Source organism: Sebastes umbrosus, chromosome 4 (assembly GCF_015220745.1).
Source record: "Sebastes umbrosus isolate fSebUmb1 chromosome 4, fSebUmb1.pri, whole genome shotgun sequence".
NCBI lineage: Eukaryota > Metazoa > Chordata > Actinopteri > Perciformes > Sebastidae > Sebastes > Sebastes umbrosus.
The window spans coordinates 4,947,485-5,063,200 of record NC_051272.1 but is presented as its reverse complement, the minus strand read 5'-3'; the positions used below and the strand labels follow the sequence as shown (position 1 = coordinate 5,063,200).

The 115,716-nt window shown below is 38.6% G+C and overlaps 5 protein-coding genes and 1 long non-coding RNA gene across 9 annotated transcripts; 2 read left to right on the top strand and 4 right to left on the bottom strand.

Moving 5' to 3' along the window:
• Positions 1–6,046: 6,046 nt before the first annotated feature.
• ireb2 (iron-responsive element binding protein 2) lies at positions 6,047–24,363 on the bottom strand. Its single transcript, XM_037767270.1, has 22 exons — positions 24,218–24,363; positions 21,363–21,449; positions 20,286–20,451; positions 19,526–19,663; positions 19,169–19,396; positions 18,334–18,403; positions 17,590–17,773; positions 17,321–17,460; positions 15,701–15,872; positions 15,493–15,593; positions 15,088–15,204; positions 14,678–14,837; positions 13,855–13,990; positions 13,301–13,385; positions 12,777–12,933; positions 12,378–12,502; positions 12,148–12,252; positions 11,195–11,337; positions 10,558–10,705; positions 10,196–10,318; positions 9,424–9,609; positions 6,047–9,113 (listed from the first exon to the last, which is right to left on the bottom strand). Exons 1-22 carry the CDS (start codon positions 24,240–24,242, stop codon positions 9,003–9,005), a joined length of 2,907 nt encoding a protein of 968 aa, XP_037623198.1. The 5' UTR covers positions 24,243–24,363; the 3' UTR covers positions 6,047–9,002.
• A 2,237-nt stretch (positions 24,364–26,600) lies between these two features.
• slc25a44a (solute carrier family 25 member 44a) lies at positions 26,601–34,166 on the top strand. The gene is made up of 4 exons (XM_037767369.1): positions 26,601–26,924; positions 29,348–30,059; positions 30,177–30,304; positions 32,235–34,166. Exons 2-4 carry the CDS (start codon positions 29,426–29,428, stop codon positions 32,424–32,426), a joined length of 954 nt encoding a protein of 317 aa, XP_037623297.1. The 5' UTR covers positions 26,601–26,924; positions 29,348–29,425; the 3' UTR covers positions 32,427–34,166.
• Positions 34,167–34,756: 590 nt separating this feature from the next.
• On the bottom strand, positions 34,757–43,055 carry wdr61 (WD repeat domain 61). The gene is made up of 11 exons (XM_037767370.1): positions 42,959–43,055; positions 42,180–42,240; positions 42,046–42,073; positions 40,928–41,033; positions 39,990–40,162; positions 38,310–38,458; positions 38,014–38,107; positions 37,425–37,518; positions 37,092–37,184; positions 36,326–36,404; positions 34,757–35,011 (listed from the first exon to the last, which is right to left on the bottom strand). The coding sequence occupies exons 2-11, from the start codon at positions 42,189–42,191 to the stop codon at positions 34,922–34,924; spliced, it is 918 nt and encodes a 305-aa protein (XP_037623298.1). The 5' UTR covers positions 42,192–42,240; positions 42,959–43,055; the 3' UTR covers positions 34,757–34,921.
• A 5,233-nt stretch (positions 43,056–48,288) lies between these two features.
• crabp1a (cellular retinoic acid binding protein 1a) lies at positions 48,289–72,936 on the top strand. The gene is made up of 4 exons (XM_037768773.1): positions 48,289–48,632; positions 54,723–54,901; positions 67,802–67,915; positions 72,543–72,936. Exons 1-4 carry the CDS (start codon positions 48,563–48,565, stop codon positions 72,591–72,593), a joined length of 414 nt encoding a protein of 137 aa, XP_037624701.1. The 5' UTR covers positions 48,289–48,562; the 3' UTR covers positions 72,594–72,936.
• LOC119487707 lies at positions 56,653–88,290 on the bottom strand. Its single transcript, XR_005206766.1, has 5 exons — positions 87,836–88,290; positions 73,095–73,238; positions 63,461–63,544; positions 59,936–60,180; positions 56,653–56,826 (listed from the first exon to the last, which is right to left on the bottom strand). It is a non-coding gene; the product is annotated as an uncharacterized LOC119487707 (long non-coding RNA).
• Positions 88,291–90,077: 1,787 nt separating this feature from the next.
• Positions 90,078–115,252, bottom strand: sin3aa (SIN3 transcription regulator family member Aa). 4 transcript variants are annotated; one of them, XM_037767164.1, is made up of 22 exons: positions 111,931–112,543; positions 108,318–108,534; positions 107,580–107,777; positions 106,637–106,743; positions 105,529–105,823; positions 105,102–105,350; positions 103,716–103,868; positions 103,333–103,488; positions 103,107–103,196; positions 102,277–102,395; positions 101,925–102,135; positions 101,585–101,701; positions 100,571–100,809; positions 99,774–99,957; positions 98,944–99,520; positions 97,063–97,232; positions 96,746–96,919; positions 95,080–95,172; positions 94,524–94,618; positions 94,413–94,434; positions 94,028–94,220; positions 91,879–92,015 (listed from the first exon to the last, which is right to left on the bottom strand). In XM_037767164.1, exons 2-21 carry the CDS (start codon positions 108,501–108,503, stop codon positions 94,071–94,073), a joined length of 3,585 nt encoding a protein of 1,194 aa, XP_037623092.1. In that variant the 5' UTR covers positions 108,504–108,534; positions 111,931–112,543; the 3' UTR covers positions 91,879–92,015; positions 94,028–94,070. The 4 variants fall into 4 exon arrangements, with proteins under 4 accessions (XP_037623090.1, XP_037623091.1, XP_037623088.1 ...); XM_037767162.1 differs by lacking the exons at positions 94,413–94,434; positions 111,931–112,543 and adding an exon at positions 115,194–115,252 and having other exon boundaries at positions 90,078–92,015; XM_037767163.1 differs by lacking the exon at positions 94,413–94,434 and having other exon boundaries at positions 90,078–92,015; positions 103,107–103,193; positions 111,931–112,542.
• Positions 115,253–115,716: the final 464 nt, after the last annotated feature.

The following is a 115,716-nucleotide window of genomic DNA, read 5'->3' as shown; positions in this document are numbered from 1 at the left end:
TTGATGCTACTACTAAATGATGATACTAAACGTACTGATGTCATAATGAACCTAATGCTTCCCTGAAGCCTCAGTCTGCAGTTTGACAAGTTGAGTTCTAACATCAAACAGTAACAAACCCGTCACATGTTGCACGGCTGCCATCTTTTGATTACAGCTTTAATTTCACATTTGCACACACTTAAATTGAAGCCGTGTAGTGACGAGATTCACCGTCATCATTTGTTGTCGTCTCTTAACTTGCAGAAAATTTTTTGGACAATTACATGTACGCTTGTTTTCAACTGTTAGACAACACTCGATTAAAACTGTTTGTTAGTGCGGCCTCATACTGTATGTCATCACTTGTCAATGTGCAGAGCAATGTCAGCACTGTGTCATAGAAATTTCTTTTAAAACAAATCAATAAAAGTTGCACTGTTTACACTTGGAAATTTCATTAAGGACTTCAGTGTCTTATTTCTACACTTTGGTTGTTTTATTAACCTCACACAAGGTACTAATAAGTGTGGTATAACTCCGATACTAATGTCGTAAAGGCATAGGATAGTATGTCACAAATTTGCCATAGAATAGTATGTCATAAGTAATAGAATAGTCTATCATAAAAAATGTCTTAAACATGTCTTAAAAATGTCGTAGTGTTCTACAGATTTCAGTGTCTTATTTCACCATTGGGTTGTTTTCTTATACTCACAGTAGGTACTTATAAGTGTGGTATAATTTCAATAGTAATGTCAAAAAGTCATAGTTTAGTATGTCATAAAAACATTCATAGTATAGTATGTCATTAAAAAGTCATAGTATAGTATGACATAAAAGAAAAAGTCAGAGTGTAGTACAGTATGTCATAAAAAGTCATAGCATACATCATAAAAAAATGTCAGTCATAGTATTGAATGTAATGAAAAACTAGTATATTATTATATATATTATAGTATATTACGTTATATACAATGGCATGGTCATAGTAATATAGTTATATAACAAATCGTAAAAAAAACCCTCATAGTATGGTATGTTATTAAAAGTTATTTGTCATAAAAAAAAGTGTAATAGTATAAATTGTTCTTTCTGCGAATCTCATCCTGAAATTTGCTCTCATTTATTCTGGTCCTGTAAATTTACATATGAGCTGTGGAAAGATGTTAACACTTTTATACTTGACAACATTTTCTCAGATATTGCACTGTACTATAGAAATATTATATTTGTTTGCTATGTTTACAGTGACAAAGACAGTAATGTATTTTTTCTTATTAATCTAATTTTAATCTCGCAAAGTTCCACATTCACAAGTGTAAATTTACCCCCAAAAAAGCCTAATTTCTTTGTATTTATGAAGGAAATGGGTCAATATATGTCAAAGACTTCTCACAAAACAAAAAAGCTATGAAAACAATGAACGTATGCAATATCTTCTATCTTTAATTATTTTATGTTGGTTTTGTTTCATTTCTGTTGTTTATTTTATGTTTTTCTTTCTTTTTCTTTTTTTCCAATACTGAATTTATTGGGTTTTTTTTTGTTCATTTTGAAACAACAGAACAAACATTCACAAACGTCCTCAATAACATTCTCTGTACAAAGAAACTTAAAAAACATTATATTATTATAAAATAAGCCATTATAGATACAGGAAATACATACATATACAAATAAATAAATAAAATAAAAATAAAAAGAATATACACAAGGGAAAATATATATATAATTTCTATATATATATACATATGTGAATGATTTCATTGTTTTCTGCAGTTACTATAGTAACAGCACGTCGGAGCCGAGCGTCATTCATGCCGACGTGCATGATGTCACTCAGGTGCGCCCACACACCTGTGCAGGTGTCACGTGATGAGCAGCGCAGGTAGCAGAGTGGAAACATGGCGTCCTGCATCGTGAGCAAACAATTTGGTGCCAAGCCACTGCACGACCAGCTAACACATGGTAAGAAAAATCCACTTATACACCGATCACACTTTTTCAGTGTCAATACCGATAAAGATACCTGGGCTTTGGTATCGGCTGATACTATACTAGTGTTTAATTTATAAGCTGTATGCCTCACTATGTGGAGGTAATTATTCTTTTGTGTAAGGCAACATCTAGCTTGACTTAAACATGGCTTTCCTAACTTTGTAAAACAAAATATAACAAATAAATAGATATATAAATTTACTGAATTGTTATTTATTATTAAAATAATAAATCGTACACCAACAACTTAAACCTTTTTAATGCAGCAACAAATTGGACAAAACGTATACAGGTTGAAGGTGAATGGGGAAGAGGAGGGCTGTAGATTCACCTAAAATGACAGCTGACGGGAATAGAGAGGAAAAAAGATAGTATGTATAAAAAAGTCAAAGTATAGTATGTGGAAAAAGTCATATCATAGTATGTTGAAAAACATCACAGCATAGTATGTAAAAAAAAAAAGAAGTCATAAAACGTCTCAGTAAAGTGTGTTGAAAAAAAGTCATAGTACAGTATGTCGAAAAAAAAGTCATACTATATATATTTTTTTCGACACACTATGTTATGACTTTTTTTTCGACATACTACACTATGACTTTTTTCAAAACATACTAGAATGTCGAAAAATGTCATTAAAAAGTCATAGTATAGTACAGGGGTGCACACACTTTTTCAACATACGAGCTACTTATAAAATGACCAAGTCAAAATGATCTACCTACTATAAAAATGCAAAACATATATTTATTTATAAATATATTGAGTATTCTTTATATGTACAATATATGTTGGTGTACCTTGCATAACTGCATGAACCCATATTGTACAATATAACTCTGTACATTTTTTGTCATTACCTTACTCTGATGACTTGCACTGAATGGAATCAGCCAGGGATGCATAGTCCGGACAGTAGCTGCTGATAGCCAGCCTCAAGCACACTTCCAAATGATCATCAGTCAAGGTGGAACGGTATTTGGACTTAATAATCTTCATGTGGGAAAAGGCTGACTCGCATAAATAAGTGGAGCCGAATAATGCAGGCAAGGAGGTAGCACATTTCCTCATGTTGAGGTACTTTTCCTCTGTGAGTAAGTTCCAGAACTATCCATGAGCCCTGGACTTAAGCTGAATGTCAGCTTGTAGTGTCAAAATCTCATCCTCCACTCCAGATGAGTTCAGGTGAAACAGTGTTGCAATTTTTGGCTGACGTCTATATTTTATATATATATGTATATTATTTTTAATGCCATGCGATCTACCCACACTACCTTTGCGATCGACCGGTAGATCGCGATCGACGTATTGGGCACCCCTGGTATAGTATGTCGAACATTTTTATGAAAAAAGTAATTGTATAGTATGTCATTAAAAGTCATAGTATTTTATGTCATTAAAAGTCATAGTATAATAGAAAAATAGCATGTTTTTTCATGAAAAAAAAGTATTAGCATGGTATGTCAAAAAATTTAATGAAAAAAGTATTGGTATAGTATGTCATTAAAAGTCATAGTATGTCAAAAAATTTCATTAAAAAGTCATATGTCGTATGTCGAAATGGTCATTAAAAAAAAGTCATAGTATAGTATGTCGAAAAATGTAATGAAAAAAGTAATTGTATAGTATGTCATTAAAAGTCATAGTATATGTCCAAAAAATGTCATAGTATAATTAAAAAAAAAAGTCATAGTATAGTATGTCCGAAAAAAAGTCATATCGTATGCTGAAAGAAAAAAGTCATAGTATAGTAGGTCGAAAAAAGTAAAAAAAAAAAAAAGTCATAGTTAAGTTAAAAAAAAATTTACAATATAAAGTAAAAATAAAAGTCATAGCATTGCATGTCGAAAAAAGTCATAATATAGTATATCGAAATTTTCATGAATTAAGTCATATTATAGAATGTTGAAAAATTTTATGAAAAAAGTAATTGTATAATATGTCATTAAAAGTCATAGTATTTTATGTCATTAAAATTCATAGTAAAGTATGTCGACATTTTCATGAAAAAAAAGTCATACTAGTCATTACTAGTATGTCAAAATTTTCAGGAAAAAAAAGTCATAGTAAAGTATGTCAAAATTTTCATGAAAGAAAAGACTTAATATAGCATGTCGAAATTTTCATGAAAAAATGACTTAGTATAGTATGTTCGAAAAAAAGTCATATCGTACGCCGAAAAAAAGTCATAGTATAGTAAGTCGAAAAAAGTTAAAAAAAAAAAGTCATAGTTAAGTTACAAAATAAAGTAAAAATAAAAGTCATAGCGTTGCATGTCGAAAAAAAAGTCATAGTATAGTATGTCGAACATTTTTATGAAAAAAGTAATTGTATAGTATGTCATTAAAAGTCATGGTATAGTATGTCAAAATTTTCATGAATTAAGTCATATTATAGAATGTCGAAAAATGTAATGAAAAAAAAGTAATATAGTATCTCGAAATTTTCATGAAAAAAAAGTCATAGTATAGTATGTTGAAAAATTTAATGAAAAAAGTAATTGTATAGTATGTCATTAAAAGTCATAGTATTTTATGTCATTAAAAGTCATAGTATAATATGTCGAAAAATAGCATGTTTTTTCTTGAAAAAAAAGTATTAGCATGGTATGTCAAAAAATGTAATGAAAAAAGTATTGGTATAGTATGTCATTAAAAGTCATAGTATGTCAAAAAATTTCATTAAAAAGTCATATGTCGTATGTCGAAATGTTCATTAAAAAAAAGTCATAGTATAGTATGTCGAAAAATGTAATGAAAAAAGTAATTGTATAGTATGTCATTAAAAGTCATAGTATATGTCCAAAAAATGTCATAGTATAATTAAAAAAAAAGTCATAGTATAGTATGTCCGAAAAAAAGTCATATTGTATGCTGAAAGAAAAAAGTCATAGTATAGTAGGTCGAAAAAAGTAAAAAAAAAAAAAGTCATAGTTAAGTTAAAAAAAAATTTACAATATAAAGTAAAAATAAAAGTCATAGCATTGCATGTCGAAAAAAGTCATAATATAGTATATCGAAATTTTCATGAATTAAGTCATATTATAGAATGTCGAAAAATTTTATGAAAAAAGTAATTGTATAATATGTCATTAAAAGTCATAGTATTTTATGTCATTAAAATTCATAGTAAAGTATGTCGACATTTTCATGAAAAAAAAGTCACACTAGTCATTACTAGTATGTCAAAATTTTCAGGAAAAAAAAGTCATAGTAAAGTATGTCGAAATTTTCATGAAAAAAAAGACTTAATATAGCATGTCGAAATTTTCATGAAAAAATGACTTAGTATAGTATGTTCGAAAAAAAGTCATATCGTACGCCGAAAAAAAGTCATAGTATAGTAAGTCGAAAAAAGTAAAAAAAAAAAAAAGTCATAGTTAAGTTAAAAAAAAAAAAGTTACAAGATAAAAAATAAAAGTCAAGCATTGCATGTCGGGAAAAAAGTCAGTGTATTATGTCTTAAAATGTCATAGTATTGTATGTTGGAAAAGTCAGAAAAAAAGTCGTATATAGAAAGAAAAGAAAAAGTCACAGTATGTGTTGAGAAAAGTCAGTGTTGTATGCAACAAAAAACAAGTCATATAGTATGTTATAAAAAAATTTCATTAAAATATAGCATGCCATAAAAAAGTCATAGTAAGTAGATTTGTGTTTTTGAGAAGCAGTTTGTGGTGCACGTTAGCGGGTGTACAACTGGTCTGATAATAAGGACTTTAAGCAGTGAAGTTAGAGGGACGGCTACGGCGTCCGCGACCAACTCCCCCCTCAGAATTGGAATCAGTAGTCTGATAAACGTGAATGAGAGCAAGCCAGTTCCTTTAGGTGCTTTGTACACTAAATAATGGAAGTTTTGATTAGTTTGATGAAAGGTTTGTCATTCCATTTTAAGCATGCATAGATATTCAGACTTTTAGTTCCTAGTCTAAATCAAGTCCTAAAAGCAACATTTTGTGAGACCATTTCTGCCTTTTTAAATGCCCTCATATTATATAGTAAACCTTTTGTGTAAAATCAATGACGTTATCCTTTAACAGAGCAGCCTGACACCTCACAGACAGCCACAGTACCAGCGTTGCCTTACCATTTATTAAAAACTATTAACAATATGATTCAGAGTTACAGACATCCAGACACCTTTTCACTTGTGCAGTGATGCACTCGTTTTACATACTTTGCTTCCATAAACTGAGATAATGGGAAGCAGCAGTGTACCAGTTAACTGCTACACATGATGACACTACGGCTAAAGCTTTCACACTGTGCTGCATTCAGATATCACTGACTAATCAAAACAACCTCAAACTAGGAAGGCAAATAGTGAAGATGGACTGGCTGAGGAACTAAAAACCTACATGTCCTGTAATATTAATAAGCAGTGTAGAAACTACGAGACTCATGACAGCTTGCTACTTGTTTCAGCTTGTTTTGGCAGTTGGCAAAACACCGTCTTTGTTCACTCTTAAAATGACAAAAACAAAGTAGGCAGTATATGGTTTCAACATATTTAACGGAATAGTGTAGGTAATCAATAAATAACTTCTCCTAAACAGCCAGTAATTATATCACGCTCTCTAAAAAATATAAATGCATAAAGGCTCCAATCCACTTTCTAAACAACGTGACGTGATACATGAAGGGAGGATTTCAGAAAGTGCCATTATCTACTAAAGTACTCTTTTTTATGACTCTGAGCCAAAATGGTTTCAACATGCACAAAAATTAAATCCTACAGAGCTGACAAAAAGAATTATTTAAGTCCAGTCCAGTACCCCCAATACATGTCATTTGTGATGGATTATAAATTAAAGAATACCTGTATTATAGGCCGGGCTGGTGTTCCTCCATTGACTTATAATTCAGTTCAAACTGCATTGATAGAGCATTGATTCAGTCATTTTCCCCTACAATTGATCTGATAAATCTCCTCATGCATGTAATATTTAGTAATAAGTCTGACATAAGTGAAAGTAATGAACTGATGGCATTAGAAGCACCAAAGATATGAAGCTCTATTATTACACTTGTCACTTTCATGCAGCTTTTATCTTCACACGGCGCCAAATCACGACAGGGACCGGGTATCGAAATGGGTCCAGTTGTTAAAGTGAGATTACGTAAAGAAATAATCATTTTGGGAAATGTAAGTATTCGCTTTCTTGCTTTACTCCAATGACGCGGAGGAGCATCAACCAATCATATGTTTTGTTTCGCCATTTCCGGTCCCCTTCTCTCTCCCAACAATTCCAGTTCCGTCAAAAAAAATGTAAAAAAAACTTTTCTTGCCGTTCCCAGTAACCTCACCGGCCAGATGGGAGATGGTTTGTTACACAGAACCATCTGAGAAGCTGATTGAAAAAGGGGCAGGCACTTCACAAAATACGTGGCAGGTGATTGGATGAACCATCTGTCAATCAAACTCTTGCTGAAGCCAGACGGGAAAAGCCTTCAGTGCCGTTCTTTGCTCTTCTTTCAATGATGCTATTGCAGCGTCTACGCCAACCTTTTCAGGAGCCGCCATTGTTTTTTAGAACGTCGTCTCACACACACCTAAGCCACGCCTGTAGCTGCCAGTAGCTCCTCACAGGACGCTGGGTCAGTGCCCTGGCTTGCTAGACACAAATGTATTTGAAGCCTGACAAGATAGATTTTTGTGTGATATGTGATCTCTTGAGAATCCAGCTGCCGCGCAAGGTTAAGTTCCCAGTGCTATTCAACGAGTGCTTGAGCAACACTTCAGCAGCGACTCATGTAGCTGGCCAAACTTTCGGAAACAGACTTTGGTGTCTAAAATCTGGAATTTCCCTTTAAATATAATTTATTATAATTAAAATGTACTCATTAAAATATTTATTTTAAAATGCTGAACACTGAGGGTTGTCGGTCTCAGGCTGGGGAAAGAGATTTAACCGGACACGTTCACTGGAGATACACAAGTAAAAGTTATTTGGGTGATTCAGGCGTGTGATCTCGCAAAATCTGTTTTCAATTATTCCTTTAAAAAAAAAAACTACATGCAAATGACAAGTGTAAATACAGCCAGCAATAAAAATGTAACTACTTTCCCCTCAGCACCAGTTAGGTTAACTCAAATTTGAAATTTGAAATGTTGCGTCTTGATATTTATACTTTGGGTACAAACACTGAATGTATTTTAAATAAGTTGTCTTTTTTGGCGCAACATTAATCAAACCGTTAAAAGCATCTCCTGCTTTATGGACTAATATTTGAATAACATTTATAATTACTTTAATGTGATGCAGAGGACTGTCAGTTGTAGTAGGAGGTAACTTTATGTAGTTTAGTGATACAGCAAAAAGGAAAAAGAGGGATTTCATATTTTCCACATAACACAAATTGAGTATCAGGAGGCAACTGCAAAAGGGAATTTGTTCAAAGAAATATCAACAGAACTTTAATTTACATAAGATTATTTGGCCCCAAAATGAAATATGGGCAACTGACATAATTTCTGTAAAATTAGACTTTACTTGGATGTCAGGGAAAAAACAGGCTATACCGCACCCTAAAAAACAATGTATTCATGCCGTAGTACCTAGCACCATGTAAGCCTCTCTAGGCAGGATTGTTTTATTTACTTTGTTAAACGACAACAGAAGCAGATGGGATTTATTTCTTCCTGGCTCAACTCCATGATGAAAGAAATGTCTTCTCGGTCTCAAACACAACAAGACGGAAAAAAAAAACAATGTTCAAAATTCGTCGAGAGTATAATCTCCTTATTGAGTGAATGTCACCACGCCTTCTTGCGCTTTGTTTTTGACCATCTTCTGAGAAGAAACGCTGCTTCATCAGCCACATGTAGTGACGAAAGTAGCAGCTCAGGTCTAAAAAGTGACGTCTCATGACTAAAAGTCTGGAGATGTTCATCCAGGTCAAACGGAAAAATCCTCAGCCTTTATGTTGCTCCAATGAGCTGTGTTTCATCCATGCTGAAGACAAACTGGTGAAATGAGGACTGCTGGGCACATTCAGTGGGGCTTGGGGACCGGGCTGCAGGCTGTTTCAGAGCAAAGTCCGAGCAACGTATCTGAGGAGACCTCCGTTTCGGAAAAATATAACGTCCATCTCAGTGTCAAACAGTGCGGTAACGAAGAAGGACTTTCCTTGGCTTGTCTGCAAGAGAACACAGAAACAACTGCTTTACTAAACCGTTCATCAAAGTCATCAAAATTGTATTTTGTCTGCTCCTTAGTGGCCAAAAATCAAACAATGTAGCTTTGATTTTGTTAAATAATCTTTGGAATTCATTGTTGAGAACTTAAGATGATCTGCTGTTGAAAGTATTTACCTTTTTTTAATCTGAAAATTGTCACGTACTGTACTAATAATGTAATACTTCTTGCCATCTCCACAAAGAACAATATCAATTCAGTATCTGCGTGTGACAGTTATCAGAGCTCAGGGCTGACCGCCTGTTTCTTACCTTGACAGTGAGCTGCTGCCTCGGACTCAGGCTGTCCGGCTGGGTGATGGTGAACTTCTCTTTCCCGCTGAGCTCCAGCGAGTCTGCGTTCTCGCCGGGCAGGAACTGGAGCGGCATGATGCCCATTCCCACCAGCTGGTTCTTGTGCAGCTTCTCAAAGCTCTCGGCGATGACTGCACGAACCCCCTGATGACCGCAGAGAAGCAGGTGAGCGGCAAAAAACAAGTGAGGCATGGACCAGCAAATTTATATTCCATTCTAGGAAAAAAGTCCGGTCTATGGTTTTATAAGAGTTTTGTTTAGAAAGTCAGGTTCTTGGAAATGTGATACCTTAGTTGTGGAATGTAACTACTATAATGTAAATGTACCATGTTAAGGGCTTTACACATCAGAGAGTCAGAGAGAGAGAGAGTCAGAGAGAGAGTTAGAAAGAGACAGCGAGCGAGAGAGAGAGAGAGAGAGAGAGAGAGACAGTCAGAGACAGACTTCGAGAGAAAGAGTCAGAGTCAGATAGATAGTCAGAGTGAGTCTGCGACAGCGGGAGAGAAAAAGGGAGCGAGTGAGAGTCAGAGATAGTCAGAGACAGCGGGAGAGAGAAAGGGAGCGAGAGAGGGTCTGAGTCAGAGAGACACAGAGCGAGAGAGAGAGTCAGAGAGAGAGAGAGAGTTAGAGCGAGTCAGAGAGGGTCAGAGAGAGAGAGAGAGCTAGACAGAGAGCTGTTGTATCATGTTGTCTGGTCTGTATAAAGTGTCTTGTGTGTTTTGCAGTTTACCAGCAGGTATGGTCCTTTGGCTACCCAGTCCCTGGAGTTTCCAGATCCGTAGTCTTTGCCTGCCAGGATGATGAGAGGAATGCCGTCTCTCTGATAGCGATCAGCTGCCTCGAAGACATCCAGCTGATCAAAGGTAAACAAAAGGAGGACATATTAGGACATGTTATTAGCAGCAGGTCTGGCATTGTAAAAACAAAGCCGGTGCCAATGCTAAACACACGATGCTACAGCTCAAAGGTCACGAGTCTGACCAATGTAACAGCCGGGTTGTGCAGGAGCGGTGTGTTTTATTAGCCGATACGTAAACAACTCCACAAAAATATCCACCTCTGGGTTGCTGGTCTTAAAAAGTTCACACTCACTGTCTGGCCTGAAGGAATGTGCAAAGTCTTAGGGCCTGGTTTGCCGATGAATCGATTTTGGAGCTTGATGCTGGCGAAGGTGCCTCTGGTCATCACTGCGTCGTTCCCTCGGCGAGCGCCATACGAGTTAAACTCCCGCGGTGTCAGGCTGAGGGAAATATTCAAAGTGAGATGTAATTAAATTTGCATTTGTGCGGTGATGAATAAAAAGCAACAGTGTCCAGTGACAACTGAAACCCTTTGTTGACCCACTCATACAACACACTGTACATACATTATATACTTCAATATTTATTTGTCAATGAAAACTGCAATGTGTTTTCTTGTTTTTGCCACATAAAAAATGATCTCTAAGAATAATTGTGTAGTTTTCATTGACAAAATTAACAACTGTTCATATTTCTAGGCAAATTTTGGACAGGCATTCTCGTCTCCAACCTTGATATAAATAAATAATGAATTTACTTTTCCAGCCAGTAAAACAGGCTGTAGCCTCGGAGAAGCCAAAATAAGTAGTCTTGCTTAAATCAGGATTGTGATGAGAACACAGAGTCCGTGCCATGCAGTAATCTGAAAATAATGTGCATCGTCTGGACTTGATGGTGACTCTCACCACCATGTCTGATGGGAAACTGACCGTTTGCTCAGCAGGTACTTGGCAGCGGCGCTGACCCTGGCAATGCTGCCCGCCGGTGAGATGTGGTCCGTGGTCACTTTGTTCCCGAGGAACAGTAAGACATGAGCGTTCTCTATCGACTGAGGAGCTGGTACCTCTTTACTCTGAGACAAAAAGACAAGCAGAGGAGGCACTTATTGTCTGAAATGCTGCAGTTTTTATTTTTGTACTTATATTAGGGGGTGGAACGGTAGCTGTATAAGTCCCGAACGATTGGTTTGGTATGCAACATCCTTTTCGGTACACCCTGTGACCAAACAGCTGTTTATGTCTACTACTCAAGCGCGTGGAACAGAAATTCTGGAGTGCAAGTTACACAGAAACTTTTTAAGTAACTTTCAGAAACTGTATTCCGTCACTGCTAAACTGAAGTCGGGTATATCTGTGGATACGTTTCAAACAATTAGTTTACAACGGCATCACCCGAATATGTCAATTAGCGGAACAAAACCAAAACAGACTGGACGGCGAGTCTTTCTCTCTACAACGTTCAGGCATCCTCCCACTGCAGATTCAGACCATGCCAAAGTAACAGCTAATGCTAGAACAGTGTTTGTCACTGCGTATATGCGACCACACGCAAAGTAATTACAGAATTAAAGCGCGTGAGCCCTGCTACAATGTGCCTTCACGTGCACGTTTTACTCAGTCTGACATTGACATTAGTGATATTTATTTTTTCTGATTGACAATATGTCAGTATTTCAGTGCCTTAACTGTTACAATGGCCAATGAGCCACTGTTGAATGTTTACAATTGAAAGAAAAAAAAAAAAAAAAAAGTTTAATAATCATTATTAGGCTATTATTATTTTCCCTGCTGTACAGAAAACATACCGAACTGTGAATTTTGTGTACCGTTACACCCTTGTTCAATATGACTTCAATGATTACCATAGCGGTCAGAACACTTACCAACTTGCTGAAGAAAGACGGCGAACGGATATATGTGGACTTGTGATCCCAGGGGAAAACCACAGAATCTGGACATTCAATGTTGTTCCAAAGCGTGTTCCCTTTCTGGAGAGAGAGAGAGAGAGAGAGAGAGAGAGAGAGAGAGAGAGAGAGAGAGATTCATATAATCATTAATTCACCCGATTTAATAGAAACAGACAGACATAAAAAAAGAGAGATTGTGTCCTGACCTCCATCCTTCCCCTGAGATCCTTAAAAATGGAGGAGATGACTGTGTCCTCTTCGGTCTGTTGGACCTCCTCCCTGGACGGCCAGATATCACACAGGTACACCTCCTTTCCCTCTGAAGTCACACCTGCACCAACAACAGGAAGCTCAACGTTAGCCCCTCAATATTGGAAGTCTAAAAGCCTTAAATGAATGCTGCTGTTGTTGTTTAACCTCTGTTATAATCACTACCAGATAACACTGTGGATCAGACCTTAAACTGCTCATCTGTCACCGGTTCTCTGGCTGATGCATGTCTGCACAAGACTCTGAATCCCTAAATGTTCCCTCACTGTAATCAGCCAAAGTCCTAAAATCCCCTAACGAGCCTCGGGGCTCCTGACGTGTGCCTTCCTCCTTACCCAGAGGCTCTTTCTCAAAGTCGATTCCCACAGTGCCCGCAAGAGCATAAGCCACGACCAGGGGCGGGGAGGCTAGGTAGTTGGCACGCACGCAGTCACACAGGCGGCCTTCAAAGTGCCTGTTGCCAGATAGAACACCGCAGGCCACCAGGTCCCCCTAAAACACAGCAGATCAACATTTCATTGTTGTGAGATGCTATAGAAGATCTATAGAAAAGCTTATGGTAGCAGCATTATATAAGCCATTATAGGTTCTACCACACCCTCACACATATTTTACATTCCTTTCATGTGAATTGTATTTTATTGTCTTTTTAAATTTGTGAAACAAATAAACAAACTTCCAGTTGCTCTTGTTTTAGTTGATTAATTTGCCTTAAATTATAATTGCTTTATTTATTATTTTTCTTATTTGTGTTTCTTGGTGCCTATGTTTTTTTTTCTACTCGGGTATATTGTAAATGAGGTCTCTACCTCAACGTGTTTCCGAATTAAATTAAAGGTTGAATGATTGAAGATCTTACCTGTTTGATTGCATCCACAACAGCTTCTGGTAACGGAGCCGTGTTCCCCACACAGGTGGCACAGCCGTAACCAATCACATCAAACCTGTGGTGTGTGAAGGAATGAAATCATTCAGAATTATCTTGTGTCTGTGTGACAAAACTTTCACACACAAACTCTATGACACAGAAATTTTGAATGTTGTGTTTACAAACCGCAACCAAAAAAAACTCATTGTGTTTTTAAGAACTTGTGAACTGTATTGTTTTATACAGAGAGGTGTTTCTGTTACTTAGCCTAGCCTCATTGATATAAATGTGGTGGACAAAATAATAGAAACACCTGTCAGTAAACCATGGTACAATCCAACAGCACCACAAATTACATCCCGTAAAATCATCGTGTTAATTCATCCAAAACCAGAACTGAGCTAGTTAGATGGTGGTAATCTTTGGTAAAGTGCAGGTTGCTCTTGAACTGCATGTATGGGGTTATCTCAGGTCGTTGACTCGGTGTTGAAGGGGTATCTGGGTGTGTGTGTGTGTTTGTGATGTCACTGTGTACACACGCTCACCCCAGCTGGTTAAAGTAAGGCAGGACTCCACTGGTACTGAGGTAGTGAGTGACCATGCCACTTCCAGGAGCCAGGCTGGTCCGAATATAAGGCTTGACAACAAGCCCCGCCTCCACAGCCTTTTTGGCCAGTAGACCTGTCAATCACAAAAAACAACCAGCGATGTAGATTTGCCTACAAAATAACCACAATGGTGAGTTCTAGGGCTGCCCCCTCTTAGTCGACTAGTCAACTAATCGGTTGTTTTGGTCTTAGTCGACTAAGATTCTTTGGCCGATAAGTCGTTGTTTTTATGCTTTTTTTCTATGAACATTATGAGCACATCTCTGGTAAACACAAGATTTAAAGAGGTGCTTTTGTGTGATTCTTTGTGGAGAAACTCAGTTTCACCGATCTGACGATAACATCAACTAATCGATTAGTCGTCAAAATCGTATGAGTGTTAGTCGACTAATAATTTCTTTGGTCGAGGACAGCCCTAGTGAGTTCATTGTAGCAAAACAGCATATAAATTCCGGACAAAAAAAGAGAAAATACGGGGCGTGATAGTGCAGCCATACTTGGATTCACGCTTGAAGGATTAACTAAAGGGAAAAGAAACTAAAAAATGTGAAAACAGACATGCCAGTACAAAAAGATTAGATGACTAGATACTCGGAAAATGCCATCCACCTCAGAACCACAATATAAATTGCCTGATAGTTGCGATAGCTTCTCAGACTGGTTCAGTAGAATTTAACAACCAGCTGATATACAGATGAATGTAGGGAATATTTTCAGAGGAAATCTGAAGATGGTTTCATCTTTTGACTCGGTCCTTTACCTGCGGTGAGCATGACAGACGGGTTGCAGTTGTTGGTGCAGCTGATGACGGCGGCGATGACCACCGAGCCGTGAGCCAGCTGGTACTCGCGACCGCAGTGCAGGAAAGGAACCTGCGTTTCCTGCTTCGCTTTAGCGATGTGAAAGCCTTTGAAGCCAACCTGCAGGCAAAAGAAGGAAAATAAATGACTTGTTGTAGTCAACCATGCATCACCAGCATCTCCGTGAACTATGTCAACGGTGAGTGCATTACGGCTGTGTGATTTGAGACAACACTAACCCTGTGCACAGTGTACTACATGGAAGTGTACTAATGGAAGTATTTGAATTGTGACAGAGCACCGGTCCCTCATCTAGAGTACATAAGTAAACATTAATATGAAAGTGTTATTGTGTATTTTTGTATGTTACCTTCTCATCGAGGCAACTCTGGAAGTCTTCTTTCATGCTGCTGACTGCCACTCTGTCCTGAGGCCTCTTCGGTCCGCTCACACAGGGCACGAAGGAAGTCAGGTTGATCTCAATCACCTGCACAGAAATTAATGGTTTTAATTTCACTTTATTATGGAAATCAATTCCTCTACTGCTGCACCCTCGGCTCAATTTTGCAAATATGGCTACCATAATTACACCAAAACAGAGGAATTACATGAAATTGTTTTAATGTAAAACACCACCATCTCTTCTCTGTTCTTAATCAAGCAAAATGGAAAAATAGAATGAAGGAAAAAAACTGAACTTCATATCATGAATATATATTTATCTCTGTTGTCAGTGGCAGCAGCTTTCACCCTCACTGAAGGTTTAACACATTACCTCAGAGTAGTGGGGGTCTTCTGAGGAGTCTTCATAGCTTCGGAAAAGTTTTACAGCCTTCATGTAAGACTCCATTAATTCAAGTTTTTCCTGGCTAAAATCTGGAAGGAAAATTATGACATGTTAGTTAATAACAACCCATGAAATGCTACGACAGAATCTGGCATTGTAAACTGTTAATAAGCAGTATCGCTTTTTGCTGACTCACTTGTCTTTTTAAAGTGCTCGAGTGTGACTTGGTCGACAGGGAAGAAGCTGACAGTAGCGTTGTACTCTGGGCACATGTTGGCGATGGTGGTCCGGTCAGGAGCTGATAGCTGGGAGACACCAGGTCCAAAAAACTCTACGAACTTCCCAGCGATCCCAGCTTGCCGCAAGTGCTGGAAAATCAATGCACAAGATACATTAGTGCAGTACACACTGAGAGGCAAGACTTCCTGTAAATAGTCCCATCTATCACTTCTTGCAACAGTGATTGTGCAAAATGTAGATTATTGTACCACTTTTATAGATGGTACAGTTTCAGTTTTGATTCTTGCAGTGATACATTTGTCCAAGTTTCTTTTTGATGATTCAAAACTAACGGACGAACCATTTTGTGTGTCTCACTGGAACATGTGTGAATAAATAAAATCCTAATATCTCTTTTTGGTTTCCCAAATCCTAAATATGTTTTTACTGAATAAATACAAAAAGGAAGAATCTCCCCAATAACAATCATGCAAGCCTGCAATCCATCATGAGGACACGCAGAGGTGGAAGATGTGAGCACACATGTCACAGAACTGGTTTACAAATCTGATAATAAACCAGTGACACACTGGGGGATTCATATCTTCTTCATCTGCAGTATTTCCTCTAAACATGTTCACTAGTGGTGCAGCAAGAGTATTATCACTGCTGCCAGAGAGGAAGCCAAAAAAACGGAATTATGCAATTTAACTAAGCAGCTTTATACCAGTTTTGAAACAAAGCTTTTATCATAGTCAAATACTGATTCAAGGACAGTGTTTGTGCCCTTGACTCCACTGCAAAATAGTTTGAACAGCAAACAATGCTCATGCATTCAACGTTTTCTGCAGAATTTGGCCTCTTTTGGTCAGATAATTCACAAGCAGCTCCCACGTTTTGTTACTTTCTTCATGAACAAGAACTTGACCTCAAATTCTCTTGCCTCACAGAGATGCTTTTGTGTGAGCTAGTGTTTTAAATAACTGTATGCAAAAACTAAAACCCATAACCTAATGGAAAGCAGGCAGAAAAAAACATACAGTATCATATTATACTAAAGCTGGGCATACACTGTATGATTTTAGAAATGTTGTTGTGTACTTCCTACTCCTACTGTACAAGTAGATCGTTTGGGATGTAAAGCCAAAGCTCACGATTTACTGTATGTGCTCACACTTTATGGTCCGATCGTCAGCCACGACCTGAGTGCTCACACTGTACGTATAAAATAGAAAAAAGAAAACACGGCCGTCGGCCGCTGAGGGCCGTTCTGGCTGTTGTCAATAAAGATTCGTTTGAAAGCTCTGAGGCAGGTAAAGTCTGTTTGCTAGCAGAGGTCTGTACAGGTCACATATGTTCCCTCTTGTCTGCTGAAACGTCTAAAAAAAATGAGGCAGGACTCACAGGAGGCTAGGAAGACGTGGACAGTATGGCTTGTCCATTTTGCAGAGAGAATTGGAGGTAAACTAGCTACGTTTTACTATATCTATTGTACATTGTTATCTTGATAGCTACGCTCTGATTACTGTAAAAAAGTAGAAAAGAAGTTGTACATTATCCGTTACATAAAGCATGAAGGAGAGCAAAGCAGTGTTACCTTTGTGATGCCGAGGACGGTGTCTATTGAGGTGGTCAGAGGGTTGATGGAGCCCACCAGCTTACAGCCCACCACCTGAGGAAGAGTCAGAGACACCGGCTGGCCCAGCATCACGGCTTCTGACTCGATTCCCCCGACACCTGGTGGGGGGAAACATGGACAAGAAAAGGTTTTGATCAACTTGCAACGGTGGACAAAGTTTCCAACAAATATGTCAACAGCTGGTGAGAACGTTAAAAAAAAATAAAAAAAATAAAATAATGGTTTACCCCAGCCCAGGATGCCCAGGCCATTGATCATGGTGGTGTGTGAGTCGGTTCCCACCACACTGTCGGGGTAGATGAAACCGTCGGTGACCTGGACCACTCTGGACAGATACTCCAGATTCACCTGGTGGACTGCACCAACGTCCGGAGGAACCACGTTCACATTCTTAAACGCTTTTGAACACCACTGTTTGGTTGACGAACAGGAAAAGAGCAAAAGGTGGAAAAACATTTAACTGTGTGTCTCACTCAACATTAAGGAATAGTTGGACATTTTGGGAAAAACACTTGTTTTCATTTCTTGAGAAGAGTTTCGATCAGAAGATTGATACCACTCTCATGTCTGTATGGTAAATATGAAGCTATAAAACTTTGCTTGGGACTATTTCTTGGTCAGGACCAGTTGCCAAGCTACCGAGCAGAGGCTCCAGGAAGTTACGAGAAATACTCCGTCACACAACCCCCGTAAAATGTTGATTTGTGAAGAAACAATGCATTAATTAGCGAGCTTAAGAAGTGTTACCTTTGGATAAAGCCAGGCTAACTGTTTCCCTCCGCTTCCAGTCTTTTTGCTAAGGTAAGTTAGCCTGCTGCTGGCGTTGACGTTATATTTTAGCGTATTGATCTATACATCTAACTCTCGACAAGAAAGAAAACAAGCATATCTCCCAGAAGTCAGACTTTTCCTTTAAGACATGCCTCTCACATCAGTCTGATGCGACGTAATAAAAAACATATTTGCTGTACCTTAAAGAACTGAAGCCTCTCTTTGTTTCTGATCAGTTCCATTTCCTGATTCTTCACAGCTGTTTCAGTTCTGCAGAAAAGAGGACAAATCAACAGTTAACATGCTAAAAGGGAAACTCTGTGTCAATCAGGGATAATATGTCACCTCATTCAACCTGTTTAAAAGGGCTGAAACAAAGCAGGCATGCAAACTTGTCACCTTTTGGCAAAATTCCAATTTGAATTTTGCACCCGGGAGGGGGGCATGCCTTGAGGTAAGAGGTAGCACAATAGCATTATCATAACCTTAATTGGTTTATATGACGATATGTCAAGCTTGAGGCTGTTAATTAGCCTGGTAAGGTGGTTTTGATTTAGCAAACGCTAGCCATCACAATCTGGATGTAACTTTAGCTGAACGCTATTTCCATTTTCCGACGATTGAGCCAAAGTACCAACTAATGTAACTTCAACATTAGCCCCTGATGGTTCCATTTTCTTCATGCTAAGATAATATTAGCATGGCTAATATTGTCATACATCAGACCGGCAATACGTCACCCAGAGTAGGATTGAATGACCACGCCCCCTTTTGGAGGAAAACCATCCCGTATCCCTCGTAGACGGTAACAGAATAAACAGAAGAAGTTGAAACACCTCTACATTAAACAGATGCCAAGCTCACTGAAAACAGCTGAATTCAAATGATCTTGTGACAGTTTTTTCTGTTAGTTGTAGTGGTTGTGGAATAAATTCATTAACATCATGTCTAAGCCCTGTTTTTTAAATGACCAAAGCAGCAGTTGCAGTAGCAGTAAAGAGCAAAAACCACATTACTTTTTACTAGCAAACTCACTCAGACACAGGCTGCAGGTGGAAAGGGCAGAGGAGAGGCGTGTTCTCGATCTGCTGGACAGACGCCGGAGCTCGACCCGGGGAGGATGGAAGGTCGCTGCAGGCAGCTTTACTACAGGAGCCCCGCTGGCTCCCACAATGTGAGCCTCGCCTGGATGTGGAACGGGAAGGACCCTGGCTCTGGTTTGGACCGTCCCCTCCACCCGGGTTCGGAGCATTCTGTATGGCACTGTGGGTAAAAAATAAATGTTTTATTACAGAATTCAATAAGAAGAACAGTGTTTAAATAAATACAGCCAAAACAAGTAACTTTGCTCATTTGCAATATATAAAATGGAAAATATAAATGCAAACACACCATTTGCTATAATCAATCTGTAATGAGTGATCTACGATGAGGTCTGTGGGGCATTTAGGGTTGACCAGGCCGGGGTTCCTGCCATGTTTGGCCACAGCGTCCCTCATGGCTGCCAGGTCCACCATGGCAGGAATACCACTGTCAAAGGAAAGCAGGAGAAGACAATAATTAAACTTAACCTTCCTTCAGGGAGAATATTCTTCTTGTATAACTCAAAGTATGATAATATGAAAAATGTGTGTATGTAAAGGAACTAGGCCTGTCGAAGTTAACGCGATAATGACGTGTTAACGCAAATTCGTTTTAACGCCACTAATTTTTTTAACACACACAACACAACTTGAGATTTTTAGGTTGTAGTTGGCTCAGTTTTAAAGCTAGTTGGGCTCGAGTTTCCATGTTACGATTTGAGCATATTTTTTTTGCTAAATGCAGTACCTGAGAGGGTTTCCGGACAATATTTGTCATTGTTTTGTGTTGTTAATTGATTCCAATAATAAATATATACATACATTTGCATAAAGCAGCATATTTGCCCACTCACATGTTGATAAGAGTATTAAATACTTGACAAATCTCCCTTTAAGGTTCATTTAGAACAGATAAAAAATGTGTGATTAATTTACGATTAATCACGATTAAATATTTTAACCGATTGACAGCCCTAAAAGGAACGCAAAGAAAGATCATGACGACAAAAGATCTAATAGGCCAACTCCTGGTGGATCAGCTGTTTTACCCAAATCCTTGTGAAACTCACGTGAAGTCCTGAAGAAGGACTCGCGCCGGAGAGAACGGCACCTCCGCTTCATTCTGCTGCTGCTGCCAATCCAGAAGCTTCTCGACGTCGTCTTCTTTTGTGTAAAAGCCATCACAGTTACGGATCGCTGCCTCCAGTAAGACACGGATGGACAGAGGCAGCTTATCTACAGAGCAAACAAAAAAAAAGTGCCATTTAATTTCCCACAGCAAACAATACGTAATTAAATCGGATTGTTTATTAACCATTCTCTGTCCATGTTACATAATTTTCAACTGGATGTGCACTGAGAACTTGAAGTGACAAACCAATGCAGACTCTCAATTCTTTTTAAATAAAACCAGAATATATCTTGGGAATATTTTTTAATAAATTACACTGAATGTACATTTCACATCCTACTTTAAACACTTTATCTCTGTTTTAACCTCTTGGCACAGAAACCAAGATTTTACCATTTCTGCCTGTTCCGTTTGTTACATCTTAATATTAGGCAGATTAACATCTTACATTTGCATCGTAATATTTCAAGTGGATGCTGAGGCCATGAACAGAAACCAATATTTGACAAGTCCTGCCTGTTTTAACTTTACTTATTTACACATGACATAACATTATAATATTTCAAGAGGGCACTTAGGCCATGCACTGTATTAGATTTTAAATGTATTTAATTCATTTAAATTCAATTTAAGAGCAGCAGATACAGAAATGCTTTTTGTAATATATGGGCACACCATTAAACTACTGTAATGTCAAATGTTAAACTGTTTAGTAGTGTAGTTATTTTGATAGAAAACTAATATTCTAAGGCACATTAGGTTTTCTGGTTTAGACACATTGATTTTCTTGCAGTGTATTTACAAATGTTAAGACTGCTGTTTACATTTGTATGCAGACATGTTTACACTGCTATCCTGGGACACACCTGTGGTAAACACAACCGTAATATGTAAAAGCACAATATGCTGATAGACTTTTAGAGTACAATGTCGTACTACTACTTGAAATGGTCTCAAAAGAGGGACAAGTGTTTAAATATATGGCCTTTCTTTTAGTCAGAGGGCCTGAACTCACCATATCTTGGATCATTTAATTTCTGTGGATTGAAGAACTTGATCCTGCCATCTATCAGGGTGTCGATTAGATGGCTATATGGGTGCTCTGCAGAGGGAAAACAAACATTTATTAATACAACTATAATTCCAGCCTGCGTGTTACGAGTCCAGGAAACTTCCAGATGTGATATCCTCAAATCCGTTTTTTTGTTTCAGCATGTCTGCTTGCAGGTTGGCCAGGTTTAATCTGTGAGACTTTAAAATGAAGTGGTATACACAAATTGTCAACTACCTAACAACATTTACCTAGAGGAGATCTCCTAAAAACAAGGCAAGCAAGGAGAAGGCTTAAGACAGCTCTATGAAAATGGCAGGAGGCCTCAGTTTTTCTGTGTGGTTTGTGCACACAGTAGTGCATCCATAGAATTGGCTTATTTATTACATACCATTGTCTTAGTGGTTATAAGTAGCTGAGCGGTTGGTCTCAAGAATAGCCAAACTTTGAATTAGACTGTACTATAAATAAGCTTCTTGGATAACGCAACAATGAACAACAGTGTATTTGGAGGCAAAATGTAAATGCAGAGAAAAAGAGAAATGAAATTGATCTTTCTGTTCTCATTTCTTTCACTTCAAAAGGTGGTAGATTTGTGCCAAAAGACGAAGGCTGTAGCTGTTTAATGTTGATGATATTCTCCTTTAAAACATGGGGTGAAAACTAAGCTAAGCAAATGCTGAGCCCCTATTATAGGGACAGAGTAATCTTTTGAATCTTGGCACAGCACTGCTCACTGGTCTCACAACAGGACATCAACATGCTGTAACTTTGGTTCTCAGGTTTCTAGCTTTGAAAGCAACACTTGAACTCACAGAACACACTAGACTTGCCCCAAATATGAATTAAATATTGTGTTAAAAGATTGTATATTGTCTTTTTAAAGCTTGCACTGTATTTAGGGTTTCCCAAATCTTAAATATGTGTTTAATGAATAAATACAAAGAGGAAGAATGTCCTCAATAACAATTATGCAACCCTGCAATACATCATGAGGACACGCAGACGTGAAAGATGTGAGCACACCTGTCACAGAACTGGTTTACAAATCTGATAATAACCCGATGTGAATGACACACTGGGTGTTTCATATCTTCTTCATCTGTAGTATTTCCTCTAAACACGTTCACTAGTGGTGCAGAGTAGTTAGAGAGTATTATCACTGCTGCCGGAGAGGAAGGCAAAAAAAAAATTATATTTAGCTCAATTTAACTAAGCAGCTTTATACCAGTTTTGAAACAAAGCTTTTATCGTAGTCAAATACTGATTTAAGAAGAGTGTTTGTGCTCTTGACTCCACTGCAACATATTTAATAGCAAAATAATTTGAACATTCATGGCAAAAACAATCCACACGCATTCAACCTTTTCTGCACAATTTGGCCTCTTTTTGTCAGATAATTCACAAGCAGCTTCCATGTTTACATATGACAGCAACATCAATTTTCCTGCCTCACTGAGATGCTTTTGTCAGCTAGTGTTTCAAATAACTGTATGCAAAAACTAAAAGCCATAACCTAATGCAAAGCAGGCAGAATGTAAAACATACAGTACCATACTATACTACGTTACTTGAAACAGAACCAAAACACTAATGAGATCTTGTGGAGATAAATCCTTCCTGCTGAAAATCCCCTATTATTGTTATGCAGCTAGAGTAAATTAGGTTTCTCGAAATCAGCTTAATAATTAAAATACTGCTTACATATTAATGCATCAGCAATAATAATAAAATAATAGTATAATAATGACTAACAGGGACCTTTCTGCTGCATAATAATGATTAATACATATTATGATTTTTAACTAAACTACAGTATATTTTGCTGACAGAAGTTATTTTTAAATGCATGACTTTTAATTCTAATGGAGCATTATTATACTGAGGTAATCCTACTTTAGTAAATGATCTGAGCACTTCTAAGTATTCAGATCCTTTACTTAAGTAAAAGTACCAATACAGCATTGTAAAAATGCTCCATTATAAGTAAAAGTCCTGAATGAAAGTACATAAGTATAAGCAGCAAAATGTAGTTAAAGTAAAAGAACTGGTTTTGGTCTTGTGTAAATAAATGCCTCTTGCTGAAAACCCCCTGTTATTGTTAGACATCTTAAAGGTCAAATACCACAGATCTGCTGCAGAACTGACTCAATGCTACTAAAACATCACTCGCTTTATCAGACTGTTATTGTCACGATGGCCTTTAATCCCACATTTTAACAGATCCTGAATGTGTCGAAAATAAAAAGCAATTCTTGTCTTTGTTTGTACTAAAGTCTCTGCCATTAATATGACTGTAAAAATCACACATGGATGGCAAGCTGACGTGATGCGAATATGACAAGATGATGATGACAATACTGTGCATTGAATGATGTCTGCATGGATCCTGCTGAACAGGTATAGAAGACTAGCTAAAGCTAAGCTAACACTGCTCCTTATCGTGAAGCACACTCTCTCTTAACCAGCCTACTTATCGAGCTACTAGCTGAACGTCATGACCAGATAAGAAAGAGCAAGACACTTAGCACACCATTATTATACAGTAGACTACAGCTGGGACATTAATGAGCGGAGTAAACACACATCTATCTAGCTGTTAGCTTTAGCCGCATAGCAAACATTAGCTAGCTAGCTCAGGTTAGCTCTGATGTAGCCAACAGTTTGACGTCGGGTAAACTGTATTTAATATTAACTGAAAGCAAACGACAACCATTATTTCAGAGGAAGGATGAGTTCATATAATCGACTCTAAAGGTGAACGTCTGGTCGGTTATCAGCCTGCTAGCTGAGGTTAATGTTATCAGACGTCTCTTTACCTGAGTCTGGGTCAGTGAGCGCCATGATGACTGCTGAGATCAACACGATCAGTTCAGACCAGACTGCTCTGGCAACACCGAGCCGACCAATCAGAGCCCAGGGATCTACAGCCGACCAATCAGAGCACCGGGATCTACAGAACACGCCCATTTATCAATGGAGCCGACCAATCAGAGCACAGGGGGCTACAGAACACGCCCCCATTCATCAATTACTGACTAAATAATAATAATAATAAAAAAACATGTTTAAATGGCACATTATAAGATAAGATAATAATTAAAAAAACATGTTTAAACGGCACATTATAAGATAAGATAATAATAATTAAAAAAACATGTTTAAACGGCACATTATAAGATAAGATAATAATAATTAAAAAAACATGTTTAAATGGCAAATTATGAAGCTGACTCTGAACACATAGCTAGCTAAACATAAAGCTAATGCATCAGCAATAATAACAAAATAATAATAAAAACATGTTTAAATGGCACATTATATATATATATATATATATATATATATATATATATATATATATATATATATATATATATATATATGTATATATGTATGTATGTATGTATGTATGTATGTAATATATAGTATGTATGTGAAAAGATATGTTTACTACCACATTTTTTTTAGCTTGTATTGGAGCTTTCAGCCACATCACAGTCTCCACCCGATGGAGTTTGCCCTGTTGTCATGGGGATAGCTCCCTCACCCTCACATGCTACAGGTCAATGAAGTTCCTTTATATAAGTTACTGATATGTTGGAGGGCAGCAGTACACTCCATCACCTAATGAAGACTGAGATAAGGTTGAAAGCCAAGGAAAAAGCTAGGGACGTTGAGTTAACTTTTTTTGGGGGGGGAATCAATACTACTACTAATAATAATAACAATATATAATAACGTAATAATAATATATAAATATATAAATGTAAAGGTATGAGTTTTTCTCTCTCTCTTTTTAGAAACGGCACAGTACTACGTACAACATACAAATAAAACCAGAAAGTATTACATCTAATTAATCTAAATATCAATGTCTCTATCTATATATCAATAAAAGATAAGATAAGATCAGATATTCCTTTATTAGTCCCGCAGTGGGGAAAATTGCAGTGCACATCAGCAAAGGGGATAGTGCAAAAAACAAGATGCATCAGCAAACACAGTAAAAAAGAGCTAAACAAAGTGTAACAAAATATGAACCATTTAAATAGAAGGAAGTATAAAAATAGGAGCAGTATATACAGTATTGACAATAAACAGACTATTAACAAAATTGCACAAGTGAGAAATGATATTGCACAGTGAGAATGAAATGAATGAATGAAATTCCATCTATCTATCTATCTCTATATCTATATCTATCCATCCATCCATCCATCCATATCTCTCTCTCTCATTCTCTCTCTCTCTAGATATATACATACATAGATAGATAGATAGATAGATAGATAGATAGATAGATAAAGAACCTTCATGTTCAACAAAAGAAAACAAAGTAGACATTTGGATTTATATCCTCCAGAAAAATTAACATGAATAAGAATTGCAAAATGTACATAAAATCCTTGTCAAAAATAACGAGGTGATTATTCAAAACGTTTGCCATAGTTTCTAAACACATACATGAATGTATTTGTGAACATGTCATGACATGACATGACCAGGGTCAGAACTGTGACTGACTGTGACTTTAAACAGCAGTGAAGGTCCAACGTGACAGTACGGACGTGACGTGTGCTGCCTTCAGGGAACCTCCGACTAAAGTCTGTGCTGCATTCAACTGTGACGTGCCCTTAAAGTTGTTCTTGTAGCTTGTAGAGCAAAAGTTAAATTATGAAATATCAAGTGAAATAGTCATGACATTGTTGTTTGGTATTCAGATGCTTGTGATGCTTCTGTTCTAACTTAACTTCCAAATGTATAACATTTCACACTTCACAATACAATACACTAATTTGTACACGTTAGGCCTACTTTTGTTTTAAAAGCCTCCATCCATACTGTCATTTGTTTTAAATCTTTGCATTCCAGATCTCATTTAATGTAACTAAGCTCATTTACTCAAGTACTGTACTACAATACAATTTTGAGCTAGTAATTGTACTTTACTTGAGTACTTCATATATTTGCTCCACTACGTTATATTGAGAAATATTGCACTTGTTACTCCACTACATTTACTTTACTGCTGTAGAACTGTTACTTTGTGGATTAAGTTTTAACATACAAAACTGTTTTAATGAAAAGGTGAAACAATGTTTGTGTAAAGCACTTTGAATTATCCCTGTTGCTGAAATGTGCTCTATAAATAAAGCTGCCTTGCCTTACGTTTGTAATACCCTACGTTTGCATCGGGCCCTGAATGCATCACCATCGTTAAAACTAAACAAACCTTTAAATAACGTGTTAACTAACTACACAGAGTAGCTACAGAGCTTCACCTGGAAGAGACAACTAGTTTAACATCACATTTTTATTCAGGAAAAGCTTATAATACCAACAACAATAGGTAAAACACGATGACCTTTCACCTTTGACTATGTTTGTTCTCAGCAGTAATGGACGGAAGACATGATGTCCCACCCTTTAGCAGAGGCCTGAAGACTATAACAACAACAACAACAACAAAGCAGCAGCTCAGCGTCCTAACAGCTACCGAGGAGCTACATCACCCACTAACAGGTCAATATAACCACGTTATTTCAGCTTATGTCTTTAACAGCAGCAGCAGCAGCAGCTAAGTATCTCTCATGTTGCTATCTAGCTAAGCGAGGACACAATGTGACATTACACGTGCTTCCTCTTTTCTTCACCAACAGCTGCAGAACAGAAGACAACCATAGCAATAAAACATGTCTGAATAGACTTTCACATGTCATGTTATAAACTGTGCACGGTTACTAATGTGTAGCAAAGATGTAGATAAGATTACATGTGAGTTTTGCTGTAGATCATGTATATACTGATCTCACTGCTGTGAATACACCAGCTGCACAGGAGCTTTATGTCATTAGCAGGCTGGTCTTTATTTGTACTATATCTTCTTATTAAGTAGTAGATGTGCATTGTTTATTGTTTATTTGTTTTGCACAATTTAAGACTATACAACATAACAAAAATAAATAAATGAATAATATAAAATGCAGGAAGAGGCAAAAAAACACTGGGCTTATGTGAAGCCTTCACCTAGAGACAATATTAATATAAAGAAATAATATGACTACATAATAGTGATAACAAAACAATTAGGACAAGATATATATAATAACAATACAGCAAATATATCAAAAAAGACAAGTGTGTGTGTTGCATGGAAGTGTATGGTTAGTGTTGGTTAGTGCATTGTGTTATCTATTGTTACCATGTGTTACAGCATGGATGTTTACTCATAACACACAGAGACATTCAGGTCTATCAGGTCTGTCAGGTTGAGACTTGGACCTTAAATGTGGCCACAATTTCTGTGTCTGAACCTAAATTAAACACCAATAATCCCCCTATTCTAATGCAACAACAGGCCATTGCATTCTGCAGATATTTATTGAATGATTTTATGAACTGATAATTCAGACAGTGCCTTTTTGGTATGCTGCTTTAAAAAAAAAAAACCCTCTTTTATTTATTTGCATAATATTAAATAATTGCATAAAGTAAACTCAACAAGGACACACTGCCCTAGCAGCAAATCAGCCTGCTCAGTAGGGATGCACCGATACTGATTCAAATAGCTCGATCGAGTGTCGGTGAAAATGGGGCCGCTCTAATAAATTTAATTTTATGTTTATATACAATATACATTATATACTGGAATTTTAATTCCTGTTTAAGTTTTGACCAATTTGTTGCTGCATTAAAAAGGTTTACACTCAAACTGTAATTCCTGTTAATTTCTGGTGTACAATTTATTATTTTAATAATTGCAATTGAATAAATTTATATCTATGTATTTGTTACATTTTGTTTTACAAATTTAGGAAAGCAATGTTTCAAGTCAAGCCTGATGTTGCCTTATACATAAAAGAATGTTCCCAGTCACTTCAACACAGTGAGGCATACAGCTTATTAATTAAACGCTAGTATCGGTACTAGTGAAAGAGTCGAAGGAGAGAAATGACCCTGGTTCATTGTTATGATTCACATAATTCAAGTTTAAATGTGTAACAGTGTTAACTTATTGAGGAAGTCTGTATGTTTATAATAAACACAGAAACAACCTTGAGTAATGTAACAACAATATTGGGACAAAAACAGGAGATCATTGCCAGCTTTAGTTGTTTGATTCAACATAACGCTGAAATGATTAGTTGATTCATCCATTAACAGAACATTAATCGTAGGGCTGACCCGAATGCCTCGACCGTTGCCATGTTATTCAACATCCAAATCACTAGTATTAAGTATGTAATAATAATGTATAAATCCCCAAATAGCCAATGAAATAATAAATAATCCCACATTATTCATATTCAACATTAATTATTATTAGTTATTCTCAGACAGATATCGCTGTTTATTGTGTATAGAGGTGTGTGTGTGTACAGTAGTGCGGCAACGGCACTGTCCTGGGCACTGAAACGGAAATACCATCAAATATTTTTCCTCCAAGCCCAAAAAAAGGTATTCAGGACAGCCCTAATTAATTGTCAATTTTTTTTTTTTTTTTTCATTTTTTAAGAAATTATGCCCCGTTCACTTTCTCCATTCTGTCAATTGTGAGAATTTGCTGCATTTGTGTTTTATATCCCCATTAATTTAATATCCTAGGGTTTTGCGCTGGTATTTGGACAAAACAAGCTATTTTGAGACGTCAACGTCATTTTATAGACCAAATGATTGATCAGTTATGAGAGAAAATAATTGGCAGATTAATTAATAATGGAAATAATTGTTAGTTGCAGCCTTGTATTGATACACTATGTTTCGGCCCTGTATTGTGTGTTACACATATAGAGTGATTTAGTGCGTTATCTGATATCGTTATGCCTCTTGACAGCCATCCTGGGATCAGTCCAAATTCTGAATGAATGACTTCTCTTGAGTGAACGCAGCAGGTGCTTCCATGTGATCACAGAGCTTTACTAACGCTGAATGCTCTTGTTTTAAAGGTGTGATGGCAGTTGGAGGGCTGATGACTGCAGATACGTGGCTTTAGGGGTGCAGCGCTGCCCTAGCTTGACGGCACCATGCTGCAGAAAGGTGCGATCCAAATTATCGAATGGGAGGACTTGGACAAGAGGAAGTTCTACTCCCTGGGTGTGTTCATGTCCTTGACCACCAGGGCCACCGTCTACCCGGCCAGCCTCATCCGCACTCGGCTCCAGGTGCAGAAGGGGAAGGCCCTCTACTCCGGCACCTTTGATGCTTTCTGCAAGATCCTGCGAGCTGAGGGTGCGCGTGGCCTCTACCGTGGCTTTATGGTCAATACGTTCACCCTGATCTCAGGACAGGCTTATATCACCACCTACGAACTGGTGCGCAAGTACGTGTCCCAGTACTCGCCCAGCAACACGGTGATATCGGTGGTGGCTGGAGGGGCGGCGTCCCTGGTGGCCCAGACCATCACTGTGCCCATAGACGTAGTGTCGCAGCAACTGATGATGCAAGGACAGGGGGAACACCTGTCTCGTTTCAAGGTCAAGCCCAAAATGATGCTCGCGACAACGAAGCGCAAACCGACTTTCGGACAAACCCGCGACATTACGGTGCAGATATTTGCAGCCGATGGTTTCAGGGGATTTTACCGGGGCTACGTGGCATCGCTACTCACGTACATCCCGAACAGTGCACTCTGGTGGCCTTTTTATCATTTTTATGCAGGTAAGTCAACACCCTGTGAGTTATGGTTTATAGTAGCTGTTACATGCATGTGAGAGGTGACTCTGAAACCACAAACATATTGGCCTTACACTCTTGTTATATCCTTTACGTTCTCAGAGCAGCTGTCCTTGATGGCACCCAGTGAGTGCCCCCATCTGTTTCTGCAGGCGTTGGCAGGACCAATGGCAGCAGCGACCGCCTCCACCATCACCAACCCCATGGATGTTGTCCGAGCAAGAGTGCAGGTAAACACTGAAAGACAACCACTGTGCACCACATAAAAGCTGAAATTTCATTTGTATTAACTGAGAAGATTTGAGAGTGTGGGAATATTTTTTTTAAAAAGCCAGTTAATGTTTACATTCACTTACCAGGAGCATTTTGGAAAAGACTTTCTGAGATGGCATTTGGACTTTATTTGGGATTTAGGATACATTTCACATTAACATTTCATTGCTGATATTATTTTGCTGTGATCACATCAAGTCTATCATATCTGCATTGGACAATGTGACTTGATTAAAAAGGCCAATATTGACCCACTTTATCTAACCCTAATGCACACTTAGTGATGGCTGAGTAAGTGGAAGTTTTGATGAATACAGCATGTGTTTGTTAAGTTATAAAACCTGCTACTGTGTGTTTAAAGCATCTGTGGGCTAAAGGAACAGTTTCTCTAACCTCCGGGCTGTATGGCTTAACCACACAACACCAAATACAGCTGGAGTCAGCTCCTTTTCTCGGTTGCCACACTTCCTCTAGTTCTTAACATTACTCTGTAGTTCCTCAACTTGCTCTTGATTGCAGTGCAACATCAGGCTGATTGGACAACTCATGTTTTTTGTAGATTTGACTAGTTTTATTAGTTTGCCTTTCCTGTGTAAATAAACCTCAATTTGGAACAAAGACCATGTAGCAGAGTTTGGGTGTTTTGAAGTGGGGTTGTATGAGGTATTTATCCATAGTCAGTGTGTTACCTACAGTAGATGACGGTCGGCACGCCCCCAGTTTGGAGAAACAGACGGGACTTATTGCACGGGACTAAAGCAATGTACTGCTGTGGACGGGGCTGGCAGCAAAATGTCTTTTAGCTACCTAAAAGAAAGGCTCACCTACAAAAATCAATATTAGTTTATGTGTTTGCTGTATTTAGAGTATTTTCACCAGTTTATCTTGCTGTCAGACAGCCCTGAAGCCGTTGTTTCCATCTGTGCTCTTGCCAAAGCCAACAGACTCCATTGGAAAAAAACTGTAATTCTACCTCGCAGAACACGGAGTGGCAGGTCTACCGATGCCTTGATCGGTTCATTTGTTTGTGCTGTTGTGTGGCTTTGGTGAATCCGAACCAACCAAAGTCACATAATGGCACAAACCATTGATCGAGGCAAAGGTAGACCAGCAACTCCTGTGTTCTGCGAGGTAAAATTACTGTTTTTTCCCCCAACAATGGAGTTTGGTTGCTTTGGTGAGAGCATAGATAACGGCTTCAGTTCCCCGTTGGAAACATAGACTGTGTAGTTGTCTCACGGTAAGGTAAACTGGCGAAAATATTCTAAATATAGCGTACACTTTCTTTAGGAGGCTAAAATAAGTTTTTTTGTCGGCCCTGTCCACAGCAGTACATTGCTTTGCTTCTGTGCGGTAACTCCTGTATGCTTCTCTAAACTGGCGGCGTGCCGACTGTCATCTACTGTAGGTAATACACTGACTATGGATAAGAACCTCATACAACCCCACTTCAAAACACCAAAACTATCCCTTTACATTTTCTTCCTCTGAGCCCTGGAGATAAACTATACACCATAAAATTAGTTGACTAAAACAATTTCACCACAAGGTCCATTTAGTAACTGTTCTGGAGCTTTTGATTGTACAACACGATCTTCCTCAGCAGATGGAGTACACAGTTCAGTTGTTAAGGTATTGCAACTGTTCAAATTTTTTTTACTTTGCACTGTAAAAACTTTACGTCCATGTTGCCTCAAGATTAAAAGATTATTATTAACCTTGAAAAAAGCAGTTGACAAAACAATCTGTTCAGGAGTTTGTGTCTGTATCACATGACCTCCCTCAGTAAAATAAAATGGACTTTTTGGTGAGATTTTCTCGAATCCAAATCTCACAATAAAATTTATTTGTAAATAAGATGATTTAACTCTCACCTGTGTGTTGAAGGTGGAGGGACGATCTTCCGTCATCGAGACGTTCAAGCAGCTGCTGGCAGAGGAGGGCGTCTGGGCGATGACCAAAGGGTTGTCGGCCCGCATCATTTCCGCCATGCCCACGTCGGTGGTCATCGTGGTGGGATACGAGACTCTGAAGAGACTGAGCCTGCGAGCTGAGCTTGTAGAGTCCAGACACTGGTGAAAGGGCCAGAGGGAACCAGGACTGCCTTGTACCAGATTTCAGCAAGGCAGGAACTTTTCACACAGGACCACAGACGTGTGTCCGTTCTCGGGGTAACTGCTCACCTGTCACGCTGCTTTCCACACGCCTTTTAAGATGTGTTGTTTTAATGCAGCAGAGTTCAAGTGGTGTTGTTTGTCTTTAGGCACACTTTGGAGTCACAGGTGTTTTGTTACCTTGCCTTTTTCTGTTTGTCAACACATTTCTACTGGCTTTCTTTCTTTCTTTGCTAAACTGTTAATGTGAAATATGAAGATATAAATGAAAACAATGTTGTGCATTTTGCCAAAAATTTCCCATCTGAAAAAAAACACGACAAATCGATGACTGAGGAAAGTTACTTCTTAAAGTTTCTTTTTGATTAATGCCTCCTGTAACTGTCTATTTTAACAATATGGAATGACTGCACCAGTGTACTTTTTATTCCTGGTTATGCAGTTCAGGGATTTGTTTTTTTTACCGTGTCATACTTTAACGGCACAGAGGCAGCCTAAGCTTGTGAACACTTGATGCATCTTTTGAGTTCACAATCCAGCTGGGTTCGGTTTTCTTTCTTTTAAATGGAGCTACTCTGCAGTAAATCACAGTATGTTTTTTTTTAAATAAGAGAATTTGCGACGAGGCCAGTCTTATGACTTTTCAATGTGCCAAAATCTGGAGACACAAATGCCATCTATCCAGCGTTTGAAGAGCAGAAAAGCATTCCAGTTGAAAAGAACATTTTGTGAAACATCTGCCAAGAATCTCACCTTAGTTGAGGCCTAAAGAGAGAATAAGATTTATTATTTAATTACAGCAAGGCCGTTAAATTGTACAGAAGAAATCAAAGTGTGAAAATTAAGCTTTACTTCCAAAAGAACATTTAAAGAAGAAGAATCTCGAGGTCTTTGTGAAACCTGGCTCAAGTCTGTGTAGTTTGACTGAAGGCCTTTTCGTAATGATTGTAGCTGTGTCACGTGATTTATGTACCAGCGGTCAGTGGTGCGGGTACAATGATGAATTCTACTTATAAATCAGGCTGGCATTTCTGCTTCTTTTTGACTGTGTAAATGGACTGTACATAAAGTGGAGCTCGACAGAAAAGAGGTGTAAAAGTAACGTTACAGGCCTCAAAGAGGTGGGAATTTTCCGCATGGGGTACTTCTGTTAACTCTGTTGTATTGTGTACATTATTTATGCTGCTCAGATGACTGTGGATCAAATCTGCATTTGGTTACAGGGCAGAAACTTTAACCAGTGGTTCATTCTGTTTGGTTAAAGCTAACACACACACAGAGAGAGGGAGAGAAAAGGCAACAGCATCACACCAGCAGACACAACTAGTTGCCTTCAGATTTCACCAGTCGCTTAATGAATGTGAGGTACATCAACAAGGCCATATTTAGAAATGACTATTACTGCCAGGAAACACATCTCAGCGAGGTTTTACACTCTGTGCTCTTTCTTTTTTTATAAACTATTAAATGTTTTGCAGGCAGCACTCTTCAGTTTGATGGACCCCAGTTTCTGATGTGATTAGATTCTGAAAAGCAAATTTAATGGACCTTTTTGCCTGTATAGAGGAGGTGCTGCTACACATGTATTTACCAACTATCTGCTGTGTGTGTAATCATATTAAAGAATTGTTAAAAGTAGTTTGATGTGTTTTAAACTTGGAGATCTCGTTCGATGAAAAGGAATAAAGAATTCTGAATAACTGCAGTAGGTTGGTAACTAGTTATATGATGTGTACTTTATGAAGACATTGTTTTTAAAAATGCTGACTTTGTTTTTAAAAGGCTGCCTTATGCTACACAGTCAACATCAGTTTATTATGAGGCTGCAGTACAGCTTCTGGGGCCACTGGGGGGAGCACTACATCACACTTCATCTCCACACCGCTGCTGAAACAAGGTCCCTCCAAACCTGCAGTTCTTCACTGCCTTTGCCGAAATGTTCTCAATTGTAATTTCAAAGAAATTTATCTAAATAGACAAACAAATTAAATGTAAACTAAGACCAAAAATAAGGAAACTAAGGAGTTGAAAAAGAAAATGAGTGAACGAAAGGAGAGTAAAATAGGTAAAGTTTCAATTTACCTTTTCGTAAAGGAATAAATAAACGTTTTTTCTTACCGATTGGAGATTTAAGGAGATGTATAAAGCTTTATCATTTTATCATTTGACCAATCTGATAATCTTGTTTCAGGGCCCCATACCAATTTGCTTATTTCATCCGAAACCTCAAGATAATAAATTTAAGCTCATAATAATTTGAGCCCATAAACTAAAAAAATAAAATGGAAACAAAAGTAAAAAATCAACCCTTTTATTTGACCGTAGTGGGCCAGTGCAAAATAAACCATAACATTTACAGCTTCCCTCCCTCCCTCCCCCAATTACCAACTTCAACTCCATGATTAGAGTAAACAGCTCTGCGGATGCTCTCCTCTCATAGCCCGTACAGGACATCGTCCATCACATGGGACAGTCGTAGATGTGGATGGCGCGGTCATCTCCGGCCGAGATGATCTTTGAGCCTTTGCTGTTGTATTTTACACTCCACACCTGAAGACAACAGGACGAAAATGGACGGGATTTGAGTCGCGTATGAAAAGTGCAATTCCATAATCACAAAAGTGTCCACATTTTGTGGAAAAAATATTACACAGCTTTGTAAAACAGGTAATAACAAAATGAACCTTTTGAAAAACAGGATCCTCAAAAGTTGATAATGATGCTAAGATTGGTTAGAAAGATCTACATGGATTTACAGCATTATACATTTTGTTCTGCTACTGATCAGCTGCATCAAAGACTGAAGAAGTGTAAGGCAGTTACAGTTAGGATTTGGCGACATCTAGCAGTACCCCTCCGCTCACTCCTCCTTTTACAAGACTGCGGTAACGTGAGCCATTGAGTGCAAAACCATGGTGACGTCGTTCACCTCGCTCAGAGGCCATCCTTAAATATATAACACTACTTCAGGAGCAACAGAAGTCAGATGGCGGCTATCATGGTTTTGCACTCTTCGCAGTTTCACAAGTGTGTCAGAGAACTACGGTGGCATTCAGGTAAAAAATGCGAAACTCTCGAGCCAGTGTTTTGTTTGCTACTTTAGAAATGTAGCAACATGGCGGAGCAACATGGTGGAGCAACTTGGCGGACTCTGAAGAGGACCTGCTCCCTATATAGATATGAAGGGTTCATTCAAAGATTCTTAGTTACCAGTGATTATACACTAATGAAAACATAGATACGAATAATACATTTCATTTCTGCTAAAAGATCCCCTGAAATGTTACACACTGTTCCTTAAAAGCACACCTGAACAAAACCACGCAGGTATACAAGTTAAAAATGGAGCGGTCACGGATGCTACTCTGAGCTTTTTATAAGCATCTCAAAAATGCAATTTGATCAGAAACTAAGCGGTGCAAGGAGCTGAGAGCTCAGCAAACAAGGGCTGAAAAATGCTCTGAATAGAAGAACCCAAGCAAAGCTGAACAAATTAATTATCTCTAAACCGTCCCTGTAAATGTTCTGGTTTTTGCCGTCATTTCACGATGACTAACAAAAAAAATATGGCCGAGTCAACCGCCTCCGATCTCCTCTGTGAGGAGCCGTGATATTTCATTTAGAGGCAAACAGATCAACCTCCCCACAGGCGTCTGCAACCAGGGATCTAATGACAGCCGGGTTTATTGGTTTAGCCCGAGCTGAAACGTCAGAGAAGGGTCATGTGAGAGGCCACTCCATGACATTGGCCATATTGATTCCCCCCCACCCAACACATCAGCACCTACAGCAGATGGATTTTCTCACTTTGAATCTGATTATAAAACACACTCGGTGAGGAGATTCAGGGTTATCTTTTGTTACCTGGTCTTGATGGTCGAAGAAAGTGTTGATGCACGCTCTGGTGCTGGCGTCCCAAACCTTCACACTCTTGTCAGACGAGCTGAGAGAAGCAGAGGAGAGAAGACGTGTTTTAACAGTTCATCTTGGCTGACCTGCTATGTTTATTTTGGCAACGTGAACTGGAAACTTTGTCTGAACTTTGTCGGTTTCACACAACGGGTGTGAAAAGCATGGGAAAGTAGACGACAGGAAAACACGTTTGCTTTTGTACACTGACAGTCGAGTGCAGATGCTCACACAATTATGTTTGTTTCAGGTCTTTCAACATTTGCTTCAGGTGGTAATATGCAGCTTTTATGCCGAATTCAGACCAGGCAGCGGCAAAGTGTGGTTTGCCACAATAATTACATGTTCCTGCGGCCTTGAGGCGTGTTCATGTGTTTCAGGCGGGAATACATTCTTTGTAACACAGGTCAACATGTCACAGGAGTCACAGATCTGTTTACGGATTGGCTGCAGGTCCTCTCTGGCCGCACTTTGCAGCTAAAAGTTAAACTTTTCCCAACTTTTGTTTGGCCCCACTCCGCCACAGAATCAAACTGCCGCAGCTTGTTGAACTTAGGAGCGGCTGCCGCAGCTTTTCATAGAAATTGGATGGCAGTTTGTCGCAGTTCGCACTTCACCGCTGCTCTGGTGTGAATTTGGCGTTACGCATCAGCACAGAAAACTATTCCTCTGTTTTGTAGCAACCTGAAGTGGTTTTGAATTTGGGGTGTTTCCATTGTACCTTGAGACAAAGTGGGTGTTATCTGGGGAGAAGGCGACATTAAGAACCCAGGATCCGTGTCCACTCAGTGTGGCGGCCAGGTTGGCATGTTGCCTGTAAAACAATAAATGACAGTTTAAAACAAATGCTTCTTTCTTTTGTCCTTCTAGTGTTTTATGTTTGTAATTTGTAACATCTTTAACACTCATAGAAACAGAATGATGGTGCACCCTTCCTTGCCCTCTCTTGTTCTGTGTATATATTTAATTTGACATTGTATAATGCAGTTCTTTCATGTCAAAAGAACCACAAGCTGATCATCAGGAGGATCCACGAGCTGCCGGCTAAACTCACACGTCATATATTTTGATGTAGCCGTCGTCGGAGGCGGTGACCAGGAGCTGGGAGTCGGGGGAGAAAGTGAGGGATCTGATGGGCATGGCATGACCTGAAGGGAGACGAGACAGTCAGTCAGTCAGTCAGTTAGCTTCCTCACTGAGGTCTTAAATTTGAGGGATCTCTGCCTCCTTAATACTAAAACATATTTGACAAACATATGTACAATATGTATATGTTGTATTCATTTGCCAGTATGTGTTCAAAGCTAATTTCCTCAAGACTTATATTCATAATTTACGTTATGATTGGCCTCATATCTTTAGTTTTAACTTCACTTTTCATGTAAAGACGTTGAAACTGTCTTTACATGCCTGTCAGATGCATTCTGGTGCTAAAAAGATCAATTAATTAATTAATAAAATAGTAAATTAATTGATTATTTGTTTAATTAATTTAAGTAATTTATCAGGCAAAAAGGAATTTGAAGACATCACCTTGACCTCTAAGAAAGTATGGTAGGCATTATTCATTATTATAATCACCAGTTGCAGCATTAGAGCTATCATTTATTACCTAAATAATGAATATTAATATTTGAACCTACCTTCCAGTGTGTGGAGCAACTTTCCAGTTGCGATGTCGAAGATGTTGATGATTCCATCGATGGCGCCACTGGCCAAATATTTTCCATCAGGGCTCTGAGGGGGCAAAGACATGAGACTGGATGAGCTATGGCTGGTTCTTAAAGCCCTTAATTTAAAACGAGCTTTGGACCTGAGCAGACGGTTAAGAGTTAAAAGAATGATTAAGAAGAAACACAAATCAAGATGAGTTGTTGTAAAGACGAGACAGCGATGTCTCCACCCAGGCGACCAAAAAGGACATTTTATGGTTCCTTACGTAAGCTATGCTCAGGATGAATTTCCCTCGAGTGTCCAGAGAATATTCTTTCTTGCCACTTTCCACACCGAAGATGTTGACCTTGCCATGATGGCTTCCTGTGGCGATGTGTTTGGAGTCTGGGGAGAAGGCGACCGACCACGCGTCAACTAGAGAGGAGAGCAGACAGACACAGAGGGAAGGTTGAACACATCAGACTGATTCTGCTCAAGGATGTTTATTTTAACGACGCTGTCTACAGCAAACACAACCTTATTAATGCAACGTGTCACCGAGTTCAAATGTCTTTTTTAATGTGTGCACCTACTGTGTTTTCTAAAGGTGAACCTATGTGTCTCGTCATTAAACCTACTTTCTGCTCTGTTAATCAATCTTGAGCCAATAAACTAAATATTATAACGTAAAAAGAAAACAAAGGTTTTACAGTAACAGGACTCACTTCTGAAGACTCCAAATATACCAAAATACAGTACAGTCCGTCCCAAGAGAGGAAAAAAAAGGTCTTTAATCCAGTGACCCAGACCAACCACTGAGTGAAACAGAGTGTCACTAATGGAAGGTGACGTGACATTAGATGAAGTACAGCCTGGTTCCAAATCCACAACAACAGAGACATTTCAGGGTGTGGGGTTCAGAGTAAAAAATAAAACAAGCTTGCTGTGCTACACAGCAGAGCAGACAAGCTGTCATCCCCTGCAGGTTTGTTTTAATACTAACTGGGTGACAATTTCCTTTGTAGTGACCTTATTCCAGCCTTGCTGAGTGCTACAGTAACAAAACAGTGAATGGACACTCAATACAACACAGTAAGACCATATTCACAAGGTCAAATCAGCTACCTTTTTATCAGATCTATGAGTCTAGAAGCCAAGTTATACACTATATGACTATTCTCTATGTCTGTAAAAAATTATAAAATACTAGAAAGTCTCATAAATAAGCATATTAGTCCACTCCCATATTGATAAGAGTATTAAATACTAATACTAGGTTAATTTTGAACAGATAAAAAAATGTGTGATTAATCAATCACAAATTTGTGATTCGCGATTAAATATTTTAATCGCTTGACAGCCCTAGTAACGACGAAACCCAGCCAAAGAAATGAACAATAGGGCTGATGATTATTTTTAAAATAGATTATTCAGACGATTATTCTCACAAATGGGAATCATCAAATGTTTATTTTTTGCTTGAAAAAAAAAGTTGATAAGTTAAACGTAAGAAGCAAAACCACAGGTGACATGAATTTAGGGCAAAAGCTGTCTTATTCAAAATCTAATAGAAAATCACAGAGAAAATATAATATTAATTTAATGTTTTTATCTTTGTTTTATTTATTTGATTCTATATACATTTTATTTTATTTCTTTGGCTGTGACGCACTTTGTGACTGGTGTCTGTGAAAGGTTCTATATAAATAAACTTTGCTTGCTTGCTAATTCAGACGTCAGATTTAGTATTATTATTTATTGTATATTTATCCAGGATAGTCCCATTGAGATTAAAAATCTCTTTTCCAAGGGAGTCTCGGCCAAGGAGGCAGCATGAAAGTTTCACACATAAAAGCACAAATAAGACAGATATAGAGCTGAGGGGAAGCCTGATTTCTCTACTCACCACCCAATACAATTATTAATCAATAGAAAATGTCAGTGATCCTCTGAGGCCCAGTCGTACCTGGTCCGGCGTCCACGGACTTGATCTGTTTTCCAGACTCCAGGTCCCAGAGACGGATGTGAGCGTCGAGGGAGCTGGAGGCGGCGATCGCTCCGTTGTGACTGATGTCCACTGACACCACGCCCAGCTGGTGGCCCTCCAGAGTCCACTGCAGCTCCAGCTTCTCATCTGACCTGCAGGAACAGAGTGAGATTATTCAGGCACGTCAGGTCGAATAAACTCAATTTTTAAGCCAAAACAATCTACCCAGAAAAAAAGAAATATCTACAATTCAACGACAACCGTGGAAACCGTCTGACCTTGATGTGAAATTATTTTCTCAAGTTAATGTTTATTTCTGTATCACATTCAACAAAAACTTATGAGAAACTGGGTGATAGAAAAGACAAGAAACAAAACCTATAGTGACAGCGTGACACCCAATTATATCACTATCACAGATTCTTATTCCTTTTAATAACCATACGCTGTGAAACGTGTTGATTTTTTTTATTAAATAAAAGGATGTCAAACTATATATGTCTGGCCCTTGATGTGATTCTCATTTCCTGGACATTGTTATTTCTTTATTTGTCAATTTTTATATGGCCTTTAAAAATGTACAGGTCTAATCTCCCCTTTGCTTTAAAATTATTATTATTACTATTATTATTATTATATTTGTCTGTTTTTTGTACATACTGGTAATCTGTTTTACTGTTTCTGTTTTATGTGAGTTATTTTTTTTAAATGTAAAAGATGTTTTTAAAAGACATAAAAAAATTTGGTGATTATAGAGAGAAAGAAATCTAGATGTTAACTAATGGAGACAATGATGACAAAAGAAAAAAAACAAATATAATATTGGGCAAGAAAACAACATCAGCTTGACAAATGTCTGTCAGAACGATGTATTAAGTGGTATTGCCATGTGGAGGTGCGTTAAAAAAAGCACTCACCATTTCCAGACTTTCACCATATCATCTAGTGAGCCGGTGACAATAGTATCCGACCCATCCGCCTCACTTTTACCCCACGCTGCCGTCCAGATAGCGTCATCGTGTGCTGAGAGGAAACAAACCACAAGTTCAAATACAGATGATAGTGTGAGTACAAGTGATGTTTAATACCTGAAACTAGCAGGGTGGATGGAAAAAGTATTTAAAGGATAAGTCAGGCATTATTCTATATCTTTGTTCTTATAGACAAATCCCATGAAAACACAAAAAAATATAATTTGTTAGTATGATTCTGAATACTTTCTGACTTTCCTGTCCTGTCTGTGGTTCTCAACCCCAAGCCTGTTAGTTAAAGAAGATTATAAATATAAAGTTTCTGTTTACAGAAAGGCTTTAGCAAACGTTACTCAAAATGGAGTAAATTGTGCATTAGTGCATCTGGACAGGGGGGTCGGGAGGTGAAGCTGATTCCCGCCGGTCATGATTCCCCCGAACGGACTAAGACTGATACAAACACTCTCACCCTGGACTCTGATCCTTAACTGCACTACAAATTAACAGTATACTTGCATTTAATTTTGCACTACTTGCACCATGTTCACCTCACTAGATTTTACTTGGCTACCACTGCAAAGCACTTCACATTTATATATGAGTAATATTACCCCACTTATTTTAAGTTATTGTTTATAAATATTGTACAGTTCTTTTGCTCTTTTTTGCTGACAGCTGCTATAACAGTAAAATATCCCACTGAGATTAACAAAGTACTGCATCAATCTATCATTAATACACATTTGGTTCTCTAGAGAGTGGCGGATGTGGGATTGACTCAAAATAAATTACAGTAAGAAAGAAGTCTTTTAAGGGATTTGTTGACAATAAGAAAAATATCACTATCACAATATATTGTCTCCTTTTAGCAATTTGTGGCAATTACGCGTCTTGTGCTGGCTGAAATACAATAAGATTCGACAACAACAACAAAAAAAGGAAAAAGTAGTGGTAGTAGTTCTGAATAACAGAACTTTCTGTGGAAAATTACTGGTAGTTTAATTAGTTATAAGAAGAGTTATAGTTATATACAGTGAAATTTGTTTGTCCATGTTTTAACTCACCGTGTTCTTGCTTGAAAAGAATGCTGTACTGAAATAACCAAAACACACAAGTTTACTGTTAATCTTTCAGCTTTTTTTCACCCAGAAAACAAACAAAGTGAGGAAATGTGGGAGTATTTAAATTGGTTGCTTACTTGAGTGCTCATGTTTTTGGTCCTGGGACTCAGAGAGCCAGTTAGATTACCTCACTTAAACCTGAAAACAACATTAAAGTGTGTTAGTTAGTTTTGACAAAGCAGGACATTTTCATTCATCTGTCACTAGAATAGAATAGAAAGCTTTATTGTCACTGTATTAAATACAACGAGATTCACAGTTGCCACTTCTGGTCAGTGCTTTAAAACAAATACTTGACAAGACTAAACTAGGCAGATAAAACATATAACAGGTAAAACACACACAGTTATAAAGCAAATAAAACAGCTAAAGTAGATGTCATAAATAAATATAAACAGAAGTATTACACTAGAGGTATAAAATATAAAAATAGATGTAATGTAAACAGAGGTAATTGCACTTGTAAAATAGGTAGGGTAGATGTAATAAATAAATATAAACAGAAGTGTTACACTATATATTGTATATATACACTGTATATTGCATCAAGGATAACTAGCTAGCTAGTTTGAAATACACACTATAGAGCTTATATGTGTAGAGCTCCAAGTTAATGGAAGAACAGACAAATTAACAACACATAAAACCGAATATTGACAGCAACATATCAGAGGATAAAGCTGCTGAACTACTGCGGCTAACTGAAGCTAGCTGAGACTAGCAGCTGCAGGTTAACGCTGCAACAACAGTTTTGCTGTTTTAACGTCTATAAGATTATCTGGTGATCTCCCAGTTTACAGGACTAACTCTACTGACTATAGAGTATCTAACTATGATATAAAATGCGCTCACGAACCTTCAAACCTCCTGAAAAGACGTTTTATTCAGTTTCTGAAGCCCGCTGATTTACATGTGAGACGCCATGGCAACATTTGACGTAACTTCCGCTTTTCCGTCTTCTTCGTTTGTTTAAAAACGGTAGGCGAATAACACATGAAGCTCGCTATCGCCAGCAGCGGACCTGTGGAGGAAAAGAGCAATTACTATTAGAGATGAAAAAAATATATTCGAAACGATTTATTTCATTAAAAAACACTTGTAGATTTTTATCTATCTTTTGTTGTTTTTAATTTTTTTTTTTACTTGTGTATATTCTTTTAACTTATTTATCTATTTTTTATATGCAATATTTTTTTCCTGTATCTATACTGGCTTATTTTCCATTAATATTAGGTTTGTTAAGTTTCTTTGTACCGAGAATGTTATTAATGGGGACGTTTGTGAATGTTTGTTCTGTTGTTTCAAATGAATAAAAAAACAATAAATAAAATATTGAAAAAAAAAAACACTTGTAAAATGAATAATTTAATAGCCCTTTGAATTAATAATACAGTTAATTTTGTTTTATTGTGTGATCAAGTGATTACAAAACAAGTGAAGACAAGTACAGTGACATATAAAAAAAAAAAAAGCTGTTATACAAAGAAAGGAGACAAAAGCAAACATTTTTTTAGCTAAATATATACAATAAGACAGTTAGATAGGTGTGAGGGAGAATCAACATGGGCATGGTAACAAAAAGTATTTATAATAAAACACCAAACAAATGTGAGAAACATATATTTGTGAATGAAATAACAAAATAACACAGTGAGACAGAGAACTGGAATTATTACGGTGTTGATTAGCCAATAAAAATCCCAATTGTTTTATGAATTATTTTATTGATAGCCCAGTTTAAATTCAGTTACATTGAATTAGCCTCATTATAAAGATTGTTTTACACACAGTTACAGCTTGTGTGTAAAGAAGATATTTTAGATTTTTTTTAGCGACTCATAATTAGCCTAATATCTGACCGTAGATGAGTCTTCAAGATGTTCGGGAGTTCCTGTTTGTCTTGACTACAATAATAATGGCATAAAGTTAAACCTATATGGTGCAGAGAGAAAGGCAAACCTGAAGAGTAGGCAGAAAAATATTCCAATATTCTGACAGTTGCTGCAGCAGCAGCAGTCTGAGTCAAGATAAAGTTTCAAGAAAATTATTCCAAGTCGAGGAAAGCAAACACAGCCAGTGTGTTTTAAATAACTCCTGCAGTAAAGCTGAAATGGGCAGTTGTGTTATAGAGAAAAGACATCAGTGTGAATCTCCTGACAGCCTGAGTGAAGAAGATGAGAGATGTCCTATTTAGAGCCCTTTGAAGGTGATCATTTCTACTCCAAAAGCTCAGCATCTCACCCAGAGATTTATTCTCGTTGGGGTGAAAAAGCATTTAAAATACCATTGGAACCATCACAGGATGCTAAAACCCTCCATTAAAGCCAATACAAATAAAATTAACTATTTTTAGGGTTGGCAGATGGAGACATAGCAATTGAATTCAATAAAAAAAAAAAAAAAAAAATCTTGAACAAACTCAAAGATGTAATAAATAAATAAATAAATGAATAAATAAATAAATCTGTGGAACACACCAAGTGGAATACAATTTCTTTGTTTAAAAGTCTCTCAACATAAACTTGCTGCTGACTTCCACCAGTATGGTGATTAAAACCTCACTAAAACACACTGTAATGTAGTGTAAATATTTGTTTAAATACATTTTTAAGTGTTTATTAATGCCTTTGTTCACCATTGTCCTATGAAGCATCTATAATTGCTGTATAAGCAGTTACCAATTGTGCATTTTTTAAGTAGTTATTGTTTATAAAGTATTTCACTCTGAGATGAGCATTGTTATCCTGATTATGAGGAGTCCGCCAAGGCCTTGTCAACACTTTGTCCCTTTATTTGTCATTTGTAAGTAGTATATAAACATTTAATAAATGGTTATTGAAACCCATTTGCAATGATGACAAGAAATACACACAGTTAAACAAATCAATACAAAACGAAAAAGGACAATACTCGGTGAAAACAATTGCACACTAAGGGGAAGTGGTTTGAGATCATCAATATATATCGTCATTATAACCTACTATAAAAGCAGATGTAAGTGTTTATTAATGAATTTGTTCCCAACTATAACTCCTCCTGTGCTGTGGGCACCCATAAGTGGAGGCTGGTGTATAAATGAAAGAATATGAACATAGTGAAACACAGTTGTAATCATATAAAATATGTCTTCATGGGAGAAGTTACTATTGTTGACAAATATAGTAATAAACACTTAAAAAATATCCTCATAGCTGCGTATAACTACATTACTGAATATTTACATGTAAATGTTAAATAGGGGGACTTTGGGTAAAGTGTTAACCAACAATTCTTTCTTCCAGGTGACTGTTTCACTGCCAGATGAAACATTTTATTTGTGAACATATAAACCACTTGTAGAACTGCAGACGGGCTCGGGCAAAACCTGTAATGGACTGACTTATGTTCCGAAGGCTGTTATATCAACATTTTCTGTAATGTTATTGTACTTTTTTCATACATAAGTAGGAAAAAATCTCCAAAAGCAACTGATAATGTCAAGTTATCCTCTAGCTTCAAAATTGTACATGTTTGAAATTTGGATCTATTCCACCAGCCTCGACTGGAATCTATAATTTCTTCTTCAAGCACTTGTATTTTTCCTCTTTGTTGGTCCTGCAGGCAGAAACGATCATCGTACTGCTATTTTCAGACAAGTGATTCATTCGTATTTTCAGGGAAATAATAATAATGTTGGGTAATGAACCTAAAGTAATGACATCAGCTGCAGACTGCTGAAAGCAGAGCAGGACATCTGTTGTCATTATAATCTTTGATATGACAAAATGAAGAGAGCAGAACAACATAAAACATCCATCTATCTATCTATCTGTCTATCTATCTATCTATCTATCTATCTATCTATCTATCTATCTATCTATCCATCTATCTATCCATCTATCTAATCATTCTGTTTGTAGATCATATCGAGGTATTACTGTAGAGAACATGTTTCTATTTTTGCCTCAAGACAAAAACAAAATCTAAAATGTTTCTTTTTGATTAAAATATGATTCTATAATATTCTTTAAATAAAAAGTGCCTCTGTGACTCTTTTCTGTTCTTTAAGAACAGCGTGACACAAATATGAAATATAACTGCAAGATTAAAAGTGGCAGCTCCTTATGTAATCATCATTTTCCTACTTTTGGCTTTTAAATGATCAGTCTAGAGACTGATTATGGGATTTGGTCCTGGCACGCTGTGTCAATGGAAATAAAAATGACTGATCCAAGTGTCTGTTTCTAAGAAGTTTTGAGTCATTTAAATCTGTCCTGTTGGAAACTACAGTATTTTCGATCCAACAACCTACTTAAATATTACATTTGTGAAAAACTAAACTAAACTAAAAACTAAACTAAACTAAACTAAAATATGTATGTATGAATCTATTTCTTTATGAAGGAAAACATTAGTTTATTAGTAATATGATAACATTAACAGGTTTAATAACATTTTGTATCCATTTAAAGAGAGACACTTTGCTAGATTAAACCAACGTTCATATTCATAATCAACACTGTAGTTTTCTTCCAGCACTATGCTGCTAACTGCACTCACTGTGCAAACGCAATTCAAAAGCTCCGCAGAGTGAAAAACTCTAAATGATCACATTGATTCCACTTTACATAATAATACAAACTAATACATAATTAATACAATACAATGAATACATAATAAATACATGCTTCATTGTTAAAACCTGAGGGGGGAAATCAACAAGAAAACATAGAGATGATTTATTATCGGTTCAACAAACCATCTCTTTGATCCGTGTTTGTGTTGCAGGATTATTGGTTTGAGGCTAATTTAATTTTAATAAAAGTTTTCCTGTAATATATTGAACCTATCTAGTCAACAACGCAGAACAAAGAATAAACTTCAACACTTTGAAGGTAGTTGGACATTTACTGTAAATCCAGAGAATGCCCCTAAAGGATCACACTTCACATAATAATACATAATTTATACAATACAATGCAATATGTTTGTAATAAATACACATTTCGCTGTTAATGTCTGAGAGGAACTAACAGGGAAACATCTAGATTATTTATTTATTTGTGCAATAAAGCAACTCTTTGATCTATGTTTGTGGTTTTGGGGATTACTTTTTAGGCAAATTTACTGAATGTTTTAATGTCTCGCCATTATTTAGTCAACAGTGCAGAACAAAACAGAGAAGAGACACGCCATAAAATACACAATGAACCAGTGGTGGAATGTAACTAAGTACATTTACTCAAGTACTGAACTGAAGTACAATTTTTAGGTAATTTTCTGCTATTTTATACTTCTACTCCACTACATCTCAGGTTGTAGCGGGGTCAGTTTTAATGCTAGAGTGAAGATACTGACATCATATGAAACTAGAAAACCTGATGTCATACTAGCTCGTGAAGGAGGCTAAATAACGCCCCAAACTTACACTAAATTTTGGCGAAGAAAAACTTGCATGTCCATTTTCAAAGGGATCCCTTGACCTCTGACCTCAAGATATGTGAATGTAAATGGGTTCTATGGGTACCCACGAGTCTCCCCTTTACAGACATGCCCACTTTATGATAATCACATGCAGTTTGGAGCAAGTCCGCCCAAGATTGACAGCCCTACTTTTGATACTAAAAGCACATTTTGCTGGTAATACTTAAGTACTTTTACTCAAGTAGAATTTTGAACGCAGGACTTTTACTTAACAGAGTATTTTCAGAGTGTGGTATTATTACTTTTACTTAAGTAAAGGATCTGAGTACTTCTTCCACCCTGCAGAAAACCCACAGAAGCACTTGAAACAGTATAATAAGTATATTTAAGTATAATAGTTGGAAATTTAATATCTAAAGTTTAAGTTTTTTTTTAAATAAGGTGGAGTTTCACAAACGTTATTCCCTTAGCTTCCCTTAGCCAAAGTAACATAATGGTTAGATTTTGAAAGCTCTTCTCTCTCTCTCTCCTAAAAAGGCTTTTTTTAAATCATCTTGCTGAAAGACGTCAACAATAATGAAAGCCAACCTCAACATTTAAATCAAGAGTTTCATAATGGAGTTGTTGAAGAAGTGAAGCACTATAAATACTCTCTCAAAGAATGAGTTTTGATCCCCGGAGGACGCAGACACGTCAGTCTTGCTCTACTGTATTAATGGGACAGAGCTTTCAGGGGGGAGGGACCTCCTCTGACTCCCATTAAAGACAGTAGCTATAAAGGAGCTCAAGACTTAGATTGCAGCCGGCACACTGAGCACACAGACGGAGAGCAAGAGAGAGTGTGTGTGAAGAAAAACCAAGTAAATAGAAAACACACTTTAGGGTGTTAACAGTGTGAGCAGAGAGGCCGAGCCCAGAGCAGAGGAGACAGGAGCACAGGGAAGAAGGAGGAGGAGGGTGAGAAAGAGTCAAAGACAGACAGAAGGAAGAGGGAAAGCATCAGAGCGTGGAACAGGTTCTTTTCTGCAGTGCTCGGACTCAGCCTCACTCAGCAGACATGCCTAACTTTGCCGGCACCTGGAAGATGAAGAGGAGTGAGAATTTTGATGACCTTCTCAAAGCCCTGGGTAAGCCCTCTTTTCTCTTTTCTCCTCTCTCCTCTCTCTCCCTCCCCTCCATCCATAGCCAGCGCTACATCCCTGCATGAGGTTGACTATCCATCATGTCCATATAGAAAAAGGCTTTTCTTGTTCTTGGAGAATGTGCATGCCTGACTTCCAACAACATCGTATTGTTCAGAGAAGCTCCCTGGGAAAAGAACGCTGGGGAGATGCTGCTGAAGGGAAATCCCTCGGCTTCACAGGAGATATGAAACACTGGATGCTGAATTCCAGCCTAAACAGACGTGGTATTGTTACATGAAGAGAGGAGGGGTGGGGGGGCACACAACATTATTCATGTTAAGCATTTAAGTAGGGCATGCATTAGCAATGCCAGGGGAGGTCTCTGGAGCCCAGTGCTTTTCTCTTGTGTCCTATCTGTTTTCACCCTTCTTGGTCTTAACTGATGATTGTGATGGTTTAGATTTGGACCAGTTTAACTGGGTCATTCAATTGTGTTGCAGCGTTTCGTCACACCGGCCGGCCGGCTCTGCTGAAACAGACGGGACACATCAAAAGGCTGTGTGTCTTTAGAATAATGTAGAAATCTTTAGGGAGCGTGAGTACAAGGAGCTGCTTCAACAGCTCTCCAGGAACTATTATTGAAACTTTTTAGACATGAATGGTCCCTGTTTTAGCACAATCTGGGAAAGTTAAGTTGAAAAGTGGACAGTTTTGTGTCTTGTAAAGCTGAAACAATTGGCAGTTTAGTGGTTTGTGCATCGCTGCAGCACTTAACGGCAAGATTTCTTGAGTATCTGAGTGCATATTTAGCTCTGAACACCTCTGCTGGTCTGCTGTGGTTGCAATGTCTCTTTAAACACCCCTACCTGCTATAATACACTGTACCATTTAATACTTTAAGGGATATGTGCTTGTGATATTCTATATTTTCTTACTGGCAACAAATCCAACCATAAATGTATTTATTTACTAAAAAGGTATTGCCTTTGAGGCCACAGCCTGGTAAACTGCAGCTTAAATCAGATCTTAATTTTTGTCCAAAAACTATTAAAAACACATCAATGAGCCTCACTGTTGCACTGGGTGACACGTCTCTCCTTTACGATGAACCTGGGCACTGTAGTTTATTTCGAATCGATCCCAAATACACCGCCCTGCTGCTGTAAATACCAAATGTGTATTAATCCACAGCTGAAAATAGTCCACAAAAAATGCACTATCTACTCCTGTTTGAGTTATATTGTCTAAAAACTACAGTGCCCAGCTGTTTTAGGAAATTACTATATAATAAAAATAAAAAAATGAAAGTATGTATATGTTATGAAAGATTTACATCCTCAGAAGGAACGAATGGCCTCGGAGTACATAATAGTACAGACAGATAGGGAAGTTGGAAAGTATTGAGAGTAAGACAATGTCGATTGTCGATTTGTTGACGATATGAAAAATATAGATTAATGTCAGCCTCATCCTTTAATCCACAGTTTTCTTTAAGAACCTACAATTGTTTAGGAAGCTAGTGTAAAAAAGCAAAATCGTACCAAGTAAATTTGTCTAATAATTACTAGTCATATCTCATAACACTTAATATAAGACAATATAACGCTTAATATCACCCAACAAGCAACATTTCAGTGAGACTTGTTTTTAGACAATGCATCTTGAATATCTTGTTAAGTGAAAAAATACTAATTTTGAGCATTACAGGCTTATTACAACACACAACAATTCCTAATACTAGTGAAATATAGCTATATAATAAATAATAAAAAACAAAAATATATTTAAAAAAATATAAAAACAAAATTCAAAAAATTATATAAATATATATATTTATATATTATTTTTTGAATTTTGTTTTTATATTTTTTAAAATAAATAATAAAAAATATATATAGAAAAAAAATATAAAAACTAAATTCAAAAAATAATATATAAATACATATATTGTATTGGATCGGTGGATATATTTATATATTATTTTTAGAATTTTGTTTTTATATTTTTTTTAATATATTTATTTATTTTCTATATTGTATTTATGTTTATACATTATTTATTATATATATATTATTATATTATATACTGCATAATATATTTGAGCAGCAATATCTTTTAAGATCTCTTTTTAGTTTTAAAGTAAATATTACATACTAAATATTACATATTTATCAAGAAATCTTGCAAAGCGAAGTTTCACTTGTTCCAATGGCAGATTTTTTTTTACTTATCACAGGCAAAAACACCTTGTCTTCATTGTTTTTTTTAAACTTATTTTTAAAGAGGCCTTTTTCCAGTTTACTTCAATCAACTGAAAACTCTAAAATTGTTCAGTTTTGATTGTTTTTGGCTCACAAAAAAAGAAAAATCTTTTCAACACCACTTCCCATGTTTGATGCAACGGTCAATGAGGCGACCGTCCCTAGCACCTCATCCATTCATGAACACATTAAAACCGCATCTGCTGGAGCAGATCACTCGTTCGCTCTTACATAAGGTCTCGGTCATCGGGGAGCAGCGATGGGCAACTATACTGTGGTTTCCAGAGCTGCATGCTGGAGCCGCCACTTTCCATCAACATCCTCATAATTATCTGTTGACTCTGAGGTTTCCCTATAAGTAGGAGGGGATTGTTACTGTATCCAGGGTGCAGATAGCAGAGTGAACACGCTGAGTGAACAGAGCTGTACGACTTGATCAGACTCACAGTTTGCTAATTGAGAGCAGGCATGTGTGTCTGCATTTGATCAAAGAGTATAGAAATAGTGCACACTTCATGTACAATTTTACTACTGAGACAAAATGTGGATTTCTTTTAAAGTCTTTCCTGAGTTAATGGGGACTTTGGTCAAGAAATGCAGAAGCAATAAAAACAGCAGAAGTCTGAATTTGAGAATTGGGATCACAGCATATGAAGAACGTATATCGCCAAGAAGTGAAAGTCAATCGTTCGTTCCATTGCAACATCGCCATTTTGGACTGAAAGCGACTACCGGATGCCAGTAAAACATCAGTCTAAAAAGTGTCGTACATAAGTAAAACAAAATTATTTCTATTCTATTGTCATATTCTACCAAAATTTCCTGTGTTAAACAATAAAATATTATAAATATAATAAGCGTTTTCATTCCAAAATGGCAAAGAAAACAACGGAGTTTCGTCTCTTTGCTTCTATACTCTTTGACTGTATTGTATGTAAAGATGGACGACATGACAGCTCCCCAAAAGTGAAGCTAAAACATCTGGATCGCCCCCTGGTGGCTGGCCGCAGCATAGGTCACAAATCCCGCCCCCCTTTATTTTAGCTCATCTTACATGAGCCAAACTAAAAAGTCAAAGTACACGTCAAATACATTTTAGGTAGTTCTTATCACACTGATATATGTTCAAATGTTATTTTTTCTTTGGTTTTAATTAGTTATTTGATGCAATAAAAAGGGGGTGAGACGTCATGATTGACAGCTGTGAGTCTCTCTCACTAAGAAGCTGTGGCCGTGCTCGGCCTGCGAATGGTTTGGGTGACCTCGATACCGCGGCTCCAACGCCCGATCACTACTGCGCAGACTCTGGCTCCAAATGACGTCAAAATTTCAAGATGACAGCTCCCGTTTCCAGGATATTTTGGCTTCACTTTTGAACAGCGGGAGACGCGTCGTCCATCTTTATATATACAGTCTATGATTGGGATCAGTAAAAACCTTAGCATCCAGTTAGTTAGTGTTTTACTTCTTATGTTTCTGTACAAGCATGTACTCTTTACTATTGGCTGCTTGTAATAACTAAAGCTTATTGTCCTTTTGCCATTTCTTTGGACACACATGGCACATAAAACCCTCTAATATTTAAAATGTAAGCAGATGACATTTTGAGAACACAGGATAGACTGCTTGGCTCACTGATGCTTATACATATTTAATGCTATAAAAACACATGGCGTGATCCCTCAGATCGTGGGTGGGGTCGAGTGTAAGCTGTCAAATTAATATGTTTTTATGCCTGGTTGTAGACAAAAAAAACACCACGGTGGTTTTGGCTTTGCAGAATTAAATACTTGATGTTGTTTGTGAAGATATTAGCTTTCAATGTATTCGGTTATTTCCAATGGTAGGAGAGACCGTTAAAATAAAAGATGCAGGACTTTGGCAGGACATAAAGCCAGATGGTCTTGCAGAGTGATGCCAAAGTGTTGCCACACGCGGGATCGCCAATCGTACAGCCACCAGACAAAAAGACGAGCCAGCCTTGACCTGCTCCGATATCCTCAAGAGGTCACTTTTTTCTTCTGGAAATGGTTTAATAATCCCTCACACAGACTCCAGTAACCAAATTCCACAGATTTCTCTCAGTTTTGAGAAATAGTTGAGGTTTCTGTCACAGAGCATTTTATTGTGCGGTTTTTAACTCTATCTACATTTCTTGTCATTCTGTGTAAAAGAATTTAAGCTTGGAGATGTTTCTGTTCACCATACTACACAGAAATACAAGAAGACATGCAGCCAGCATGTGTCTCTATATTTAAGGACTAGAGTCTGATAGAAGCTGGCATGAGGGCCTGGAGAGGTCTAAATCTGGGTGGGGTCGAGGGTAGAAAGGAAGAACAGAAAGACAATAGAACATACTGGAAGATGTGTCGGTGAAGATTTTAGCACCGATGGAACAACATCTCTCTCTTTCTTATTTTTGTGATGATTTGTGTCTCACTTTCTTTATCAGACACAAATGTAGCTTACATTTGATTTTGCTGTAACAAAAAAAAATATTCCCACGACTGAGATGAACCTACATTTTCTCTTTCATTTTCTCAACATTTCAGTACCTCAGCAGCGTTTCCTTACTTTCTCCTGCATCTGTCTCTCGTGATTAAAGTTATGGGGTATTAAGCAACCTATGACTCTTGTTCAGTGGTGGAAGAAATACTCTTATTTTAGTATGGATGAGCATATTTCAGTAAAAGTAGCAATACTACATTGTAGAAATACTCTGTTACGAGTAAAAGTCCTGCATTTAAAATCGTACTCAAGTAAATGTACAAAAGTATTAGTATCAAAATATACTTGAAATAGCAAAAGTTTATGCAGAATAATTATATTACTTATTAGAATTATTGATGCATTAATAAGTGGTTTCACACGGGACATGAACAGCAGTCTCCTGGATCAACGTCTTCTCATACAACACTTCATTACGGAAAAGATATTCCTCCTTTTTCGTACGTTTTTCTACGAATGTTGAGCAACAAAAAAATGGCAACAAAACTACTTAGTTAGGTCTTGGTTAGGATTAGCAACAAAACTACTTAGGTTTAGGAAAAGATCGACTTGGTTAGTATTAGCAACAAAACTACTTAGTTAGTTTTAGGAAAAGATTGTGGTTTGGCTTAAAATAACTCTGGAAGTACGTAAGTTACAAATAAATCAATGTTGAGGGTTTCACATGGGACACAAACACCGGTCTCCTGGGCAAAACTCTGGTATTTCTTTACCCAACCATCCACCCCGACCTCCTCCCTACGTGGCATTCGGCGCTATTTATACTTCCTGGTTCACAGTTATGTGAATTACACACAATATTGATTTTGTAGGATATACACAACTTACATTGCATTACTTTTCGTAGGTATAGCTACTAACAGTGTACCAGACCATCCTGCCTGGTTGAAAGTCCAGTGTTTTTCGACCCATCCACCCCGACCTCCACCCTGTGCGGACACTCATTACAAACTTGTTTGTCATACGTCAAAAACAAACGTAACAAAATACGTTTCCCCTCGAAACGTAATTCACAATGCAGTTTCGTTGTTTGGGAACATAATTATTAGTAGACAGGGCTGAATTAAGTACAATAACAATAATGTCTGCTTGGCTCGTTTTCAACTACAAACTAGATTTAAAAATGTGCAAAGCGCCACAAAAGTCAGCATTTTGTAATTAGTGAGTCATCCCTAAAACATTCCCAAAGATATTTTATAGTCATTATGAGGCAGTGAAACATCCCACTATTTTCCCCTTAACTCAATTAATCTTGTTAAAATGGTGACACTGACCCCTGTTTTCTCCCTCCTGTTGTTCTGGCCTGGGGTTGCTCCTGGTTTAGGAGTGAACACCATGCTGAGGAAGGTGGCCGTGGCGGCGGCCTCGAACCCCCACGTGGAGATCCGTCAGGACGGCGAGAAGTTCTACATCAAAACATCCACCACTGTGCGCACCACCGAGATCAACTTCCAGGTCGGTGAAGAGTATGACGAGGAGACTGTGGACGGACGGAAGTGCAAGGTAGAACTTCAAATGAATGTTGATGAAATCACATATTTGAACACACTTGTGTGTTGTGTAAATCATCACAGAAAACATCAAACATCATAATTTGTTGCACTGTAATAAAGTTTACTGTAAGAGGTGATTATTTTGCGCTGAAAATAAAGTCAGCACTTCATTACTTCACAAATATAATTTATAGACAGGAAGGGAGAGACAAAGAGTTATGACATTCAAAAGTCAAAAAAAGTCTCCATCCAGAATCAAACTAGGGATACTGTGATTATACAGTATGTGTCTTGAAACTTTGAGTTTCAAGATGCTTCTATTTGATTTTGATATTGTACAGAAATGGATGGAAACCAACGGCTGCCTGGAATACATCCAAGTTTCTAAAACACATTGTTTGCAAAATTGTTACTTGGCTGATGCTACATACAGTACACATATAAGGGATTTGCAGTAAATGGGTTTAAATCATGCAAAAACACTATTAAGATCCTCAAATGTTATTGAATTTTTATCTTAAAGCTTCAGTAGGCAGTATATTTTTGGCATCATTTGGCAAAGATTCCATAATAACCTTTCAGCATATTGTAATTCAAGTGTTCTGAGAGATAACTAGACTTCTGCTCCTCCTCATGGCTCTGTTTTCAGGCTTTAAAAAATCTAGCCTGTGGCGGGAGACTTTGACCAATCACAGGTCATTTCAGAGAGAGAGAGCATTCCTATTGGCTGTGCTCCGGTCATGTGACCAGAACTTGGCGTTCCTTCACCAGATTTCACAATGGCGGCGGCGTCGCAAACTTTCTCATTTTAAAGCTAAACCGTGCACTACAAGATGATTCTGAGAATATTTGAGGCGAGAAATAGGCATTAACGTAACAGAATACTGATTCATATTTGATCAGCTCTGCCTAGTTTGACCGTTTGGTCGGAGTCGGCGAGTGATTGACAGCCGGCTCTCATAGACGGCAGACCTCAGATCAGCTCTTACTGCTTGTTTTCCTCCGGTCTGTGAAATCTTGCAGATGCAAGGAACACCGGAGGACACAGAGGCACATGATTTTTTTCAGGTTACCTGTCTCATGTACTACTGTCACGATATAGCAACCGTTTATAAAAAAATACTTTTTGTTAATCATATTTGCTCCAATCTTGCCTACTTCAGCTTTAACTTAAGTGAACAATTTCACCCCAGCAAATGATGCACTTCCTGTTTTCACTTCTCTCGCGCTCATTTCACTTTTCTAAACATTCAACACCGTCCTTTTGTCTTTGTTCAAATGTACATTTCTGTGAAATATTTCAACCACTGCAAACGGCCGATGTCACAGTCCTTAGCGTGTTAGCGTATACTTTCATCAATGAAATTGTGGGGACTCACCTCCCATGTGGGGACGAGGATCGGTGCATCCCCTAGATTGGGGTAAAGGATGTAAAGTACTTATGGTTAAATTTAGGAGAGGCTTCCAAGAAATTGATGTATGTCAATAGAATGCTAACAACCCAATGTGTGTGTGGACGAGTACAGAGAAGGTTTGAATCAGTCAAGATTCCCTGCAGCACTGATATTCCTCATGAAATATAAACACAATGGTACATGCTTGGGCATACATTGAATAGTTTTCTTTCCAAGAGCCATACGTTTGTTTCACCTTAACATTTAGATGATGTTAAAGTGATTGAACAGCGCTTTAATACTAACACCATTTGGTATTCTCTGAGTGTTTGTGTGCATTAAAGGTCTTCAAAGCTGTCTCCGTGCTATTGTTGAAGAGTGTCGAATGAAAAATTAATACCTCCTCCTTGCAGTTGCATCCATTGGTATCGTCCTCACGTCGGCGCAGCTGGATTACAGGCAGCTCGAGTTGAGTTTCTCTCTGAACCTCTTCAGGCCCCCCGAGGGCGATTTCTCACTTCCTGATAGACAGTCAGAGCACCTACACAGGTTTGGAAAGTAGGTTGAGTGAGACATTTATACTTTAAATTTTAAACATTTTCAGGAACATCAAAGTCTTCTAAATTCTTGGAGCTCATTACAAAGTCTAAAATAATTGTAAAACAACAATTAAGTAATCACAAAAGTAACGTATAAGGTAGGATTTTAAAAATAGGGACAACTACTCAAGCTCTGACATAAAGGCTGTGTTTAGTTACATGTAATAAGAGCAAACTGGTTTCTTAAGAGACATCTGATATGATCTCAACACAGACATTTACGTCATCTGTGTAATAAATATGTAGGTTGTATAATTAGATAAAGGTGGACGAGGCAGCTCGATTGTTGTGCCTGATAGTGTGTAAACATATTAAGATAAAGCTGACATCCAGTAGTTTTAATTTCTGTCAAAGCATAAAAGTCTTTTCTACAAGAATTTTCTTTCTTACTTCATAAAATTAATTAATTTCTATGTTGGCCACATCTTGATGTTACCATATAATGTGACATATTCTAAGTAAATCTAAGTCTTGGAGGAAGAAATAACAATCATTATTTTTTACGAAGCAGAGAAGTTGTTTTATGTTTCATCTTCATATAAAAATATCGAACTCAAACTTTTAAAGCTTTTGCATGATGTGATGTATGTAGTAGTCAATTCACTCAATGATCTCATTGCACCTACACAATGAGGAAGTCAGTGTGCTCTCAGGCGAAAACGCGATGCCACTGAGTCACTTTAGGTAACAAGATATTTTTCTTTAATGGTCCAGAGGTTGACATCTGTTTATCGCCCTCTCCTGCTTAGCAACCGGCGTCTGAGCTGGAGAGAAAAAGAGTCTTGTTTGGTATCAGTGGGGACACACGGTGGGTAAACAACGTTAACATGTAATCCAGTATTTATCCTCTCACACAAATGGGACAAAACATGAACGGCCACAATGCATAATATCGCCGTCCGCACCGCACTGACCGCAAGAAGCATGAAACAGGTTTTAGAATTTATCATATAATCATTACTGATTATTATCATTATTTTATTTTACGTTTATTTAACCAGATAGGTCAATTGAGAACCAATTCTCATTTACAATGACGACCTGGCCAAGAGGCAGCGACCGAAGGCAAGATTCTCCAAGAGGGAGAAAATCCTTACGATCTTTTTTAATAATAGCTGTAGAAAATGTTGGTACCAATCTCCCATTTTGGGGAGACGTATGGTGTTTTGAGGAGGCAGTATGATGTGGAATTGAGGGAGGAACTGGTCTAACCTGACTGACGTAAGGCAACTTTTTTGCTTGCGCAATTTTGGAAAACAAACATGTCTTTTTTCTTTGTGGAAATCCTGTAGCTGGTTGGGATTTGAACCAGGACAGTCTCTCAAATTAGCATGCCAGCCTAACATCCATAGGTGCATATAACAATCCAATAGAGAAATAGAAGTTGGAAATAAGTGAGTGCTGCAATATGCTCATCCATCTGTATGAACATAGATTTCATGAAGAAACAGGCTGCAGTGGCTGTTGCAGTGCAGCAGAGATTTGCATAACACATGCAGGATGGGGAGTTGTCACAGTACAACTTGTCAAGTTTCTTTAACCGCAGGATGAATTTGTTGTTTTTTTTGGATGATTCTTGAAAACAACACTTTCTAAGGCAAAAAGCAATCCTTAGCCTTGAGCATGTCCTCAAACAACCCAAAATCACTGCAAAGCACGTAATAAACCCGCCTGTCCACCAGAGGATAGCGTGTCAGCGTCACGTTTTGCCTCGCAGAGGTGTGAATATTACACACGTCTATGAAGGTGCAGTGCCAGCAGGAGGCAACAAAACCACTTTTTTTAGGTTTAGGAAAAACGTCATGGTTGGGCTTAAAATAAGTACGTAACTAAGTACAACATGTACGGAAACAACGTAACATAAGTACAGAAAACACAAACGTCACTAACGTAGTTACAAAACAGCGGCCTCATGGTTGAAAGTCCTGTGTTTGTTGGACCCATCCACCTCCCCTCCCGCCTGCCATAAGCAGTCTTTCTCGCTTTTTATTCTACATCAATAACTGAGCGCAGCGTATTTACACGGATGCATTTACACAGACTACATGGCGTACAAATGACACGCCTAAAGCAAGACCTGCATCCTTATCACAAGCGTTTTGCCATTATGGTGTCATTCACACGCCATTTTGTGCGACTGGGCTGCCTTAATGGTCATATCAGCATTGATGTTAATCTCTACTTTTGTACAGTTTTATTCAAAAATCGTATATATCCATTCAGGAAAAATAGTGTGAAAATAAACATATATTTATATTTCTCTTAATGGGATCTTAAAATTTCACATGCAATAAAGATTTTACTCATAGAAAAAAAATAACCCTTTAAAACTGGACGACTAAAGCATTTTTAGAAAACTTATTTCAGGTGAGTATGATCTGATATTTGAAGGGTCCACCCCCAAATGTATTGATTATATATTGTAAATGTAATATACATTGACATATGTAATTAAAGGGCTTGAATTGAAGGTAAACAAATTATCATTTAGTGTAATTCTGACCATGATATCTGAAGTAGCTTTGTGACAAAAACAAAACAAAACAATAAACCCCGTCATGATGGCTAGATATGACCACCTTTCAACTGGATGGTTGGCTCCCTGCTGAAGTGTCCTAGAGCAAGGCACTGCATCTCTAGTTGCAGGGTAGCTGATGTGACCACACAAACACTTGAACAAAAAGAACGTGATTCAAGACTTCTCTTCCAAAAAGGCTGAAGAGTTTCTAGACTATAATGTAAAACAGAAAATTCACCATCACGAAGAATTCTTTGGCAACAGAGAGCAGTGATATTCATACTTGTGGAGAGGAAATATTCACATGGAAAGGGGAAAAATGTGCAATTGCGTGCATGCACTACATCAAGTCAACAGAATTCAGCCAAAAGCCTGAGAAATTGGAGATATGTGTTTTTCTGGAAACCACAATGCCCTTCTGGGTATGTGCGGTACAGAATTCATTAAATTGCACACAAATCACATAATGTTTGTACAATTTACAAAACAGCATTCAACAGCTAAAGTCTGCAGTATAGATTCTTGTTTTTTACCTTTTATTGGATGGAACTACGTGTTGCAGTCAGGGAGAGCAGACATGACCTATTTCTGGTCCCAGGAGACAGCGTGGCTCCTTCTGTCTGTGCCCTGGGGCATGCTGGGTACTGGGCATGGCTAGACGGCTCTCAGTGAGGCTTTTCACCACATGACGCCTCAAGTCGACTTGTCATCACACATTTGCCACATCCACTTGTTCGGGTTTGAGCATCAGCATCACAGACAGTGTTCTGTCTCGGTACTGCAGCACACCGGAGTGAGATAAATAAAAAAAGAATATGAGGTTAAAGTGGCTTATTGCATCCATATCAGGTGGGTATTTATTCATCTTCAATTTCAGGACAGTATGTAATCTGTATCCACTGTATCACACCTGTAACCTATCTCCTAATTAATACACATTTGTCTTTACAGAACATCCAAAATTGCAGAAATAAATGAAGGATTATTTAAGCAAGTAGCTCTTGACATCTTAAATGGTGATCAATGTTGTGTTTAAAACTTGTTTCCGCTTTCCCAAGTGACCAAAAACATAATTTATTGAAGGTTTTAGGAAAGTTCTGGGATGGAAAACCAAAACAATGAGCTGAAAGAAGCTAAAACGCTTAAAGGGATAGTTCAGGTGTTTTTAAGTGGGGTTGTATGAGGTATTTATCCATAGTAGGTGTATTACCTACAGTAGATGACAGTTAGCGCAACCCTAGTTTGGAGAAACAGACAGGAGTACCGACGCCGGAGCAAAGCAATACAGTACTGTGGATGGGGACGGCAGAAAAATGTATTTTAGCCACCTAAAAGAAAGGCCCACCTGAAAAAAAATTAGATCTGTTTAAGTGTTCGCTATATTTAGAATATTTTTCGACGGTGAACTGAACTGAAAGTGAAATGTATCTATACCGTTTTTGTCATCTAAGCCTGCTGGCTTTGGAGAGAGCGTAGATAAGTTTCACTTTCAGTTCTGTTCCCCGTCGGAAAGGAGAAGGAAAGGGCCGTCTGACGGCAAGATAAAGCACTGAAAATATTCTGAATATAGCGCACACTTAAACAGATATAGATTTGTTTTAGGTGAGCCATTCTTTTAGGTGGCTTTAAAATATGTTTTTCTCATGTCTCCGTCCACAGCTGTGTATTGCTTTGCTCCGGCGTCGGTGCTCCTGTCTGTTTCTCCAAGCTGGCGACACGCCGACCGTTATCTACTGTACACCTACTATGGATAAGTACATCATACAACCCCACTTCAATACACCCAAACTATCCCTTTAATAGTGATGAGAGCAACTCCCAGACCAGACAACGCCGTGGTAGCAACCTGTCAATCACAAGGTAGCCACGCCCTAAAGCATCCCCTGCTTTATGGTCTATTTGACTCTAATTGGAAGACTTGAGATTGAGACCATAAACTCATGTTTTCAATGTTTACTGAGGTAATAAATCAAGTGAGAAGTAGGCTCATTTTCTCATAGACTTCTATACAATCAGACTTCTTTTCGCAACCAGAGGAGTCGTCCCCTGCTGGCTGTTAGAAAGAATGCAAGTTTAAGGCACTTCAACATTGGAGTAATCTCTCAGACCTACGAGCGACCCCTCTCACATGGCACATTGCGTCATTTGAGGAAATATTTGCATAAAAAATATTGATTAGTGGAGCTTTAAAATTAGGAGACTTTGTTGAACAAGCTAGATTCCCTCCACGGTTCATCTGATGTGGATGTTAACACCCTTATATTACATCTGATATCCAGAGCTTTATCGTCACAGTCATGGTTTCATTTCAAATCCAATGTGCTGGAGTATAGAGCCAACACAATAAGAAAAATATTTTGTTGGGCTGTACTGTATATTTTGCCTATTTTTTTTTTTTTACCAAGAAGAAAATCAAGGAGTTGTCTCTCAGCAACAAGCACATTGTGCTCTTGTGTGGAAATCATATGCAAGAGTGAAGCCTAACCTGCAGGAGGCAGCGCCCACTGACACTGGCACATGTGCCTGGAGGGGCGAGAGAGGGGAGGTGTGGGGTGTTGGCAGAGTCTCAGATGGGGCGGCTGGCGGGAGAGCCCTAAGTGGGTTTTGGCTGAGGCCGGCCGCCCTGTGGTTAAAGGGATTACACGTTGATCTTTGCCTGGCGAAGAGCAGAGGGCTGATTAACACCACCCCAAGGTTAAAAAGCTCCGGCTAATCTGCATGAGCGCGGTGGGATCAGACGGCCTCCAGGAGGAGACGGTGATAAGAGACTTCCTGCCAGTCTCAGAGACAACAGAGAAACAGACACCAGACGGGCGTTGGTGCACAGTTGGAAGCCATAAAGAGGCGATTATGTACCTGCTCTGATGGATAGAGGTGTTTAGGCGAAGACAAGCATGAGTTTTTGCTGCTATGTGCAGCTGAGGTTGAGAAATAATACAGCAGAGTGGCTGCTACCCAGTCTCCTACAAATTGCGTTTCCATACAACTAAACATTGGCTGCTGTGGTGCAGCAACATTTTCATCTGAACTCATAAGCTTAATTTCCCAGCGTACAACACAGCAAGTCACTTCCGGGCAGAAAAACTTAGACAAATGGAGTCTTTAACCGAGCTGGTTGCTATAGAGACAGTCACCTGCCACGGGGCTGCATGGAGAGACAAAGGGAGCGGAGATGATGTGTGAATAAGGATCAGAAACAAAGCCTGTCGATTTAAATATTTGACTTAATAAACAGATCCACTTAAGAGTGTCATCACATACTGACACGGAGGGTAGAGGTTTGGGGCTAAATGGATAAAAGTGGGACTGTATTTCTGTAACGGTGTGGCTGAGACTCGAGCGTGATTTCTTTGCTCTTGACAGTGTGTCATTTAGCATGGAGAGGCAGGAACGAGGCCTGCGGCGAATGACAGGCAAATCCAAAATGTGGTGAAAGAGAGGAGAGACTGATTCCTTTGGACTGATTCTGATATACACTGACGGTAAAATATTGGGTTTTGGATTTCCAGCCCAATTTGTAGAATCTGTGTCTCATTACTCTCAAGGCTGAAAAATGATTTGTCATTCAGTCTGCTCCTCCGGTTGATTTGTAATTACTTTTCAAGATTAAAAAGCAATTTAACAGACACAATACATCGTCTGTGACGTCACCCATTGTTCCCTGTTAGGACATATTTAGAGTTATAATCCAGGTTGATTTGGTTGCACCTGTGGTTGCTGGCAAGTGTGTTCCAGAGTTGTGTTTAAAACGATCGTTGATGTATTAAGACAGGCTCTTCTCATTCACTGTTCGTACTTATAGCTACGAAAAGTAATGCACTATAAATCAAATATAACCCATGTAATCATGAGCCAGGGCTGCCTCTAAGGAAGTCAGCTGACGTAGTATAAAGAGTGATAAATTCTGCGTAGGGAGGAGGTCGGGGTGGATGTGGGCTAACCAAGTAGTTTTGTTGCCTGAACAGGTTCTGCTTGCACAGTCGCACTGATCGCTCGTGTTGCTGGACAGTTGTAGGAGAATGCATGAAAAATAACTTTTCGTAAGATATCATACAAACCGTTGTATGAGGATTCGTTGATTAAGGGACATGGATTCGGCTTCGCCACTCAGCCTTGCTGCTTGTTTGTGGCCATTTGTGGAACTGCAATGAAAAGAAAATACAAATAAAGCCAGAGAATCAAAATAAATGCAAAGTAGAGGAGTCTGGGTAAAGCCACCGTGGAACAAGACTGCAACAACCACCAACTGTGATAGGCTGACACATCTGTCAGTGAAGCAAATATGCCCAAGTAAGTCCCATTAAGGCTTTTCTTTAAGGGTGAAATAAAAAACAAAATACCAAGACACATATCACAAGAAGTGCATTGTCTAATTTAGATCATAGCTTTTTATGGAAACCAATCATTCCATAAGTTGGGACTTTTTGAAAGGAGTTCTGTCGAGTTAGATTGTTTGTGTTAACTCAGTGTTAATTAGGGAAAGTGCACCTTTAGCACTTCTGCATGTCTTCACCACTAAGATGTGATATTTGTCACTTGATAAAATATGAGTTGATTTGATAAAGAGCAGCTCTGCTTCACATTTTTGTCCTAAGTGTAAGCTACTGAGTGGGAAAAGTGATGACCAAACACTGACTTGAGAGAGATAATGTGATCAAACTGTGGGAAGAGATCCAAGAGGGAGTGAACGTGTTATTTCAGACTCTGAAAGAAATGTTGTAAAATCCAACATAAAAACTTTAAACCAAGCGGGAAATGAGATGTTCTCCTTCTTTGTGTCTGATTTTGTAAAGTCTGTGAGCGACCGAACCAAAGCCAAAGGCAGCAGATGTTGTGATAAGTAAAAAAAGCTACAGAAAAAAACAGGACATGGGAAAAAAAAACAAATGCAGGATGAATTTGTCTTGGTCTCAAATGTGTGTGCACGAGCTCTGGTGTGTTATTTGGAAGCGAACGACGATGTGTGAGAATTTGTCTGTGACTTAATGTGCAACAGAGAGAATGAGAGAAAATCCATCCGAGTCAGAGGCTGAGACTGATGCTAACGTTAAAAAGGAGCCGTAGCTAATCGACTCTCTGGGTTCTGGCTTTATTCGAAAAAAAAAAAAGAGAAATCAGAGGGAAAGCTGCAGAAAAGCTGTAGAAAAGCCCCGCTGTTGTTCAGCTTGGCAAAGCCAGCGGACGGCAGCCCGCAGGGATCCGTGATGGCTTTCCTTACCTTTGATATGGTGATTAACATTTGCCTCTGAGAAACTGAGGCTGCTGCTCCGTCCAACACTGAGCAGTGGTGCTTTATAAAATACTCAAATTATACAAATTGTCAAACAAATTGTCTGTGAGCAACACGACGAAAGAAAATGCTGGAAAAATGATGGGTTGTCATTATACAGTAGGCCTGTCCAGATTTTAAATTAGTTGGATGTTTACTTGAGTTGGATTGAAGCAACGGCAGCTTTGATCAGATCCAGGCTTTTGGAGTGGGATCACTAGCTAAGTTAAGATGCTATGTTGAAAGGGGAAATGCAGCTGGCTTTATTGAGAGGAAAAACTAATTTCAGCAGTGTGGGAAAATATAATCAGAGACGGACAGCAACGAGAAGCCAACACTGAAGAGAAAATGTAAATAGTAAACTAATCTCTTTGAATTAAAGGCTTAATTGGGAAACTTGACTCTAAAATAGCCGTTAAAGTAGCCTAATAGTTTGATGTTTTGGGAAAAACAGTCCCATATAAAATTACGTTCCCCATACAACTAGGGATGCATCGATACCACTTTTTGCCAAAAGACCCTCGTCAACAGCCTGCTGGAGGGTGTGAGCGACACACGGCAGGCTGGGGAGTACCGCATACGAGGCGGTGCGCCGCAACCGGCTCTAGGTCGGCTTGGAAAGACTCGGGGCGAAGGTGCTTCCCGGGGCCGTGGCCAAAATGTCACCTTGGCGGACTGTCCTTAGTGCGCCCAAACCGCGTCGTGCCCCCAGGACGGGGCTTGGCCCACGTTTGGGAAATACACTTAGCCGAGAGTTAGATGAAAAGATTGATACCACTCTCATGTAAGTCCGTTAAATATGAAGCTGAAGGTTTCCCCGTTTCCGGTCTTTGTGCTAAGCTAAGTTAACCGTTCTCCTGGCTACAGCTTCATATTTAATGACTAGACATGAGAGTGGTATCAATCTTTTCATCTAACTTTTAGCAAGAAGATAAGTGTATTTCCCAAAAATTTCCAATTATTCCTTTAAATATGAAGCTGAAGGTGGTTAGCCTAGCTTAGCATAAATACTGGAAACAGAGGGAAACAGCTAGCATGGCTCTGTCCAACGGTAACAAAATCTGAACACCTCTAAAGCTCATTATGCCTAATTAATTAGTTTTAACACTTTGTACTGAATAAACAAACAATATATAACATTTCTGGTCTTCTGATTTTAATGTATAAATATTAGAGTGGTATCAATCCCCTCATCTTACTCTCAGGAAGAAAGAGAATAAACGTATTTCCTAAAATTGTCACACTGTTCCTCTAACAGAGCAGCTGTTGTGTCAGTAGACAGTTGAGGTAATGAAATACGAGTGCAGTTAATGGACCCAAAGCTGACCAAAATGATAAATCCTGTCCATTAACACAAATTAGCGCCACAGGGTCACCTTGGTCCTGCTCTGATAGGCAATTTGAGTCAGTTACTTCAAGAGAAATTAGTCCAGAAGTCAAAGTCTGACTAATCCTGTTGAAGTCATTTGAAATATTATTGAAATGAATTAGCAGATGGAGACCCCGACCGACCAAAGGGCTAAGAGGATTTTCATTTATTTGTTAAACTCAGTCTGCTAAAGACTCAGCCCACTGATTTATAATATTACATTGCTTTGTTCATTGAGGGCTGGCCATGGATGAATTAGCACGGGACATATGTCATTTTAAAGTAGGCTGTGAAATATAGGGATACAAGTTTGTGTACATTACACACATATATGATTGTTGAACATGCCACTCCAAAACCATGAGCTGCTATACCGGCCTCCACACATCACACACCAGATTTTAGATCCTGGCTGCAGGGATTAGTTCCCATTCAGCAACAAGAGTGAGGGTGACCACTGATGTTGGGTGATAAAGATCTGGCCCAGTCCATCCTAAAGGTGTTGGTGTAAGGGCTCTGTGCAGACCAGTCAAGTTCTTCCACACCAAACCGGGGAAACCATTTCTTTATGGACTCTGCACAGACACATCGTCATGTTGAAACAGGAATTGGCCTTCCCAAACTGTTACTACAAAGCTGGAAGCACCCGTATGTCTAAAATATCACTGGACGTACTCTTCATTGGAACTAAGGGAGCGCAAATATGAAAAACAGCCCCAGAACAAAAGTGCACAAAAAGTATGGGGACAGAGTGATATAAACGTGGACCCTTAAAGGACCAGTCTGTAGGATTTAGTGGCATCTAGTGGTGAGGTTGCAGATTGATGCACCACTATGTTTACCAGCTAGTCGCTAACTGTGTTTGTCTGCTGTTTGGTGCTGAGCAGGTAAAGTGTACAGTGGGTTTTCAGGGGACTCCCTAAAAACTTTGTATTTCATCCGTGGGTGGGCAGTGGGGCAGAGTGCTGTGTGCCTGATGTGCCCTATCGTCAGCTCGCATTGGGTTGTCTCGTCACTTTTTGGATAAGCTGGCAAAACCGTAGCCTAAAAAGTTGTTTATTAACCTAATCTTTGCCTTAATCCAAAGATTAAACCTAAATGAGACCTCAGGCCTAATTTTAACCTCAAACAGAGATGTAAATAAAGAAGAAAGGCACCCAGGAATAGATCTATAAAACATTAATCCAGAGAGCAAAGAACGTTACTGTCCGGTCACACTGATTTTACTTGATTCTCTCTCTCTCACCCGACCACCCACAAACACATACATACTCAACTCTCATACACTCACTCGCCGATGGTAAATTCATTATAATGTTAGCATGACTGGAAAGTGCTTTTTTTTAGCTTGAAACGACCGTCTGCTGTGGCTGAAATCGAAGCTATGAGAATGAATCCAAACAGGGAAGTCGCAATGAAAAAATAAAATAAAAACAATGAGCTGATATTGACTATAAAGTTCTGTAAAGATTCTGTGGGTTCATTACTTTAAGTGACCCCTTTGATATTTCATCATCATAAAAATGTCAATTATAGCTGCTTTAACTTCTCACCTTGATGCAGAGATGTAGAAATGTACTCTGTGATATCACTGTTGAGTGCAACAGAGCACATTTCTCACCACACCCAACCACACCGATCAGTGATGCTGGCATAAAGCCTGGCACTAAGTGACCCTTTAAATATACGCCTTGCTAATGTGTTTTACCTTCACTGACACCATCACACTGACCTCCCCACCTTGCTGTCTCCTCCCTGCAGAGCCTCGCCACCTGGGAGTCGGAGAACAAGATGTACTGCAAGCAGACTCTGATAGATGGTGACGGCCCCAAAACCTACTGGACCCGAGAGCTGAACGGAGATGAGCTCATACTGGTGAGCGCACGACAATGACTCACTGAAAGCCTCTTAATAGATTACTACTTAGAAAAGAGAAAAAAAAACCTCTTTCTTTACAAAGACAAACGCTCTGATGTTCACGTGATTAATGAACTTCTATTTCAGGCTGAGGAGCAACAGAAAGATACAAAACTCTAAGTACAGAGAGAGTACGATCTGAAGGAGTAGCTAATCTGTATGGTTTGTCTGTTGCGCGGCTTGTTCTCATGGAGATTCGGAAGACATCAGGTGCATTAAGATGGGATTTTTCGAGCAGCTACTCGAGAAATGGTTAATGAAATGAGGCAGGGAGTGTATGAAGTCACCCTGGAGATTCATCCGTAAAGGAAATGAGAGAGGCCGTTTCCCAAGGAGCCGAGCTTTCATCCACCCCGCGGAGAGATGTTGAAAGGAGAACAAGAGGAGCTGCTACGCTGACATCGCAGTAATACCCCCTGTATTTAGCCAGATTAATATGGGCAGAAGTCAATGGGTCTAAAAGCCCCTCGAACGATGTGCAGGGGAGCCATCCAAGACCAATGGACCGGACGAACAGTTCTCAGGGACTCGACAGCTTTCCTCTCTCAAAGCTCAACGCTCCCACGCTCTGCTTTGTTGTTCCTCGAGTACTTGTGAGATGAATGTCCAAAAGGCAAAAGCTTGAACCAACAATATAGAAGGTTAAGATGCTGAAGAAGTAATCACAGGATGTTTGCGTAGCTTGTGCTTGTGAGTAGAAGCACATCTTCAATGCTTAAATAGCATCTCTAGAAGCTCCTCGTTGTTCAGAGGAAGCCAGAACATATTAAATCTTTTCTAATGTTTGGATGATAAAAGCAGAATGTGTTGCAGCGCCTGCCACTCTGGTGACATTTTGGCCCGGCAGCCCTGGGAGCTGAAGCATTCACGCTCTAACGGAGATTGATCTGGGCAGAGCAGCGACAGCATCTTCTCACCTCCGTCTCTCCCTTCTGTCACACCGTCATACAACCCGCAGATAAAACCAGGTTCACAGTGCAGCTTGTAGAGTCCCAATTTTTTTTCTAATCAGTATTAACAGCGAAAAAGCCATCATGTGGTCGAGTTTACGGATAAGATGGTATGACACGCAGCTTGTATTTGTTGCCATGACAACACTAGAATCATTCACCTGAGACAGCTGGCCTAGTTTTGGCGCCACATTAGCTTGACAGTGTCTGTGTGAGTGTGAAGGGTATTAAGCAACAACTGTAGAAAGAAAGTGAAATGACCACTTTGATCATCGGTGAAGTGAAAGTGAAAATTCCAACCCTGTCTCCTAGAAACAACGTTAATATTTCACTTAATTGATTTCCCAATTAAGTTGTGGTGGCAGACGTATTGTATATAATTGCTGCCTGGGTTATGTTCAGGGGCAGCGTTTGCATCCAAACTTCCATCTGTGGATCGTTTTGATATGTCAACCGAACCATACTTAACTAGCTTTGTTTGAGGGCGTGCCAAACTAGCCGTTATACGAATGTGTTACATGGTGACATCACCATGTTACGGAAGAAAAGGCGAGACTTCAAGCGAGGCGTTTCAGGCAGTTCAGGAGCAGTGTTTCTGTGGGGGAGAGTAACTCCCTTTGGCGTGGACTTTGGGCTTTGTAACTTAGACATTTTACATGCACAAAAAACTATATGACGCACTAAAGGAATGGGAAAAATCACAAAAGCACTATCGGTCCCCTTTAACAAATACGTTGTGTGCTGCCAGTGTCTAAACACAAAAAATGTTTAACAATGCTGTAATTGATATGATGACATTGGTTATTTTGGCAGAAAACAAATGAAATATGTTGTCAGTGAACATTTTACTGACACGTTTGGTATCAACATTTTTGCGATTGTCAGATACGATAATTAACAACATTTTCTCATTATGTGATTAGAAAACGTAATCCAGCCGGCATTACATTTTCTTCAAAACGTATTTGCTGTTGCAAATTACTTGTATATAAACCTAATTTCTAGGAGACAGCAAAGAAGATACTACTGGTAGACCTATCTAATAAACACACATTAAAGGTGCAGTGTGTAGGATTTGGCGGCATCTAGCCATGAGGTTGCAGATTACAACTAACTAAAACTTCTCCCATGTGCCAAGCGTGTAGGAGAACTACGGTGGCTGCCGCAAAAACATGAAAATGTGAATGTCTCTCTCTAGAGCCAGTGTTTGGTTTGTCCGTTCTGGGCTACTGTAGAAACATGGAGGCCGGCTTCATGAAGCCCACTTCCTATGTAGATATAAACGGCTCATTGTAAGCGAACAAAAACACAACGATTCTTATCATCAGGTGATTATACACTAATGAAATATACTTATTAATATTAAATTCCATTTCTGCCAATAGATCCTTCAAAATGTTACACACCAATCATTTAAATATGAAAAGAATGCCTCCAAAAGCAGAATATATAAATAAAATTATAGACAAATAAAGCATGGCATACTGGAGAGTAAGCTGTACAACTTATTTGATTTTGATCAAACAATTTTTTTTTTGAAGCCCAAAATAGTCTGCACCTTGCTATGAGTGCTTTCTTAAATTTAGAACAGGACTTTACATATCAGATAATACGTAACAGGAAATGTACTCAGCTTTGGTCCAGGCCAGTATTTAGTCGTTTCTCTCTGCAGCAGCAGCAGAGTTGTTTCTAAACTGCGACACATGCTATTTTTGTCAATATTTGACTGCGATTGGAACAATTATATATCTACATGTGTAAATATGAAATCTCATTAACTATCCTGCTAGATGTTCAAATGAACCAATCAACCAAATATCTTGACACCAGTTAGGAAATGACATCATAGCTAAAACACCTGCTCATAAACTGTCATGCCTATTAGAGTAAAAAACAAATGCAAAAGATATTTTTGTGGCGCTGATTGAATAAATTATGCATCATTAAAATCCTGGAAGGTTTGAAGCCTCTCTCTATAGAAAAAGAGACATGAGCCATCTTTGCTCTCAGACAATCGCTTTCTTTCGGGACAAGCAACTGAAAAAAACAAAACAAACATTGTCTGAATCTGAATCATATCTATCTGTTTACCGAAGAAGGCCTCCAGACACAGAGACAACCCAACAATTGTAGAGCTTCAGCTCGAGACTCAAAGGAGGACCAGCGATCATAAAGCAATGGTCTGATTGTCTGTGGCAGTTCACACTGTAAAGTGGGCCACATTTCCATATGATTTGCATGATCCGTTTAATTGGTTTAGTCTGAAAAACACTTAAAGGGCAAAGTCGTGTGGATTTTCTCCGGCTACATCAGCCTGAAATAAAATATAAAAAATGACGGCACATCAGAGGGTTGGACTCCAGTAATCACTTCACGCTTGTGCATTCACGGGACACGTGAATCAGTTATTAAGTAGTTTCTTTTGGTTTCATCATCAACAGTTTGCAATATGACCTAGATTGATAGTCGTCATTTTGACTGTGATGTTGTGACGCATACGTCATTGGTTAATAGGATTTCCTTGACATTTTGAGATTCGTCATACTCCAAACAATATGGTAATACAATATGGTAATACTGTCATCACCCGACAATCTTTAAAAAAGTTGTGTTCTTTCATTACAAACTTAAATGCAAAGACTTTATAAAGGGGAATAAAAAAGACGAGAGTCGAGACTTGTAAGATCCAGCGTGCTTGAAACAAACTAGTTCGTACAACGTGTTGTTCAGGCCATGTCTAAAGCATAGACTGTATATAAGAAGTGGACGTAGTCACCGTAATGTCACCCGTTTGTGGGCAGTTGTTTTGAATCCTGAAGTTCAGCATTTTTGCCGTCGCATTCTTGTTTTTTTGGAGCCAGAAGTAACAACAGAGGGTGGAGCTAAGCACAACCGAATGCTGAATAAGACATTTTTAGGCGACCAAAATGTTACAATTAAAGGTGTTATTGATAACATTTTTATGTAGACAAATATTTTTTAAAAAGAATAATGCATCCACAGAGCCTTTAGAAAGGTGCTGAATAAAAGTATGTTTTTTCCAAAAAAAAAAAATCCTATGATTGTGACTTAAACATTTAAAAAAATTTGGCGGGTCCAAAATGAATGTTTTGTTTATCTCTGTGAAAGACATCTGAGGCTTGGTTTCCACTTCTAATAAGGCTTTTGAGCCAAAAGTATGTATAACGACGTTGGCATCACGTAGCGCGCCGCACCCACACACAAAGAAAGACTACAGCCAACTACCACGTACGTTCTGCGCCTGCGTGAGAGGAAATAACTCTCCGCACCAGCGAGTGGCGGTAGTCTGTATTCGTCATACAAAAAGTGGAACCGGAAGACCGAGGCCTGTGGATATACAAGCCGTTGTTACGATACATACATATCTGTGTATTGGAATATAGGGGAATACAGCAAAAGACACTCGTAGACGGCCTGAAATTGGCCGACCGGCTGACCACCCAACAAGTACATGAAGCATATTGAGGCCTTGAGGTTCACTGTCACACATGTTTGTTTCAGTAAAACAGCAAACTGCTTTAAAAATTAAAGCTAATTAAACATTTTCTGTTGGCTGACTTTGAGGACTACTCACTATCATGTGTCTAAAACAATCATCCTTTTGTTTCCTCCAGACTTTTGGGGCAGACGACGTAGTGTGCACACGGATTTACGTCCGGGAATGAGGCTCTGCAACCTTCATCAGGACAAGACAGAAACCCAGTTGGACCACGACAACACCTCGTTTAAACCCAACAACACTCTGTCATGCTAACACGCTATAGCGCAGTATCCCGTGTAATCTCTCAGCATCAGTCTGCATAGTCTCCATAAACAATAGCAATGTCTCTGTAATCTGGTTCTTCGTAGTGAGTGTTGTGTGTCTGCAGTCTACAGTAGCTGGATATCTCAAGTGTCCATATCTGCAACCCTGGTGTCAGCTGTGTACGTAGGATTTAGTCATCAGTTGCACTGATTAAGTATTCATGTTCAATGACAGGAAACAATAAAAAGATGGAACAAACAGCAGCAGAGCCTCTTTCTTGATAAGTGCATTTCTATTAAAGGTATGGAGTTATCTTGTGAACAGACATGTTTACATTCAGTGTTTCCCAGCAACCATCATATCCTCATAAAACATGTGCAAAGACACTTTTTTTGAATATCTTGGAATCTGCGTTACTTACATCAGCTTGCAGTCTTCTTCTTTGCCTCCTTTTGTCGGTACATCACCAGATTTCTTGACGCATTACTGCCACCAACCGTCAGCCGGTGGAATACTGGGCTTGCATGCATCGCTCCATGGAACCACTACAAACTCCACAGAGCATCTTTAAATGAAATAAGCATGGAGGTTAAAATTTCATTCTTTATTTTGGAAATAGAAGTTGACAAAACATTGTCACCTCAAGGTCCATTTAGTAGCTGCTCTGGAGCTTTTGATCAAATCACATTGTCTTCATCAGCAGTCACATCCTGTGCAGCAATAATGCGATATGGCACTGAAGTACCTCGCTAAATCACAGCTGGGTGTGGTCACAAGTACGACAGAGCACATCTTACCACTCCCACCTGTGATGTTGGGTAGTTGAAAGGCCGTTGCAGCTATTCTTTCCCTCCTTCCGAAATCTTAAAGTGCTGAGAAAAAATGGACAACGGAGCAAACTCCATCTGCTAATAAGAAATCTTGTGATATGATTGAAACCTCCAGAGCAGCTACAACATTTTTTTTTTACTGCGAAATTAATTTTGCACGTCAATATATATTTTCGAACTGTTGTTTTTGTGGTGAATACTTTCGCACAGAACGCAAATATTACAAAAAAGCAACTTTTTTTTCATAACAAGGTTGATTTCCCAAAGACAGGCTTCTGTCTTACAGGTTTCTGTCTTTGGGAACAAAAGTGTTCTCAGTTATAGATCAGGCTGTAAGCAGTTACAATAGTAAAACGGTGAAAAACAATCATTTTGAAACCTTTATACAAACACTGTAACAAGCTCTATGAACTGGAATCAAACAAAACAACTGGTGCATGTTTGAAGTAACCTGCCAGAACTCCCAGCTTCTGATGAACTCAGTCACACTTCTTATAAATCCTAAACTGCGCCTTTAAAAAGAGCCTTGGCCTTTAAAACCCCACATCCCATCATGCTCCAGCCTCCCACTCCCTGCTGCCTTTCGTCACTCGCTCTGATTCCTCCCCAGACACTCCCGAGAGACACGTCTTTGTGTCTGATACAGTTCTGAGGCAACACGATTAAAGACAGAGTGTGGCGGCGAGATTAGACCAGACAGACTGGAGCAAATACAGTCAAAAGCTTCCAAGCAGCGCCCTGTCGCTTCGGCGTGACGAATGCCACGTTTGCACATTTACACGAGTCGACTATTCAAGGAGGCAGGCAACATTAAGAGCTTTCATTCTTCGCAGTAGGTTTTAAATTCAAAGGAGCACGAGGAGACATTCGTTATACTTTTGCGTGACGTATTTTGGAATTCAAAGAGAGGTGAGAAACTGTGAAAGTTGTCCTCGTGTGACTTTCCCCCTCAGGGCCCATCATGTGGAGGCAGCGTTATTGGAACGAACAGACACAGAAGCGTTGTGGTCAGTTCGTCTATCTGACCTCTTTTGCTTCACTAGCCTCTCTAACCTGATTGCCCAGCGGTCTGTGCTGCCCCTCGTTTTACCGACAAGGTGGTCAGACGGAGACGAGAATGTTAAATACTAAAAAAGTCCAGTGACTAGAAAGGCAGAGAAGCAATGATGGAAGCTGTAGCTAGTGTTATTAAGGCAATTATTAGGAATGTGGGATTACTGCAGAGAGGTCTAAATTAAAGCCAGAGTTGGTCATCTTCTTCAATAAAAAATGTTGTTATATTTGTTGAAATTCTCACAACAACCCAACAGCAATCAATAAATCAAACAAAATAAAAAAATAACTGGTATGTGAGTGGGTTTGGAGGGAGGCCAGAAGGGATGAGCTGTGAGGGTTCCTCTTCTCACTAGATGTAGTGACTTTTGAAGCCAGTGCTGCCGGTACTTTCATTGGACAAGAGTCGGCAACACTGGGCTGGGTTTTTCGGTTGGATAATTTATCAAATCTACCATACTCTTGCTAGTTTCTTAAGATTACCAAGCCTAGCTTTAAAGGTTAGATGGGAAAGATGGAAAACGGGAAAACATATTAAAGTTTCTCGATCTGCTATCTGATTGCATAAGTTATGATTAATAGCTCATTATTTCATTCCACAGTACAGTGGAAAGCTCAGATACTACAGTGAAGATACAAGTGTTTTTCTTCGCTTTTTTTAAATGCCTTTCTTTTAACCTTGGACTGTAGAGAATGATATGAAACATGAAAGCGAGAGGGGGACATGAGACACATATTGTGTAGAAATAGAAAATCTTGGGACCTATTGTTGCACCAAACAAGACAGGTCGCTGGCTGCTAGCTGTCTGCTCGGCTGCGTCACACGGGCCCGCCTCGATCCACCGCCAACAATCCACCTCTTTGCCCATTTTTGGATTAGCCGGTTGATTAGCACAGAGACTACGTCCATATTTTATACAGTCTATGTGTACACGATGCAAGCTGACCCGGAAGTGTGAGGGAATCCCTCAGGAAGATCTGTACTGTAGGTATTCACTGGGGAAAAGGTTGTGAACTGTGGTGCCCTGATCATACATCATACTGATGGGAATAGAAGGATGGACGGACAGACAGATGGCAAGAAGTCAGAAGAAATGAATGGATGATGAAAACTTGCACTCTAAGCTGCAAACATTTCGATAAATGTCTCAAAAATGATTCAATCTTTCATGAAAGAAAATGTATTTCATGAGCCTGAAGCTCAAACAATATTATCAACTACCAATATTTAAACTTTCCTCTTTATTAGCTTGTAGGAGGAGTACTTTGTCTTTCTTCCTCTGGTGAGCAGTTGGGGGTTTTTTTTGCCAGAAAAGCTTTTTAATGCCAAAAGCTTGAGGCAAAGAGAACTGGCTGAAATGAACCCATTCACACAGGTTTGCACAAAGTTCTTAGAAATCTGGGTTCTGTCTAGACAAATAATTTAGATTTTGTTTTATTTAAACAGCGCTTCAGTGCTGCTGAGTAGCTAATTTACTGTTTTAGTGCATGAGCCAGGCAGTGCACTGCTACCATACAAATCTTTCAACTGGAAAGCCATTGGGCAACTTATTCAAGACACTTCCCCGGAGCAGGTGCACGACACATGAGTGTAAGATCCGGGCCAACACAGCCACAGCCTCGCTGCGGTGAAATGTGTTGCAGCCTCACCAGTGGTCAGAGACCTTGGCGTGGACTACAGTCTTGTCCTCGGGGTGGATATGGCGAGAAAGTGGCACAACATCAAAAACAAAAAAGGCAAATCTGTCTCTGTCCTTCACGGCTGCCAGGGATTAAAAGGTTGTCCTTTCAACACTCAGCCTTCGCGAGGACTAACACAGTGGCGCGGCGACTGTTCCCATTCCTCAACGCCAAGGCTGCTGGGACGGGTCTATACCACCCCTGCTTTTTGACCTGGTATCCCCTGAAAGAATGAGTTTCCTCCTGAGTGCACCACAATGCTCCGGGAAGCAAGGGCCAGGGCGCGCGCCTGCTGTGATGTTAATTTAATGACAAGCCGCTGTTCAGATGGCAGGTCCACACAGCTGAATAAAGGGATTGTTGTGTTTATGCTCCATTTTGTCGGTAAGGGGCCCCTCCGCTTGTCTTACTGCTCTCTTCTGGGCACCAAACAGTGGAGCCTCTGTGAGTACAGTGGAGCACAACGCCGCTTCCTAAAGACAAAAACACAAAAGTTCCCCTCCTCGTCTCCACTTGGTGTCCCAGTTCAGCTCCTCTCAGGACATGAGTGGGTTTCGGAGTTTGGGACGCTGCCGATAAAAGACCCATTGAGTTTCCTGCAAAATACGACTTTAGGCTAATTAGTGCATTCCAGTTTTAAACAACCCGGGTCTTATTTTCTTAGTTTTTGGGCCTTTACTCCTAATAACATTAGTATGCACAAAGTTAATTGCAGAGATGTGGGAACGCGGCAACGTTAAAAAGAGGTCAGCTGGAGCAAGAAACGGGAGCCTCATGAGAGTTTTTGTACATTTTCGAAACTTGTGGGTTACCATCTAGACACGACGGAGAAAGAGAACATCTTTCTCTTGTTTAAAAGGACACACTGAAAGGGCACGAGTTGTAACTAATGGCTTTATTAAAAGGTGTTAAATGCGAGAATGGGAGCATTTCTAATCTAGAGAACCCATTTTCATTCACATATCTTGAGGTCAGAGGTCACGGGAACCCTTTGAAAATGGCCATGCCAGTTGTTCCTCGCTAAAATTTAGCTTAAGTTTGCAGCATTATTTAACCTCCTTCGCATCTTTAAAACTGAGCACGCTACAACCTAAAAATCGCAAGTTGAATTAACGCATTAAAGAAATTAATGGCATTAAATGAGCTTTTAAACAGTAGCCTAATAAGACCATAAATCACAACTTACAATCCGTTTATAAGAATCTTATTAGAAAGTGGCACTAGATCAGGAAACCAGCTTTGGCCTGTCATGACGCTGCTAAAGTTATACAGTAGAGGCCTAAACGATGCTGATGAGTGCTCTTGTATGTGTAACCCTGGCAGATGGTGCTGACTAACCCTCCACTCTGGTGTAGAAGGTGTGACATGCAGCACGTTAACATACATGTATTGGATGTGAACACCAAGGGAGGAAGGAAAAGGTCAAGTTCAGCCAAGTATCTGCATGTGTGTGTGTGTTTGGAGGGTAAATTACCCAGCATGCTTTGTTCCTCTGATGACCCCAAGGACTTTCATCTTGTGATATATTTAGTCACACTTAGGTCTCAATAAGTGCTTTTCTCAGGAGGGTACGCACACATATTCAGAGCACTCTGACCTCGAAGAAGAAGAAGAAGAAGAAGAAGAAGAAGAAGAAGAAGAAGAAGAAGAAGAAGAGTCCGATTTCCTGGCTTCCTTCCAGGTTTCTATTTGTTTCAGCAGGGAATGGTGATTTTTTTATACATTTCATTGCCTTTACTTTTTGTCATTTTCTACTTATTTTGCATGCTGAATGTGCATTCAGGGACAATCTATATTTCAGGGATGCAACCAAACTAACCTTTTTTTTTTTAAGTCAAGACACATTCAAGTTCATATCATCTTTCACAGTCACTGTTTGCTTATTGTTTGACTTCTATATAGCTATTCAATGCTTTAACTTGTAGACAAATCACGGATTTTGGAGCTTATTTTTTTTATTTTCCCACACAGAAATTCCCTGTCCATCCCGGGATTCAAACTGCCAACCTTCATGTTACAAGCCTGCATTTTTTAAGGCTCGATTCACCCACAATTTCTTTTTTAATGTCATTCCTAGAGATATCTAACCATGCAGTCAGTTCTGGTTTTATGTGCTCAGGTTTTTGTCTATAATATTTCTGCAGCCACAACAATACAATGAAGGCAGACACAATTTCATGTGTGGTGCTAAAAGCGTTGAAAAATTACATTTGAAAAACTCATTCAAAAAAGCAAAACTATTAGATACCACTAAAGGTAAGTAAATTAAATGCTTAAGTGATCAAGTATGTAGGATGAGAATTTATCTTTAAAAGGCATCATTTTTAGCAATGTACAACTGAATATATAATTGCCATTTATACAAACAGTGAGAACAAATGAGATCATGATCAACACAAGTGGTTTTTGGTGTCAACAGGTGTAGAGGCCAACAGAGGTTGAACCCTTCGCAGTGATGCTGTTGTTTGTTAACGGTTGTTATATAAAAAACACATGTGATTTTGATCTACATGTGAGTTATTTGGGCAGAGCCACAGTAAAACAGCTTTGTTAATAAATCTAAATATGAGTCATTAGTTGTGATTCAAAACACATGTCCCAATTGGTCATTTTTATGAGATAATAATTTCATCATGTGAGAAGAAAACAAAGTTGACAGTAATTAAATCATCATCATATCTGAGTCATACTGATCATCAACAATAAAGCTGAAATAGTGTCCATTAGTCCACTGCTGTCCACTGTGATCATATAAACACCAGTAGATAACAGGGTCACACTTTCTAATGGACTCAAATGGCAAATGGACTTGCGCTTTGTAGTCTTCTGACCACTCAAAGCACTTTACACTACATGCAAACATTGATGAGAGCAACTCCCAGACCGGACAACGCCATGGTAGCTACCTGTCAATCACAAGGTAGCCACGCAATAAAGCATCCCCTGCCTTATGGTCTATTTGACTCTAAATAGAAGACTTGCGATTGAGACCATAAACTCATGTTTACAATGTTTACTGAGGTAATAAATCAAGTGAGAAGTAGGCTCATTTTCTCATAGACTTCTATACAACTAGACTTCTTTTTGCAACCAGAGGAGTCGCCCCCTGCTGGCTGTTAGAAAGAATGCAAGTTTAAGGCACTTCCGCCAAAACCAAGCTGGCGACGGCCAAAATGCCGAACTCGAGGCTTCAAAACGATAGCCCACAAACCAATGGGTGACGCCACGTGGACTATGTCCACATCTTATATACAGTCTATGGAACCGACTGACAGACATCATCATTATCGTCTCTTGAGTCACATCGCTAACACAGCTACAAACCTCTGGAAAATGCAGGTGCATTAGTGTTTTCTATTTTCCGAACACTGCAGCCTGTAGCTTTATAAAGACATAAGAACACAAGATATCCATCGAGAGCACGGCGGACTAGGATAAGAATTGTCTTGTGTTCGACACCTCTGTGCGTAAAATGGCCATTAAAAGGTTAAAATAGTTAGGGGAGGTTTTTTTCTGGCCTGCTGAAGTTGGTGGAACTGAGCATGTAAACTCGACTGTTCAGCACAGGAGCTTGCAGCGGTTATGTAAGAGTGCCAGACTTCACTAATCCTTTTATAGGTGGAGAGGAGCCTGCAGGGTTTCTCATCATCAAGACAAATCAGCCTGTAAACGCAGAGACATCTCAGCTGGGCTGTGCATCCAGCACCATACAGACAACAGATCCCCTCATATAGATGAAATCTGCCTCAGGATGCAGTGGGTATAGAAATCACCCATGAAGTCGCGAGATAGATGAGTTGTGAGAAGAAAAAAAAGGACGAGTGCTTTGTGTTATTTATAGCTGCTCCAATTCATGCTTCTTATTCTTCTAATCCGCCAGTCTTCAAACCTTATTCCAAAAATACTTCATAGTTTTGGATAATCTGCCCTTATTTAGCAGCGCTAGTGATGTCTTGTGCACACAGAGTGAAAACCTGACATCATCCAAATGCCGCCTTGTCATGGTTGCCAAGATTGTCTATGAGAAGTACAGGACAAGTATTCAGATGTAAAAGAGTGAAAGCGCCTGTTGAGTTTACAGCAAACACTGTAAAAAAACCCCCTAAAAAACCTTCCTCCCGACATGCAAGAATAAAGAGCAGAAATCTACGTGGTCACTCTCAGTGAGTTAATTGCTCTGCATTGTGAGTGCCAAGGCCTCCAAGCTCGAGGGACAATACCAGCTCTGTAGTTGTGACAATAGCTCTGCTCTCCGAGTCAGAAGTTGCGGAAGTGCCCGACATTAGGGAGCTGAAAGCTGTTGAAAGTTCAGGAGTGTGCACTCCAAGGAAGAAATCATGCAGAAGAGCTTTGAGAAAAAAAAAAAAAAAACTCCCCCTCAGCCGGTGCTGCCTTTGAGGAACTCATTGTTAGCGCTGCCAGTGGGAGGCATGGAGGGCTCTGCTGGCATGTGTCGGCCTCACTCCTCGTCAGGGCCTCAGCACCATGACGGCCAAGTGGGTAAAGGGTGTGTGTGTGTGTGTCTTTGAGTGTTTTGTTAAGGGGCTGAAAGCTGCAGGTACTGTGAGGGAGGTGAAGTTTGGGTTTGGGGACATGTTCAGTCTCACTTCTCTCTGCTCTCGCCGTACAGTATTTGGGACCACCCATAGAGGCCTGACTGGCGCCGGGCCAGTTTCCCAGTGGACTTCACCCCCCCCCCCCCCCCCCCCCCCCCCCCCCCCCCCCCCCGCCACCCCACCATCAGATCTGAATCTCACACAAAGCTGCCAAGAGATGTCTGCCCCGTCTCTCTCAACCGCCAAGTCTCATTTCTCAAGTCACTAATAACCTGTGAGAAATCATATTTGAAAATATTATTAAGGCTGTCCTTGACCAAAGAAATTCTTGGTCGACTAACATTCATTTGATTTTGTCGACTAATCAATTTGGTTGATTTAATCGACAGAGTTTCTCCACAAAGAATCACACAAAAGCACCACTTTAAATCTTGTTTTACCAAAGATGTGCTCATAAATTTTCTTGGAACTAAGTCATTCACCATGAAAAAAGTATTCAAAAACGACTAAAGAAATCTTAGTCGACTAAGACTAAAATGACCGATTAGTCGACTAATTGACGAAGAGGGGGCAGCCCTAGAAAATATTTCTTATAGTTTAAAAATAAGGAGTAAGAGAGGGGCGCTCGTTTTCCACCTACCAAACGTTTTGATCATATTAAAGTATAGATAGTTTGATTGACTCTCTTTTCAGAGCCTTTGGTGGTTCTACATTTAGATCCCACAGTGTTACCCAAAACGGACTTTTGCCAATTTCTGAATAAGTGAAATGTGTATTTATTTGCATTATTGGGTCATGGAGAAAAAGAAAATTCAAATGTGAAACTACTGAAACTACTTTAACTCATGTTAAAGTCTCGTGGCTATAGGGAGATAGGAGTTCACTGATAAGCCATCACAGTTGTAGAAAAACGTTTCAAAAGTCAGCATTGAAATCTAAGCAAAAAATGTCAAGTATCATTTTAACAAAAAAATGATGAATGATGTCAATTCAATAATTTATTGATTTCCAAGCAAACGTGCCAAACAATCACTGGTTTCTGCTTTTTAAATGTGTTGATCTGTTGGGTTTTCTCTGTTTAATTTAATTCAAATGAATATTTTTGGAATTTGGACGGTTGGTTGTACAACAAAAGCTATCATCTTGGTAATGTTTAACGGAAGTTTTCACATTTTATAGACGAAACAATAGAATAAATAAATACATATGAACTCATTAATGAAAATAGAAATTAGTATCAATGCTGATGACAATGGCCAACTACTGTCTGGAGTTTACTGCTTCTGCTGTGTCAAAAACTGTCACTGATCCAATAATCATGGAGGGAAGAAGCCGGAGATATACTTTACATATACACACATAATTTATCAATTAAGATTATAAAGCTGTGATTAAATGACATCATTACGTGTCTTCCATTCATCTCTAAGGAAGCTTAACATTCACCCATGTAAAAAACAATACTGTATGTGTACAATGCAAGGAGCTCTTTATGTTGATGGACAGTTCGAGGACGCCCTCTGCAGGATCTGAAGGGAACACATCATTTGATCATTTGATGGGAGGTGTTCATGCATGTTCAAAATCCTGTCTCTTTACATTCGCAGATTGGAAGTTAAATCAATGTTTCCGCAGCGTTCACTAAGTTAGATTTAAGACCTTTTTAAAACCACATAGAATGCAATTTAATGACATCACTGTCATACAGAAAGTATATGGAAATATGGAAAATCAGGAGGTACAGCATGGCCTAGCATTATTCGTTATTAAATCACATATTTTCAGTACTTCCCAGCAGTATACATAGCAATTATTTTAATAATTAATAATAAGAATTCCTAATGATATAATTAACCCAATTAATGTGACCTGGATCTGGAAGTGGCAGAAAATGGATGGATGAATTTTCCAATTAGAAATGATTCGCTAATTTTAGTTCTGGCTTAACTCACACTTAATATGAAACGTAGCTACTGCAGCTCAACGCGGTCTCACGGGATATTAAGACCACGACACGACATTCCAAGTGTCATGAGGATGCATTTTAGCGTCAGATCTTTTTTTTCAGACTTTTTTGTCTGACGTTTTTCAGATCTTTTGTTTCGAACATTTTTCAGACTTTTTTTGTCCGACATTTTTCAGATCTATTTTTTTCAGATCTTTTTTTAAGACTTTTTTAACGGCCATTTTTTCAGATTTTTTTTTTTTACTTTTTTGTCGGACATTTTTCAGATTTTTTTTTTCAGAATTTTTTTCTGACATTTTTTTCAGATATTTTTTTTCAGACTTTTTTTGTCCAACATTTTTCAGATATTTTTTTTCAGACATTTTTCAGACATTTTTTTTCAGGCATTTTTCAGATCTTTTTTTCGGACATTTTTTTCAAACATTTTTCAGATATTTTCTTTCAGACTTTTTTTTCAGACATTTTTCAGATATTTTTTTTTCAGACTTTTTTTCAGACATTTTTCAGATATTTTTTTTCAGACTTTATTTGTCCGACATTTTTCAGATATTTTTTTTCAGACTTTTTTCTCAGACTTTTTTTCAGACTTTTTTTCTCCAACATTTTTCAGATATTTTTTTCAGACTTTTTTTTTCAAACTTTTTTCAGATATTTTTTTCAGACTTTTTTTCTCCAACATTTTTCAGATCTTTTTTTTCAGATCTTTTTTTCAGACTTTTTTTCTCCAACATTTTTCAGATCTTTTTTTAAGATTTTTTTTTCAAACTTTTTTCAGATCTTTTTCTCAGACATTTTTTCTGACAATTTTTTCAGATATTTTTTTTCAGACTTTTTTTGTCCAACATTTTTCAGATCTTTTTTTTCAGACATTTTTCAGACATTTTTCAGGCATTTTTCAGATATTTTTTTCGGACATTTTTTTCCAAACATTTTTCAGATATTTTTTTTCAGACTTTATTTGTCCGACATTTTTCAGATATTTTTTTTTAGACTTTTTTTTCAGACATTTTTCAGATATTCTTTTTTAGACATTTTTCAGATATTTTTTTTCTGACATTTTTTTCAGACATTTTTCAGATTTTTTTTTTCAAACTTTTTTCAGATCTTTTTCTCAGACTTTTTTTCTGACATTTTTTTCAGATATTTTTTTTTCAGACTTTTTTTGTCCAACATTTTTTTCAGATATTTTTTTTCAGACTTTTTTTGTCCAACATTTTTCAGATATTTTTTTTAAGATTTTTTTTTCAGACTTTTTTTCTCCAACATTTTTCAGATCTTATTTTCAGATCTTTTTTTCAGACTTTTTTTCTCCAACATTTTTCAGATCTTTTTTTAAGATTTTTTTTTCAAACTTTTTTCAGATCTTTTTGTCAGACATTTTTTCTGACAATTTTTTCAGATATTTTTTTCAGACTTTTTTTGTCCAACATTTTTCAGATCTTTTTTTTCAGACATTTTTCAGACATTTTTTTTCAGGCATTTTTCAGATATTTTTTTCGGACATTTTTTTCAAACATTTTTCAGATATTTTTTTTCAGACTTTATTTGTCCGACATTTTTCAGATATTTTTTTTAGACTTTTTTTTCAGACATTTTTCAGATATTCTTTTTTAGACATTTTTCAGATATTTTTTTTCTGACATTTTTTTCAGATTTTTTTTTTCAAACTTTTTTCAGATCTTTTTCTCAGACTTTTTTTCTGACATTTTTTTCAGATATTTTTTTTTCAGATTTTTTTTGTCCAATATTTTTTTCAGATATTTTTTTTCAGACTTTTTTTGTCCAACATTTTTCAGATTTTTTTTTCAGATTTTTTTTTTCAAACTTTTTTCATATATTTTTTTCAGACTTTTTTTCTGACATTTTTTTCAGACATTTTTTTTCAGACTTTTTTTTCAGGCATTTTTCAGATATTTTTTTCAGACATTTTTTTAAACATTTTTCATATATTTTTTTTCAGACTTTATTTGTCCAACATTTTTCAGATATTTTTTTTCAGACTTTTTTTTCAGACATTTTTCAGACATTTTTCAGATATTTTTTTTCAGACTTTTTTTCAGACATTTTTCAGATATTTTTTTTCAGACTTTATTTGTCCGACATTTTTCAGATATTCTTTTTCAGACATTTTTCAGATATTTTTTTTCGGACATTTTTTTCAGACATTCTTCAGATATTTTTTTTCAGACTTTTTTTCTCCAACATTTTTCATATATTTTTTTTCAGACTTTTCTTTTCAAACTTTTTTCAGATATTTTTTTTCAGACTTTTTTCAGATATTTTTTTTCAGACTTTTTTTTCAGACTTTTTTTCTCCAACATTTTTCAGATATTTTTTTTCAGACTTTTTTTTCAGATATTTTTTTTAAGATTTTTTTTTTCAAACTTTTTTCAGATTTTTTTTTCAGACTTTTTTTCTGACATTTTTTTCAGACATTTTTTTTCAGACATTTTTCAGATTTTTTTTTTCTGACATTTTTTTCAGATTTTTTTTTTCAGACTTTTTTTGTCCAACATTTTTCAGATCTTTTTTTTAAGATTTTTTTTTTCAAACTTTTTTCAGATCTTTTTTTCAGACTTTTTTTCTGACATTTTTTTCAGACATTTTTTTTCACTTTTTTTTCAGACATTTTTCAGATATTTTTTTTCACACTTTTTTTTCAGACATTTTTCAGACATTTTTCAGATCTTTTTTTTCAGACTTTTTTTCAGACATTTTTCAGATATTTTTTTTCAGACTTTATTTGTCCAACATTTTTCACATTTTCTTTTTCGGACATTTTTTTCAAACATTTTTCAGACATTTTTTTTTAGACTTTTTTTTCAGACATTTTTCAGATATTCTTTTTCAGACATTTTTCAGATATTTTTTTTCAGACTTTTTTTCAGACTTTTTTTCTCCAACATTTTTCAGATATTTTTTTTCAGACTTTTTTTTGGGACATTTTTCAGATATTTTTTTTCAGAATATTTTTTGGGACATTTTCCAGATATTTTTTTTCAGACTTTTTTTGTCCATTACTTTTCAGATATTTTTTTTCAGACTTTTTTTGTCCATTACTTTTCAGATATTTTTTTTCAGACTTTTTTTGTCCAACATTTTTCACATTTTCTTTTTCTGACATTTTTTTCAGACATTTTTCAGATATTTTTTTTCAGACTTTTTTTGTCCAACATTTTTCACATTTTTTTTTCAGACTTTATTTTAGATATTTTTTTTCAGATATTTTTTCTCAGACATTTTTCACATTTTTTTTTCAGACATTTCTTTTGTCCATTATTTTTCAGACTTTTTTTGTCCAACATTTTTCACATTTTTTTTTCTGACTTTTTTTTCAGACTTTTTTTCTCCAACATTTTTCAGATATTTCTTTTCAGACTTTTTTTTTCAAACTTTTTTCAGATCTTTTTTTCAGACTTTTTTTTTCAGATATTGTTTTTCAGACATTTTTCAGATTTTTTTTTCAGATTTTTTTTGTCCAACATTTTTCAGATATTTTTTTTCAGACATTTTTCAGCTATTTTTTTCAAACATTTTTCAGATATTTCTTTTCAGACTTTTTTTCTCCAACATTTTTCAGATATTTTTTTTCAGACTTTTTTTTTCAAACTTTTTTCAGATATTTTTTTCAGACTTTTTTTCTCCAACATTTTTCAGATATTTTTTTTCAGACTTTTTTTTTCAAACTTTTTTCAGATATTTTTTTTCAGACTTTTTTTTCAGACATTTTTCAGATATTCTTTTTCAGACATTTTTCAGATATTTTTTTTCTGACATTTTTCAGATATTTTTTTTCAGACTTTTTTTTCAGAATTTTTTTCTCCAACATTTTTCAGATATTTTTTTTCAGACTTTTTTTCTCCAACATTTTTCAGATATTTTTTTCAGACTTTTTTTCTCCAACATTTTTCAGATATTTTTTTTCAGACTTTTTTTTTCAAACTTTTTTCAGACTTTTTTTCTCCAACATTTTTCAGATATTTTTTTTCAGACTTTTTTCAGATATTTTTTTTCAGACTTTTTTTTCAGACTTTTTTTCTCCAACATTTTTCAGATATTTTTTTTCAGACTTTTTTTTTCAAACTTTTTTCAGACTTTTTTTCTCCAACATTTTTCAGATATTTTTTTTCAGACTTTTTTCAGACTTTTTTTTCAGACTTTTTTTCTCCAACATTTTTCAGACTTTTTTTTCAAACTTTTTTCAGATCTGTTTTTCAGACTTTTTTTCTGACATTTTTTTCAGATATTTTTTTTCAGACATTTTTCAGATTTCTTTTCCAGACTTTTTTTGTCCAACATTTTTCAGATTTTTTTTTTCAGACATTTTTCAGATATTGTTTTTTGAACATTTTTCAGACTTTTTTCAGACTTTCTTTGTCCAACATTTTTCAGATATTTTTTTTCGGACATTTGTCAGTTCTTTTTTTTTTAGAATTTTTTTCCAGACATTTTTCAGATATTTTTTTCAGACTTGTTTTACGGCCATTTTTCCGACTTATTTTTTTGACTTTTTTGTCCGACATTTTTCAGATCTTTTTTTAAGACTTTGTTTACGGCCATTTTTCAGATTTTCTTTTTTGACTTTTTTATCCGACATTTTTCAGATCTTTTGTTTCGGACATTTTTCAGTCTTTTTTTCAGATCTTTTTTTGTCTTACATTTTTCAGACTTTTTTTCAGATCTTTTTTTTCAGACTTTTTTGTCTTACATTTTTCAGACTTTTTTTCAGATCTTTTTTTTCAGACTTTTTTGTCCGACATTTTTTTAGATGTTTTTTCAGACTTTTTTGTCCGACATCTGCTTTTTATACCACATCACATAACTATTACCGTAGTATTTATATGCGGATGCATTTACATTGCAGTCAGTACAGGATACATGGCATGCAAAAGACACGCGGAAATCAAGAAAGGCGTACTTATTGCACGCTAACCGCCTTGCGCATTATCCTGGCATTTCTACGCCTTTTACTGTTAACGGGCTGTGCAGCTAGACATAGTGACATTGTTAGCTACAAATACAGTCAAAACAATCCAATTTATAGTTTATATACAGAGAAATTAAATGTCTTTCTTACCTTTCGCTTGATCCTGTTTGTTTGTTATTGTGTCCAAGTCTTGGTATAAAATCTGAATATCTTTGTACTCTGGCTCAAACATGGGCGGCCATTAAATTCAGACTTCTTCCTCATTGTCAAAATCATCTAAATATTCAGCCATGGCATTGAACATCTTTTAGCTAACACTAAGCGACACTTTCTGTCCTCCAACACAACAAACTCTGCCTGGCTGGCACTCGCGTTTCCGTTTCCACCACAGTTTGTTAATTCCACTATTCAACCGTTGTCTTCCGGTACCACGCCACCTCGCGAGATTTCAGAACGAGATTTCTCCTTGAGCCAGTTATTCTGTCTAGACCAGGGGGCAGCAACCTGCGGCTCTTTAGCCCCTCTCCAGTGGCTCCCTGTGGATTTTTTTTAAAAAATAGTGGAAATGAATAACTGTTTTTTGTTTATATTTTCATTTTTATTTATCATTGTTGTAGGTCTATGGTACGACGGAGTATTAGGGCCACATTGAGGAAAAAAGTTGTAGTATTGTGAGAATAAAGTCATAATATTATAAAGTAGTAATTTTACGTGTCATTTTCTTTTTTTCTCGTGAAGTTCTGACTTTATTCTCGTAATATTACGACTTTTTTTTCTCGTTAAGTTATGACTTAATTCTCATATCACAGCTTTTTTTCTAGTAAAGTTATGACTTAATTCTCATAGTATTACGACTTTATTCTGGAAATCTCCGATTTTTTTTCCCTCATTGTGGCCCTAATACTCCGTCGTACATTGCACTTTGGCCCCCCCTTTTTCTTTGCCTAAAATGGCTCTTTTGATAGTAAATGTTGCTGACCCCGGGTCTAAACAATCCACCAAAATATATTTCTGAAAACATTTTAGGCGAAAAATAGGCCATGCCACTTCTGAATCTTGTTTCATTTTAGAATTACATGGCTTAGTTTGACAGCTTGGTCCAAGTTTCGTGAACCGGATGCGTTGCGCTGGACGGACTCATTTGCATAAAGTTGAAATATTTCAACTTTATGCAAATACAGACCCGCTCCAATTCGCCGCAACACTCACATCATGCACTTGGGCGACTGCTTCTCCTGCTTTCCATAGGAAATGAAAGCGTTGAGACCATAGACATATATACATGTATAAATGTCTATATGGTTGAGACGTCCTCCGTCACCGGATCCGGTGGAAATTAGGGACGTGCATTCCAAGCAAAAATACTATTCGATAATCACTGGGAAGTAGTCGATTTTTTGAAAATTTACAATTCTGTCGGGTTTGAATGACGATATGGCCCGGCTGTAAGAAAAGGAGCACATCCACTCTTTCCATGTCAGACACTTCAATCAGAACCTGTCATGGCACAAACAAGAACTTTTAGTGGACATAAATGACGGTGCCAGCTTGCCCCAATAGCACCACATTGCAGCCGTGAGCAGCTGACGTCTACAGCGCTTCAGACACAAAAACATGGGAAAATAGGGTCCATGCTGAAAAATACCGAAGTTAACCTTTTTAAGCCTTTAGCATTTCATAGAAAGAGAAACATATTCCAAAGATTTTGCACAATTAGTACAATATGCAATGAATATACTTTGACCATACACTGGTGGTTAAAAGTCAAGTATTGTGTGTTACAAACTTTCATTCTGTGTGCCGTTACTTACTTACTATAATTAATCTAGATGTCTAATTGGATGTGAATGAGGCCTGTTTGCGTCTGGTAGTCTTAAGTACCAGGAAGTACAATTTAAAAACTACATCTGACAAGAACACCAAGACTAATCTGTGTATTAGGGCTGCAGCTAACGATTATTTCCATTGTCGATTACTTTCTCGATTAATCGATTATTTGTTTGGGCTATAAAATGAAAAAATGTCAATCAGTGTTTCCTAAAGCCCAAGATGACGTCCTCAAATGTCTTGTTTTGTCCACAGCTCAAAGATATTCAGTTTACTCTCATAAAGGAGTAAAGAAACCAGCAAATATTCACATTTAAGAAGCTGGAATCAGAGAATTTTTACTTTTTTTTTTCTTAAAAGAATTACTCAAACCGATTACCAAAATCGATGGCGGTTAATTTAATAGTTGACAACTAATGGATTAATTGTTGCAGCTCTACTGTATATATCTATTGTGTGTTTTGACAAGAGGTAAACAAAAAAGGTTCTCTTTCGGCTTCCTCGCAACATGAATGACTGATGTGTGAAAAAATAAAATCACTCAACAACTCCACAAAGGGCTCCGTAGGCTACAAATGTCGTTTTTATTATTACTTTAAATAATGTCTAAATAAAGGGACTAAAGACATGCTCGTGAGACTTCTTCCATTATCAAAAATATGGTGTGGGGTGATGTCTGCAGCAGAAATCTATCCAGGGAGGGAAGCGTGCATCACAAGGTGAGACCGTTGTGGAGTCTATTCATCTGAAGACAAATGAAATGAGTCCCACCATCACCACGGACGGTGTCGGCTGTCAAATGGGGGGGCAGTGATTTTTCTTAACCAACCAAATGTCACATTCAGAAGAAAAAGTTATTTCTCATATATAAAAACTGAAAGACCTGGATACATTTCTACTTTTTCCACATTTTTTTTTTTTTTTTTTACTACAGAAATTAAAAAGAAAAGACAGAAAGAAACACACAAAGGGGGGAAAACAGCTATTTTTTTATAATCAACTCCCTTTGGTAAAAACTGTAATAAATGGTCTTGCATTTGTCTTTTTCATATACATACTAACTTTAGCCATTTATCACTAAAGTCCACAGTAAGCTTGGAAAGTATTACTAGCACAACAACACAGATCTGTCATAAAAAGTCTGAGACTATATACAGTGTATTTACAACGTGAACGGCATGTGGACAGTCCAATGAGACGAGTGTGTGTGTGTGTGTGTGTGTGTGTGTGTGTGTGTGTGTGTGTGTGTGTGTGTGTGTGTGTACAAGCTGGTGTATTGGCGGAGGGCGTTTTAAAAAGGTTGACGTCCAGGGCGGCGAGGATCATTTGTGTTAATAGAACTATATATAATATATATACACAACACATACACTGGAATACATGTCAGTATCTGACATTCACAAGCTATACAATTTTACAGTCTGAGACCAAACAGTGTTGTGAGGCTAATTTTTTTTTCTTTTTCAGTTTTGTTTTTTTTAATACATAAACGCAACAGTGCTGTTTGACGGTAACCCGACAAAACTGTTTGGAGCTCAGGCACAGTTTCTAATAATGCTGCCATGTGTTTCGGAAAAGGAAATGTAAAACTTTCTTTCCGTCTAGGGATAGTAGGAACATAATCGTGATTTGGCCTTAACGCAGGAATGTCAGAACCAGATCTCAGACTTCGTTGTGCTCCCTTTCCAAACCTCCAAAACTGGGAAACAAAACTTTTTTGAAACGTTTTTCCTCTTTCTAAATAAGTGCACTTGTCCACCATATTGTTTTCCATGGATACTAAAGGATAACACTATCATAAAGAAATCCCTGTATGATTCGTTCCGATAAGAGCTCTTCCTGTTGATGGCTTCAGACAAAATGGGTCAGTCGAAAAATCTAAAACCGAAGCTCAGTTGTGATAAAGTACAAAAAGCACCACTCTATCTCTCGCAGGCTCGCCGTTTACGCCGCTAAGCCCCGTAGAAAAGGCTCAGGGGAGTTTGAGAAGTGGCTCCGAGTGCTGGTAAGAGCTTCACTGGATTGTGACGATTCCTAAGTTTTGGCACCAAAAGGCCCTGCGAAAAAATGGGCCCAGCTAAAAACGCTGGTAAAATCAGTAATCCCGCCGCCCCGGATGCAACGTACACGGTAGCTAGCTTAATTGTGCTCCCATGTCGAACTTAAAAACACATTAATAAGCCCTCGTCCTACCTCTACTCCTGACCTGTTTGACTTCAGACCCAACACCCCCCCAGAAATCAGTCTCTCTCTCTCTCCCGTTTCCCCTCGGCTACGGCGCCTTGTTGGGCGGGCCGTATTTGACGCGGTACTTGTTGATGTTCACAAAGTGAAGGATCTCTGGGTGGCAGCTGGTGGTGCAGGGTAATAGGCCTTCACGCGCTTTGCCCATCAGCCACTTGTTGGTCTCGGCGTTCATGTCGCGGGTGACGTGCTCCTTGGCCCACACGTCCACCCAGGCCTGGAAGCGTTTGTGCAGCCGCGTGCTCACCCTCTCGTGTGACTGAGGAAAAAAACAGGATGTTGTTAAGATACTCAGTGGGTAAAAATAATAATAATAACTTGCATTTATGTATATAGCACCTTTCAAGAAACAAAAGACACTTTACATGGAGGTAGGGAGAGAAACAAAACAAAGCAACTCAACACTAGTACAGACAATAGCAAAGATAACTTTGCTATTGATGACCAAAAGCCTGGGTGAAGAGGAAGGGTAGACAGAGACATTTACAGATGTGATTCTTAAAGTGATTAGAGATTAGAAAAAATGTTTTGTGACAGGGAGGGGGGTTATAATTTAAGAGGAAAATTGAATTTTAAAAAGCATTGTGTTCGTACAACAAAGAAGAGTATGTGTTCATATATTTAATTTGGGATGTAAATAAATCTGGGGTAGTTTATATATTATATTATATTATCATTCTATCGTTCTATGATATATGAGTTATTAGAGGAGAAGTGAAAAAGGGGTATAGGGAAATATAAGTTTTACTTCCACCTACTCCTTTTCGGACACTACTACTCTTTTTTGTTTTGTTTGTTATTATTTTGTATCTGTTTTTATTTATTTTTTATGTTTGAAATAAAGTCATTCATTCATTCATGATTAGTACGAGACAGAACAAATCCTCAACACTGAATTCTCAAGCTAAACTGAATGGACTGAATCATCAGTATCACTGTGAGAGTCTTTCTGCATTAGAGCTCCCCTCACTGGTGACTGAAAGCCCCGACATTCAACTGTCAGATCAGCCACGATTTAAAAAAGTATGTTACGTGCCTCTATAAGGCTATTAGCTCTATGAACTGTGCTTGTGTAGGCCTAGTTTGTACTGAACTTAAAGGAATAGTCTGACATTTTGGGGAAAACTGCCAAAATTTGATAAAAAAGATTGACATTACTCTCACATCTGTACAGTAAACGGCCACCTTTGGATAGAGTTGAAGGTGGCTATTTACCCATTTACTGTCTTTATGCTAAGCTAAGCTAAGCGGCCGACAGCGATATCAGTCTTCTCATCTAACTCTCGGCAAGAAAGAGAATTTCCCAGAATGTCAAACTATTCCTTTAACTAAACAGTTTGAACAGGCAACAGAGTCAGACTGAACTGAAGACACTAGGGTTTTACCAAATGCCTTTTTTTTAACATTTAAAGCTTCTATTGAGGTTTTTGAATGAAGCTTTGAATGTATGTCCTTAAAAAATTTTTTTTGGTTATATCAATTGAATTTCTGATGCTGTTAGACCATCCCGTTAATACAGGTGCGTGCCTCCCTTTATGCGCAGCAAGCTGGAGAGCAAACAGTTTTTCGATCGCAGTGAAAATGTTGTCTTTGAAAGGCTAAACACCAACAAATCTGGATTGATGCAGAACATTTCTTTAGATAAATACATGTTGTAAATTTTGGAAATGATTTCATCTCTCTTTTTTCACTACATTTGGACTTTACAACGGTCTGGAGTTGGAAACAATCCTATGCATCCATCACAGGAATCTGATCCTACAAATAGTATAATCTAGCCTAATCTTTATCTGCAACTGTGCAAGACTGTGCACCAAGTTTAAACAGAATAAATAGACATGCAAAAAAAAGAAGAAGCTGCACAGCATTCAAATGTTGATTTAGAATTTGAATGTCAACGTTGCGAATGAAGCTTTGAACTATCTAGCACAGCCCTAGAAGACAGTCAGTCTTCAGTTCTTCAAACTGAAGGAAATTATTGTAATTAGCAAAGTGAACTGTAATTTCCACCTCCATACGTCACCACTGCTTAAAAAGGTACAATTAAATGCTTTGGCAGCTTAAACAGCTAATAAGGAACTCTGGAACAACCTGCTAAACTGCTTAATGTTACATTCAAATACTAGATTAGTTTAGATTAGAGATATAACACCCTCACTGCTCCCCCTACACCTTAAACACAGTAAAGGAGAAATCCATTAGCGGACTAATGTCATTTGGAGGTCAGTGAGGTGCCAGCAGGTAATAGTAGCAGGAAAAAGAAGTGAATACCTGGTGAGCTCGCAGCAGGGCAGTTCGTCTGTACATGTAATCCTCAGACTTGAAGACGTACACCATCTTGTAAGAGTTGATTCTGAACATGCACTCCATTTTCTCCTTTGCCAGGGACTTCTTGCCTCCCTCGCAGGCCTCTTTGTCCAGCTGCTCTTGACCCTTCTGGTACTTCCTGATCCGTCTCAGATTCCTGGTTACGAGTGCAGAGACGAACGTGATGAGAGTGACTAATGAGCCCCGGCAGGAAATGTGTCAGAACAAATCGATTGGAGTTAATTTAATCAAAAGGACTCATGTTCGACTTGACTTTCGTAGCAGGAGATGTGTTCAGTTAACTGAGCAAAGATACTCTGATGTTATGCAGTAAAAGAAAAATCCTTACCATTAACATCACCCTATTTTCTCTGAGTCAAAAGAAATAAAACTGCATTCACAATTCAAAACGTGATTTTCAAATTTGACAAAAACAAAATGACCTGATGTGACGACTCACCTGGGAAGAAAAACTGGCTTCTGAGCGAGGTGCTCCCTCAACTCAGGTGTGGTGGAATCTGGGTTTAAGTAGCGTCCAACATAATCAGACCAACGCTGCAAACAAAGGACAAGTATAACGCGAAATTGAGACACAAATCGGATACATTAACACCACTACTAACACCAGTATTACCAAAAGGTTGGCAATAGGTCCTTACTAGTTTTTCCACTCCAGCTGGAAAAGTGGACCCTCTTACTAGACAGAATGTAAAAACAACTTTATTTGCATTTATTCACTGGGTACTTAGCTTCCTTAAATAATATGAAGATAATACGCACATATATTACTGATTGTGACATAAGCAGCCAAATGAGAATCATTCACTGCCATTAATCATCAGAGTGGGAATATAAGACAAGTCAAAATCCAAATATCATGGTCCCAAGTCCTCCTGATTTTAGCAGTCTTTCCAGCCATCACAGAGACTCTATTTGCTTTAAAAACCCAAACTGGTTTGTAAAAATAGACAAAAAGGAAATATTAAAACCGACAGGTGGCTTTAACAGTTTCTCACCTCAGCCTCCATGGGCTCGTCTGAGTTCTCCTCCTCTGTGTCGAGCAGCTCCACCGTGAGCTGCACCTGCCCTCTGTTCCTCGAAAACATCACCTGAGGAAGTGACAGACACAAAGCAAGTGTGAAGCTAAATTAATTCAGTGTGAGAGATTTAAAAACAACCAGGATGTCGTAAGAGCTCAGAGGGCTGAGGTGCAAACCAGGTGAACTGCAACATCAACATCTTAGGTAGGAATCCGAAATCACTTCTTGGACTCAATCTTCTTCTAAGTGTTAAATAAATGTGATCATGCAAAGATAAAACAACTCAGGGCGCTTTCGCAAGCCAACAATTAGTCCGTTTTGTCATTTGGGCGGTTGTGAGCGCAGTATTCGTATTCTGGTGCAGACCAAAACAATCGACCAACCAACCAAAACGCAGGCTGCCTGTGCGGGCATTTGTTGAGATGGACGCAGGGAAACGACAGGTTAACATGAGAGGGAGAGGATGGACCTGGACTTCTGCAGAAGTCCGATGTTTACTTGACATCTGGGCCAAAGAGAAAATACAGAATGTGCTAAATAAAGTCCACAAAAATAGTGACGTTTATAAAGTCAGTGGAGATAAACTGGAGGAGGGATTCGTGAGCACAGTAGATCAGTGCCGAGTCAAAGTGAAGAAACTTTGACAGTGACAATATATCAAAGTCCGCGATTCCCTGCATATAAGTGGCAGCTCTTGAGGCGAAAAACATAAATTCGCTCCTTCGTACACGCCCCTCTGCAAATTTACAATACTTCTATTTTTTAATTGGTCCGCTTTGATTTGTGAAACTGAACCAGACTTAATGGAAAACAAACCAAAAGTACTAATTTCACTCTGATTCGGACTAACCAAACGGACTAAGGCTGGTGAAAGCGCCCTTAAAGAAAAAAGATAATTAAAAAAAACAGAAAAACATACATATTGCAAGCCGTATTTTATGGAAAACCTCTCCCTTCACTTTTCCATCTAACACATAACTATCTTTTTGTAAAAAAAAAAACTGTCAACGCAAGGTGATTACGCTTCAAGTCATAGTTTTCAACAACAGATCTGTAATTTCTTTTTTGACAAAACTGGATAAACTTGTGTGAACCGAGCCGGCTATCAACAGTACAATGAAGCTTTCAAAGTGCAAATTTGCTTGTGGGTGGCAGCTGCTTTTACACATTGCCAGTGTAACTTTAAAAAATAATATCATAATTTAATAATTGTAAGCTGCAGACAGCATATTCATGTTTAACGGGTCGGCTGATTTGTAAATTTTTCCAACCTCATTTTAGACACTTTAGCTGCCAAAGGACTCCTAAATGAGTACTATGCACAGCACTGCTTTTATTTCAAGTTTTAATTTGTTACAATAAAAGATTTATTGGTTGTGAACACACCAGAGAACAGAATTTAAATGAAAAGAGAAATCCTCTCGGTAGGTATGGGTGGGACGTTCCTCTCTGCAGCAAACAAATTTCTATCTCTGGATTAATTAAAGCAACCACTTAGCACTCTGCAGCCTTGTGGAAAATTACCACTTCTCCTTAAATGAACTTTAATTGAACTAATTTCCATATTTTCAAAAACTTCTGCACAATATTTCATCTCCCATAATACAATTGCATCACCTCCCCAGCAAGGTCATGTATTTACCTTGAAGCAGTTCTCATCAGACATGAGCTGCTCGGCTTTCCGCTGGTACATGGCCTCTGCAGAGCTCCGTGAGGACTGGGTGGACATGGTTCCTCCGCTGGCGCTGTTGGCGCTCTCCGAGAGGTACAGGTCCGTCACTTGGACACAGATCTCATCACTCACGATGTGCTGGAGCTGGATGGAGAGAAGGAATTGTTTTAAAGTGGAAAACAACTATTTGAAAGTGTCAGAATTATTTCCACGGTGCTAACGGAGGCTTAAGGTGACCGCCAAACGACGCATGAAACCTGGAGGTGAGAGAACAAACAGCTGCTTACCTGCCGGACGATGCTCTGGATGAGCTTGTCCATTGTAAAGGCGGTGTAAGCGTGGATGGTGAACATTTCCCTCAGCGAGTCTTCGTACTGAGAAGCCTCCATGTTTCCATCCAGCAAATTCCTGACCATCTCCAAGAAGGCTGAGTAGTAATCTTCCACCTCGATGTCCACTAGAGAAAATAGAGAAATATTATAAAAATAAATCAGACGGCCAAGTGGATCCGCACATGACAGACAGACTGGCAGCATTTGAAATCAATCATCTTTGGCAAGCGGTGCTCATTTTGGCAGAAGTTTAACTTTCTAAATCTGAGAGATTCCCATTCAATATACAATAAGATATTTATATTTTCATCCACTTTTAGTTTTCTTTATTCACTTTTTTGTCAATTTATGCTCATTCATGTTATTGTTTTATTATGAGTATCAATCCTCTTCTTTTGCAATGTCCATTGTTTGCAATAAGCCTACAAACATGTTTTGAGTACTATTCTCCAGGAAAAAGAGGAATTATTTTATTATATTATGTAACCGTATGTGCAGGAATGCGGCCCAAACGTCAATGGAAACAGAGGCCCTGTTCAGACCTGGAATCAACATGCGTCTTGGGTGATCCGATCACAATGGACAGCTTTAAGTACGTCTGTTCACACCTGGCATTAGAATGCGTCTCCAGATGCGTCTTGAGTGATCGTCTTGTGATCCGATCTCACTTCCCCGCTCTATATGCAAATAAACATGTAGTAAACGCAAGACGAATACAGCAGCAGTGTGACGTAATATTACATAAATGTCAGTAGTGATATTCTACATAGCCTACAGAAGGTTATTGTATAACGGCGGTCCCCGGGGACCTCTGTGCCGCGGACAGCACAGCCTTTGCCAGGCAACAGCGGGGTACAGAGCCGGGGATGAGAGAGAGAGAGCGAGCGGGCAGGTGTCAGCTCTGTGCAGAGCACCGTAACAAACACTGACAGCAGGCAGCAATGCCCGTCCCGTGCCTGGTCTGATAATATAGATAGCATATAGGTCTAATACACAAGATATATTTTAATATATTGCGATAGCCTATAAAGAAAACTGACAGGGATACAGTAGAGCACAGAAGCCATTTCCATGCTGTGAGACAGACAAGCGCTTGTGACTGCCTGTCTATTCACCTGAGGAGCACAGTGAGACCCCGCGGATCCAAGCGGATCCCAGCGGGGCGTCAATTGAGTAGTCGGTCCTTCAGTGCGGTAGAGGACACATTTGTGTACACACCGCTAAAAGAATAGCCCGTAGAGACTACTGCCTTCTCTAGAATATAACTGAACCAAATGGCACAAAAAACTCAACAGCAACGTCTCTCTTCAGAAATCATGACCCGGCTACAAGATAATCCACAGACCTTGTTGTGAGCAGTTTAATGTAGGAACCAACCATATCACCATGCAGAAGGAAGCGTGCATCTACTCATGGACGAGAGGCTCGTTCTCGTGACGGCAGGAAATGTAAACATGAATGGCGTCCTGCTCAGCTGAGCTGTAACGTTGGCTAGCTCAGTGGTGCTAGGTGAGCTAGTGGTATCGAGTATAGATGCCCGCTTCCTTCGGCGTGGTGATACGGTTGGTGAGTGTAGTTCGGTAGAAAGAAAATAGTTCCTACATGAAACAACAACAAGGTCTGTGGATTATCTTGATTTCTGGAAAGAGACGTTGCTGTTGAGTTGATCTAATTCAGTTATATTCAATAGAAGGCAGTCGTCTCTACGGCTGATATCTCCAACAATGTGCAACTCACACCAAAACAATCTAGATTGATAAATAGCACTACAGGTAAGAGGAAAAATATGTATTTTTAATTTTGGGGCTTTAAGAATATAAACATGTTGTTACTCACTGGGCTCCTTCAGTCTCAGCTGGATGGCTGGATTATCGTTCTTCTCCTTCTTCAGTCCCAGGACTTCCCTCTCCCAGTCCCGTTCTCTGACCTCTTCTTCGATCTGCCGCTCCGCCTGCCCGTAGAGCCGCAGCAGACGCGAGCACAACGTCTGGTGTAATCGCTGGAAGATGTACCAGTTGTTGTTGACATAGAAGAGGTTGTAGGCGTCGTCAGATCCGCGCAGCTTCTGTGCTGCCGTGTTGCCGAAAAGCAGTTTGGACTTGGAGGGGCTCCCGCTGCCGGGGACGCCGTTGTGCTTTTTGGAGGCGCCTTCCTCAAGATCCATCTCCTCTTCCTCCTCCTCCTCCTCTACGTCGGAGAGCTCGCCCCGCTGGGAGAACAGCATGTCGGGGATGAAGTGGTAGATGATCTGCTTGATCTTGTATTTGTCTTCCTTCTGAATGCCGGTCTGCCGCCTGACGTGGTGGATGATGAGTGCCGCTGCGTCCTCCAGGATCTGGCTGTCCTCGTACGCCAGCGTCAGGTGGGGGCCTGTCGGTGGAGTGGCGTTTTCTTCAGAAGCCTGCTCCTGGCGCTGCAGAGCAAGAAAATTAAATGCCAGCAATTTGGATGCAAAGAATATGATTTAATGATTAATCCATTATCAAAATAGTTGACGATTATTTTTCTGTTGATCGACTAATCAATTGTCGCAGCTCTAAAGCAGTTTATGTTATATTAAACATGATATTAAAACAAATAGCTAATCATGGCATTTGTTAAATTCAGGTTTTATTCCATATTTCGTGTTCTAGTGCTGCACTGAGGTACAGAAGAAAGAAACTCACCTCATCATAAATGCTTTCGATTTCATTCAGCAGGGACTTGGACCGAAGCACTTTGGTGTCATTCTGTTTGAAGTTGATGCCTTGATGGTCGAGAGACTTGAGGTAATACTTCTCGTTCTGGTCCCTCCAGATCTTGTTGAAGCCTCGTTGGGCTTCCCGCCACTCTTCCTCCTTGGTCTTTAATCTGGTTAGAGGAGAAGGCAAAGTCAAGTAACTTTCACATACAATCTGAATTAATATTTTAAACTAAAGTCTGTGACTTTCATACTCAAACTGCAGCAAAGGTGTCAGAGTGTCGCTTTTATTACTTCACATCATCTCAAGACTCAAACATCTGCTGCAACATTATGCATCTCAGGCAGGAGTACTAAATTAAAATACTGTAAGAGTCTTATTTTCAAATCCTTTCGCAGCAATGGAACATGTAGTCTATAAAAGCACACGTTAAATCTCAAGAGCCATTTTTAAATCCACCACTCCAGCATCATATTGGCTTTTCCTCCCCTGTGTGGATTAGTGGCTTTATAAGCTCTAGTTCATAACTTCAGTCTAGCCCCAAAAGAAGCTGCAGGACACACATTTACTGCACTGTAAACAAAGAGCTGGTGAATCACACATGTTTATGTTTGCGTATGTGCACCTTACTGAGTCTTCATCATACTCAAAACTACAAGACAGAACTCTGGTTAAAGAACAATCTCTCAGCTAAAAACTGATTTTGTTCCAAATACACAAATCGGCTAATTAAAAAGGTAATTTAAAACACTGTATGATTCAGGAGTTTGTTCGTCTCCCACCTCTTTAACACGATGGGGACAGAAACGGCGGGGTTTTTCTTCAGGCCATCGATGATGTCGGGCGCCTTGTCTCCGTATATCCTCTGGATGGCTTTGCGGTGTACGACCTCCGAGGAGCCGCCCAGCGTGTTGTCCAAGCGGAACTTGGCTTGCTCCTCCGCTGACATGCGGGACAACTTCCGCTGTACCGTCTCCAGGACTCTGATGGTCGCCAGGTTGGTCTCCAGTACGACATCCAACTGTGGGTGAAAAAAAAACACAGCGGTTTTAAAACCCATTTCCGTGTGTGCATCAAGGTTATAATAGTTTTGAATTTTCAATTATTTCATTTTAGTTTTGACTTTTCGATTTCATTTGTTTAGTTTAAGTTAGTTTTCAGAGTGTGTTTGCTAGTTTTAGTTTAGTTTCAGTTTTTCAGAAAGGTTAAGTTTATTTTTTATATATTTAGTTTTACAGTAGTTTTAGTTTGTTTTGTTAGGGCCAGATATAATGTCTCAGATGTACCTACATATATACATACAAAATACATGGTTGGAGAACTATGTAGGAATGGCCATAATGTTTAATGTTTAATGTTTAATCTTCACGCTACTTTAGTGTCTGATGTGAAGCGATTGCGGCATAGTGCCATCTACTGGAAGGTCAAGTCCGTTCAATTTCTGTGGTTCATTTTTATTCGTTTTTTAACCAGGCAATATTAGTTTTACTTTTTCTTAAAGGATATAGCTCTTATTTGGTTTCAGTTTACTAAAAATATTTTTCACCGTTTATTTTTGTTTTAGTTTACTATAATAACCCTGCTGTGCATGCCCTTTATCTTTAATTCAAAAGCTCATACTGTATTATCCTCCACTGTTCGCCGCTGAGCAGTTTCACTGTAGTAATTCAAAAGTATTTGTTCAAAGACAAAGACGAGAAAAAAAGACATCCTGGAAGAAGAAAATGTAACAGCTATATTTCACCCCTGTGGTGACATCGACAGACAAGTCATCAATGTTTAATGTTCCTGCTCACCTCAAAGCGTTCGTCCTCACATCTGTAGATATGCTCCTCGTACTGAGTCTTCTTGGAGCTGACAAATGTGGAGTCCTCAGACCAGGAGGGGAAGGAGACCCAGGTGTCGTTTAAGACCTGGGCGCCGCAAGAAGCAAACACTGTGTCATCTTTAAGAAGGTCCACGCTCTTATCTCCTCTTTTTAATACATCCAATCTGTCCACATTTACATATTTTTGTTTTTCTTGACTGGATCAAGATAAGACAGCTGAAGTTTCAGCAATCGGAAAACTTGTCAGGCTTTAAAAGAAAAACTTGACTTGATGATGCAGTTTATTTCCAAATCTAACTTGCCCTCACCTCTTTACAAAGTGGAGTCCTGCCGGTGCACTTGGGCTGTTGGTAGCTTTTGGGCAGAGCCCTGTAACTGGAGCCTAGCCTCTTACAGGAAGCATAATCAATCTCCATGGCGATGCCCTCGGTGGCCCGTTCCTTAGGGTACGGTTCGATGTGGGACATTTCCCGATATCCCAAGAAGTTTTTAAACCAGTTGAACAGCTCGGGGAATTTTCTGTATAACATAATTAAGTGAAAAACATATGTATGATATATATATATGTATGATATATATATATATATATATATATATAATATATATATACAGTGTACTGTGAAAAAAAAACATTTATGTAATTTTCCAGGTGAAACTCACCCTAAAAAGGGCAGCACCAGCTGCACTAGTTCTGCCCTGGAGATCACCTCTTGATTAAAGATGACCAGACACCGCAGGAAGTTGTCGTAGGCCTCTGTACTTCGCAAGGCTTTGCGCACCTGTGGTGAGAAATAAATAAACAATATGTGACAGAGCCATGTGGAGGTATATAAAATAATCAAACTACTACGGCTGTGTATTGGCAAGAATCTGGCGATATGATTCATATCACGATAGAGGGGTTATGATTCCATATAATGTGATATAACGCGTAGTAGACGCAAATTCACTTAGAACATTTTGTTAAAAGGAAACTAAAATAGTTTACAGAGGTTTAGGCTGTACAACAATTTACCTCAGACAAACTGCCAGATGTTGCTTTGGGTCAATTTTGATCTCTGCCTGCACAAATCTATTTGAACCTTTTATTGAATAAGTGTCGCAACTGTCGTAAATTGCATCTCTGCCCGTATGAATAGTTTTGATGCGAAATATTTGCAGGTGAGTATTTTGCATTTTCGTGTTTTTATTCGTCCCGTCCCCCGTTGTGTAAAGGCTGTGTCACTGTCTGCAACAAAGAGTCTTAGATACTTACTGTGAGTTTACATGTTAAAACAATATTAATATTATTTGATACTTGATAAAACAAATCAATATAAAAACATTATCACTGTCTCCGTATTACTTTTCCAAGCTTTTTCTTTGATTTAAAATGCTATCTGTGAGTAATTTCCTTTATATCCTGAGTTCATATCCTCTAATTTAATGACTGTTTGCTTTTCACACCAACACAAAGATAAAACACAGCATACTAAAAAAAAGAAACTCACCTTCTCAAAGAACAGAGATTCTGTTCCGACTCCATGCTTGCTGGCCTCTGCCACCGACGGATCTTTCAGATTCAGTAACTTGGGCTTCTTCTGTAGCGTCACCAAAAACAGCAACGAGAAGACGTCGGTACAATCGTTACAAAAAACAGACAGGAAATAAGAAAGGAAGCAGGAGTATACGGGACTATAACTTCAGCAGTATGTGAGGATGCATGCATGCATGTACCTTGACAGGGGGTGTGGTCCCTGGAGTTGGATGACGACGGATCTGGCAGCCGTTCTGATTGGGCCTCTGTTTGTTGTTGAGCTGCAGCTTCTTGGCAGTACCACCGTGGTCGTTCCGTACGGACTCTGCCTTCTCAGCTGTGGTCTTACTTAGCAGCTATGGAGAATACACAACACTGATTAAGACGAGGGAACATGGATCTCCAGAGCTACAGATACGATGGGATTATTCCAACAGGTCATTATTAAGAACAAGTTTGAATGTAGATTATTTAACTGGTATAAAGTATACAAATGAGGCTCATTGAGAAACAGCACATCCTTAAAGTAACTCTTTAACTCCATACTTAAAGTAAGTGCTTATACAGAAGGGTCTCAGCTCACCACTGAACTGTTGGCGTCAGGGAGAAATTGCCCGAACTCTGAGAGCAGGTCCTCTTGGTTCTTGAATAGTCTGGCCACCTGAGCGTACACCTCCTGCTCCGTCAGAGCCGGTGTGTAGTTCCCACCAGCCTCCTTAGCGTTACGCTGTTCTTTCTGTAGTGGACAAACACAAGTTTACTGTGAAGTTACTGCTGAAACAATAAGGTGACAGTTTTGAGAATTGGGTCGAACTTGTCGTAGTGTTGCCGCTCCAGGCGGGGCCAAACAAAGCTAAGCTCACTTTGAACACAGTGACGTTACTGAAACAGCAACATTTACAGTTTCATAACCGAAAACAGTTTCATTACAGACATGAGGTCTAGCGGGGTCCTTCCTTAAACAGGAAGTGCACACTACAGTTTATTTTCCACTGATTCTCTGCACATATTGTTGTTTCTGCTCAAAATGAGCCTGTATGTGTCGTCTTCGATTAAAAAGTTCGGTCACAATAATAACACTTATTGTAAAATATATGGACATGACCTCAATCATTTTTTTGTTATCGACTTAACGTCCACAGCTCCGGTGTAGGAACAGTTTGGGTTTGAGCCGAATGAGAGAGGAGTGTTGCTGTTACTTATCTCTAACTTATTGCTTTATATGTTGTTACTTTGCACTTTTTGTTAACAAATGCCCTGATCATCAAGAAACTGAGAAACTTCCGGATATTCCCTATTAGAATGAATGACTCACTATACCCCCGTGCCAAATGTTTGATATTTATTGAAGTGCAATTTTTGTTATCAGAGCCCGAGGGTCCATTTTATTTATTGTTTCGGTTGTGTGATTTTATTTTATTAATGTTTTATATATTTAGGATATTTTAATATTTTTTTCACATTCCAATTCCAATGTCTGAATATTCTTAAGAATTAAAAGTTCATTGCTCTTTTAAAAGGTGTACTTGCATTATTATGCTATTATATTATCATTATATCAGTGGCATAAAATGGTCCTAAAATGACAATAATATATCTTATCACAGTTATTTCTGGGACAACATATCGTCCAACAAACGTAGTTATTGTGACAGGCCTAGTGACGACATTGGTAGGACTAAGAGGTCTGCTATATACTATATTCCCTCTGAATGTATGCTATATTCAGAGTTTAACAACGTATTTAGGGTTGTGGTTAACAGTAACATTAACCACAACAAAGTGACACTTCCTTATAGAGACACTAAGAAAGTCTCTCGTGGTCATGCCGACGAGTTTGCAGCATTGTTAATTGCACCATTTCATATTAGCAATGGAATAATTAGATCTTTTTAAAGCACAAAAAGTACTTTCTAAAAAAATGTTTTTACTTTATGCCAAAGTTTCTGTTTCAGTTTCTGCCACTGACCTGGTACGTGTGGAGGATCTCCAGGAACGCTTTGTAGATGTCGGGCTGGCCCTGGAAGCGGTTCTTGATCTTGTTGACGTAGTTGATGGCGTGGTTAAACTCTACCGGCTGGTTGTTCTGCATGGGCGGCCCAGTGGGGGTCCCGCTGAGTGGCGGGTGGAGCTGCATGGGCGGGGAGCGAGGGGAGGTGTACGCAGGGATGGACGGATTGCTCTGACTGCTCGGTGTCAAAGCCTGGGGCTGAAGAGGCTGTGGAAGGCCACAAAATTAAAGTTTTAGTGGTGTTTAACCAGAGGCTGCATCACAAAACACTTTTTTTTAAATTTTTTTTTACTTTGAACCTCTGTGGAGATGGGAGTCAAAATATATTTTTGTTTGTACAACTCTGCTGGTGTCTATCAGTCACTTCACACTCCGATTCACTCACCTTGCTCATCTTGGCGGGGGTGGGCTGCGTCAGGAGGGGCGGAGCGGTGGTGATTGCAGCAGACGGGAGCTGGGGCGGATGTTGGGGAGCTACTCCCGTTATGGGGATGTTCTGGACTGAAATGCCATGCGGGGTGATGTGGTGGATCTGACCCGGCGTGGTCACGTTGACCAGGTCAGGGTTCTGGACCTCGATCTTGTAGCCAGGCGGCAGGAAGGTGTTGAAGCCCATGATGAGGTCGGGGTGACCTTTGAAGAGCTGTGACACTCTGCTGATGACCCCAGGGGTGTCAATACTGGAGAAACAAAACATAAAATACACAGAATGAATTCAAGTCTAGCCTGGCTGTCAACCTGCCAATCCTCTCAATTTTCTGGGATTATTCATGTATCACTGATTCAGAAGTTTGATTACACAACTTTAAAGATGACTAAAAGTTAAGACTGAATCCTCAAGCTCACACAAACCCATGCACAGCTTCTAGTTATCATGCTCTCTCAGCAAAACTTTCTGACTGACATTCTACTTGAAGAATAAATTAACTAAAATTTCTTGGTTGTGTCTCTATAATTTAGTCACAATTTTATCCTCATATATTTTCCCGCTCTGACAAATGCAGCTGCAACTTTCATCCTGCTTTAGTTTACTAAACTAAGAGCAGCTTGTACCCTTTCAACTTCAGATTGTTCTGAACAAATGCCAACTTTTACCTACAATCTCTGACAGGGATAACAGACTGATCGTTCTCAACAAATGAGGTCGATGAAAAATTATCTTTATGGAGGCAAAAAAAAATCCAGGTTTGAAGACTAGTCAAACACTTTTTATGTTTTTTTGGGACACGTTGGAATTGTTCTAGTTAAAAAATCTGAATGAGAGTTGTGGCCTTATCATTCGGCTTCTGCAAGTTACAGACAAGCTGGTTATTATTTTCATTATTAATAGTATTATTAGTAGTGAATTGTGCAAATTGGTTACCATGACACTGTTGTTCAAGGTAGGACTGAACGGGTAAGAACTCAGAACATGTATATTTTGAAACACAAAGTTGTCCGACTTTGGGTGTTCATCCTAATAAAACTAATGTAAAATCAAACAGCGGCCTCACCTTTGAGACTTGAACTCTTTCATTATGTCCAGAAAGTCATTATAGACCTGAGGCTGGTTGCCAAACTGCAGTTTCACTTGATCCAAGTAAGACAAAGCATCTTCCACCTTGGGGACAAAGAAGAGGGAAAGTCAATTTCATCAATCTGCCAATCTGTTTTTCTTGTACACTCACTTTTGGCAGCAGTGCCTCGATTCTGATATTAACCACCAAACATTCATACAGTAAAAGAACTAGGGATGCCACGAGAACCGATACTTCGGTACCAAGTCGATGCCAAAATTCTGAAAATGCGACGGAATTGTGACACGTTTTAACTTCCTAACAAAAACCAGTATGCAAACGGTATTAAAAGGAGTGGATGTTGAAGTGCATGGGATTTACTTTTTTTACCCAGGTATCGAATTGGTATCAAGAAATCGTGGAATTTCACTGGTATTGGTATCGACTACTAAATTTCTGGTATCGTGACATCCCTAAAAAGAACTATAACTTCATATAAAAAAATAAACAGCGACCATTTACCATCGCATTTCAAAATCTTGACACTGAGGAAAAAAGTAGTAAATAAATAAATAAATAAATAATTTAACTTGGGTCTTAAAATGTTCATTAAAATGATCTACTACAGTATATTTTTAAATGCTTCCCTGTGATCCATCTGCATGGCTAGAAACAACTAGGGTTGAAAGGGAAAATGTGATTTTTTTGTGATTAGGGTGAACCGGCCATTTAACTAACCAGAAAATGTGTTCAAACTACAAACAACAGTACAAATCAACTAAACATTTAACGGGCTAAAAACACACACATTGCCCTGAAGCCTCTAATAACGCCTGCATATTTATTTTCACTAACTTCTTTGTCTTGAAAACTCTTTGACATTTGCAAATTTTCCATGGGAACCCGTAAGAACCTGTCAAAATAAAACGGGCCGACTGACCTTGAGCCTCTGGAACTGCTGGCCCTGTGCAGAGGCTTGGGGAGCAGCTGTGTGGCTGTGCCCTGACATCACTGAGGGCCCATGGGACTGGACTGCTGGGCTGTGGTGGTGGGACCCGCCATGGACGGCTGGGCTCGGAGTGTGCCCATGCCCGCCACTGTTCTGGGCCACGGTGGGAACCTGGGAAAGTAGAGACACCTATAACAACGAAGGCAAGTAGTTAGGTTTAGTATATCTGGTGAGATATCTGATGGATAGCATTGTGACTTTGTCATGAAAGGACCAATCATTTAAAATCACCACATACAATAAGAAATACCAAAGAAATTCTTAGTCAACTAACACTCATACAATTTTGTCAACTAATCTATTAGTTAATTTAATCGACAGCTCTGTAAAACTTAGTTTCTCCACAAAGAATCACACAAAAGCACCACTTTAAATCTTGTGTTTACCAGAGATGTGCTCATAAGTTTCTTAGAAATAAGTCATTCAGCATGAAAAATGACTAATTGACAAAAGAAATCTTAGTGGACTACGACCAAAAAGACCAATTAGTCAAACAGGAGCAGCCCTACAATTTATCTTTATAAAAATTGAGACATGCTGGCAGCTTACAGAAAGAAAAAACACAGCTTCATGAGCAACGGGTGACTTAAAACTGCTGTATTTGACCTAGTTTTAAATCTAAAAGTCAGTAAGCTTAAAACAAATCTGCAGTGGACGAGCGTCGTATACCTGGTATCCCTGGGGGACGGAGTACTGGACGCCTGCTGTGGGCTGCATGTTGTCAGACACGGCCTCATACACCGCCGGGGCCGGAGCAGGGGCCAGGACGCGATGCTGGAAAACCTCCGCGTTGCCAGCGAGGCGCCGCTGCTGGGACGCAAAAACCGTTTCCTGATCCTCCAGTCGCCGCTTCATTATGAACTCATACTCGGAGGAGCTGAGAGACCTGCGGATAAAGAGCATATGGACCCTATTTCACACTGGCAGGCTTCTGTCAGGTTATCAGAATACATTAAATCAGCTTCTTGATTTCATTCAATACTTTGTTGAGGAGCATATGGCAGTATTTTTTTTTTTTTTTTTACTTCAACCGTGAATTTATGGATATACACAGTGCCAGCTAGCCACTTCGGTTGTTTGGCTTGGGAAGAAAATTATTCCATGGTCTCTGATCATATAGCCAATGAAACACTCAATGCTTTTAGCTGCACAAAGACGCCTGAGGGGTGACAGAGGTCAATGGGAGCGTATTGATTTACTAACTTTTGATAGTGCATGTCAGTTTCAGTTTTTGGGACGTTATTTTTTTGGGAACTAGGTCAAAGTTACACCGACATAAGATTAACTTTGTGCGTGTCATTGCAGACTCCAAGTGTCTGATTACACTTTTGTTATTGTCGACATCCCACTCCCGAGCCTCAGCAGCAACACCATGCCCAAAATTGTATACACAAGAGATGTGCTGCTGATCATCATCATCCCAAAACTTGAAGCTCCATCCTGCTACATACGTAACTAACTACAGAGCAGCTACGTCACCAAAGGATTGTCGCACAGATGGTGCAGCAACAGTATGAAAATGAGGCAATTTGTGTGAGCACAAGCAGATTGGAGAGGGTTATTATTTAGGGAAAAGTAAACAGTTGGGGCTGAGCACCCTGAAACATACAGCTTTTGCTCCTTTTATGGACTGTATCTGTTGTTTTATTTTGTGCATTTCTGAGTAACTTATTTCTTTCTTTGGATAGTAAAGTTAAATTTGATTTGATGAAGGGGAAAAACTCTCTAGCTAGCCTACTAAACGGCTGTTGAGAAGGAGGTTAAATAATGCTCCAAACTTACACTAAATTTTGGCGAGGAAAAACTGCCATGGCCATTTTCAAAGGGGTCCCTTGACCTCTGACCCGAGATATGTGAATGAAAATGGGTTCTATGGGTACCCACGAGTCTCCCATTTACAGACATGCCCACTTTATGATAATCACATGCAGTTTGGGGGCAAGTAGTCAAGTCAGCACACTGACACACTGACACACTGACAGCTGTTGTTGCCTGTTCGGCTGCAGTTTGTCATGCAATGATTGGAGCATATTCTTTATGCTAAATGCAGTACCTGTGAGGGTTTCTGGACAATATTTGTCATTGTTTTGTGTGATAATTTCCAGTAATAAATATATACATAAATTTGCATAAAGCAAGCATATTTGCCCACTCCCATGTTGATAAGAGTATTAAATACTTGACAAATCTCTTGTTAATGTACATTTTGAACATATTAAAAAAAATGCGATTAATCGTGATTAACTATGGATAATCAAGCGATTAAATATTTTAATCAATTGATGACAGCCGTACTTTCATACATTTCGCCCTCCTTGTTATAAATAACGGTTTCATTCATTGAAGACTTGTGTTCTGCAGGAAATATAATCAAATCTCAACACTTTGGAACAACATAACTTGTTAAAAAAAACAGTTTGGGGTGGAAACATGTTAAAGAATGGGAGTATACTTCTATGACTGAAATAGACACTGGAGATGTAAGAAAAAAAACAGTATGTCCAAACACTATTCTATTCAGCGTATGTATTATTTCCAAACACTATGTCCAAAATATGTATGTATTGTTCTCGTCTGTTGGAATAGCATGGCGTGTTGTTCAGAATTTTACTTTCCTCTTGAATCCGGATTAAGTTTATCTTCACAAGCATGACACGTTTGTGCCACCTATATTTTTGTCTTACATGAATGTTTTTTATATATGAATAAAAAACATTCATATAAGACATAAAAATATACAGAAAAACAATATAGGTGGCACAAACGTGCAGTATACTGCATAACACAAATATGCAAAAGCTACCAGCATCTCCCCAAAGTGCCTTTATGATGCTACCAGTGAAGCGAGGCGCTCATTCTGACTAAAAGCACCTAAACCTTAACATGCACACTGAGACTGTTTCATTGGCTACTGAGGCTGCAAGTTTTACAGACGTCACCGCTGCAACAAACAGGTGCTGAGGGAACGTGGGAGTCTGTCTGCCATTCACAACTTCCTCAACACAGCGACTCTATAAGCATCTGAATGAAAAGACAAAGCCTACAAAAACACGACGTAGTAGCTGAACATCGAGCAAATAACAGTCAAACTGAGAGTGAACTAGTAGTAACGCTTCCGACTGTGGAGCCGTTAAACCAACAACTAAAAGTCTGCAGCCACAGAGAGCTCTGCCGCTGCAGTATATTTATAGCTCCTCAACTTCTCTCTGTGGCTCTCAACGTTACAGTCAAACACACGCTCTGCCTGTTAGCTCCAGGCTAACAGCCGTTAGCCGACAACAAGCTGCTTCACCCTCCCCTTTCTGGGCCTGGACAGCAACACAAGCACCGACCTCGAGTTAAACAGCTGCTCAACCTGCCCGCCATTTAGAGAGCACTGCAGAATACACTTCAATTACAAACAGGTAAGATACGAAAAGTAGCTGAGTCGATATCCGACTGGCTGCTTATTAAAGCGTTAAAGTATACGACAGCGGTTTAGTCTATTAACGGTGGAGGGAACTTGTTTGGTCGAGCTGCCAGTTAGCTGCTAGTTAGCTGCTAGCTTCTAGTTAGCTGCTAGTTAGCTTCTAGTTAGCTGCCAGTTGCTAGTTAGCGGCTAGTTAGCTGATAGCTAGATGCTAGATAGCTGCCGGTTAGCTGCTAGCTTCTAGTTAGCTGCTAGTTAGCTGCTAGTTAGCTTCTAGTTAGCTTCCAGTTAGCTGCCGGTTAGCTGCTAGCTTCTAGTTAGCTGCTAGTTAGCTGCCAGTTGCTAGTTAGCTGCTAGTTAGCTGCCAGTTGCTAGTTAGCGGCTACTTAGCTTCCAGTTAGCTGCCGGTTAGCTGCTAGCTTCTAGTTAGCTGCTAATTAGCTGCTAGTTAGCTGCCAGTTGCTAGTTAGCGGCTAGTTAGCTGCTAGATAGCTGCCGGTTAGCTGCTAGCTTCTAGTTAGCGGCTAGTTAGCTGCCAGTTAGCGGCTAGTTAGCTGCTAGTTAGCTGCTAGCTAGCTCCCAGGTAGCTGCTGGTGCGCTGCTAGATGCTAGCTGCTAGTTAGCTGCTAACTGCTAGCTAATGTAAACAACATGAGTAGCTCCGACACCGAGCACATGCAGCTAACTATTATCGATCAGGTAGCTGAAACCAGGCTGTCTGAAGCGAGTATGATCTATCGGTCTACTAGAGGACTCCTGTCGGGTGTAGTTCTGATTGAGTGATGCAGAGCAGCGTGTTGTTCTACTCTGACCCTCCTGCTAGCGGTGGTATGCTGGCCGTGCTAGCTGAGTTAGCTCGCTGAATGAACTCACCTCTCTCTCTCTCTCCAGATAAACAGCTGAAGATCACCAAATAATCCGTTATTTGTGGTTTATCCGCTACACCTCTGACTCCGGGTGAAGATACTAAACGTATGAGCCAAAAGCAACTTCTATCAGAGTCGGTTGATTTAAAATAAACACATTAGAAGCTGCAAAGTGAAGAATCTCGTCTCCGAAGAAGGAAAACAATCTCCGGTCGGTTAGCGCTGAGAGGGGAGGGGCGGGGCTTACAGGGGTAACCACGCCCCCATAGAGACGCTATTGGTCGGTTCGTTCAGAGGATCCGCGGGTGGGCGGGGCGATGGAGCCTGGTTGGTTGCTTGAGCTGTCAATCAAGGATTTTCCTCGCACAGTTGCCATGCACGCCCATTTTGACTTGAAGCGCGACAATGAGAGGAGTCCCGCTTCTATTAGGAGAGCACAGGATGACATCTGAGGGAACTTTAAGACCCCAATGTAATGTCATAAATGCGTCTTCAAATTATACTTTTAGTGCTTTTTTTGCCTTATACCTCTTTGTCCTGCAGGACTATTGTTTATCCTGCAAAATACCTGCAGACCATAATTCCTACAAGACTCCTTCACAACTGAGGAACTTCCTTATTTTTCCCTATTACAAAGACAAACTTAACATACATGTGCATTCAGTGACATTTGTTATATATATATATATATATATTTTTTTTTTTCTGTTCATTCAATAATGTATACTGAATAAATGCTGTCCACTTGCATCATAACTGATTATTTTGTATTAATGTGTGTTTGTGTATATATGTTATTTTTTTAATGGCCTGATTAACCTATTTGGGGGTCCCTGTTCCCTCCAAGTTTCCACTCGTACTTGTGGGTACCCATAGAACCCATTTACATTCACATACCTGGAGGTCAGAGGTCAAGGGACCTCTTTTGAAAATGGCCATGACAGTTTTTCCTGTCATTTTGGAGACCGTTTGGAGCGTTATTTAACCTTCTGTGCAACAAGCTAGTATGACATGGTTGGTACCAACTGATTTATTCATTCTAGCTTTAAAACTGAGCTCGCTACAACCTCAGAAAGATCGATTGCGTTAATACGTTAAAGAAATTAGTGGCATTAAAATCATTTTGTGTTGACGTTGTTGTATTTTTTTTTATTGTTGTGGTGCACTTTGTAACGTTGTTAAGAAAAGTGCTATAAAAATAATGATTATTTTTATTATTATTATTATATAAGCTTCATGGTATTTTGCAAAAAAAAAAAAAACAAGCAGTAGGCTACACCTATACTGGAATATCATCAGTATAATCCAGAACAGGATTATACCCATGTGACCCTTGGTAATCCAGTCTGGTGTATATTACATATATGTGTGTGTATATATAGATTCACTGTATAGTACTTTCAACACTCATTTATTCAACCAAGCACCTTTCTGTACCAATGAAAACAAATACACAGTATCTACTAGACTTGCTCTAACCATGTAGGCCACAGAAAACTAGCAGGCAATATAACTGGATATATTTAGAGTCCTATCTCTATTTATTTATCCATCTAGTGTATTGAGATCTATCCACACAACTCCAGCTACTTCCTGGAGTTTGGTAACACGTGACTTTGTAGGGAGGGAGGATGCTTTTGCACTTTGAGTCCCTCCTCTTTGTGGACAGCTCAGCCAATCACAGCACGCAACAGTCACAGCAAATCCCAAAAAGGTGGAACTTCCAAAATAAACCATCGCCCACGAGAGGCGGAGCTGCAACACCAAGCAGCCCGGGATTCCTCATTCCAGCCCGGGCAGCAGAGAGGATCCAGGCTGCAGAGAGGATCCAGCAGGAGCAGCTACAGGAGGCTGCAGCAGCGACACACACACACACACACACACACACACACACTAGTCCTCCACTATCCAGCAGACTGGCTTTCCCCACATTACCTGCATGCCGAAACCTAAAAATACACCTTTACGTACGATATAAGAGTATTTTTCAGCAGCTTAACAATTATTTTTTTAAAGTTTTGTGCAAAAGCATGCAAGAGAAGGCACTGCAGCATTTGACTAAAAAAATACACCTTTACAAGAGTATTTTTCTGCAGCATAACAATTATTTTTTGTTAAAGTTTTGTGCAAAAGCATGCAAGAGAACGCACTGCAGCATTTCAGTACAAAAATATACACCTTTAAGCACGATATAAGAGTGTTTTTCTGCAGCTTAACATGTATTTTTTTTTTAAGTTTTGTGCAAAAGCATGCAAGATAAGAGAGTTTTTTCTGCAGCTTAACAATTATATATTTTTTTTAAATTTGCAAGAGAAGGCACTGCAGCATTTGACTAAAAAAATACACCTTTACGCACGATGTAAGAGCATTTTTCTGCAGCGTAACAATTATTTTTTGTTAAAGTTTTGTGCAAAAGCATGCAAGAGAGAAGGCACTGCAGGGCTGTGGAGATCCCCCCCTCCTACACACACTACACACGGCTCTGCCTGCCTGTCTGCTCGGCACTCCGCGTCGCTCGACGTGCGTATTTCCACTCTCCAAACAAAAGGCACCAAAATGCATCATCCTCTAAATGCTTGGCATGCTCGCCGGTGGTGTAGTGGGCACACGGTGAAGTGAAGGGGGCCTGTAGGTTTATGGGCTAAAACACTGCATCTTTTTTCTCCAGCTGATCCAGTTGCCCTTAACTAAACAATGCCAAAGTCAAACGGAACGGGAACTGTGGAAACATCTCGCCATTCCGTGCAAAACAACACGCAGCTCCATTTCTCCTGCAGAGAGAGAAACAGAGAAAGAGAGAGAGGACGACCGCGCTCCGAACAAATCCTATTCTTTGTTTACTTCAATAGTCGGAGAGTAAAATGTCTAACCTGTCTCACCACAACAACTCCCTCCTCCTCCTCCTCCTCCTCCTCCTCCTCTCTCTCTCTACAGATCCATTACAGGCTCAACACAACAACACAACGCTGCTGCAGACTGAATGTTTCCACTTGCAGACATCGGGATGCTTCACATTAACCTCCACACAACCCGGAGGACGTTGTTTACCAGCCGACAAAATGACGTCCTGCACATTTCTACCATGTATCTCGGTATGTTTTTCTGTATAGTCGAGCATAAAAACACCCCCCCTTCTTCAATTCACCTAAAAGAACACGCACAGAAAGACGCGACTGACCACAAAACGCGCTCCGCTTCATAATAAACATCATTCACGCGTTAAAGCAGCAATAGTGTTATTATAATGTAGTTTAATCAGCTGTTACATACCCAGGAAAAAGACTCCTTTACTCCGGATTCGTGTTTGTAACAAAATAGTTGGAGACGCCCCCCTCAGCTTTCATTGGTGCACACAACTATACACGTCATTTTATTTTGAATATCACCCGCTAAAAGCAGAGAAACAACCCGACCTTCATCTAAACTCTACATCTAAACACTGGAGGTAAAGGATGGAGACAGAGGTTGGAAAGTAATTAAGTAGATTTACTCTACTTATGTGCTTTAGTGCTTGTACTTTATTTAGGTTTTATTCCTCTACTACTTCTTCATTCTTTGACAGCTGTAGTTACTTGTCAGGTTCATGTTTTACATACAAAACATGAACTCAACAAATAAAATAAGATGCATTGTTATAATTTAAATCTCCTGCAGCAATATAAACATATATAAAAATTTAAATTAGCTCCACCTGCACCATGTGCAATATCACTGTTCATTGTGTGCAATATTAATGTCCAACATGTGTATAATTAAAATAAATTATGCATAAATATAAATAATACTTATTTTT

Coding starts and splice junctions, on each gene's coding strand:
- ireb2 (XM_037767270.1), bottom strand. CDS start 24,242: ATGGCGCTCACTGACCCAGACTCAG. Junction 20,452..21,362: donor ATTAAATGATCCAAGATATG/GTGAGTTCAGGC, acceptor TTTGCTCTGTAG/ATAAGCTGCCTCTGTCCATC. Junction 11,338..12,147: donor CGTCTTTCTTCAGCAAGTTG/GTAAGTGTTCTG, acceptor TTTTTGTCTCAG/AGTAAAGAGGTACCAGCTCC.
- slc25a44a (XM_037767369.1), top strand. CDS start 29,426: ATGCTGCAGAAAGGTGCGATCCAAATTATCGAATGGGAGGACTTGGAC. Junction 30,060..30,176: donor TTTTTATCATTTTTATGCAG/GTAAGTCAACAC, acceptor TTACGTTCTCAG/AGCAGCTGTCCTTGATGGCA. Junction 30,305..32,234: donor TTGTCCGAGCAAGAGTGCAG/GTAAACACTGAA, acceptor TGTGTGTTGAAG/GTGGAGGGACGATCTTCCGT.
- wdr61 (XM_037767370.1), bottom strand. Junction 40,163..40,927: donor ATGGTGAAAGTCTGGAAATG/GTGAGTGCTTTT, acceptor CTGTTCCTGCAG/GTCAGATGAGAAGCTGGAGC. Junction 35,012..36,325: donor TCTTCGACCATCAAGACCAG/GTAACAAAAGAT, acceptor TGTTGTCTTCAG/GTGTGGAGTGTAAAATACAA.
- crabp1a (XM_037768773.1), top strand. CDS start 48,563: ATGCCTAACTTTGCCGGCACCTGGAAGATGAAGAGGAGTGAGAATTTT. Junction 48,633..54,722: donor TGACCTTCTCAAAGCCCTGG/GTAAGCCCTCTT, acceptor CTCCTGGTTTAG/GAGTGAACACCATGCTGAGG. Junction 67,916..72,542: donor ACGGAGATGAGCTCATACTG/GTGAGCGCACGA, acceptor TGTTTCCTCCAG/ACTTTTGGGGCAGACGACGT.
- sin3aa (XM_037767162.1), bottom strand. CDS start 108,503: ATGAAGCGGCGACTGGAGGATCAGGAAACGGTTTTTGCGTCCCAGCAG. Junction 106,744..107,579: donor AGCAGTTCCAGAGGCTCAAG/GTCAGTCGGCCC, acceptor TTTGTCCCCAAG/GTGGAAGATGCTTTGTCTTA. Junction 100,810..101,584: donor GTGAGGACGAACGCTTTGAG/GTGAGCAGGAAC, acceptor TTTCACCCACAG/TTGGATGTCGTACTGGAGAC.